Below are 144,179 nucleotides of genomic sequence, written 5' to 3'. Positions count from 1 at the left end.
TCCAATTTGAGACTGAACATTTGATTTTATAGTACAATTTATATGCCAGTCCATAGCTATAGATAGAAAGATACATTTGAACATAATTATTGTCATTCATAAATCAAAATTCCCTAAACAACCATGTGATTATAAGAAAGAATCTTAGGCAAGATGAAAGCGGACAAGCCACAAACACTCCTCAAATTTTGTGAAGAAAGAATTAAATTATGTCTTTCTAAAGGAATGGTCTAACATGTGACCATGCTAATCTTGAAGAATCACAAATCTTTTTTGGTATTGTTTGGAGAACACCCATTTTTGCCAACATATTAATCGCAAAATTTTCTTCCCTAAGAACCATTGAAATTGAGAAACTCCCCAATTTGTCCAAACAACCCATTATTTTAGTTTTTAATTTTTAATTTGATTCTTTCCCATAGTGTTAATGCATAGCTAAGAGTCACCCTCAATATCAATATCTTTTAGGCCTTTTTCGTCACACTACTAGATCCTCCTAGAAAGTGACTCCATTTATGCTTCATTGTTCATTGAAACTCCCAAATACTAGGAGTAAGATAAGATAGAGTCCCCATTCTCATCCTTGATAATACACCCAACAATAGAGCACTTTGAATTACCTTTTTCTACTCCATCAAAGTTAATCTTGAGTCTACTTTTAGGATGAATCATCCACTTCACCTTCCTTCTATTCTCAATTTATTTCTTATATCTCCACTTGGAGGATAGAGACTTTTCTACCTCTTTTGCAAATCATTATCCCAGTTTGTGAAGTTTTCTTTGAATTAGAAACTTCACAAATCCTATCCTCAATCCTTCTTGTAGCCTCTTCAAGTCCCATACTTTTCTCACAAAACATTCTATTTTGCTCCTTCTAAATTTGTCAAGCTACCATAGAGGGAGAAATAACCTAGATGCCATCTCAAGAGGTAGACCCACTAGAAGTAGGCCAACTAATCAAAAATATATACAATTCCTCTTGCCTTATAGTGTCCACCCCATTGAGTCCATAATCTAATCCCAACACTGAGAAGCAAAAACACAGTTAAGTAGTAGGTGGTTTGCATTCTCCCCATCGTGTCTACACATAGGGAAAATGTTAGGACCTTTGAACTCAATCAACCAAAGTGTATCACCCATGAGAATTTTTTGATGCATTGTAGTCCAAAAAAAACCCAACTTTGGGTAATAGACGATTTCTCAAACAAAAATTATTCCACCAAGAGGAATCAAACCCTTGTGCAGTTTGAATTTCATACCTTGACTTCAATATATAATTGGTAAACTTTGACCTAGTCTAAATTATTTTATCCTCTTGAGGAGACAACATAATGGCTCTTTTAACCAACATGTTAGCTAAATTGAGCTTGTCTTTGTTCAAGACAAAGCATTGTTGAGAGACTTCCATTGATAACATTCCCCAAACCCATCATTGGACCTAACCACATAATTAGCCACCTTTTCACCTACCACAAAAATAAATGAATCGAGCCAATTTAGTGAATCAAAGTGATTGACAATGGGGATCTCACCAATCCATGAGTCCACCAAGAATTTTGCCTTACAACCATTACCAATCTTTCATGACAAATGATCCATGACTATCGGTCTTGTTTCCCAAATAAATATCCATATTGTAGATCCACCAAAATAATTAGCCATGTTGTTAATATTCTACTTAGGTCATCCTCATCTAAATTTGCAGAATCCTACACCATATTTTATATTGAACACACCACAAGACTGAGAGGGGGGTGAATTAGTTTGTACCTTAAAACACTTAAATTTTGATCTTCATACTTTAAAAGAAAGCATATAATCTCAAAATAAATAAATTATGAAAACAAGAAGAACAACAAACACATGAACACCAAATTTATGTGGAAAACCCAATCTAGGAAAAACCACAATGAGTATCAAACTCACAATATAAATATAATGTGTTACAATGTTGCCTCTAGAACTCTCTACTCCTAAGAGGACTTGCAAAACTAAGGCACACAACCTTATGGCAAGTTAGAAATGACTTGCAAGACTAAAACACACTATTTTAGGGTAAGATACAAAAAGCTACCAAGAGGTTCACTATCTTCTAGTAGAGAAAGGAATAACTAAATTGGAATAAACAAGATCTCCTAATCGTGAAATTGACCTTCAATCATTGTGTCAAGTGATCAATATCATGGCAAATTCTTGTGACTTCAAAGACAATCTCTTACAACTACCACATTGAGAATATTATCATCAAAGCTCTTCACAACAATCTTTCACACATCTTCGATACCAAACCTGATTGTAGATCATTCACACCTTCTGCACATCAACTCACACATATTACACACACTCACTCATACATTCTAAAATCTTTATATACAATATTAATCATCAAAATCCTTAACTAGGTCGACCACAGATAAAATACATATTATTACATAAATTCAGTCACTCAGACATAAAATATCAAATGTTGTTCACTCCAAGAGATAGAGGGGACCCAAAAATATTACAATACAACATTCCAAATTATTCCAATGCACCACACACACTAACACATCCTCCAAGGTAGACATCAAATGAAACGTGTAGATGAATAATGAAGCACGCTAACTACTTAGCCCAAAAACATTCTCCTATGCATGAAACTAAATACGAATCTACACACTTCACGATGAGACCCATATCAACATCCAAACTCAACCACTAAAGTGTATCTAGACCAAAATAGTATGATCCAAGTAGGATTTACTAGCACAGTCAGTCAAAGACTAGAATAATTGACACACAAAAAATACAACGTCATAACTTCAATTTTTGATAAGGTATCACCAGAAAACTGAACTAGAACACTGCACAGACCACACGAAGAAATCCTCCAAACTGCAACTCTTGAATCCACATATCTAGAAGCCATCAAGAATGCTCCATACTTTTTCTAATAGACAACCTTACTATCAAAAGCAACAACAACCAACTCCACCAACTGAGCAATAGAGGACCTACAAATTTGATAGTGCAATATACACATAACATAGACATCATATTCAGAACTATAGTGCATAATCTTCACAAACTGGGGGAATGCAAGACATACTTCCATTGAGATATTAAATATTGTTTCCTACATATTAAAACTTCTATTGTACTGTCCTTCTGGAAATACATCAATATCTCCACCAGGTAATTCAATAGTACCAGAATGCATAAATAGTCTTCCCTGCATATTGGAACTTCCACTACATCATTCTTACTTTCATCATCATACTAGAACCTCTCCATGATTTTCTTTACATAATTATTACTTTGACTTGTTAGACTATGTTTGACTCATTATGTATGGCTTATTTCATTGGTGTGTGTGTGTATGCATACATTCATGTGATCCATGTTATTGCACTATTTTATAAGGCTTATGTAGACACCTAAAAACGTCTCGTTGATCATGCACTAATTAACATCCTATTAGTTAAATAATTATTTAATTATTTAATTAAACTAATTAATCTTATTTCTTCTGAACTTCAAATCATCACCTTCTACATCACTAATTATTCAATTTCCATCATTTCATTAATTCATCATTAACCCTTTTTCAAATATTAATTATTTAATTAATTGCGATTTAATTCCTTAATTAAATAGTTTTTATTATTTAATTAATTCCATTTCTAATGATAATAATTTCATTTAAATTATTTAATTAATTAATTCATCCTCCACATCCCCAAATTTGAATTTCAATTAATTTCATTTCTTCCAAATTTGCATTTCACCAATTTCAATTTCATCATTCGAAAATTAAAATTAAAATCCAAATAAGAATAAAATTGAATTTCAATTCAAAAGTCCTATAGCACATGTTGAAATCATGACTGATTGATCAAATCAGTTAACTCAGTTAACTCTCCAATCTCCACTTTTAACTCCCAATCACCTTTTTCTAACTAATCAATCAATTCAGTCTTCTCCCTTGTCATTTCATTTAACTAGCCAATCTATCTAGTTGACTAGCTAGTCTATCTAGTTATCTATCCAATTAATTGAGTTATCTCTTCAATGAATCCACTTAACAGATCAATCAAAAGGAGTTAACTGATCAATCAAATTAGTTCAATTGTCAATCAGCACTTGAGTTCCATTTCTCATCCAATCTCACCCAAAAATCTATAAAAGCAACATAATTTCTCTATTTCAATCAATCACGATCTTTGAAATTATTGTGTCTAACCTATGCAGGCATCACAATGCAATATTTGAGAGCCACACAACACAATTTTAGAGAAAAACAATGGAATACATGACGCAAAATAGGGAGTTTTATGTTGATTAATTCATTCAATTTTGCATCTATTTCATTGGTTTATGTTTAGGATTTGCGAGATTAGTTAAGGAATTCATGATTTTCCGTTTAATCTAATTAGCTTTGATTTTCCCTAATGATTTTAATCATGAAAACAATGGTGAACATGATGTGAAACAACATCTGATTGATTTTCTCATGTTTTCTGTGATTTTGTAGGTTTCTAAAAATTCTATATGGAGCAACACAAAGCGTCACACATTCGTCTTAACAGAAATGTGCATTCACAAAATTGCACATTAGTTAAAATCATTGTGCAATCATATATGATAACCTTGCACTCTTTTGTTTTGTCATTCCTTCTCATGATTTCTCTGTCTGTCTAACCCATAATTCAATTTTTAAATCTAGAATTTTTCAATTTTCAATTTAAAATGAATTAAATCTAATGGTAGGAAGAGTTAGATCTAAGATTTCATGTGCAAGAAGAAAGGCAGACGAAAGGAGATAGAAAAGAGCCCACCAAAAAATGTTAAAGGCCGAAAGAAGACTCCAAACCCTAGAAGACGAAATTGCTTTGTCTAGATACCATAACCTCATCCGAAAGTACTTGGAGAAATACCAATTCATCAATGAGGCAAAAGTAATGGTTAATGTTATCATGAACTAACTCTCTATTTTGCAGGTTTCATCATTCTTTATTCTTAAATTTCTTTGTCATATCATCACGCATTCGTCCTAACAAGTTTGCGTGTTTTCCTTGACAATAATGTGCATGTGTATTCACAGAAATTTGCATTTGTTATCATATTATTGTGCATTTGTGTTAGTAGCATTTTGCACTCGTTGGATATTTTTGAAAATTTCTATTTCTGTTATTTTTCTCTAATATTTGTTTTCCTGGTTCTATTAATGATCTAGTGCAACGTGTGGCAAAGAAGGATAGGGAGGGTACGATCAGTCGAAGATTGTTGTTATCAAACTACTAATGTGCATGTGCAGGATTTCTAGATTTAGTCGATCTTTCGATTTGGGTTTAAAAAAGAACATGTATGGTTGAACATTTCAATTTGGTACTTATAAAGAACCTGAAACACACTCTTGAATGATTGGGCTTAAAATCGAACAACACAATTTATCTTTGGATTGTGGTCTTAAAATAGACATGAACATGCGGATCTCACATTTTGATTTTGGATTTAAAATAGACATGTGCCTATTTTATGTTTAGAATAGCTCTAGAGAACTTTCTCTCTGTCTTGGGTGGACCCATCATTGCACAAATTACCTTTCCACCTACCTTCGGGGTCTTGGGAGATTGCAAAAAGTGATAACAACACCCATCTTTTTATTTTTCAATAGCTAATGGGTATTGTTGATGGGGATTTTATCACCTCACTGTGGTATCTCAAAATGAGATGCATTGAGGATATCATCTCTCCTAGCATACACTCGAGCGGGTTTTTTGAGTTGTTATATAAATATATTGGTTAAGCGGCTAAAGTGTTGAGTGAATTTGATGTATGTGAGGGCCTTCCCTGCACCAATGAGCTTAAATAAAGCCTTAAGTGGCTTGCTTTGAGAATTTAGTGTTGGATCTAGAACCCTCAAAATTACACTAAGAACCAAATAGGAGCCCAAATCCCACATTCAATGGTTCCGAGAGTGTGGATTGTACCCCATAGATACCCTCCATGTACCTTGCATGATGAGACAAAAAATCATCAGTTATAAGATCTTTGTATATTTGGGGTAAGAGAGACCGGCATGCCCAAGAAGTGTGTGTCATGGAGTAGAGCCAATGCTGCCAGACTCTCTAGCTATTCGTCTTGTCTCGGTATTTTGTTGTGAGGGCCCCATTAAATGGTTTCCACTATCTAGCCTAGGCTTTGTCTACTATGATTGTTTATGTATCATATGTTCCAAACCAGTATAGAGTCAGTCTTGATATGTGCTAATTTAGGCCCTTCCTTGCAAAACTCTATTTTTCAGAGCTTGTTAGAGAAAAATTCAATGGCTATACCTTTTCACAACAATATTCTCAAACAATCAAAAAATCTGTTACAAAACAAACTCACCTCAAATGAGCTACTCAAAATAAAAGAAACCAAAAAAGATTCACAATTTCAAAAAAATGGAAAAAATCTTCTACTATTTGTGATCATAGGTCTCATAGATTGCATAGCTCATTCTAAGTCTTCATCTTGCATATTCATCCTTAATCCTCATATGTTATTTGCCTAAGTCCTCAAATTATATGCATAAGTCTTTTCCTAATCTTCATTTTGCATCAAACCCAAGTTTGTCATCTTCACTTAGTCCTTGCATAGTCTTGATCTACACCAAGTCCAAGCACTTTATCAAAAATCTTGTTCAAGAGACCCCTCCCCCTATTTTGATCAATCTCAACTTGGTTCCCTTGCTCATCGGTCTAGAATTATGAATCTCTCTCCAATACTTTCAATTGGGTCATCATCAAATCCTTATATTTTTTATTAGTGTCAACCACTTGGTTATTAGAGTAAGTCTCCTTTAGTTGCATTGACATCATCTTTAGAGAGTCTTCATAGCACGTGCTACCATGGTCTTGTGTGGTGATGGTTTCTTCCTGTTTGAACAACTCAATCTTGGTCCAAACAATGATCAAGGAGAAATCATTGATAGCCTAGATAACCTTGCATGGAAGTTAAGAACTAGTGTCCCTCAGTATGAAGGAGTTGAATTTGTGATAGACAAGGAAATAAGAAAAGCAGACTGAATCTAGAGAGCAGCTGAAAGAGAAATCATTCAGCAAAGACTTGAAAAAATTAGACTGCAACAACAACAACTTCCTCATCCTAATCTTCAACAACCTCCTCATCCTAATCCCCAATAGCATGTTAGAGTCTAGCATCATAACATGTCCAAGGTTTTAGGTGTCATAGAAATCATTCACGCCAGTAACCAAATCACAAAGAGCTAAAATGAATCCAAATAATGACCCATTTTTCAACCCCACGTGGAACATGGACCTATCAACTTACCAACAACTACAAGCTAGATGACTTCGAACATTGCCTATAAATATGAAAAATATGCCTTTGATAGAATAAATCCAACAGAACTTGACACAAGAAGAATTGGAGGTAGCTCACCAAGATCCACAGGTCCTTATGATCCTAAACGCACTTATCAATCACAATAAGGACATATATCTCTCCCTTTTAATTCAAAATAGGGCCAAGTTACCCCCAAATGTTGACATTTCAATGATATTGCCACCAAGAGTAACCTTGACTCAAAATATGAATTAGACACCAAATGTTATACAAACACAAGTAGGATCTTCAAGCTCAACTGATGGTGTACCTCAAAGCACACAAGCCACAACAACTCAAAATACGATGATGTCAACTTAGAATTTTCAATCAGGAGTTATGTCAACAAATGCAAATGTCATCAAGGAGTAATTGTGAAGCAATGGGAGAGCTTGGAAGAGTAGGAAGTAGCAATGGGGGAATTCAAAATTCAAATTCTCTACAAGGCGGGAACTCTAGTTCCAATGGTGGGAGTAGCCAGAACGAAGTAGTTGGCCCCATAGGAGAGAAGGACGAGCCTCTAGACATTTCAAAGGCTGTTGACATCCCACAAACTGGTGGTACTCTACCAAAGAAGAAAGAGGGTTCCTCTGGGCTTTTGGGGGAGGGGTCTAGCGGGGGGCCTAGCCCACGTGAAGAGTCTCTTGAGAGCAGAAAAAAAAGAAAAAAATGGTCTTCCCTTTTGGAAGTAAACCATCTAGTAAATCCTCTTTACCTCCTGTCAAGAATATTTATGATCCTTCCCGTGGAAAGTTCTCTATCTCTATACCTGATCTGGTTCTGGATCATAATATAAATAGTTTGTTGAACTCCCTGGTAGGCAAATTTATGGGTTTGCATCCAAATATCAAAGTTGTTAGGGCTTATGTCAAACGAAAATGGGCTCTGAAGGGTAATGTTGAAATCTCGGGTTTACCTAAAGGCCTCCTGTCTTTTACTTTTTCATGTGAAGAAGATAAATTAAGGATACTATGTGGGAGTCCCTAGATGGTAGGAAAAATAGCTTTGGTTCTTTGGAAATGGCATCCAAATTTGAACATGAATGACTCTCTTTTGGCACAAGTCCCAGTATGGGTAAAGCTACCAGGTTTGCCTCTTGAATATTGGGCAGAAAGAATCTTCTCAGGAATTGCAAGCTCCTTTGGTGAACTCCTCTCAATAGACCCAGTCACAGCTTCAAAAAGGAGACTCACTCATGCTAGGTTTTGTGTTGGGATAGCCCATGACGCAGATATTCCAGAATAGATAGATCTAGTGTCAAAGTTAGGAACATGGAAATAGCAAATTGAATATGAATCTATCACATTTGTCTGCTTCCATTGTAAAAAAGCAGGTCACTGGGCAAAAGCCTATCCAATCAAGCCGAAAGTAGAGCTCAAGCAGTCTAAACCCCAGATTGAAAATAAAAAGGCTCCAGAAAAAATGGTATGGCAAGTTAAAAACTCAAAGAATAAGGAAGCTTACTATAATTGCTTTGATCCATTGGGGGAGAATAAGGAAGTGTCCTCAACTTCTATCTCCAGCCCCTCAACCCAGGAAGTATTGAGAAATGAGTCAACCAAAGTCAACACCTCTGTTACAACTCGAACAAAGGAACTGCAAGAATAGATTGAATCTTCAAATGACATAGTTGAAGTGGTAGCTGACACTTACACGAGTAAGGAATTGCAAGAGAAAGAGGACCAACCTAAGGAAGGGGAGATCCCTAGCTCCCAAGAAGAAAAGACCGACTCTTCACTACTCATGACAAGCTTTGAAATGCAAGAAGCCCAAAAATGTGCAATACTGGGTATAAACCTTTCGGACTTAGACCAGAACTCAAAAATAGAAAACATTAATTTAAATGTTTCCAGAATCCCTAATTGGAGTAATGAAGATGAAATTTCCAGAATCCTCAGTAACCCGGAAGTGGCTCTTGAGAAAGATGCTGAGTGGAAAATACCAAAAAATAGGAACAAGAAAGTAACCACTCCCTCAGCTTCTCAACTAAGGAAATCTAGCAGAATAGCTCAAGTTGATGTTGGGTATATCTCCTCTTCCCCAGGTCGACCCTCTAACCACAAAGTTAGAGACAAGGAGGCCAGCAAGAACATTGCAGATGGGACCCAGAAGACTCTTAAGGAGTTAGGAATTTGCGTGATGTATTTTAAGATATGGATCGAACCCTGGAACGTCTGTATATGACCAGGTAAAATTGACTTGCCATCTTTTGAATGGTTCCAAGTATTTTTGTCTTGCTAGTTCTGATAGAGAGATTGTTGGATGTAGATCAGTTGTGCTAATGATAACTACCTCTACTGGTTCCATTAGGATAGATAACTTCTCTTGATATAATTCAGGTAAGGTATCAAATCTCCCATCTTCCGATGCCTCAAGGACGTTTTCACTGTTATATGCGTACTTTATTTATACTTTTTTCCAGTCTAATGTTGCCAATAAATGGTTTTCAGCATTAGACCTGATATTGTTTTCTTGATTTTCATTTTTGCGACTAGGAGATTTGACATCCATTTGACTTGAAGATACGTTAGCGGAATACCTGGTGAAAGTTGTTGTGAGTTTGATTTCATCAAGATATAAGGATATGGCATGTTCATTAGGTAAGGTATCAATAGCAGTAAGTTCTTCATTTTCCCAGTCCATAGGTTCAGGATAGCTTAAGGATAAAGGATCTTCAGGTTGAATAGTTTACATAATATTAGGGGTCATGATAGAGATGTCAGAATTTTCAATAGGTATTTCGATTTCTAGAACTGTACTCTCGTCAGAATGACCTCATATAAGAAAATCCTGATCATCCTCAATTAAGTCCATGTCAGTTGAATGTGATTTTGATTCAAGTAGGCTAGTTCCTAACATTTTTTATGCATACGTGTGAACTACATCGACTACTATATCTGCTTCTTCATCCCTCTCAATTTGAATTTGCTCTTGTTTGTTTTTTCAAGATAGCATATATTCTTCGATCCCTTGATCTTTTAGCTGCATTTGTTCTTCCATGTTTGATAGAATTGATTCAAATGATTGTTCCTTGGATTGTGTGCTTGAAGTTGTTGCCTCTCTATTATGCTGAACAATAACCTCTTGAGCTGATTTTAGATTATTACAACACTGCACTGGATTTGATTCTGCTGATATTGTGATTTCTAGTCCATTGTATGGAAATTTTAAGCACTGATTACATGTTGATGAAATAGCTTGTATATCCTAAATCCATGGTCTCCCCAAGAGTATATTGTATGGTAGGTCCAAATCTAGAACTTGGCATGCTATGTCTTTTTGTAGAGGTCCCACTCTAATTGGTAGTATCACCATTCCTTTAGATAAATGCTCTTCTTCATTATGTGCTTTGATTTTTATCTTTTTCAGGGGATCAACTGCATCTTCTGAATAGCCTAGAGCATGGACAAGACTCAAAGAGAAAATTTTCAAGCTAGCTCCCCCATCTATCAGGACACGTTTAATAAGCGTTCTATGAATGAGGACTTCAATTTGCAAGAAAGTGCTATGGGGATGCTACAATGAATCAATTATTGGATATGAAGGAGATGAGCTTTGAATAAGATCCTCTTAAATAGGTTTGATGGCAATCATGGATATCCCTTGGGGAAATTCATCTTTGGATGTATCATTTGGTGAAGATGTTATGGAAGGTTCTTGCAAGCTTTCAAGAGGTGTAGAAATAGATGCCTTTGGAGAGTCAATTTCCTTATGGATGGATGGATCATTGTTAGATATAGGTCCACGATTTTGATCTTCTTTAGCCAAATCCTTTAGGGATCTCTTTAAGAGGTGCATAAAAGAGCCACCTTTATTTTGAGATGTATTTGAATACTTGAGAGGTTTTAACATAGTTGGATTTTGATATTGAACTTGTTTGATTTATCTGATATGTTGGTTTGTCATGTTTTATTCTTGTGTTTTTCTTTGGTATGTCATGTTGTTTCAAATGATTATGTTTCCATTCCAGGGGTTGGATTGTCTAAAAGTTGTTTTGATAAGTGATCAATAGTCAATTTCAAGGCAATAGAGTGATATGACACTAAAAATTAATTCAAGTGTTTAAAGATTTGCAAGTTTTTTGATCTTTGGTTTGGGAGTGCAATGGTGATTATTTGATAAGAATGAAGTCCAGTAGGAATGATATATCCTACGATGTGGGACAAGGTTATCCTGACCACACGTTTCAGTTTCATGATAAAGGATGATTGATCCTAATGAGAAACTATGTTTGAGTGATCAATTTATCAAAGAGGGTGATAATGCACTTTGAGATGTTTAGATTTTGAATTTGTTGGGGGTAAGCACTTGAAAATATTGAGGTGTATATTTTCTAAATTCTAATTTTGATGGATGATAACTTGACCAAGCAAACCAAGCAAACAATCTAAGCACAGATTGACAGATAACAAGTGTTTATATTTACTGCAAATTGATCAAGCAGAAATGATAAATTTGAAACAGGCATGCATGACACAGTTCTGGACTAACAGATGCAGAGTTTCGTACAACAGATTATGCAGCATAGAACGACAAGAGATACAAAATAGAATGACAGACTAGTGACTTCATGTGTAAAGCAGTGTTTCATACGACATAGAACCTTGACTCGTACAACAGAAGATCAAGCAATACAAAAGAATATCTTGACTCATACGACAGAGGATCAAGAAATATGACAAAGACTTCTGACTTGTATGACAGGTATTTTAAAAGGTGTAAAAAGTGTTTGTTTGTTTGAGTTTTGATCATTGAATTTTGATGTTTTACTTTGGTTTTCCATTTTTAAGTGTCTGATTTTTCAATTTAGGGATGAATACACAACAAACACATGATGTGATACATGACTCTCAATCAAGCTAAACCCTAAGGAAGTTGGGTGAGAATGAAAACCTTTGCTTGCTGACTTAGGTACACACCCAATAGCTAATCAGAATACGGCTGCTGAGTCTCACACAATGGATTCTCAACGTCGTATTATCCGACTCCAAACGCTAATGGGGGCACGATATGGCAAGTGTCTTGGGAGAGTTACTATCTCTCTTGCACAAAGATTATCACCCTTTCGGAGGTGAATCAGGTAGCTTCTATTTTAACCGGTACTAGTAAGGGATCCGTTCAGCGCGTCAGGGTATAAACTCAATTAAGAGGTCTCCCAACCTTGAAAACCAAGGTTTGATATACCAGAAGGTACGAAGGAGAGCTATTCCTAAGCAATGTCGTTGCTTTGATTTTCATCAAAAACACATTTATTTTATAGTGGGTTGGATTACTTGGCATTAGTCGTTCCCACTTAGGTTGTCCCCCTCTCACCGGCCTTAAGGGCTAAGAGTTAATAACTCCTCAGGAGGGCAGGCATGTTAAAGAGATGCACTAATGAAAGCAAAATATGAGTCTAGCTTTCTGATCACCTAAGAAAGGTGAGAGCATACTCGCCTATCATCACAAGCACATAAGACATGATAATTCATTTTTTTAAGCCCCAATTGAAGTGTGCCTAAAAATCTTAAAGAATACACAGTTTTTTGTTGAATCCTTAGGCAACCTGCAAAATAGATCCATTAGTAGTCATGATTGTGTTTTGAATTTGTCTTTGACAAGCGTATATTTGACAAGCATCCTGTAGAAAAGAGTTAGGCTGCAAACATCTCATAGACATAGCAAGATTAGCATTAGTGATCCGAACTATGAAATTTTCAAAAAAATTATATGAAATTTTAGCCTAACTTCAAATAGGCATAACTTTCTACTTAGGACTCGAAATTATGAATCGTTTAACTCATTGGAAAGGTCTCCAAGAGTTATAGGTGCAAATTTTGAAAGAGCATACACTAGCTATACTTCCTCGATGCTTTCAAGGGCTAAAAATGACCAGAAGGCCTTCAAAAATGCAAATTACCACTGCATAGACAAACTTGAAAATTCTAATTTGCAGTTTTTCAAAAAATCACAGATGCAAAAACTCGTACGACATAAGATTTTGAAGCCAGAAATTCGTACGAAACAGAATTAGCTCTAGTACGACAGTGAAAATCAACTCGTACGATACAGGAATGAGCTAGAGCGAATAAAGAATTTTCAATCTAAAACCTCATACAAGTCAGAATTATACCTAGTACGAGTCAAGATGAAGTGTCGTCCTGAGCTAAAAGGTAGTTCGTACGAGTTGGAAAATCAACTCGTATGACATTCTAATTCTGATCCGGCAGAGATGAAGTTTGCTGAAGATTAAGATGCCGAAAATGATCATTTCTACCCCACGGTGGGTGCCAAAATGTCGTGCTCTGTGAAGTGTACTTGTATCTGCAAAAACACAATGCACTCAATAAATCATTACAAGCATGGTTAGAAGATTTAAATCAAAGAAAGACAAAACCATTGCTAATTGACTTATTGCCTCCTAGTAAATGCGAGTATGAAAAATGCTCTCAGATCTGATTATGCATATCCCAGTGACTTGAGTACACTTAGATGGAGGATTTGAATAATGCAAATGCATGATCTATCAAGAATAGCATGATTTAAGCTACATGATAAGCAAATTAAGCTAATATTTAAGCTAAAATGAGCATGATAAAATTGTAAAAACTAATAAACTATAAGCTAGATGCCTATAATAACAATGCATAAGTACAAATGAGATGGGATCCATATTTCTCAAAATGAGGTCTATTTATAGGATTTCCCAAGGCTAGGGGTGATGTGGCAAGAATCGACGGTCAAGATTGATATAAAGATATCAATGGTTAAATTGGAGGAGGATGGCAAAGGGGGTTGGATTAAAGGGAACATCTGTCATCTTTCTGGTGACAAGAGTCAAGAATCTTCTAGAAGAGGTAGGATGAAAGGGAACACTTAGTGACAAGTGTCACAAGGTTCTAGAAGATGTTGGATGAAAGGGGACATGGTGGTAGGTAGAATGGGTTAGGTTTAGGAATGGTTAGGTTTAGGAGTGGTAGAAGTTAGGAGAATTTGAATTTAAAAATTCAAATAAGATAATTAATCTCAACAACTCATGATTTTGATTTGTTTTAATTAATTAATGGATTTAGAAGAAATGATTTGGATGAGGGAATTAATTAATTAGAGGGGTGAAATGAACCTACTAAATAAATCCTTAGATTTATTAATAAGTAGATGAAAGGGGAAATTTAATCAAATTGCTTAGTGAATTTAATTAAATTGGGGAGGGAGATTAATTAAATAATTTCTTATTTAATTAATTATCTTCAGACCATTTTTAGGTGTATACTTTTTGCCCGTCTTTGAAGCGAGGTGTGATGACATGTTGATTCAAAGAATAATCTCATTTTGATGATGAAATTGGTTTGATAGGATGCTCGAGCTCTTGATTGCTAAATTCTGGTACGATGATGCCCCCTCGGGAGATCAATTGAGATAATTGATCTTTGGAGTTTTGCGAGATTGATATCCTAATAGATTTGATTTGATTTCTACAATGGTGTTTAATGAAAATGCGAGTTCTTTGATTAGCTTGATTGCTTAGATTGATAAGATTGAAAAATCTTGATTGATTAGATTCAGTCTGGTTTTAGGAAGGATTCATCCTATATAAGACAAGGATGATCAAAGCGTCTGGTTGTAGGAAGGATTCATCCTATATAAGACATGATCAGAACGTCTGGTTTCAAGAAAGATACATCCTGTATAAGACATGATAGAATTAGATCATCGGGTTTCAGGAAGGATTCATCATGTATAAGACATGATAGAATTGATTAAGTTTGATTGATTGTTTTAATTTGATAAGGTTGATTAGATAAAGAACTGACAGTTTGTTAATATCAAGTTACAGAAATATTTGGATATGCTGATTGTCGATGTTGTTGAGAGAGATAGCATAAGATTTTCGATGGGTTGACAATATCTGAGAGAAATTAGTCATCATTTTGATTGCGTATACACTTGTGATGATACTTTGATGATTCATGTGATAGATTTAACCTTGGATAAAAGGAGCTTGTCAGATCCCATGCAAGAATGAAATGCAAGCTAAAATGCAAATGAAATGCAATGGATGCTCCTCTATGACCGGACTAGTCACTAGATTATTTTGCGTTTTTGTCACCATTGAGCTTTTGAAATGTGGGAAGTGAGTGCAAACATCGATGGTATAATTAAACCATGATGACCTGAGCATTACTTTCCTGGATTTTGATATAGCAAGTTAACACAAGCATCGAGGTATAATTGAACCGTGATGACCTGAGTGTTGTTTGCGTAAAACAGGCAGTATTAATCATTTCAATACGCAAATCAGAAATTTCTTCAATGATACTTCAATGATCATGTCCCGAGACAAATTTGCACATATTAATGATTAATTTTCAGATAGCAGACAAGAAAATATCATGTTCCTTCCTTGTTCCTCTTGTCAATGACATCATGGAGTCACTCAAAAATCAGGATAGCGAAAAGCAATATAGCAAATTTGAACAAACATGTTAAAATCATTAGCCAAAAAGATATTATCCACTGAAAAGTGTATGATGTGCTTAGATTGACTTTGTGATAGCTTGATAGTTGATAGTTTGATCTTTTGTTCAATGTTGGATGTGTCTCAGTTTTTGCTTGATAAGAGTTGTCTAACTGTTTGTTCTACTTGTTTGATTTAGCTCAAAATGATCAAGAGTTTTTGCCCCCAGCTAGGTGTAGGATTTTGCCCCAAGCTTAGAAACTCGTTATGATATATCCAGTGATCCAAACCATGGCAAGAAGCCACCTGAGATGCTTGCATATGAACCAAGGCTTGATGATGGTCAGCATTGATGGAAGATGAATGAATGCAAGCAAAAAGATTGCATGAACTAATAGATGGAAGAGCTAGCTGACAAATAGCGCCTATTTGCCAGGTTTTCACCATCTATTTTTATTGCACTTTTTTTTTTGATATTTGATTTCTTTTTTTTCACTTTTTAGGATTTTTCTGATTTTTCCCTTTTTTTGATTTTTTCTAATTTTTCACTGTTTTTTATTTTTTCTGATTTTTCACTATTTTTTTATTTTTTCTGATTTTTCACTATTTTTTATTCTTTTGATTTTTTCTGATTTTTCACTGTTTTTGATTTTTTCTGATTTTTCACTTCTTTTTTTTTAATTTTTCACTCTTTTTTTATTTTTTTGATTTTTCAGACATAGAACTTCTTCAGGTGCATGCTATTGATAGGTTCTTTGAGTTGATCTCTGTCCTGTGTTGATAGCTAATATGCTCTTGACCCAAATATCGTTGTGACCACAAATGGACCTAACCAGTTTGGTTCAAACTTGCTTTTCTTTTCTCAATTTTCCTGGTTGCATGGATTTTCCTTTAGCACTAGTTCTCCCACTTGAAAGATTCATGGTTTGACCTTATGATTATAGCTCTGACACATTCTTTGCTGATATACCTTTAGCTGATCAAAGGCATTTTGTCTTCGTTCATAGATTAGTTCTAACTCTTGCAGTCTAGATACTCGTTGTTTTTCATCTAAGATGAGACCTTTTAGTGATACACGTAGAGAGGGTATCTCTACTTCTATTGGCAGTATGACTTCTGATCCATATACAAGAGAGAAAGGTGTGGCACCTGTTGGTGTGTGGATACTAGTGCGGTAAGCCCATAGAGCAGGGTTCAGTTGAATATGCCAATCTTTCCCGACATCATTCACTATCCTTTTGAGGATTTTCAGTATAGTTTTGTTAGATGCTTCTTCCTACCCATTTCCCTGTGGATAATATGGTGTGGAGAATCTATGTTGGATTTTGAACTTCTCACATAGCTCTTGTACATATTGATTCTTGAATGGTCGCCCATTATCAGTGATAATTGTTATTGGTATTACATAGCGACAAATGATGTAATTCAAGACAAATGTAGTAATTTGTTTTCCTGTGATGTTTATGAGAGCTACCACCTCAATCCATTTTGTGAAATATTCAGTAGCTACAAGAATGAATTTGTGTCCATTGGATGAGGAAGGATTTATCTTTCCTACTAGAGCAAGTCCCCATTGACAAAAAGGCCAAGATGTTGCTAAAGCATGTAGTTCTTGTGCTGGTGCAAGGATCAAGTTCCCATGGATTTGACATTGTTTGCATGTTCTTGCTATCTTAAAAGAATCTCGTTCCATAGTCGGCCAATAATAGGCCAAGCGTATGAGTTTTTTCGAAAGGGTAAGACCACTTGAATGAGTGCCACAAATGTCTTTATGGACTTCATGTAAGTCCTTCTCAGATTCTTCTTGTTCAAGATATCGTAAGAGAGTACCGTCTAGACCTCATTTAAATAGGGTATCCACGACGAGAGTTAAATGAGAGGATTGGCGAATAAAGTTTCTCTTTTCGTTTATTGATAAGTCAGATGGTAAGATGTTATCTTTTAGATATGTGTAAGTTTGGCCATAGCGGGAAGAATTGTGTCCAATGATTTGACAGATGGTTTGGGAATCAAGACAATTAAAGGCAGGATGAAACAACTCTTCAACCAGGAATTCATAACGCTGTTGATTTTCTTGTGTTTGCAGGAGAGAAGCAAGTGTAGCCATGGCATCTACTACTTTGTTGTCATTTCTTGGAATCTATTCAAAAGTTATTTCTACAAAGTACTTCTTGATATCATCCACCATCTTTTTGTAAGGCATGAGTTTGTCATCTTTTGTTTGATAGTCATCATTGATTTGATTAATGACAAGCTGAGAGTCTCCAAAGACTTGAAGTTGTGTTATATTCCATTCTACAACCATTTTGATAAATAGAATGTCTGCTTCTGATTTATGTTGTGTTCCTTTATTGATGCTTTCTCTTAATCCATGATGTGTTTCATTATTGATGCTTGCTCATGGACTAATATTTGGGTGATGTATTGTAACATATGGATCGAACCCTGGAACGTTTGTATATGACTAAGTAAAATTCACTTGCCATCTTTTGAATGGTTCCAATTATTTTTGTCTTGCTAGCTCTAATAGAGAGATTGCTGAATGTAGATCAGTTGTGCTAATGATAACTGCCTCTGCTGGTTCCATTAGGATAGATAACTTCTCTTGATATAATTTAGGTAAGGTGTCAAATCTCCCATCTTCTGATGCCTCAAGGAGGTTTTCACCATTAGATGCGTACTTTATTTTTACTTTTTTCCAGTCTAATGTTGCCAATAAATGGTTTTCAGCATTAGACCTGATATTGTTTTCTTGATTTTCATTTTTGCGACTAGGAGATTTGACATCCATTTGACTTGAAGATACGTTAGCAGAATCCCTGGTGAAAGTTGTTGTGGGTTTGATTTCATCAAGATATAAGGTATGGCATGTTCATTAGGTAAGGTATCAATAGCAGTAAGTTCTTCATTTTCTTAGTCCATAGGTTTGGGATAGCTTAAGGATAAAGGATCTTCAGGTTGAATAGTTTCAAAGATATTAGGGGTCATGATAGAGATGTCAAAATTTTTAATAGGTATTTCAATTTCTAGAACGGTACTCTCATCAGAATGACCTTGTATAAGAAAATCCTGATCATCCTCGGTTAGGTCCATGTCAATCGAATGTAATTTTGATTCAAGTAGGCTAGTTCCTAACGTTTGTTCTGCATACATGTGAACTACATCGACTACTATATCGGCTTCTTCATCCCTCTCAATTTGAATTTTCTCTTGTTTGTTTTTCCATGATAGCAAATATTCTCCGATCCCTTGATCTTTTAGCTACATTTGTTCTTCCATCTTTGATAGAATTGATTCAAATGATTGTTCCTTGGATTGTGTGCTTGAAGCTGCTGCCTCTCCATTATGTTGAACAATAACCTCTTGAGCTGATTTCAGATTATTAAAACACTGCACTGGATTTGATTCTGCTGATATTGTGATTTCCTGTCCATTCTATGGAAATTTTAAGCACCGATTACATGTTGATGGAATAGCTTGTATATTCTAAATCCATGGTCTCCCCAAGAGTATATTGTATGGTAGGTCCAAGTCTAGAACTTGGCATGTTGTGTCTTTTTGTATAGGTCCCACTCTAATTGGTAGTATCACCATTCCTTTAGATGAATGCTCTTCTTCATTATTTGCTTTTATTTTTATGTTTTTCAGGGGATCAACTGCATCTTCTGAATAGCCTAGAGCACGGACAAGACTCAAAGAGAAAATGGTCAAGCTAGCTCCTCCATCTATCAGGACATGTTTAATAAGTGTTCTATGAATGAGGACTTCAATTTGCAAGGAAGCGCTATGGGGATGTTGCAATGAATCAATGCTTGGATATGAAGGAGATGAGATTTGAATAAGATCCTCTAAAATAGGTTTGATGGCAATCATGGATATCCCTTGGGGAACTTCATCTTTGGATGTATCGTTTGGTGAAGATGTTATGGAAGGTTCTTGCAAGCTTTCAAGAGGTGTAGGAATAGATGCCTTTGGAGAATCAATTTTCTTATGGATGAATGGATCATTGTTAGATATAGGTGCACAATTTTGATCTTCTTTAGCCTAATCCTTTAGGGATCTCTTTAAGAGGTGCATAAAAGAGCCACCTTTATTTTGAGTGTATTTTGTTTCAAACGATTCTGTTTCCGTTCTAGGGGTTGGATTGTCTAAAAGTTGTTTTGATAAGTGATCAATAGTAAATTTGAGGGCAACAGAGTGATATGACACTAAAAAAGAATTCAAGTGTAATAGGGTTTCCAACTTTTTCGATCTTCAGTTTTGGAGTGCAATGGTGATGATTTGATAAGAATGAAGTCCAGTAGGAATGATATATCCTATGATGTGGGACAAGGTTATCATGACCAAACGTTTTAGTTTCGTGATAAAGGATGATTGATCCTGATGAGAAACTATGTTTGAGTGATCAGTTTATCAAAGAGCGTGATAATGCACTTTGAGATGTTTAGATTTTGAACTTGTTGGGGGTAAGCACTTGAAAATTTTGAGTTGTATATTTACTAAAGTCTGATTTTGACGAATGATAACTTAACCAAGCAAACCAAGCAGACAATCTAAGAACAGATTGACAGATAACAAGTGTTTATATTTACTACAAATTGATCAGGCAGAAATGATAAATCTGAAACAGGCATGCATGACACAGTTCTAGACTGATAGATGCAGAGTTTCATATGACAGATTATGCAGCATAGAACGAAAAGAGATAAAAAAAATAGAATGATAGACTAGTGACTTCATGTGTAAAGTAGTGTTTTGTACGACATAGAACCTTGACTCGTACGACAGAAGATCAAGCAGTACGATAGAATATCTTGACTCGTACGACAGAGGATCAAGAAATATGACAGAGACTTCTGACTCGTACAACAGGTATTTTAATAGGTGTAAAAAGTGTTTATTTGTTTGAGTTTTGATCACTGAATTTTGATGTTTTACTTTGGATTTCCAGTTTTAAGTGTCTGATTTTTCAATTTAGGGATGAATACACAACAAACACACTATGTGATACATGACTCTCAATCAAGCTAAACCCTAAGGAAGTTGGGTGAGAATGAAAACCTTTTCTTGCTGACTTAGGTACACACCCAATAGCTAATCAGAATACAGCCACTGAGTCTCACACAATGCATTCTCAACGTCGTATTATCCGATTCCAAATGCTAATGGAGGCATGAAATGGCAAGTGTCTCAGGAGAGTTACTATCTCTCTTCCACAAAGATTATCACCCTTTCGGAGGTTAATCGGGTAGCTTCTATTTTAACCGGTACTAGTAAGGGATCCGTTCATCGTGTCGGGGTATAAACTCAATTAAGAGGTCTCCTAGCCTTGAAAACCAAGGTTTGATATACCTGAAGGTACAGAGGAGAGCTAATCTTGAGCACTATTGTTGCTTTGATTTTCATTAAAAACACATTTATTTTATAGTGGGTTGGATTCCTTGGTGTTAGTTGTTCCCACTTAGGTCATTCCCCTCTCACTGGCCTTAAGGGCTAAGAGTTAATAACTCCTCGGGAGGGCAGGCCTGTTAAAGAGATGCACTAATGAAAGAAAAAGATGAGTCTAGCTTTTTGATCACCTAAGAAAGGTGAGAGAATACTCACCTATCATCACAAGCACATAAGACATGATAGTTCATTTTTTTAAGCCCCAATTGAAGTGTGCCTAAAAATCTTAAAGAATACACAAAGTTTTTTGCTGAATCCTTAGGCAACCTGCAAAATAGATCCATTAGTAATCATGATTGTGTTTTGAATTTGTCTTTGACAAGCATCCTGCAGAAAAGATTTAGGCTGCAAACATCTCATAGACATAACAATATTAGCATTAGTGATCCGAACTATGAAATTTTCAAAAAAATTATGTGAAATTTTAGCCTAACTTCAAATAGGCATAACTTTCTGCTCGGGACTCAAAATTATGAATCGTTTAACTCATTGGATAGTTCTCCAAGAGCTATAGATGCGAATTTTGAAAGAGCATACATTAGCTATACTTCCTCGGTGCTTTCAAGGGGTTAAACTGACCAGAAGGCCTTCAAAAATGTGAATTACCACTACATAGACAAACTTGAAAATTCTAATTTGCAGTTTTTCAAAAAATCATAGATGCAGAAATGCGTACGACATTCTTTTCTAGTTAGTATGACACAAAATGAGATTTTGCATAGGAATAAAAGAAAACTTGTACGACATAAGATTTTGAAGCCTGAAATTCATACAAAACAGAATTAGCTCTAGTACGACAGTGAAAATCAACTCATACGATACAGGAATGAGCTAGAGTGAATAAAGAATTTTCAATCTAAAAGCTCATAGGAGTCAGAATTATACCTAGCACGAGTCATGATGAAGTGTCATCCTGAGCTAAAAGGTAGTTTGTACGAGTTGGAAAATCAACTCGTACGACATTCTGATTCTGATCCGGCAGAGATGAAGTTTGTTGAAGATTAAGAGGCTGAAAATGATGATTTTTGCCCCATGATGGGAGCCAAAATGTCGTGCTCTATGAAGTGTACCTATATTTGCAAACACAATGCACTCAATAAATCATTACAAGCATGATTAGAAGATTTAAATCAAAGAAAGACAAAACTATTGATAATCTACTTATTGCCTCCTACTAAATGCGAGTATGAAAAATGCTCTTAGATCTGATTATGCTTATTCCAGTGACTTGACTACACTTAGATGGAGGATTTGAATGATGCAAAAGCATGATCTACCAAGAATAGCATGATTTAAGCTACAGATATGCAAATTAAGCTAAGATTTAAGCTAAAATGAGCATGATAACATTGTAAAAACTGATAAACTATAAGCTAGATGACTATAATAACAATGCATAAGTGCAAATGAGATGGGATCCATATTTCTCAAAATGAGGTCTATTTATAGGATTTCCCAAGGCTAGGGGTGATGTGGCAAGAATCGACGGTCAAGATTGATCTGAAGATATCAATGGTTAAATTGGAGGAGGATGGCAAAGGGGGTTGGATTAAAGGGAGCATCTGTCATCTCTATGGTGACAAGGGTCAAGAGGCTTCTAGAAGAGGTAGGATGAAAGGGAACACTTAGTGACAAGTGTCACAAGGTTCTAGAAGATGTTGGATGAAAGGGGACATGGTGGTAGGTAGAATGGGTTAGGTTTAGGAATGGTTGGGTTTAGGAGTGGTAGAAGTTAGGAGAATTTGAATTTAAAAATTCAAATAAGATAAGTAATCTCAAGAACTCATGATTTTGATTTTTTTTAATTAAGTAATGGATTTAGAAGAAATGATTTGGATGAGGGAATTAATTAATTAGAGGGGCGAAATGAACCTACTAAATAAATCCTTAGATTTATTAATAAGTAGATGAAAGGGGAAATTTAATCAAATTGCTTAGTGAATTTAATTAAATTGGGGAGGGAGATTAATTAAATAATTGCTTATTTAATTAATTATCTTCAGACCATTTTTAGGTGTATACATTTTCCCCCTCTTTCAAGCGAGGTGTGATGACACATTGATTCAAAGAATAATCTCATTTTGATGATGATATTGGTTTGATAGGATGCCCGAGCTCTTGATTGTTAAATTCTGGTACGATGATGCCCCCTCGGGAGATCAATTGAGATAATTGATCTTTGGAGTTTTGCAAGATTGATATCCTGATAGATTTGATTTGATTTCTGCAATGGTGTTTAATGAAAATGCGAGTTCTTTGATTAGCTTGATTGCTTAGATTGATAAGATTGAAAAATCTTGATTGATTAGATTCAGTCTGGTTTTAGGAAGGATTCATCCTGTATAAGACAACGATGATCAAAGCGTTTGGTTTTAGGAAGGATTCATCCTATATAAGACATGATCAGAATGTCTGGTTTCAGGAAGGATACATCCTGTATAAGACATGATAGAATTAGATCGTCTGGTTTCAGGAAGGATTCATCCTGTATAAGACGTGATAGAATATATTAAGTTTGATTGATTGTTTTAATTTGATAAGGTTGATTAGATAAAGAACTGACAGATTTTTGATATCAAGTTACAGAAATATTTGGATATGTTGATTGTTGATGTTGTTGAGAGAGATAGCATAATATTTTCACTGGGTCGACAATATCTGAGAGAAATGAGTCATCATTTTGATTACGTATACACTTGTGATGATACTTTGATGATTCCTGTGATAGATTTAACCTTGGATAAAATGAGCTTGTCAAATCCCATGCAAGAATGAAATGCAAGCTAAAATGCAAATGAAATGCAATGGATGCACAGCTATGACCAGACCAGTCACTGGATTATTTTGTGTTTTTGTCACCATTGAGCTTTTGAAATGTGGGAAGTGAGTGCAAACATCGATGGTATAATTAAACCATGAAGACCTGAGCATTACTTTCCTAGATTTTGATATAGCAAGTTAACACAAGCATCGAGGTATAATTGAACCGTGATGACCTGAGTTTTGTTTGCGTAAAATAGGCAGTATTAATCATTTCAATACGCAAATCGGAAATGTCTTCAATGATACTTCAATGATCATGTCCCGAGACAAATTTGCACATATTAATAATTAATTTTTCAGATAGCAGACAAGAAAATATCATGTTCCTTCCTTGTTCCTCTAGTAATTGACATCATGGAGTCACTCAGAAATCATGATAGTGAAAAGCAATATAGAAAAGTTGAACAATCATGTTAAAATCATTAGCCAAAAAGATATTATCCACTGAAAAGTGTGTGATGTGCTTAGATTGACTTCGTGATAGCTTGATAGTTGATAGTTTGATCTTGTGTTCAATGTTGGATGTATCTCAGTTTTTACTTCATAAGAGTTGTCTAACTGTTTGTTCTACTTGTTTGATTTAGCTCAAAATGATCAAGAGTTTTTGCCCCCAGCTAGGTGTAGGATTTTGCCCCAAGCTTAGAAACAAAGTCGTTATGATATATCTAGTGATCCAAACCATGGCAAGAAGCCACCTGGGATGCTTGCATATGAACCAAGGCTTGACGATGGTCAGCGCTGATGGAAGATTAATGAATGCAAGCGGAAAGAATGCATGAACTAATAGATGGAAGAGCTAGCTGACAGATAGCACCTGTTTGCCAGGTTTTCACCATCTATTTTTATTGCACTTTGCTTTTTTGATATTTTATTTTATTTTTTTCACTTTTTAGGATTTTTCTGATTTTTCCCCTTTTTTGATTTTTTCTGATTTTTCACTGTTTTTGATTTTTTTTTATTTTTCACTATTTTTTTATTTTTTCTAATTTTTCACTATTTTTTATTTTTTTGATTTTTCAGACATAGAACTTCTTCAGGTGCATGCTATTGATAGGTTCTTTGAGCTGATCTTTGTCCTGTGTTGATAGCTGATATGGTCTTGACCCAAATATTGTTGTGACCACAAATGGACCTAACTAGTTTGGTTCAAACTTGCCTTTCTTTTCTCGATTTGTCTAGTTGCGTGGATTTTCGTTTAGCACTAGTTCTCCCACTTGAAAGATTTGTGGTTTGACCTTATGATTATAGCTCCAGCACATTCTTTTTTGATATAACTTTAGATGATCAAAGGCATGTTGTCTTCGTTCATGGATCAGTTCTAACTCTTGTAATCTAGATACTCGTTGTTCTTCATCTGGGATGAGACCTTTTTGTGATACATGTAGAGAGGGTATCTCTACTTCTATTGGCAATATGGCTTCTAATCCATATACAAGAGAGAAAGCTATGGCACCTATTGGTGTGTGGATATTGGTGCGGTAGGCCCATAGAGCACGGTTTAGTTGAATATGCCAATCTTTCCCGGCATCATTCACTATCTTTTTGAGGATTTTCAGTATAGTTTTGTTAGATGCTTCTGCCTACCCATTTCCCTATGGATAATATGGTGTGGTGAATCTGTGTTGGATTTTGAACTTCTCACATAGCTCTTGTACATCTTGATTCTTGAATGGTTACCCATTATCAGTGATAATTGTCATTGGTATTCCATAGCGACAGATGATGTAATTCAATATAAATGTAGTAATTTGTTTTCCAGTGATGTTTATGAGAGCTACCGCCTCAATCCATTTTTTGAAATATTCAGTAGCTAAAAGAATCAATTTGTGTCCATTAGATGAGGAAGGATTTATCTTTCCTACCAGATCAAGTCCCCATTGACAAAAAGGCCAAGATGTTGCTAAAGCATGTAGTTCTTGTGTTGATGCATGGATCAAGTTCCCATGGATTTTACATTGTTTGCATGTTCTTGCTATCTTAAAAGAATCTCGTTCTATAGTCGGCCAATAATAGGCCAAGCGTATGAGTTTTTTCGAAAGGGTAAGACCACTTGAATGAGTGCCACAAATACCGTTATGGACTTCATGTAAGTCCTTCTCAAATTCTTCTTGTTCAAGACATTATAAAAGAGTACCGTCTAGACATCATTAAATAGGGTATCCGTGACGAGAGATAAATGAGAGGATTGGTGAATAAAGTTTGTCTTTTGGTTTTTTGATAAGTCAGGCGGTAAGATGTTATCTTTTAGGTATGTGTAAGTTTGGCCATAGTAGGAAGAATTGTGTCCAATGATTTGACAGATGGTTTGGGAATCAGGACAATTAAAGGCAGGATGAAACAACTCTTCAACCAGGAATTCATAACGCTATTGATTTTCTTGTGTCTGTAGGAGAGAAGCAAGTGTAGCCATGGCGTCTACTGCTTTGTTGTCATTTCTTGGAATCTGTTCAAAAGTTATTTCTACAAAGTACTTCTTGATATCATCCACCATCTTTTCATAAGGCATGAGTTTGTCATCTTTTATTTGATAGTCATCATTGATTTGATTAATGACAAGCTAAGAGTCTCCAAAGACATGAAGTTGTGTTATATTCCATTCTACAACCATTTTGATAAATAGAGTGCCTGCTTCTGATTTATGTTGTGTTCCTTTATTGATGCTTGCTCTTGATCCATGATGTGTTTCATTATTAATGCTTTATCTTGATCCATGATGTGTTCCATTATTGATGCTTGCTCCTGGACTGATATTTGGGTGATGTATTGTAACATATGGATCGAACCCTGGAACATCTATATATGACCAGGTAAAATTGACTTGCCATCTTTTTAATGGTTCCAAGTATTTTATTCTTGCTAGTTCTAATAGAGAGATTGTTGGATGTAGATCAGTTGAGGTAATGATAACTCCCTCTGCTGGTTCCATTACGATAGATAAATTCTCTTGATATAATTCAGGTAAGGTGTCAAATCTCCCATCTTCTGATGCCTCAAGGAGGTTTTCACCGTTAGATGCGTACTTTATTTTTACTTTTTTCGAGTCTAATGTTGCCAATAAATGGTTTTCAGCATTAGACCTGATATTGTTTTCTTGATTCTCATTTTTGCGACTAGGAGATTTGACATCCATTTGACTTGAAGATACGTTAGCAAAATCCCTGGTGAAATTTGTTGTGGGTTTGATTTCATCAAGATATAAGGATATGGCATGTTCATTAGGTAAGGTATCAATAGTAGTAGCTTCTTCCTTTTTCCAGTCCATAGGTTCAGGATAGCTTAATGATAAAGGATCTTCAGGTTGAATAGTTTCAAAGATATTAGGGGTCATGATAGAGATGTCAGAATTTTCAATAGGTATTTCGATTTCTAGAATGGTACTCTCGTCAGAATGACCTCATCTAAGAAAATCCTGATTGTCCTCGGTTATTTCCATGTTAGTCAAATGTGATTTTGATTCAAGTAGGCTAGTTCCTAACATTTGTTTTGCATACGTGTGAACTACATTGACTACTATATCTGCTTCTTCATCCTTCTCAATTTGAATTTGCTCTTGTTTATTTTTCCATGATAGCAAATATTCTCCGATCCCTTGATTTTTTAGCTGCATTTGTTCTTCCATGTTTGATAGAATTGATTCAAATGATTGTTCCTTGGATTGTGTGCTTGAAGTTGCTGCCTCTCTGTTATGTTGAACAATAACCTCTTCAGCTAATTTTAGATTATTACAACACTACACTGGATTTGATTTTGCTGATATTGTGATTTCCTATCCATTCTATGGAAATTTTAAGCACTTATTACATGTTGATGGAATAGCTTGTATATCCTAAATCCATGGTCTCCCCAAGAGTATATTGTATGGTAGGTCCAAGTCTAGAACTTGGCATGCTGTGTCTTTTTGTAGAGGTCCCACTCTAATTGGTAGTATCACCATTCCTTTAGATGAATGCTCTTCTTCATTATATGGTTTGATTTTTATCTTTTTCAGGGGATCATTTGCATCTTCCTAATAGCCTAGAGCATAAACAAGACTCAAAGAGCAAATGTTCAAGCTAGCTCCCCCATCTATCAGGACACATTTAATAAGCTTTCTATGAATGAGGACTTCAATTTGCAAGGAAGTGCTATGGGGATGCTACAATGAATCAATGCTTGGATATGAAGGAGATGAGCTTTGAATTAGATCCTCTGAAATAGGTTTGATGGCAATCATGGATATCCCTTGGGGAACTTCATATTTGCATGTATTGTTTGGTGAAGATGTTATGGAAGGTTCTTGCAAGCTTTCAAGAAGTGTAGGAATAGATGCCTTTGGAGAGTCAATTTGCTTATGGATGGATGGATCATTGTTAGATATAGGTGTATGATTTTGATCTTCTTTAGCCAAATCCTTTATGGATCTCTTTAAGAGGTGCATAAAAGAGCCACCTTTATTTTGAGATGTATTTGAATCCTTGTGAGGTTTTAGCATAGTTGGATTTTGATTTTGAATTTGTTTGATTTCTCTGATATGTTGGTGTAGCGTCCTAAAATTGCGACACTTGCAATTTTGACTACATTTGGGTCTTCACGATGGCGACGCAACACTGAACCTGAATGGAGACCCTGAAACTTGTTCACAACATCAAAAACTGCATTTTTCCAGCACCCTGCCTGATCCCTCCTTGCACCCTGCTGTCCCAGGAGGTGGGACCAGAGCGCCCACCACCCTGGTCCTTTAGGAATAGGGTGCCCAGTGCCCTGGTCCCCTAGGACCATGGCGCCCAGCGCCCTGGTCCCTGGCCCTATTTTGGGCCCAGTCTCCTATGGGACTTCGGGCCTTTTTGTTTGCAAATTGGAAAATAACATTTCCTGGTCAGCCTAAGGTCGGGAAAATCAGTCTATCAACCCTAATTGGCAATTATATAAACTACATTTCCTCTCCCATTTTGGTAGGAGGGAAAAAGGTGTGGAAATGATATTCAAACATTCAAGCATTCAAGCATTCAAGCATTCAAGCATTCCTTCAAGCAATTGATCATTCTAAGTCTCCATTCAAGGCTAGGTGTTGCATCCAAGACAAGGATTCAACCATTGAAGAGGAGATAACATGCTACAACATACAACATACAACAAACAACAACATCTATACCTTCGCATATAAGGATACAAACATCCTTACAACAAGGTACTAGTACTTGTTTTACATTATAGTCATTTACATTTACAGCATTTCTCATTTCTTGGTTAATTCCAAAACCGGGGTTTGACCTAAGGGCAAACCCCTAATCCCTAACCCCCCAATCGTCTTCACTTTTCTGTGTGTAGGTTGCAGATACATGGCTGAAATTGAAGATCTGGAATCCTTGTGCAGAGACAAACAGATCCCCCTTCGTTTTGCGGATTTTTTGGAGGACCGTGTGCACGTCGAGCGCCATCGTCCCGTCAACTTTTGCTAAAAATTGCAGGACAGTGCCGTCTCAACATTTTATTGCTAATTCCAGGTCCGTAGCTTCATATCATATCCCTATCTCTATTTATAAGTGAATCTTTCTTGCTTCTACATGCATTCCTAGTTCAATATTTCTATCTACATTCTTTACAAAAGAGGGTATCCTTGCTATCACAACCCTTGAAACTCATATAGAATCCAATCTTGCATTGCGTGGGATTGGATCTTGTGGGTTTCAACCCCTCTTTTGAATGTAAAGTCCTTCCTAAGTGAAAACCATCAACCCTAGTGACCTCCCTTCTCTCTCCTTGGAGTTGGGGAGGGGAGAACGACTAGTGTTCAATTTTTCCGCTTTACATTTTGGTGAACCCGACGTGAACATCCTTTCTGATTATTCATAGTTAGATCTGAAAATTGGATTCCTTGATTACATTTCCATGTTTGATCTTTTGCAAATTTTAGAGGCTAATTGAATAAAAACCCTAAAATTTTCTTTTTAAGTAATTAAACTTGTGAAATGTTTAATTGTTAATGCTTGTTTCAGATCTGCCCTTCTATTACAAATTATCAATTCATATTTTTGCGTTAATTCTGAAAATTAAGTGGTTAAGTGTCAAAACCCTAATTTTTGAAACCCTCTTGATTCAACCTTTGTCCGACAATTTCACTGATCAAAACACCTCCAAATCGGCTGTAACTTTGGATTCCGCAATAAAATCACAATATCTTTCATCCCTGAAAATTTGGAAAAAAGTTGCGAGGACCATGTGCACCCCGAGCGCCATCGTCCCCGATATTTTTTCTAAAATTTCGGGAGCTAGATCTTACTGTATTTTTCTGCTAAAATCCAGAATTTTGGCTGATTTTATCAATTTTAACACTTTCAAAATTACAGTCAAAGTTGGTCTAGTGATTGCTTGGATTGAGGCTTCTAATCATTCAAAAATTGTTGAAATTGAAATTTGTGTCAAAATTGTGTTTCTTACTGTCCAAAATCTGAAAAGTCTGTTAGCATTCATTCGAAATTTCAATGATTTATTCAAATTTTTACAATTTGTGACTTTTGAAATTAAGTGTTTAATTGCAACAACCTTGATTTCCACTTTCAAAATTGAATTTTGCGTGAAATTGAGTCAACTTTCAAATTCCAAAACTTGCATTGCTTTTGGTATTCCCTCTAAAATCATAAAATTCAAAATTTCAGTTTCCCTCTCTTTTTCAAAATTCAAATTTTACATTTTTCAACAATCTTGGTAGGGTTCAATTTTGAGATTGCAACTTTATTTTGGCCTACCTGCAGATCGTAAAATCACTCAATTTTTTCAGATTAGCTTTAAAATCATCATAACTTTCATCCCTGAAAATTTCGAAAAAAGTTGCGAGGACCGTGTGCACTCCGAGCGCCACGGTCCCGGACATTTTTTCTGAAATTTCGGGAGATTGTCCTGATTGCATTTTACAGCTTAAATCTAGGAGATTGGCTGATTTTATTGAAATTTGCTACCTCTAAAAATCAAAATCTTCTCTCTCTTTAGTGCATGAGTTTTACAACAATAAGCCCTACTTACACTATTCCCGTTAGACGAAGCCTTAGAATTAAGTCCTTCCAAGGTTTAATTACTGAGGAGATGGAACCTAATTTGAATGGTCTTTTTAACGAGGACATGGGTAATTCCTCTAATCCTCTTAATGATGAAGAAGCTCTCCATGAGGTTTCTGAAGAACAACTTTCGAAGTTGGATAACCAATTTGATGATTTTCGACAATGGATGTCTCAAGAATACCCCGATAGTCAAGCTCTTTCATTAATTGAGGGTCTAAAACGTATGGTTCAAAGTGATAAGAATGGAATTGATATTTTGCGTGGTATTGCACACATTGTGGATTCAAATGTGATGCCTATGAAAAGTTATGCCGAAACCTTAGGTTATACGCAACCTCCTACTCAAGACAATCATTCTATTCCTTTGATGACGTCTATTGCTAGTATACCTACTTTTACATCAAACATAATGACTACTTCAACACAAGACATTTCGCCTATGATCACCAGTCATGGGGGCAATCCCTCTTCTTCAATCAACCCTCTTCCTTCATTCAATCCAACTTCTTCATTCATTCCTTCAGTGAGTGTTCCTCTCATATCTCCACAAATGAACATGACGCAAGGGGGCAATTCGTTTAATCATTCCATTCCTCCTTGTAGTGTTCCTCCTGTCCAATCATCTCCTATGACTAACTATCATAGTGTCCCACCACCTTACTCTCTACCTTCTTTTAATAACATAACACCTCCATCACAATCTAACACGTCTAATATGAACTCTTCGACTGAAGCGACCATTAACAATCTTGCACAAACTGTCTCTTCTTTACAGCAACAAATTGCCTCTATGAATCAATCTAAGTTTAGTGTGCCCACATTTGATGTTGCGAGTCCACTCTCTTTTGACATTGTTCGAGCTATTCCCCCTAAACATGTTGAAATTCCACATTTGGAGCTTTATAATGGTAAGGGTGATCCTCTAACACATGTTAAGACCTTTCAAACGATATGTACCGATTTTGCTTATGACCAAAGGTTGCTTGCAAAACTGTTTACTAGAACATTAAGAGATAAAGCCCTACAATGGTATTGCTCGTTGCCTTCCTATTCTATTACTTCTTTCGAACAACTTGCAAATGCTTTCATTCAACAATTTCAAAACAATATAAGTCCTAAAGTTACTTTGATTGATTTAATGCATTGTAAACAAGGTGTTAAAGAAAAAGTGATTGATTTCATTGGTAGATATAAGCATTTGTATGCTCAAATTTCTTTTCCAGTGCCTGACAATGATATTCAAAGAATCTTTATTTCTAATTTACAAAAAGACATTAGAGAAAAACTCCTATTTTCTGAGTTTACTTCTTTCCAACAGTTGTGCGCAACTCTTCACAATTATCAATTGACTGTGAGTCAAATGGAACAATCACATCCTATGGCTCTGAGTGATAAGGGTGATAGCAGTCAACAACCATTTGGAAAGTTTAAACCGAACAGAGATTCCATCAAATTCAATGAAAACATCATCAACAACAATGTGAATGCAGCATCAGGGGCGCCTCCTATTTCTAAGTTTTTCAAGAAAGAAAGAAAGTTTACTCCTTTGAATGAATCATTGCATAGTATTATGAATAAGTTATTGGAACAAAATGTGCTTACTCTTCCTCCTATAAGGCAAATAGATCCTACAAAGATTAATTCACCCTATTTTGATAACAAATCTTTTTGTCAATTTCATCATCATCCTGGGCATGATACTGAAAAATGTTTTGCTTTAAAGGGTAAAATTCAAGATTTGATTGATAATAATACTATCTCTATTTCTGGTGTGAATGATAAAGGCAACACATTTGTAGCTCCTCCTAACCAAAATCTTAAGATTTTTACTCATCCATTGCCTTCTCATACCTCTAATGCGATTGATACTACTGATTCCTCTGTCTCACCTGATGATCTTGTGTCTATGACTCCGAATGTGATTAACTTTGTGGAGCAACAGAAAATCCCTAAAGAACTTTCCATCACCTTTGATTCCAGTGAAACTATCAGGGCACCTGATGGTCCTTTATATATAGTTGCAAAAGTCAAGAATACACCTTGCCATGGAGTGCTTATTGATCCTTCTTGTATGGTTAATATCATTACTGAAGAATTTCTTTTTACTTTGCAATTGAATCAAGTGATCTATGAAAAAATAGATGTGATTGTGAAATTATTTGATGCATTTTCTTCTCCTGCAATTGGTTCTATTACATTACCTATTGAGGTCTGTAACAAATCCTTTGATGTGAACTTTGCTATTATTCCATCTTCCGAACAATTTCATGTGAAGCTTGGCTATCCTTGGCTATCTTCCATGAAAGCTATTGCTTCTCCTATTCACAAGTGTTTGAAATTTCCCCATAATGGTGAAGTTGTTACTATCAATCATAGTCTCTTTAAACCAGCTGAAAGAACCTCTAGTGTTCCTATTGATTATTTTTGGCCTAAACAATTCCAATCTCTTCCTCCGTGAAGTGATCATCTTTTCAAATCTTATCAAAAGTGGAAAAAAGATATGATCCTATCTCTGAGTGAACCTAGAACACCCAAACTTGACATTCCTATCATTCTTGAGAAGGAATTTCTTCCTTTGAAAGATAAAACTAATGTCTTTCCTCAAGAAGATTCCCACCCCATCCCTATGGATGTAACTATGCCTATGTCTAATAAACTTTCTAAAAGTAGACCTATACCTCCTCGTCATGATGGACTTGGTCTCCTTCCTAAACCAAATATTCCTCCCTTATATGGAGCAGTTCCTCCTCCTTCCTCGTATGGAGAGAAGAGACCTTCCTCTTCTCCTATTATTCAACCTAAGAGACCACAACCTAAGCACCCAAGTGATAAGGATGAGAACATTCCTCCTCCTCAATCTTCTCAACTCCCTACTAAGACTAGACGAAATCATTCTGCACGCGAAGGCCGACGAAAGCGTCGTCTGAGAGCTCAAGCAGCTGCTTCTCAAACTTTGCAATCCCCAAAAACACCTTCAGCTAGTATTATTCCATTTTCTCCTCAGCCGACGATTGAGCTGAAATCTCCTTAACATAAGGTGCATGATGGTCTTGATCTGGTGTGAGTTAAAGATCCTATTTTTGTAAATCTTGATGATGATATAGATGAAAATGTTATTCATGATGAAAATGTTACTCCTGTTCATTCTGATAGTGAATATGAATATGTTGATGTTGATAACCATTTATCTAACGCATTTTCTAAAGCACTTATCCTAGCTCCTAGACAAGAACAACGTGGCTCGGAACATGAACATAGCCCTTGTTTGGATCTTGTGATAGCTCCATCTGTTGTGTTGGATGTTCCTCCTCTAGCGTGTTTCCTACGTTCCCGAAATATTGATCAGCAATATCGGGGGGTAGATGACGTGCTAGACTAGTTCATTAGCATAGCAGACTCTCTCCTCCCCTCTTTTGTTACTTCTTCTATGTGTTATTCTCATTCTTCTATTTGTTGTCCTTAGTGTTGTCTACTTGAGGATGATGCAACACATTGAGATCTCTTTTGGTCTCTCTCATGTTGACTCAAAAGACACATGTGTTCCCTTCTTCTAGGTGACCTTCCTTGATTGGGGGATGAAGAACAATTATGCATACATACATATGATATACATGAATTATCATACAGCATACTGACCCCGAGGAAAGCAAAGTCACCTTGTGCTTTGTGTTTTGTGTCTATTATCCTTGGGCTTATCTCATACTTGGGGGCTAAATCCTTGTGATAACGTGCTCCTTTCTCATTTCTTATATGTATCACTACCTTAAAGCAATCACCCCCGGTGAGGCGTGTGTGATCGCTTTAATGTAGGGGGGCATACATCTCGTTCATATCTTTTCAAGATACTCAAAAATTTCTCGACAAATTTAGCTTTGCCTTGAAAATTTTTGATATCTTTCTTGCATGACTCATAGTGAGGGAACCTTACTACTGACAGTCATGGTTCTCCCTCGTGATCTTCCCTTTTACTTTGTCCATCAAAGTCGTAAGATCCTTAGTCCACTGGGGGCTTGGTGTGTCTTGCCTCCTTGACGTGGTGAAAGTTTTTCAATGTTGTTTCCTTGTACTTTACCGGAAGTATGAGCGTACGCTTATACTCCCACTAAAGTGGGGGCTAAATGTAGCGTCCTAAAATTGCGACACTTGCAATTTTGACTGCATTTGGGTCTTCATGATGGTGACGCAACACTGAACCTGAATGGAGACCCTGAAACTTGTTCACAACATCAAAAACTGCATTTTTCCAGCACCCTGCCTGATCCCTCCTTGCACCCTGCTGTCCCGGGAGGTGGGACCAGAGCGCCCAGCGCCCTGGTCCTTCAGGACTAGGGTGCCCAGCACCCTGGTCCCCCAGGACCATGGCGCCCAACGCCCTGGTCCCTGGCCCTATTTTGGGCCCGGTCTCTTATGGGACTTCGGGCCTTTTTGTTTGCAAATTGGAAAATAACATTTCCTGGTCGGTCTAAGGTCGGGAAAATCAGTCTATCAACCCTAATTGGCAAGTATATAAACTACATTTCCTCTCCTATTTTGGTAGGAGGGAAAAAGGCGTGGAAACGATATTCAAACATTCAAGCATTCAAGCATTCAAGCATTCCTTCAAGCAATTGATCATTCTAAGTCTCCATTCAAGGCTAGGTGTTGCATCCAAGACAAGGATTCAACCATTGAAGAGGAGATCACATGCTACAACATACAACATACAACAAACAACAACATCTATACCTTCGCATATAAGGATACAAACATCCTTACAACAAGGTACTAGTACTTGTTTTACATTACAGTCATTTACATTTACAGCATTTCTCATTTCTTGGTTAATTCCAAAACCGGGGTTTGACCTAAGGGCAAACCCCTAATCCCTAACCCCCCAATCATCTTCACTTTTTTGTGTGTAGGTTGCAGGTACGCGGCTGAAATTGAAGATCTGGAATCCTTGTGCAGAGACGAACAGATCCCCCTTCGTTTCGCGGATTTTTTGGAGGACCGTGTGCACGCCGGGCGCCATCGTCCCGTCAACTTTTGCTCAAAATTGCAGGACAGCGTCGTCTCGACATTTTACTGCTAATTCCAGGTCCGCAGCTTCATATCATATCCCTATCTCTATTTATAAGTGAATCTTTCTTGCTTCTACATGCATTCCTAGTTCAATCTTTCTATCTACATTCTTTACAAAAGAGGGTATCCTTGCTATCACAACCCTTGAAACTCATATAGAATCCAATCTTGCATTGCGTGGGATTGGATCTTGTGGGTTTCAACCCCTCTTTTGAATGTAAATTCCTTCCTAAGTGAAAACCATCAACCCTAGTGACTCTTCCTTCTCTCTCCTCGGAGTTGGGGAGGGGAGAACGACTAGGGTTCGATTTTTCCGCTTTACAGTTGGTTTGTCATGTTTTCTTCTTGTGTTTTTCTTTGATATGTCATGTTGTTTCAAACGATTCTGTTTCCGTTCTAGGGGTTGGATTGTCTAAAAGTTCTTTTGATAAGTGATCAATAGTCAATTTCAAGGCAATAGAGTGACATGACACTAAAAAAGAATTCAAGTGTTTAAAGGTTTGCAAGTTTTTTGATCTTCGGTTTGGGAGTGCAATGGTTATGATTTGATAAGAATGAAGTCCAGTAGGAACGATATATCCTACAATGTGGGACAAGGTTATCCTGACCAAACATTACAGTTTTGTGATAAAGGATGATTGATCCTGATGAGAAACTATGTTTGAGTGATCAGTTTATCAAAGAGGGTGATAATGCACTTTGAGATGTTTATATTTTGAACTTGTTGGGGGTAAGCACTTGAAAATCTTGAGGTGTGTATTTTCTAAAGTTTGATTTTTATGAATGATAACTTGACCAAGCAAACCAAGGAGACAATATAAGCATAGATTGACAGATAACAAGTGTTTATGTTTACTGCAAATTGATCAGGCAGAAATGATAAATCTGAAATAGGCATGCATGACATAGTTGTTGAATGACAAATGCAGAGTATCCTACGATAGACTATGTAGCATAGAACGACAAGAGATACAAAATAGAACAATAGACTAGTGACTTCATGTGTAAACCAATGTTTCGTACGACATAGAACCTTGACTCGTACGACAGAAGATCAAGCAGTACAACAGAATATCTTGACTCATACGATAGAGGATCAAGAAATATGACAAAGACTTCTGACTCATACGACAGGTATTTTAACAGGTATAAAAAGTGTTTGTTTGTTTGAGTTTTGATCACTGAATTTTGATGTTTTACTTTGGTTTTCCAGTTTTAAGTGTCTGATTTTTCAATTGAGGGATGAATACACAACAAACACATGATGTGATACATGACTCTCAATCAAGCTAAACCATAACGAAGTTGGGTGAGAATGAAAACCTTTGCTTGCTGACTTAGGTACACACCCAATAGCTAATCAGAATATGGCTATTGAGTCTTACGCAATAGATTCTCAATGTCATATTATCCAACTCCAAATGCTAATGGGGGCACGATATGGCAAGTGTCTTGGGAGAGTAACTATCTCTCTTGCACAAAGATTATCACCCTTTCGGAGGTGAATCGGGTAGCTTCTATTTTAACCAGTACTAGTAACGGATCTGTTTGGCATGTCAGGGTATAAACTCAATTAAGAGGTCTCCAAGCCTTGAAAACCAAGGTTTGATATACCCAAAGGTACAGAGGAGAGCTATTCCCAAGCACTGTTGTTGCTTTGATTTTCATCAAAAACACATTTATTTTATAGTGGGTTGGATTACTTGGCGTTAGTCATTCCCACTTAGGTCATTCCCCTCTCACTGACCTTAAGGGCTAAGAGTTAATAACTCCTCAGGAGGGCAGGCCTGTTAAAGAGATGCACTAATGAAAGCAAAAGATGAGTCTAGCTTTCTAATCACCTAAGAAAGGTGATAGCATACTCGCCTATCATCACAAGCACATAAGACATGATAGTTCATTTTTTTAAGCCCCAATTAAAGTGTGCCTAAAAATCTTAAACAATACACAAAGTTTTTTGCTGAATCCTTAGGCAACCTGCAAAATAGATCCATTAGTAATCATGATTGTGTTTTGAATTTGTCTTTGACAAGCATCCTGCAGAAAAGAGTTAGGTTATAAACATCTCATAGACATAACAAGATTAGCATTAGTGATCCAAACTATGAAATTTTCAAAAAAATTATGTGAAATTTTAGCCTAACTTCAAATAGGCATAACTTTCTGCTCGGGACTCAAAATTATGATTAGTTTAACTCGTTGGAAAGGTCTCCAAGAGTTATAGATGTGAATTTTAAAAGAGCATACACTAGCTATACTTCCTCGATGCTTTAAAGGGCGAAAAATGACCAGAAGGCCTTCAAAAATGTAAATTACCATTGCATAGACAAACTTGAAAATTCTAATTTGTAGTTTTTCAAAAAATCACAGATGCAGAAACTCGTACGACATTCTTTTCTAGTTAGTATGACACAAAATGAGATTTCGCATAGGAATAAAAGAAAACTCGTACGACATATGTTTTTGAAGCCAGAAATTTGTACGAAACAGAATTAGCTCTAGTACGATAGTGAAAATCAACTCGTACGATATAGGAATGAGCTAGAGCGAATAAAGAATTTTCAATCTAAAAGCTCGTACGAGTCAGAATTATACCTAGTATGAGCGAGGATGAAGTGTCATCCTGAGCTAAAAGGTAGTCCGTACGAGTTGGAAAATCAACTCATACGACATTCTAATTCTAATCCAGCAGAGATGAAGTTTGCTGAACATTCAGAGGTAAAAAAATGATGATTTATGCCCCACGGTGGGCATCAAAATGTCATGTTTTGTGAAGTGTACATGTATCTGCAAATATAATGCACTAAATAAATCATTACAACCATGGTTAGAAGATTTAAATCAAAGAAAGACAAAACCATTGCTAATCGACTTATCACCTCCTAGTAAATGCGAGTATGAAAAATACTCTCAGATCTGATTATGCATATTCCAGTGAATTGACTACACTTAGATGGAGGATTTGAATGATGCAAATACATGATCTAGCAAGAATAGGATGATTTAAACTACATGATAAGAAAATTAATCTAAGATTTAAGCTAAAATGAGCATGATAACATTGTAAAAACTAATAAACTATAAGCTAGATGCCTATAATAACAATGCATAAGTGTAATGAGATGGGATTCATATTTCTCAAAATGAGGTCTATTTATAGGATTTCCCAAGGCTAGGGGTGATGTGGCAAGAATCAACGGTCAAGATTGATCTGAAGATATCAATTGTTAAATTGGAGGAGGATGGCAAAGGGGGTTGGATTAAAGGGAACATGTGTCATCTCTATGGTGACAAGTGTCGAGAGGCTTCTAGAAGAGGCAGGATGAAAGGGAACACTTAGTGACAAGTGTCACAAGGTTCTAGAAGATGTTGGATGAAAGGGGACATGGTGGTAGTTAGAATGGGTTAGGTTTAGGAGTGGTAGAAGTTAGGAGAATTTGAATTTAAAAATTCAAATAAGATTATTAATCTCAAGAACTCATGATTTTGATTTTTTTTAATTAATAAATGGATTTAGAAGAAATGATTTGGATGAGGGAATTAATTAATTAGAGGGGTGAAATGAACCTATTAAATAAATCTTTAGATTTATTAATAAGTAGATGAAAGGGGAAATTTAATCAAATTGCTTAGTAAATTTAATTAAATTGGGGAGGGAGATTAATTAAATAATTGCTTAATTAATTAATCAACTTCAGACCATTTTTAGGTGTATACAATTTGGAAGGTGCTTCAGGAGGCATAGCTACCATCTGGAACCTTAATACTATCAAAGGCCATGTTCTTATTCAAGAAAATAATTTGTCTTGCATTAAATTTGAGCATTTAAAAGATGGTACTACATGGGTCCTCACTAACATTTATGCTCCCAATACCTTGAAAGCTAGAAATTCCTTCTAGAAAAAAATTATAGAAGCTAGGGACAGCTTTAGAAGTCTTAGTTGGTTGGTCATGGGAGACTTCAATACTCCTTTGAGAGACGAGGAAAAATTTGGAGGAAGCCCCTCTTAGCTGGAAAGTAGGCTGGCCCTTATGGACTTTATTAATACTCAGGCTCTCAATGATGTGGAAATACAGGGATGCAATTACACTTAGACTAATAGGAGAACTAGTAATGATCTTATCCATGTTCATCTTGACAGGACTCTCATCTCTGATGATTGGTACAGTCATTATTTTTGTTCCCTGTCAGCCCACATTCGGGTTGGGTCAGATCATTTTCCTATCACCTTCATTGCCGACTCAATTAATAGAAGGAAACACTTTCCCTTTAGATTTGAAAAAATGTGGACCCTTCACCCAGATATCAAAAGTAATATTCAGAATTGGTGGAGTATCCAAGTTGAGGGAACTGTTATGTATAGAGTTGTTAAGAAGCTTAAAAGTGTAAAGGATAATATAAGACTCTGGAATAAATCTAGCTTTGGGAATATCTTTGAGGCTAAAGGTAAAGTCCACGAAGACCTTAAAAAAATACAGGCCCAAATTCAGAAGGATGGTTTCAGTACTGTGTCCATTGCTGATGAAAATGAGACTCTTAAAAAATACCATGAAATCATTGCTAAAGAGGAAACTTTCTGGAAGCAGAGATCAAGATGCATTTGGCTTAAGGAAGGAGATAGGAATACAATATTTTTTCATATGTCGATGATCAAGCATAAAGCGGCTAATAGGATAACCAAACTAATTGTGGATAATGGGGAGTTGGTCAAGGAGAAAGAAATAAGGAATGAAGCTAAAAGGTATTTCTCAGAACTACTCAAGAGGGATCACAAATTGGATGCTGAAGTGCAAACTTCTTTCCTTCATAATATCCCCTTATCTCATTGATGAACAGATGAATGTCTCCCTCTCTTCCATTCCTTCGATCTTGGAAATCAAAAATGTTGTTTTTTCTTTTGTTGGTAACAACGCGCCTGGCCCAAATGGTTTCCCCATGTTCTTTTTCCAAGATTTCTGGGACATTGTCAGGAAAGATGTCTCCAATGGGGTCAAGGAATTTTTAGGGGCTAGAAGACTTTTGAAAGAAATCAATGGTACTTTCATTGCTCTCATCCCCAAAACCCAAGGTGCAGACTTTATGGACAAGTTTAGACCAATCAGTTTATGCAATTCTTTTTATAAGATTATCTCCAAGGTTCTTACTACCAAAATTCTGTATGTCCTTCCTGCTTTGATTAATCATCAATAAAATGGTTTTGTCCCTAGAAGACAAATTCTTGACTCTATTATAACTGTCCATGAGAACATTCATTCTCTTGTTAGAGCTAAGAAGCAGGGTCTCATCCTCAAGCTTGATCTCTCCAAGGCCTATGACTGGGTTGATTGGCCTTTTTTTGTGAAGGTTCTTATGGCCTATGGTTTTTCCACTAGAGTTATCGACCTCTTCAGCCAACTTATCACCTTAGCCTCTTTTGTTGTTCTTGTCAATCGTTCCCCTTCCCCCTTTTTCCAAGCTTCTAGAGGACTAAGGCAAGGGGATCCCATTTCCCCCATCCTCTTCATCATTATGGCAGAATGTTTTGGAAGGTCCATGGAAAATATGGTTATGCAAGGCTCCTTTAAGGGACTCCAACCTTCTTTTGCTGACCTTATTTTCTCCCACCAATAGTTTGTGGATGATACTATTACCATGGGGGAATCTAGTATCTCTGAAGCTAAAATCCTAAAGAGTACTCTTTTAAGTTTGCCTCAGCTTCTGGTCAGCTTATTAATTGGGTCAAAAACAAAGTTTTTCTCATCAATACTCCTAAGAGAAGACAACAAAGAATCAGCAAAATCCTGGAATGTAGGATTGTTGATCGTCTTGCGACCTATCTTGGCCTCCCCATGGGAATTGCACCTCCTAATCCTTTTTGGAGCTCACTAGTGGATAAATTTCATAAAAAACTAGCTGGTTGGAAAGGAGCCCTTTTAAGTCAGGATGGAAAGTTTCAACTTCTAAAAGCTTCTCTTCAAAGTATACTGATCTATGCCCTAAGCCAAATCAGAATTCTAGTTAAGTATGCTAACGCAATTGAGAAAATTCAAAGAAAATTCCTATGGTCAGGGGTTGAGGACAAGAAAAGAATGTCTCTGGTGGCTTGGGATCAGGTTTGCAGACCGAAAATTAAAGGAGGTATGGGCCTAAGAAGAATCTAAACCTTAAATGAAGCTCTCATGTCCAAATAGGTCCGGAGAATGTTCCATTCAGACACTAAATGGTGTAAAATCTAGCAAAGTAAGTACTCTCTTTTGTCCTCCTCTCTTTCTTGTTTTATCAATTCGGAAATCAATATTAATGGGTACCATATATGGAATCATGCCTCTAAGTGCAGAGAAAGCATTGCTAAAGGAGTAATTTGGAAAGTAGGAAATGGCAAGAAAGTTAAATTCTAGGAAGACCCCTGGCTTTTTGATAAACCTTTGACTAAAATCCCTAAATGGGCCCCTCATGCTCCCTCTTGTATTAGAATTTTTGACCCTTTAGTTGCAGAGTATTGGTCTGGCAATAAATGGCAGAACATTGAAAGTATCCACCCTAGCCTCACTAAGCTCAAGATCCATCTGTCTTTGGTCTAGATGAATAAAGAGGAAAACTCCCTTATTTGGAAACATGAACCCAAAGGTATTATAACTATTTCTTCAATGTATGGTGTCCTTTCCTCCACCCCTCCTATTAATCCCTTCTAGTCTAAAGCCTGGATTAAGGGTCTGACCCCCAAAATCAACTTTTTCTATTGTACCATCCTTCAAAATAAGATCTTGACCATAGACAACCTCAAGGGCAAAGATTTTGCCTTCCCTAATAGATGTGCATTATGTCTTCAGGAGGAAGAGTCAGTGGACCACCTGGCCATCCACTGCTCCTATTCTACCTTAGTCTGGGAAATATTTCTTAAAATTTTTAGCATTGATTGGATGTTTCCTAACACTATCAGTGAACTATTCTCCTCTTGACATTGGACTAACTCATTTTTGAGATCTCTGCGGTAGCTATCACTTCCTCACATCCTATGGGGATTATGGAAAGAAACAAATAGTCGTATCTTCAGGGACATATCCCTCAATCAAGATATTGTGTTCCAGAAAATACAATGGGTGATTGTGGAGAATATTGGGATCATTGAGGGTCCCTGTCTCTCGACCAAAACCCTAGAATCCAACATTTTAAGCTCCTAGAATTTTAAGATTGCTGGTAGTTCTGACCCCAATCAAAATAAAAAACTTGAGCTATTCTTAGAGATGATAAAGGTATTTGCAAGGAAATAGTTGTTGTCCCAATAGGGAGCCAAACAAACCATAAAGCAGAAGCAATGGTAGCTCTCCAAGGTATTCTCCTTGCTAAAAAATGGAATTGCCCCTACATATGGATTGAAGGGGATTCAAACAACATCATCAAATGTTTCAAGGGGACCTCTAAGCCCTCATGGTCTATCAACAATATCATAAAAGTTGCTAGAGACCTTATCAGCACTTTTGAAAAAAGTTACAAATCCCACATCTATCGTGAAGCCAATGGGTCTGCTGACTAGGTAGCCAATGTGGCGGTTAATAAAGATGAAATGATTACGTGGACGGGAGAACAAGGACTCCTTGAGGATGTCAGACTAATCATTTTTAAGGACCGATATAGTAGCACTCCAAAGATTTTTGATGGATAGAATAATAATGAAAAGGACTAAATGGAGTACTTCGAGTTATTATAATAATGTCACTCATTTATTATAATACATTCTATCACTTCCCATGCTTTTTGGGTTAAATTTATATTTTTGAGAAGCATTCTATCTAAAACTCTCTGCAAGTTTCAAAATTTGGCGCTGAATAACGAAAATATGGGCGGAAACAGATGGCGATACAAACCTAGCAACTGCAAGGAATGGAAACAGAAGGGGGCGGTCTGGAGCATTTTGCAAAAGGGTGGATTTTTGAAATTCATGGAGAGACTCCACCGATGGGATGGCACGGTTACCAATTTTTTCTGCAAAAACTGGAGAAAGGGTATGTTAAAAATGGGAGACCAATGTATTGTAATTGATGAAGACCTTATTGCCCAAGCCATTGGTCTCAGAAGGGAAGGATGCAACTTCTATAGAGATAGAAAATTCAGTAAGGAGGCCATTAACAAATATCCTGAAACCGAAAAGGAGAAAAAATGCCTAGTGAAGCTAAGTAAAACTTACTATCCCCCTAGGGCTTTTGTTAAACCATGGCAGGAGGTCATCTTTGTTTTAATGCACTACATTACATTGGATAGTAGGTTTACTAAAGTATACGACTACCATTTTGTTTTGCCGAATCATTTTAGGCATGATGAGAAGGTTAATTTTCATTATTTTATGTTATGCTCGATGAATGCCTGCCATGCATCAAGGCTTAATGGTCCTTATTTATGACCATCTCAAGGCCAATCAAATAGCCCACCCATAGCCCTTTATTGAGTCTGAGGAGGATGGGTCTGACTCTGTCTTTTCAGTGGATGAGGATTCTGATAGTGACCCAATGAGTGATTCTGAGGAGAGCTTGGATGTTTCTAATTTTGAAATTGGTAAGAAGAGGAAATATATGAAAACAAGACCTTCTTCCTCAAAGGGTAAAAAACCTAAACATAGAATCCTCCAGATTAGCTCTTCCTTGGAGGAGGAGGTCTCTAAAGACTCAGAAAAGGAGAAACCTCGAGGTTCTTTGAAAAAGAAAACTAAAGTCCACACTCAGACTAGAAACAAGCATAAGAGGGAGGAGGAGAATGTGAAGGAGCTGGAGGCTTATACGTAGGAAAGGACTTCGAAAGCTGAACAAAACCTGGAGCAGGTGACCACTGGCAAGGCTCTTAGGGCTAAAGACACAGGTACTATATGTGACACTCCAAAAAAGGAACAAGATATCCCTGGTAAGATTGATCCTCCCCCTAACCCTCTTCAGAGGGTATGCAAGGTTTTATGGACACTATGGAGTGGCTAATAACTTGTTACAAGAAAGCTGTGGATGAGAACAAAAATCTCAGCCACAGAATTCAGATTCTAGAAACTATCAACACTGGGGAAGGGAAGACTATGGCTGATTACATTGAGGACCTAAAAAATACCATTGCAAAAGCTAAAAACATAAGAGACTCCTTGAACCCCAGATTTGAGAAAATAGAGAAAGACCTGCTGGAAAGGAAAACTCTTGTTGATGCTATGGATCAAACTATTTTGGGCACTGCCAGTAAAGTTAGCCAAATTGATTGCCTCAAGAGTATTGCAGAACAGATTTTAAGCATCCTAAATATTTCTGCTAGCAACACTAATACTCTCATCAGCAAATTGGATGAGGAGAAGGAGACCCTGGATATTGACCCTAACACTAAAGGCACAGGAGACACTCAAGGACCCAGAACTAGAACCCAAGGCAAAAAGAAAGAAAAGAAACCTAACAAGGACCTGGATGATATCAAAGTTGTTGGGGCCACCTATGACCAGTTGGTGAAAAAGGTGGAGGACCTTCTGAAGACTATAGTTGTGTAGTGCTTTCCTAGTTTCTTTGTTGTTTTTATCTTTTGTTGTCTTTTTGGTTTGTTGGCTTTTTTGCCAGTTGTTTTGTAAGCAGTTTATATGCTCTGGACTTTTAGATGTCTTATCTTAATCTCCTATGTTAAAGGTTTTGGGTCTTGAAAACCTGTTTTCTTAACTAATCAGAACAAATGCAAATGTCATGTCCCAAACTACTCCTAATGTTACTTCATAGACAACGGTAGTAACAGTGGCTCAAAATACTGTACCCATAAGTACTGCCCAATCCGCACTATCAGTTTTAATTGGGTCTACCTATAGTGGTCAGAATGTGAATCAAGGCTCCATTGGAATGTATGTATCAAGCTAGCGGAATGTCAGTACTCAATTTGCATATTTCTCAGCACCTAGTGGGAATCAAGGTACACAGCTGCATACTCAATCAATGTTCCATTAAGCTCCAGTGTACTCAAACACCAGTCCTTTTGTGGGGAATACCTATATGGTCAGTACACCTTTGACCCAGATAGAAATCTTGGCTCAACAAGTGCAGAATCTCCAAAGGCAAATGACTAATATGCAAACAAGAAATGAAAATAAGAGTTACACCATGGAAGATCTTTGTCCTTATCCTTTTTATAGGACTTTGTATATGCCACTTTTTCCATAACATTTTGAGACCCCAAAGTTTGATAAATATAGAGGAAAAGGTAACCCCTTAGATCATGTCAGAGAGTTTTATACAACATGTATTGAAGTAGCTCATGAAGACACATGTTTGATGTGTCTATTTCCCAAGAGTCTTGGAGGAACAACATTAGAGTGGTTCTCACACTTGCCACCAAAAATTGTCTTATGGGGTGAGTTGGTGGAGAATTAATAACAAAATTTTCACACAATATAGACAATCCAGTTACTCTAATGGATTTATGTGCTGCCAAACAAAGAGAAGGTGAAACATTCTTTTCATTCTTACAACAATGGAGAGCTTTGTACCTCATATGTCTCAGTCACATTCCAAAGGTTGAACAAGTGAATATCTTCTTTGAGAACCTCATTCTTCAGGTTAGATATCCACTGTAAATGCAATGTCTTAATACATTCAAGGAAATAATAGAAAAGGGTCAAAATTGTGAAAAGGGCCTAGTAGAGCAAGGGATATTAAAGCATCACAAAGACAATGGACCAACCAATAATTAAAGCATGGAAACACCAAAACTTTGATCCAAAAATAAGAATGTGACAAGTGATGGGGTTGTAGATGCTCATGTTGTCCACAGAGATCAACTGGTGGTATTGCTGCAAGGACCAATGGATTCTTTTGTCTCCAATAGAACTCAGTCTCAAGGTAGCAGTACAACATCAGCACATGCAAATGCAATCTACTCTGGTAATCAAACACCTCCAAGGATCAATAAAACTAGAAGGAATTATACACCCCTTGGAGAACCTATTGAGTCCTCTCTTAAAATGTTGATACAAACCAATTTCATCACTCTACCAGAAGTTAGACCATATGAGATGGGTCCTTTCAAACCTACTTGGTGGAATGACAACAACTTTTCTTAATACCATCGTGCTAAAGCTCATAAAATAACAAGTTATTATAAGCTCAAAAATTTGATACAAGATCTCATTGATCAAGGTGACATTACTGTGGATACTAACAAGGGATCTACTAACACAAATAATACCATATTCAAGGATCCTTTCTGTAAATATGACGAAGGAAAGACTTTCAGTTCAAGGACATAGAATAACACTGCAAATTATACCAATGTAGCATATGATTATGCAATCAATACAATCAGTGCAAGAGATGAAATAGTGGCCACAATTATTGTCAATCCAAGAAACTAAGATTGTGCAGTTGTCACTTGCCAATCCAAAGTCACATTGCCAGGGGTACCATCTAATCCAGTACCTACACCAACTAGTAACTACAGTATGATTGATCAACTAAGAAAGACCCCAACACAAATTTCATTGTTTGAGTTCCTTCATATCTCCCCAACTCACAAGGCAAACTTAGATAAGCTTCTCCAAGACTTTTTTGTCGTCCATGACATAGATGAAAATACCTTCCAATCCATGGTTGGAAGTCTAGTTGCTTCCAAGGTAGCATTCACAGAGAAAGATGTACAAATAGATAGACCCATGCACAATTATCCTCTTCACCTAGAAGTGCTTGTTCACAGAAGAAAAGTCAAAAGAGTCTTAATAGATGGTGGAGTTGGACTCAACATATGCACTCTTAACCTAATTTAAGCTTTGGGCTACTCACACTATCATATTGATCCTACTAAAATAATTTACATTAAAGAATATGATGATGAAGAGCACCCATCAAAAGGTATGGTGACCTTACCTGTGAAAGTAGGACATGTCACCACTGATATCAACTTTCAGGTTCTCAACTGAGAATTGGGATATAATATTATATTAGGTCATCTGTGGATACATGTCATGCAAGTGGCACCTTCCACTTTCCACCAATGTATTAAGTTCCCTTATAATGGCATTGAGATCACAATACAGGGATATCCAAACCCCTTTCATCATTGTAACTACCTCAGTGCAAGTACAAAGAATCAAGTACCAATCAATCAATCGGCTCCACTCACCATGCAAATGGACTTTTTGAAAATTTCAGACACACCATCATCATCTCACACACCTACAACACCACCACTCCAAATAAAGGATGAACGGTGTGGTAAATATTCATGTTCCAGAACATTATCAGTAGGCCAATTGTCTCTGAGATCCTTTAGGAGAGCCTTACCAAATCAAACAAGTAAAAAATAAAGGAAAGTAAATAGTTCAATTCTTAGATTCTTGTTCCTTCTTAAGATGGGGAGAGCTAAATAAAGAATCCTTAGAGAAAGATGTCAACAAATGGCTCTATAAAGAAGCGGATGACCCCCCAAATGTTAGAATCCCTTTAGATCAATATGGCTATGAATTAAAAATGCTACAAAGACATGGTTATGATGTCACAATAGGATTGGGGGCATATTCTCAAGGCATTATAGAGCCTATATTACCATTAGAAAATCCAAATAATTGGGGCTTGGGATATAGGGCCTGACAAGAAGAAGAAGAACATCTAGACTAAATACTCAAATTATTCAAAATTTACCAACAGTAGCACTCGCGAATGAGGATGAGGATCTTGAGTCACCAAGTCAGAATAACATGTCAATGATTGTCATTGCACTAGACATCCCATGTTAATGTGGTGACAAAAACAAGAATTGCACCAGCAAATGAATCAAGTACTTATTTGGCACCATCGTCATCAACCAACACACCAAGGGAAGCAAGTATAGTACCAATTAGAAGCAATAGTGTTATATTACCTAAATCTCTCATCCAAGCCTTAAATGAGGCTTTTATCATAGAGGAAGGATCCACAAGTCAAGAAATTATCCTGGCATTCATAAATATTATTGAAACTCCTCTCTCTCCAATTGAGGAAGTTGATGAACTTGATGAAGAAGGATCAGACAGGGAGACATATATTGAGAGTATAACTGATTCCCATGGCTATGAATTCCAATCTCTCTATAACTATAGCACATATTTAGTATTTAGAGCCTATGAAAATCAATCACCTGTGGATGATGGCATTGCATACGAGGACAAATAGGTAAATCAAAAGTCGGTCAAGTATGCTTATGATAACAGGATTTGTATGATATCAACAGTATCTCCCCCTGAGGAAGATAAAGACCTTTGTCTTATGTACCCACACCTGATAGATTGGGGGAAAGAAGAACAACCACATCTAGATTGGTTCCAAACTGATGAGGACATATCTGAGTTCTTCAGTGCTAGGGATAGATTTCCCTATGTTGATCACAAAGCCGTTTTTGCTATAGATCTAGACAAAACAACCTACTTTGGAGAGGCAAGATCCTCTTCTAATCCAGAAGATGTGGAGGTCATGGAAAATACAACTACAAACAGATTAGATAATATTCCTATAGATCAAGAATAATCAGCATTGCTAGTAGAAGAAATTGAAGAAATCGGCATTGGAAATGTTGAGAATGTACATAAGATATGAAGAGGGGAAAAGGTGGCGAGGTAGATTAGATTGTTAATATGCAAATCAAACATAAAAACACATAAAACTAAAAGGCATAAATCAAATCACATGAAAAACATGAATGGAGATGCATATACCTCACAACCCTTTTTACCTTCTCCTTTAGATGGAGCTTGGATTGAGTTGAAGTGGGCCCAAATGCCTCCAACATGATGTCGATTTACTCCTAGATTGCTTGATGTGGTTGGCTCTCCAACATTGTGTGCAAATGGATAAAATGGATCTTTGAGGGATGAGATGGATGATGTGACTAAGTATGGATGAGGGATGATTTTGGCATGGTAAGGATGCAATTGTGATTTTCTAGGCTCAAACTAACAACATAAACTTACTGAATTTGGAGATGATGAGTGAAGGGATGGAGTCTTCAATTTATAGGAAGAGGAGAGGAAAAATGAAGGGCTGAGATTGACCCAAGATGGAGAGTCAGGATTTCTTGTGAGCTCACACAAGGCCCAAGAGGGGGTGTGGAGACCAAGAGATATGCCTTAAAGGCATTTCTTGTCTCCACACTCCTCAAGGTACATTGGGAAGACTTCCCAATGTGTCTTGAGAAGAGCAAGAGATGGGACATTTCTTGAGGAATGGAGAGGAAGAATTTAAAATTCTTCAAAAAGGGATGATCATGGGGATTGGAGGAATAAGAAGGAATTAAAAATTCCTTAGGAGATGAGAGACCTAGAGAAATGTGAGATTTCACATTCACCTAGGAAAAGAGAATTTAAGGAGAGTGGTTGGATGGAAGGGACAAGGAGTTGATTTTGTGGCTAATCATGATGATTAGCCACTAGCAACTCAGTAGGAGGGGGATTAGATGAAAGGTTAGGTGGGATTAGGATAGATAAGATTTGTAGGAGGATTTGACTAGGAGAGAGAATGAGTGGAGGGAATTAAAAATTAGAAGAATAATACTAAGTGAGCTTAAGTAGTTTCTAGAAGAATTTATTAGGTTAATGATGGATTAGGAAGATGATTTGTAGGAATCATTTAGGCTAACTAATTAATTGAAATTAATTAGTTAAGAGGGGGATTTGAGAAGGTTTAATTTTAGAAGAATAAAAAGAGGGTTGATTTATTAAATAAATCAATCACAGACTATAGTGACAATATTAATCATAATTAATTAATATTGAGTAGAATTAGAGTTTGCATAATTAATAAATTAATTATGTGAGGAATTAAAAATAATTATTTTTAAGTGTCTACATTTTGCTCCTCTTTTACACAACAGCAAATTTGCCGATGGGTAGAAGATAGAGGAAGAAGAATCGGATGCCCCAGCGTAAAGCATAGGAGGTGTATGCCTCCTCAAGAATTTTGCGGAAGAAAATAGACGAAAAATTCTTGAAAATAAAGGAAGAAGAATTTTAGTGGAGGAGATAAGTGAGGAAGAAATATAAGCCACAACGGGCCCAATGAGGAGTCATTGTTACACATAGGCCTTGGAGCCACTCAGAGCGAAGGAGAAGAGAAGGAGAGATGGACCGCATACCTGTCCGTGATCATCACCTCAAGAGGATCTGATGGTTCAACCGACCAACCAGCTATGGACCACCGGTATGTAGGACTATCCCACCTTTTGGAATTTTTTGATAAGGGTAGAATTAAGGGATAAAATTGGGGTCTAGGTTTGGTGAGGTGCTTGCGCTGATCATTGTTTTAGCACGCATGCTCCTAGGTTAGCATGAGTGCTAGTGAATAGTGCAAGCACTCGCAGGGAGGGTTGGGTAGAACAGGGTTTTTGGGGGGATGGGGGGGATTAGCACGGTTGCTCGCGCTTTGTTTGACATGGGTGCCCAAAGGTTTACGCAGCACTCACATTGATTGGGCTTAGAAAGAGGACTGAGCAGGTTAGATTTTTCTGTCGGTGCAAGCACTTGCCGATTGGCACAAGCGCCACAGTTTTGGTGTGAGCACTAGATAGATCAGCGCGTGCACTTGGGAGGGGGGAAATGAGGTTTTGGCTTAGAATTTTTGGATTAGGGTGAGGGGATGGTTGGTTTCAGAGGGCAGAGGGGACTTGTGGTCATGGAAGTAATGATTTGGTTTGATGGATGCAAGTGGAGAGGGGCTTGTTGGCTTAGAGAGAGCATTGGCATGCTATAATGAGCTTATATCTAGAGTTGAGCCTTGATGAGCTGGAGGTGTTGACTGCTCTGGGATTATATTATGTAGGCAAGTGGTCAAGGATATGGGTGCATACTGCGATGATGACATCATTAGTGGAAAGGTGGGACATTCGGTATAACACCTTTTGTCTGACTAATAGGGAGGTGACAGTGACTCTTTTGGATGTTTGGAGGATCTTGAAGATCCCCATTCGTGGTGTTATCCTAGAGTATCAGTTAGATGCAGCTGATTTTTACCTTTGGAAGGTGTGTGAGTATGAGACTCCATCGATGTTGGATAGGAGCAAAATGCATTTGGGCAGGGTGATGGGTATTCGATGGATTCCTCGGTTGGTATTGGTTATTTGTGGTTTTTTGAGCGGGTGGATTATTCCTAGTTTGGGCAGGCATGAATTTCCTGTGGGATGGAGCAGGTGCCTATATTTCATGGTGCATGATGGCCAGCACTATGTGTGGGGTGCAACAATGCTAGCCCAATTATACCATGATATGCATCTGGTGGTGTATAGGGAGTACGCCAGTTTATCTGCAGGAGTTACACCTCTTCATATCTAGGCCTGGGAGCATATTGCGATTACTCGACCAGTGGGGGTATAGGACAGGCAAGCCCGACAGCCATATGTGAATAGGTATAGGGGACTGTTGCATTATACACAGACATCATTTGTATGGTTTTGGTAGAGGATTCTAGATGAGCTTGCACAGTTTACATGGCGGCCATTTTTGGGTTGCGAGAGATGGAGGGATGATTGACAGTTGCACTGGGCAGAGGTAGAGATGTGGATATTTGGGAGGTCTGTGTATATTATGGAGTACTATGCACCATTCAGGGTGGCTAGACAGCTTGGGCAGGTATAGGACATAGTGGGGGATATTCCATTGTATCCTTGGATTACATGGGAGGTTAGATATTGGGGTTTGACAGTGAGCCCCTTGGAGGGCAGGACTAGTTTCTAGACAGCATTTCACTTGGTCTGGGATGAGCAGATGGGGGCAAGTGAGGATCTAGGCACTACAGGTGGATACAGAAGCTGGTGGGAGGGGCACTTGCCAGTGCGCCTTACCAATCCTGGGGTTTTGGAGGATGAGGAGCTGCAGCCAGGGGTAGATCAAGTGGTTGGTGGTGAGGATGATGGCCCAGGAGAGAGAGTTGTGGTTGGTGCAGGGTGTGGTGCAGGCAGATAGCAGAGGAGAGTCTGAGTAGTATGGAGGAGGGATCCGGAGGAGGGAGAGGGAGAGGGAGAGGATTCCCTAGTAGGAGAGGTCGTAGAGGCTGTGGTTGGCGGGGGAGAGGAGGTTGTACATATGGATGTTCCTGAGGTACAGGTGGAGGAGAGGGGAGGGGTGCCATAGGCTAATTTTGATAGATTACAGCGGGAGCAAGATACTACTCAGGTGAGACTTCATTCTATTGAGGATGAGCTACAGATAGAGATGACTTGGAGGGAGAGTATGGGGACAGAGGTGGAGCGGCTGAGGCGAGAGGTGTTGGATTTGACAAAGAGCCTCCATACTTCGCAGACAGAGGTAGATGCCTAAGGCATAAGAGGGAGGAGTCAGAGAGGGTGTTGGAGGAGGCCTGGTCAGGGATAGCTATAGTGGGTTTCTAGGATACTATTTGTCGGCAGGATGCCAAGTTAGCAGGACTTCAGGCCAAAGTACAGAGGGCAGAGGTGGATGTGACACAGCTATGGGGGGAGAGGGATGCAGCCTGCCAGGTGTTGGTTCCTGTAGGGCTTGGGAAAATATATGTTGATATTATGTAGCAGTGGGATAGGGCAAAGAGGGCAGACCAAGAGGCAAAGTACTATAGGGGTTTGTATCACGGAGCAGTGCCTCCATCACATCAAGTAGCCTCATACACTGAGAGTGTGCAATCTCATAGGACCTAGAGTCAGCGACCGTCACAGAGTCAACAGATAGGGGGATCAGTGGGTTTTCAGCCACCAAGAGGGGGGGAGGCAGGGGGATCAGGTGGAGGAGGTACAGCAGAGGGGGGTGGAGAGACGGGAGGGGAGAGTTAGCTCCTTTGGCTTGTGTATCATATTTTGACCCTTCAGGGCAATCAATGTATTATGACAGACATATTTACCTCTTTATATATATATATATATACATGATTTAGTGATGATGGATGATATGTGTACCTTTTATTATGATGGATTCTCTTTGTTTTTCTTGTGATGTGATGTATGGATGCAATTATGGATATGTTGTGCTGACCTATTTGTGATGCAGTGTGGATGCTTATATATGTATGCCTATGATATGTTGCTAACATGTTTTTTGGATGCAGGATGAGTGATTATGTTTTTTGATGTGTATATATGTGGATGTATGATGGATATGTAGATGTAAAATTATTTGTGATGCAATCTAAATGAATGTAATGTTACATGGATGAATAAATGTCTTTTATTTATGTGATGAAATCTAAGTGTAACTGTTTGTGGAAAAATGCCTATCTAAATGAGTAGTGTAATGAAATAAGTAATGCAATCTATATGAATAGCATGACGTGAATGAATAATACAAAGAGGGAATATGCCAATAATAACACAATGATCTTAGATAAAAAATAGAAGAATATGGAATAGATGGGGAATGGAGGAAATTGAGGACTCCATGCGATTATTAGATTTAGGATTTTATGGAATGGTGGTGAAAATTATGCACAAAAAATGTGGAGAGCCAACCTAGTTTGATATTGCCTTCGGTGACTTGCACCACTGATTATAGGAATTAGGATGCCATGAGAAACCCAAGGCGTGGACTGACTCTCAAACAAATGGGAATTCCTTACACACAACTATGCAAGTGTTGAGAAACACTAATACAAAGTTGTGGGTATGTGCAAGGAAACCCTCAAACACACGGATACCTCTTGTACACAAGAGGGTAAGTGTTGATAAACACTAGTACCAAGTCATCGGTTTATACAAGAGAGATCCAAAACATGCCATGCTTATGAAAATATGCCCCAGTATGCACCTATTTTAAACATACCTGAGGGTCGTAGATAGATGCCATCATAGGGCAAAAGATGTAAGTCTAAATGAAAAATCCAAGAAATCAAACAAGTTATTCACTCATGACCAACTGATAACTCTTGCCAAGAGTAGGATTAGGGTGGAGGATTAGGTTGCCAGGCGAGGGAAGGATTCATCCCTAGGGAAAAGTGGACTTTTGGATTAGGAAAGTGATCATATGGTTTTTGAAGATTAACTTGTGGACTTAGGACTGTTCTTAAGACTTCGTGAAGCTCACACACAGGCACAGAAGCTCAGTTTGATGGGACATTCCTTATTCCTGACTTAGATGAAGACTCATCATCATACGCATGTTTTATTGGGAGTCAGAAGGGAAGGAATGTTGCGAATGGGTGGACTGGTTGGAGGGTGTTTGTAGTATTGACCTGATAGACAATGGATCTAGTTATTTACCTTGGCACCTGCATGGAGGTTTTCACCAAGGTACTTGTCCATAGCGCCACAAAGTGGTTTTCACTAATGGACGAATTGTTTTTTCTTTTCTTTTTTTGATTTTTTTTTTTTTTTTGTGTCACAAGGCACCTGTTTGCCAGGTTTTCACCAAAGTGGTGAATTTTTTCTAGATCTTTTTCTCATTTTATTATATTTTTCTTGATTTTTTTTATTTTTTGACAATTTAAGACTTTCTGAAGACTAGGCATAAAATCTTTTGAGGTGCATGATATTCATTGGATCATCCAAAGGATCACCTTCAGGAGTAGCCAATTGATAAGCTCCTGATCCATATTTTATTGTGATTACATATGGTCCAAGACAATTAGGCTCGAACTTGCCTTTCTTTTCTCTTTCTCGGAGGTTTTTCTGATTCTCCATGAGGACAAGATCACCAATTTGGAATTCCTGGGTTTTGAATTTTTTGTTATAACTCATGCGTAGACGGTTTTGATATACCTATAGATGATTCAAGGCCTTGAGGCACCTTTCATCTAACAATTATAGCTCTTGTATGTGGGCAATTTTGCATTCTTCATTTGGTAGGATATTTTGCAGTGATGCCCTTAGAGAGGGGATCTCGATCTCAAGGGGAAGGATGGCTTCGGAGCCAAAGACCAGGGAATAAGGGGTGGCACCTATGGGGGTGTGGATGAAGGTGCAGTAGGCCCACAAAGCGGGATAGAGTTGAAGGTGCCAATCATGACCAGCTTCATTGACTATTTTTTTGAGGATTTTGATTAGGGTTTTATTAGAAGCCTCGGTTTGACCATTACCTTGGGGATAATATGGGGTGGAGAAGCGATGTTGGATGTTGAATTTTTTGCAGAGTTCTTTGACATCCTGGTTTTTAAATTGTCTACCATTATCTGTAAAATAACTTTTGGAATGCCATATCGTCAGATCAATTAGTTCAAGATGAATTTGGATATCTGCTTACTAGTGGTAAATGTAAGAGGGATAGCCTCTACCCACTTGGTGAAATACTCGGTGGTGGTGATAATGAATTTATGTCCATTGGAGGATGAAGGGTGGATTTTCCCAATGAGATCAAACCCCCACTGTGAGAAGGGCCATGGCGTAATGAATGGCTGCAATTCTTGTGATGGTGCATGAATCTTGTCGCCATGTTGCTGGAAAGGGATGCATTTCTTCACATAGTTATATGCATCTACTTCCATTTTAGGCCAATAATATTCTGTTCTCAAAAGATTTTTAGCCAAGGTGATCCCACTCCCACTTGAGTGTGCCCCACAGATGCCCTCGTGTACTTCACATAATGCCCATTCTGCCTCTTGTTTATCTAAACACCTTAGGAGAGAACCATCAAAATGCCTTTTGAATAGGGTGTCTCCAAGGATGGTGTAATGAGAACATCAGCGAATGGAGGTTTGTTGTTGGGTTTTGGTGAGATGTGGGGGAATGGTGTTGTCTTTTAGGAAAGCAAAGGTTTCTTGGTACCAAGGGGACTCGGGACCAATGAGTACACACACCATTTTAGACTCTGGTAGGTCATATGTCGGTATAAATAGTTTCTCAACCAAGAACTCACACTTCTGACTATGTGTTGGTATCTGAAGGAGGGAGCCAATGGTGACCATTGCATCTGCAGGGCTATTGTTTCTTCGTGGACAGTCAAAATTGATTGTATGGAAGTGTTGCTTAATATATTCAACCATGGTATGGTAGGGAAGGCATTTGTCATCTTTTGTTTGGTATTCATCATTGACTTGTTTTATGACAAGTTGGGAATCACCATAGACTTGTAATTCCTTTATTTTCTAGTGGATAGCCAAGTGCAATCCTGTGATGAGTGCCTCGTATTCTGTGATGTTGTTGGTACATGCAAAAGCTATCTTGTATGATTTTGGGATGCCATCTCCTTGAGGTGTGATCAATAATATTCCTGCCCCCGATCCATTTTGGGTGCAAGAGCCATCAAAAGTTAATTGCCATGTGGAGGATGTGGTAACAATCATAATGAATTCATCTGGTAATTCTGTGAGAATGGGATGGTTACTTGGAAGTGGAGCGTCCACCAACTGGTTTGTGATGACTTGTCCCTTGATTACTTTTCTGTCTACATATTCAATGTCAAACTCGCTTAAGAGCATGGCCCATTTAGCGGTTCTGCCAGTGAGGGCAGCTTTAGACAAGAGATATTTAAGTGGATCAATCTTAGAAATTAGTTTTGTTTTGTTGTTCAGCATATAGTGTCAGAGCTTCTATGTGCTAAACACCAATCCCAGACATGCTCTTTCAATGGGGGTATAATTGAGTTCATACCCTACTAGTGTCCGACTGATGTAGTAAATGGCATGTTCCTTCCCTTGATCATCTGTTTGTGCCAGCAATGCCCCCAATGCCACTATGATAGCACATATGTACAAAATAAAGGGTTTTCCAGGAGTAGGAGGCATAAGCACTAGAGGTGATGCCAGATTTTCTTTTAGTTTTTCAAAGGCCTTTTAACACAAGCAAGCCCATTTGAATTTTGTGTCTTTGTGAAATAGGTGTGCAAATGGATGGCACTTATCTAACAGTTGTGAAATAAAGCATCTAACAGATTGGAGTTTTCCCTGGAGACTGCGAAACTCTCTGAGAATTTTTGGTGGAGGCATTTCAATGATAGCTTTTACCTTTGTAGGATCGACCTTGATGTTGTTGTTCTCAAATTCTGATTCCCCCTAAAATCCCTTATGATAAAATAATAAACTTTGTCTACAGAAAGAGAAATCAAAGAGAAGGAAACCTTAGAACAACACATGACAAGGTTTTATAACCTTCTACACTTCTAACTTATCAAAAGTTCAGGCGGGTATACCTTAGGTGAATTCTTTCACACTTTCAAACAAAATCCATAGTAACCATTGTCCAAAAACCAGTGGATCTTATTGCCTTGAGACTAACTGAAACAAAGAAATAAGGCTTAATACTCATGTTCAATGTTGACCTACAAGACATGTAAAAAAGACAACTACAATTCATACCAGTGCCTTATCCAGGCCACAGAGTCATCTAAGTTTAAACAATACTCCCATAATCAAATATCTCCACACATCCCATCACCTCGGCTTCTATAAAACCCCACATATGCTTGACATACATAAGAATTAACCCTTATCAAACTAGACTGCATTCATCAAATTCAAAATCTCCCACAAGGAATTTACTGATAGAAATGCTTCATGTGTATTTAATTTCCCTCCTAGAGAGAAAAGCTAAGAAACGCCTCTATTTAAGATTGCCTTACAATCCATACTCAAATGAATAACCCTAGATTACTCATATTGAAAACAGTAAATATTTGCAAGTAGACCAGAAGACAACACAAAATTTAGGCTCGAAAGTTGATAGTCTGTATACTGATATTAATTTTGGGAAAATATTACAAAACTCAAAGTATTCTCCATAAGACTAGAAAATCCCAGATATATTTCTGTAGAGTTTTCTTACAATTTCTTGCGATCATTCATAACTAGTCCTAGTATCCATTTATAATATTATGGATGCATACAAGCTTCGGACCTTTCAAAAGAAAGTTTGTTACAAACAAGAGTCTTTTCCAACAAGCGGTTACAAGTCCTTTTCAACATCTGCGGCTTCCTCTGCTTGTTGTTCTGTTGCAACCTCTTCTAACTACTCTACATCTAGCATCGTGTACTTTCTTGTCCACTCCTAGTATACATCATCAGTAGGCCATGAGAAGTTAATCACTTTTCCCTTCATCTTGGCTAATCTTTTCCAAGAGTTCCTCATTTTGTTGACCTCTGAATTTAGAAAACCATAGTGTGATTTGATTTTCTCTATCTCCTCAATTGTTCTAACAAATAAGGAAGTATCATCTGTATTAATGATTCCTTTTATTCTTAATGATAGGTTGGCTTCTAATTCATTAAGCCATATTTGTTTGTCCTTCAATTGAGTTCGACTGGCAAAACCCCTTGGGAGTAATTCAAATACTTGATCAGTGTACTCTTTCTTGTACAAGTTGATCTTTCTATCTGCATTATCTACTCCTTCTGCTAACTTTTCTAGATCCTTTGCCATGTCACAAGTGGATTTGATAATGGGGTCAGCCCCTATCTCATCATAAGATACACAAATAAGTTCTAGATCCTGCTCCCTGGGTTTCCACTTGTCAAAAATAGGCATCAGAACAACCTTGTCTCCATTGAACTCATTCCACATGTCCAAAATTTTGCTCATGTTGTTGTACATTAATGAGGACCCTATGGTGTCAACAAAACTCAAAATTAAAGCCCTCACTCTCTCTTCATATTTCTTTGCAAACAGGGCTTGAGCCTGTTTTAGCTTCACCAACTCATGGGGAGTGATCTCAACCAATTGGGAACTAGAAGGTGCTGGAGATGGTGGGAATTCAATGATGGAGCTAGTAGGTGGAGGCCGTGTAGGAGAAGAAGCGATCATCAATGTTGAGGACTCACCTTGACGGTATTGTCCTACCAACTCGCTTTTCAACTTGGCAATAATTCCATCTTTACCCATTACCTCCTCCTTGGCATTGTTGTAAGCTTTTAAAACTGTCTCCAACTTAGCTTGGAGATCTGCCTTTTCCTTTGCTTCTTTCTCTGCCACTGCAACACTAAATTTTGCAGTCTCTTTGACTGTGATTGCAGCTTCTACTACCCTTGTGTCTTGGACTCTCTTAATAATCATGCCTCCAACGTAGCTTGACCCTGGGGTATCATTTTTCTTTCTATTTTCATCTCTTTTCAAAGACCACATGACCACAGCAGCATTATCCTTTCTAAAGGTCACTCCTTCCATTGGCTTTGTCTCCTTCCTTACTGCATCAAGATTTAATGCATCAGCTATATCCCATTCAGGGAGAATCAACACACCAGCTTTATCCAACATCTCTCTTCCTTTCTCAAGAGTGATTGCTTTTAACTCCTCCATCATTTCTTACTTAACCTCTTCCTCCACTTGGGCTGCATCCTTGAGAGGTTGTTCACTTACCTTTTGCTCACATCTGATCTTGAATTGATCAATATTTTGCTTCCATAAAACTGCATAAAAGCTCTTGATGTGACAAAATTACTATTAGCTAGGAATTCTTCACTAGCTTACTTAACAATAAGGTCCAATTCTTGGCCCTTTAACTCACCATCAATCAAATCCATTTCAGCACTAGGTGGCTCCTTGGGCATCCCCTCTTGGGTCTCCTCATAGGTATAGGCAATCTCACCGACACTCCCTAACTGCAATAATTGTTCAGCCATAGCTTGTTCATCTCCAGTGTGGATAGGAGACTGAGATGGAGAATATTGAGGCTCTTTAGTTTCAATTTCCTTTCCCACTCTTTGTCTCTTAGGGGAATCTTGAATGTCAATGACATCTTCAATCTTCCTTTTCCCTTTTGAAGTGGAAGGCTCACCTGTCACTGGCATCATCACAGTGTACTTTGACTTCTTGCACATTACATAGTCACCAGGTGGGATAGCTCTAGCAAAGGCAGGCTTAGCCAAGACCATCTTAACCTTATCATGATCATTTTGCATTATGGCCTCTCTCTTTTCGTTTAAGGTCTGCATGAGGTCTTCAAAATAAAGAATCAGGAATTTCATTTTCTCCTCAAATGGATTGAAGCTAGAAAGAGGGTCATAGCTAGTGTCAAATTGATAGATAAAATCAAGGGCTTTCTTATATGCAACCCACTTCTCCTTCCTCAATTCCTGCTCATATAAGCTGAATTTATTTCTAATTGGATCTTCTGGGAACTGAAATTGATGTGGCCTACCTCTACACACTGCTCTTTTTCTGAACATGTTGTTGAAAAAGTCTTCGAGGTCTACACATCTTGACACTATAGTTGACAGCCTATTTGGCTTAAATAATTCTTCAAAATATTTCCATCCACCCTTAGTGATTACAAAATGGTGGGCCATGGTAATAGTTGGGAAAATTGTCCCTTTACCCCTGTTAGTTAACTCAGCCTCCTGCACTCCTCCAATCTATCTTAATACTTCTGCAATCCCTATCTTTAATGGGACCTGATAGGGTGGTAAATAGGGGGTGCCTCTAAATCCAAACACTCTAAAAATAGTAGACAGAGGGTATAAATATATGTCTCCCCATTTGTGAACAATCTTGATATCCTCTGCAAACTCGTTAGGTCTGAGAAACTCCAAAAGAGCCTTAGGAATTCTAGGGTTTTCTCTGCATAGAAGAATCCTAATTTTAGATGCAAAGCACCTATCAAACATTAGATAACTTGCATCCTCTCTATCCTTAGATAGAACAGTACTCCATAATTGCACTGGCATCTCCTCTTTATCCTTTATCTTGATCAGGTCCATTTCCTTTGCAAAGTAATTAGTACCTTTGAACAAGAACATGTGCATTAACATGGAATACCATCCAAATGGCCTATCTACCTTACCATTCTTGATTCCTACTAGCCCTTTATGAATTGCATCAGCAAGGTATGAGGCATAATCAAATGTTATTGCTAGGGAGGGGTTTAGAATTTGTGCAATCATTAACATATAATGGGTTGGCATATTCTTTTCAGCATCTTCTCCAAAGATCTGGCATAATGCCCAATACATACCCTTAGCTCTCAGAGTAAATAAATTGAGAGAGAATGGTTCCATTGTGTTGGGGCCTACAATTGTTAACCCCCCTATCTTTACAAATAATTATTTCAATGGGCCACTTCTAAGATGATCCATTTGTGCGTTGTAAACCTAGGCTAATGACTCAAAGTCAATAGGCTCTAACAAATTGGAGGACTCACTGAGTTTAAACACTTTCCTGAATTCATCTTCATTTATCTCAATCAAGACTGATCCTTTTATGTTCCTGATGCATCTTGCCATAGGGTCATAATTCTGTGCAATCACGGCTAACATATCTACATCCATAAAAACTCCTGGGACCACAAGCTTCCCTACATCCTGTTCCCATATGCCATTCAAAGGAGCTGGGGAATTCCTCTACCCAAAACCGACTTTGAATAGTCCTAAGTCTGACAATCCTATTTCAGGGTCCCTCAACCAATTACCCTTATCATAAAGGCCATCTCCAATTTTTAGACGAGGGTTCTTGGGTACTAGCTCTTTGGCCTTAGCCCCAGCGTTGGTGAACATGGTTAATTGCTCTAAAAAATCATCACAGATATTTCGGTCCTGGTAATTCACCTTCCTTGTTAATTCTCTTTTGGGTGCCATTCTGGTCAAACAATTATACCACTAGAAGCTAGCATAGACCTCCAATGAATTAATTCACACAGCAGTATTTGAGAACAAACCAAGAGTTATCAAGAAAAGCACAAAAAACCTGATTATTCGCCTGAAGAAAATCGCTCTACAACAATTCACTCTGCAACAAATTTCGATGAAACAATACTTAGCAATCAAGTTGATGCAAACTCAAAAGGACAAGTTGGCATTTAAGTTTTTAGAAATTAACTCTGCATGCTTTGGCTTTCTTTTCAGAATTGAATTCGCCAAATCGAATTCAAAACTGGCTCCAACGGGTCATAATTTCTCTAAGTCTTTCCTCTATTTCACTCTTTTGCTATTTCACAGAACATAAAACCTGTGCTCTTTTCTTTCGCGAAACAACATTTGTCGTTGGATCATGAGAACTTACATCGCCTTTATCTCTGTTTGATCTCTTTGCTTTAGTGTTGGGCCCTACCTCCTTTTCGCCACTTCGTGAACTTTAACAGTTATGCACTTTTCCTTCATGAAGCCGCACCAAGTGTTAGATTAAACTCAAATCACCTAGTCTTTAACTCCAACCGGGATGGTCAATCTTACTTACTAACCGTGCCTCATCTTGACAGCTAACAGTTTTTGCCATTTTGCTGAAGTAAGCTGCAGGCATCTTTAGGCCACGAAACAACGAGAAGGGTTGGATCAATCTTGAGATGAATGCCTTTTAAGTGGGCCCTTTATCCAGGAATTACTTACCCCACTTGTTATGTGGTTAATAAATGCCACATGGTACTCAGCAATTAGCCCTGGAAAATTCTCTGGGTTCCACCTTTAATCCACCACGTGTTATCTTTATTATTCCCACATAACTCTCAGTTACACCTAGGCGGGCCCTCAACCACTTTTTTTAAAACCACATGTCACTCAACACATCACTATCGAGCTCTACAAAAAGCGGCAGCTGTTATGCCATGTCACGCCTCCGTGTGATTTCCACCTGTCTTTCACGACTTCGCGAACATTATTCTTTGTTTGGCTTGCAGCCACAAAACCACGAGAACCGTTATATTAAAACAAACTTGATTGACTTTTAACTTTGATCCTTGCCAGTCTTTGGGCCCACTGGCCTTTTTGCCACTTCGCGAAGGTTAACCTACTAGCATCTTATCTTCACGAATTCATGCAAGCCATTAGATCTCAAAAACTTGCTCATTTTTTACTCCTTTCTACGGCAACCGTGCTCGGGCCCACTGCAGACGACCAACTGAGCACCTCGTCACTGCTCTATCATTGCCAGCTAGACCTACCACATTCACTGCCACCTTTAGCGGGACCCTTTACCTTTTCGCTATTTTGCTGAAGGTAGAACTCGTGCATCTCTCGGCCGCGAATCAACGCGAGCCATTGATCCTTTTCCAACCCGATCACTCTTTAACCAAAGAAGACCGCTTGTCTCTGGGACCCGCCAAACCCTTTCGCTATTTTGTGAAGGTTAAAACACGTTCAGCTTGATCTCACGAAACCACGTTGTCCGTCCGATCAGATGAAACTTGATCGGTGTTTAGCTTCGGTCCAAACCTATATGTCGGGTCCACTTTCGCCTTTTGCTACTTCAAGGAAGCTAACTTTCAAGCACTTTTTGGTCATGAATCAATGCAGGCCATCAGATCAACAAAAAGTTGCATGATGCTTATAAGGCCCGACGGACATTAGAAAAGGCATATTAAAAACGAACAAAAATTAAAACATTTAAAGGGACTGCCTAGGTAAATGACAAGGGGGGAACACTTTTATGATAAATGGACCCATCACATAAGTGAATAAAGTAACGCCAAATTAGAAACTAGAAGGGGTTTTCTCAGATATTGAAACGACTTTAAAACCTAAACCCTGAACCCCTTAGGACTCAAAACAATTTTTAAAGAACATGGGCGATAACAGACTCAAAAATTTCAAAAACCCTACCCAATTAAGGGACAAGCATACCCATTTTTAAACAGTGATAATAGCGGCTCTGATTGGGGATGGTTGATTGCAAGATCAACACAAGAACATAGAAAACTTTGGAAAAATAGACCAAAACTCAAGCCCAAAAACAACCACTAAAGCACACCTAATATATACAAATAGATGACCTATTGTGCATGGACCTCAAGAGAAATATCATTTCAGAAATTATCCATGCACTAGAAATTCCTGTACTCCATCATTCATATTCTTCAAAAAGTATGAGTCCTTTCCATTTAGATCACAGACCATAGAAGGGCCAATCCATAATGACTCAAACTTATTTTGCTTTCCCTTGTCCTGTCCTTTCGCATTCCACTGAAGAACAACATCACTGATTTGAAACTTTCTCAATGATGTCCTTTTATCAAACAGATACTTAGACTGCAATTGGATCTTCAAATTTCTCTTATGGGCAAAAGTTCTAATTTCTTCCACTTCCACCATCTGAATCGTTCGGTCCTCCATAGGCTCAAACAACTCCATGTCTTTAGCTTGCAGGAATTTATATACTGGAAGAAGATTGTTTACTGGCACTCTAGCTTGTGTACCATAAACTAGTTCAAAAGGTGACATTCTAATGGCCTTCTTGACAGTAATTCTGTCAGCCCACAAAGCTAATTTCAACTTTTGATCCCATGACCTCTTGTTCTCTTCTAAGATTTTCTTAATAATATTCAAGAGGCTTTTATTAATGGATTCAGCTTGTCCATTCCCTTGAGGATGATAGGGTGAAGAGTAGGACATAATTATCCCATGACTAGTGCAAAATGTAACAAACTCTTCAGACCTAAAACTCATAGCACTATCTATTACTAATTTTACAGGGACTCCAAATCTAGTTATAATATTATCTATCAGGAAATCAATGACAACTTTACTTGTAGCTCTCCTGGTGGGTATGGCTTCGATCCATTTAGTAAAATAGTCAGTTGCTACTATAATCCACCTGTGGCCTCTTCCCGATCTTTCAACAATTTCTCTAATAAAATCAATGCCCCCCTGGACAAAGGGGGCTTCCACTGTGACCGGATTTAAAGGTAAAGCTCCTTCATATTTTAGCTTGGATGAAAAACTTTGGCATGGGTCACATTTCCTAACATATTCATGAGCATCTTTAAATAAAGTAGGCCAATAATACCCAGCCCTGACTATCTTTCTAGTAGTTGTCTTAGCAGAGTAATGACCTCCACATACTCCATATTGCATTTGAATCAACACTTTCTTGGCCTAGAATTCATCCAAACACAATAGTAATGCCCCATCTCTATTTCTCCAAAAAAGGTCACCCTGAATGAGAACATATTTTTGAGATTTAAGCTTTAGTGTCCTTTTCTGATTTTGGGTCATCCCTTTTGAAAATGTAGCATCTCTCAAGAAATGCACTACTTCTGAATACCAGGGTTGTTTTTCAATGCTGGTGACTACAATGTTTTCAACTTCAACATTGTTTATTTCAATATCAAGAAGATTGGATTCAGCCATAAGCTTTGCCAAACCTAAGCCTCTCACCAATTTGGTGATCTTTATTTCCAAATCAAATTCTTGGATTCTGTTAATCCATCTGCACCTTTTGCCAGTAACCTGATATTGGGACAAAATGTCCTTGATTGCAGCATGTGGAACATAAGCAACTACTTGTGCATTTACAAGATATGGCCTAAAAGCCTTGACAGCCTTAACCAACGCATATGCCTATTTTTCCATGATTTCATATCTTAATTCTATTGCCTGTAAATACTTGCTATAGAAAGCTATGGGATGTTCAAATCCCTCATTATCTTTTTGCAACAACACTGCAGCTACTATATGATATGAAGCAAAAGAGAATAAAGAAAAGGGTTTACTATAATCTAGGGATTTCAACACAGGTACTTCCTGAATAGCTCTTTTAATGTCAGCAAAAGCCTTTGAAGCTTCTTGATCCTAGAAAAATTTTGTATCCTTCTTGAGTAGCCTAACAATGGGCTTTACCACCTCTGCAAAGTTTGCAATGAATCTTCTAACAAAAGTAACTTTGCCTAAAAAAGACTAAATACCTTTAACACTCTTTGGTTCAGGCACATTATTTATTGCTTCAATTCTTTCAGGGTCTATCCTTACCCCTTCCTTGGAGACAATATGCCCCAACAACTTCCCTTCAGTAACAGCAAAATGACACTTCTTTGGGTTTAATGACACACCAAATTTCAAAGCCTTATTGAACACTTTTTCCAAATGTCCACAGTGGTCATCAACCCTTTTAGAGAAACATGTTAAATCATCTTGGTACACTACCATGATGATGTTGATGAATTCTTTGAAGGCTACATCCATAGCTCTCTGAAATGTAGCTCCAACATTTTTTAATCCAAATGGCATTCTTACATAAACATATGTTCCCCAAGGGGTGGTGAAAGCAGTTTTGAATTGCTCAGATTCCTTCACTAGCACCTGATTATACCCTGAGAAACCATCCATCATTGACAAAAGATCACAGCTAGTTACTCTCTACAGCATGGCTTCCATATTGGGAGAAGAATAATTATCCTTCAAGGAAGCAACATTTAAATTTCTAAAATCAGCACACAATCTTATGTCCCCATTTTTCTTTCTAACTGGGACCAAATTGGAGACCCATGAAGAATGTCTTATAGGTTTAATAATCCCCCCTTCTCTTAGCTTAGTCAATTCTTGTTGCATCTTGGTTTCTAGCAGGGGATTAATAGGTCTTTGCTTTTGTTTGAAAGGCTTAGCATCTAGAAGTAAAGGAACTTCATGCTGAAAAAGGTCTTGTTTATACGCCTTTAGGTCTTCATAGGACCAAGCAAACACATGCTTATATCTTTTCAATAAATTAATAAGATTAGTTCTGACATGAGGAGGCAAGTTTTTTTCCAATGTATACCAACCTAGGGGATAATTGTGTCCCCAAGTTTACTTCCTCCAATTCTTCTAACTTGGTAGTAGATTGTTGGTGCAGGTGAGTGTCATTATAGCTAAACATGCCCTCAAGCTCTACCAACCCTTTCGGTATCTCATTTGTTTCCAACTGAACCAAGTCATTGTCGAATAATGTCTCTCTGTTGTCAATCACCTCTACTAATGCATTGCAATCAATTTTCTGTCCATCATAATCATCAATGCATTGTATGAACCTGAGAAAATCTTCATCATCGGCAAAAACATGCCAATTATACACATTATTAGGGATGGTAGGCCTAGATTTTATTTCCACAGTGGATATGTCGGTTAGTGTTGCATCATCATTTTTCAATGCAACATTGGCTAAAAAGTCTGCCATGATATTCTTCGATCTCTCTATCCAATTAATACAAAAAGCACTAAAATGCTCAATGATATCCCAAACTGCATGCTTATATCTTTTCAATCTATCATTTTTTGATGCATATTTGGATCTTACCTGAGAGACAACCAATTTTGAATCTCCTAAAACTTTCAACAGTTGTATCCCATGCCTCTTTGCAACCTCAAGCCCCAATAATAGAGCTTCATATTCTGTAGTGTTGTTTGTGCACTGAAAGGCTAATAAAAATGAATATTTAAAAGTTATACATGATGGGGATACAAAAAGAACTCCTGCTCTAGACCCTTCTTTGGAGCAAGCTCCATCAAAATACATTTGCCATAAACCATGTTGTTGTAGTTCTAATTCAATCACAATGGAGTCAGTATTCCTTAACTGAGGTAAAATTGGTTGCACCCTAAAGTTGTCAAGATCCACATCAATCATGCAATTGAGCATGCTAGGATCTACATTCTCAATTACTCTAGGAGCACGTGGTTCTCTATATAACTTGACTTGATTCCCATTGATTGGGATAGTAGCATAAGATAAATCCAATTGGACATTTCCACCTATTGTTGTTGCCTAGTGTTAATGACAATAACATCCATCTTATAGGTCGCTTCAGGGAATGTTGTTATCTTCACTTCAACATCTCTCATTGTACCTATCACAGGTACTTCTCTGTTATCCATAGCATAACATTTCCCATTTACTGTAGTCACTGATAATCCTAATTCTTTCATAACACTATAAGGCATTACATTAGCAGCTGAATCTATCATACAATTTTTTATCAACCGGTTATTCACTAACAAAGTGACATAAAAAGGATCTACCTATGAAGGTTCTTGAGTAATAGTTGTTCCAACATAAACCTCTGGGGTTTGGAACTCCTGGTCCTTTCCATTTTTAACTGAACCGGTGGGTAGGACTATGTTACTGTCAGATATATTAGAAAACAAAGACAAGGAAGCTTCTCTATGTTCTTTTATTTTCAATGACTCTATTAATGGGACAATAACTTTCATTTGTGTAAGAGCCTGAGCCATGTCAAATATGGAATTGTTGCTCAACTCAGCATTAGCTTTAACTCTTTCTGCCTTAGGATGACTCGCCTTCTTTGTTGTGGCAGCTCCTTGTGGATCATTTGTATTGTTATCATTCGTACTCTTGGGTGCATCTTTAATTTGATCTTTCTTTTCTTGACCCATTTGAGGGGTAGTAGCACTACTTGTTGCCTTTTTCTGAAAAACCTCTTTTATAAACATAGAACCAGGTTCACCCTGACCACTATCCTTTTTGGTGCTCCTTAGGTTATAATTGTGCTTTGCCTTAGCTATAGCAGCCTTGGTGAGATTTTTCACTTTTTCCTCACTAGGTCTTCTAAGATGAACTTCTTCATCTTCAATGGTTACCACATTCAAAGTAGGATGCCAATCAAGTGTTAATTGTCCTTGAAAGGACCCTTTTCTATCCAAAACATCACTAAATTCACTTTATACAGAATCCTCATCACTTTCTGCAATGGTTTCAAACATATTAATGTAAGGCTCGACCTCTTGTCTCATGGACTCTTCTAGGGCTTGAGCAACTGCACACTGATGAGGAGAATGTGGCCCATCACAAGAAATACACCAAGGAGTGTTCTCTATGTTGTGAACATTTTTTCCTTTTAAGGGATCAGGGGTGTCTTGGCTCTGAACATTCTTAGGCTTCTCGTTCTGAGGTTTACCATCCTTCCAGTTGGTATTATAAGGCATATCATGCAATCTGGGAGGTCTATCTTGCCAATTATAGTGAGGCTTATCATTTTTATTTACCTTAGCGGTTAGATCCTTCATAGCAGTGACTAACTTTTCTATCTTATCTTCCTCCTTAGCAACTTTGTTTGGTTGCTATTTTGTTTCCTGCCATAGCACACCATCAGTTCTTCTTCCTAATTTTCTGGATGCTTTCCTATTGCTCTCCACATTGATAGAAATTATGAATGCATCTCTTAGGCTATGTGGATTCTTATCCCTTAAAATATAAGCCATTTTGGAATCAAATGCATTATAATAAGTGTTCATGCACATGTTATCATCTAGTCTCATCACCTGATACAACCTATGCATGGCTTTCTGAAATCTAGCATTGAAATCGGTGACCATTTCATTATTAGATTTTCTAATATTATTGAATTCATTTAACATGAAACTCACATTTGTTTTGTCACCATATTGTTTTTGAAAGCAATTCCTGAAATCCTCCCAAGACCCAATGCTATTAACAAGGAGACCCCTATACCAATCTCTTGCATCATCTATTAGGGACTGGACAAATAATTTCATTATGACATCTTCATCAACCATCTCATAATCATTTATCAAATCACCATAAGATTTTAAATGCTCCTCTGCACTAATTGTATTATTTCCAGCAAATTTATGGAGTCTATCTCTTAGCTCGGTAGGAACATGGTTGGGATATCCTGGGATTCCATCAAAAAATAACTGCTTGTACTGCTCTAAGTTGATGGGTCTCCTTTGGAAATGGTTAACAACATTGTTATTACCCATGTTCATTCTCATAGTAGGGATTTGAGTCTGAGAGATTTGATTATTCTGTTTAATTACAGGGGCTTGACTAGCTATTGATGTATTGACAGGCAAAGTGGGATGAATTTTAATAGGGGGAGAGAAACTTGCTGAGGAACAGGCTTATTGAGATCTTCTGATGCGAAAATAATAGGGGGAGCTTTTAGATAGCCAATTTTTCTTTTGACTTCTTGGTTAGCTGCCTCTAACTCAACTTTCTCTAACTCCATTTGTAGATCTTCTTTCTCCTTCCTCATTCTTTCCATCTCCCTCTCATGTGTTGATAGTCTATGGGAGATCTCCACTGTAGTCTTTGATCCTGACCCGCCTTGCATGCACTTTTGCTTTCCTTTATCAACCTCATTTCTAACAGGTTGTGGGTCACTAAAAGCCTCCTTATTTGGCTAGATTAATGACTTATATCCTAGTTTTGCTTTGGGAACTAGAATTTCCCTAATCATGGGACCTCCATCATCACTATTTTCCTTTTCTTGGGTCAACAATTCGAGATCAACAATCTGTGTAAGAAGCCTATCTCCTTCCATCAGTTTTGCTTTGACTTCCTTCTCCCTATTTGCTTCCTTTTGGGCTCTTAAGGAGATTAAGTGATGAACCTTTCTATTTAGGTCTTCTATTTCTTGGGACACTTCATCTTCATCAGGGAAAATCTCCTCAGAGTTAGATACGTTAACTTGGTCTATATCAATCAAGCTAATGTTTTCATCAACTGTTAACTTTTCTATATCCTTTACCATGTCACAAGTGGATTTGATAATGGGGTCAGCCCCTGCCTCATCATAAGATACACAAATAAGTTCTAGATCCTGCTCCCTGGGTTTCTACTTGGCAAAAATAGGCATCAAAACAACCTTGTCTCCATTGACCTCATTCCACATGTCCAAAAAATTTCTCATGTTGTTGTACATTAATGAGGACCCTATGGTGTCAGCAAAACTCAAAATTTTAGCCCTCACTCTCTCTTCATATTTCTTTGCAAATAGGGCTTGAGCCTGTTTTAGCTTCTCCAACTCATGGGGAGTGATCTCAACCAATTGGGACCTAGAAGGTGTTGGAGATGGTGGAAATTCAATGTTGGGGCTAGTAGGTGGAGGCCATGCAGGAGAAGAAGCGATCATCAATGTTGAGGACTCACCTTGATGGTATTGTCCTACCAATTGGCTTTTCAACTTGGCAATAATGCCATCTTTACCCATTACCTCCTCCTTGGCATTGTTGTAAGCTTTTAAAAGTGTCTCCAACTTAGCTTGGAGATCTTCCTTTTCCTTTGCTTCTTTCTTTGCCACTGCAACACTGAATTTTGTAGTCTCTAGGACTATGATTCTAGCTTCTACTACCCCTGTGTCTAGGACTCTCTTAACAATCATGCCTCCAACATAGCTTGACCCTGGGGTATCCTTTTTCTTTCTATTTTCATCTCTTTTCAGAGACCACATGACCAAGGCAGCATTATCCTTGCTTAAAGTCACTCCTTCCATTGGCTTTGTCTACTTCCTTACTGCATCAAGAATCAACGCATCAACTATATCCCATTCAGGGAGAATCAACACACCAGCTTTATCCAACATCTCTCTTCCTTTCTCAGGAGTGATTGCTTTTAACTCCTCCATCATTTCTTACTTAACCTCTTCCTCCACTTGGGCTGCATCCTTGAGAGGTTGTTCACTAACCTTTTGCTCACATCTAATCTTGAATTGATCAATATTTTGCTTCAATAAAAACTGCATAAAATCTCCTGATGTGATAAAATTACTGTCAGCTAGGAATTCTTCACTAGCTTGCTTAACAGTAAGGTCCAATTCTTGGCCCTTTAACTCACCATCAGTCAAATCCATTTCAGCACTAGGTGGCTCTTCGGGCATCCCCTCTTGGGTCTCCTCATAGGTATAGGCAATCTCACCGAGACTCCCTAACTGCAATAATTGTTCAGCCACAACTTGTTCATCTCCAATGTGGATAGGAGACTGAGATGGAGAATATTGAGGCTCTTAAGTTTCAATTTCCTTTCCCACTCTTTGTCTCTTAGGGGAATCCTGAATGTCAATGACATCTTCAATCTTCCTTTTCCCTTTTGAAGTGGAAGGCTCACCTGTCACTGGCATCATCACATTGTACTTTGACTTCTTGCACATTACATCGTCACCAGGTGAGATAGCTCTAGCAAAGGCAGGCTTAGTCAAGACCATCTTAACCTTATCAGGCTCATTTTGCATTATGGCCTCTCTGTTTTCTTTTAAGGTCTGCATTAGGTCTTCAAAATAAAGAATCAGGAATTTCATTTTCTTCTGAAATGGATTGAAGCTAGAAAGAGGGTCATAGCTAGTGTCAAATTGATGGATAAAATCAAGGGCTTTCTTATATGCAACCCACTTCTCCTTCCTCAGTTCCTACTCATCTAAGCTAAATTCATTTCTAATAAGACCTTCTAGGAACTAAACTTGATGTGGCCTACCTCTACACACTGCTCTTTTTCTGAACATGCCCTTGAAAAAGTCTTCGGGGTCTGCACATCTTGACACTGCAGTTAACAACCTATATGCCTTAAAGAATTCTTCAAAATATTTCCATCCACCCTTAGTGATTACAAAATGGTGGGTCATGGTAATAGTTGGGAAAATTGTCCCTTTACCCCTGTTAGTTAACTCAGCCTCCTGCACTCCTCCAATCTGTCTTAATACTTCTGCAATCCCTATCTTTAATGGGACCTGATAGGGTAGTAAATAGGGGGTGCCTCTAAATCCAAACACTCTAAAAACAGTAGACATAGGGTACAAATATATGTCTCCCCACTTGTGAACAATCTTGATATCCTCTACAAACTCCTTAGGTCTGAGAAACTCCAAAACAGCCTTAGGAATTCTAAGGTTTTCTCTGCATAGAAGAATCCTAATTTTAGATGCAAAGCATCTATCAAACATTAGATAACTTGCATCCTCTATATCCCAAGATGGAACAGTACTCCACAATTGCACTGGCATCTCCTCTTTATCCTTTATCTTGATCAGGTCCATTTCCTTTGCAAAGTAATCAGCGCCTTTGAACAAGAACATGTGCATTAACATGGAATACCATCCAAATGGCCTATCTACCTTACCATTCTTGACTCCTACTAGCCCTTTATGAATTGCATCAGCAAGGTATGAGGCATAATCAAATGTTATTGCTAGGGAGGGGTTTAGAATTTGTGCAATCATTAACATATAATGGGTTGGCATATTCTTTTTAGCATCTTCTCCAAAGATCTGGCATAATGCCCAATACATACCCTTAGCTCTCAGAGTAAATAAATTGAGAGAGAATGGTTCCATTGTGTTGGGGCCTACAATTGTTAACCCCCCTATCTTTACAAATAATTATTTCAATGGGCCACTTCTAAGATGATCTATTTGTGCATTGTAAACCTAGGCTAATGACTCAAAGTCAATAGGCTCTAACAAATTGGAGGACTCACTGAGTTTAAACACTTTCCTGAATTCATCTTCATTTATCTCAGTCAAGATTTATCCCTTTATGTTCCTAATGCATCTTGCCACAGGGTCATAATTTTATACAATCAGGGCTAACAAATCTAAATCTATAAAAACACTTGGGACCACAAGTTTTCCTACATCCTATTCCCATATGCCATTCAAAGGAGCTGGGGAATTCCTCTACCCAAAACCGACTTTGAATAGTCCTTAGCCTTACAATCCTATTTCAGGATCCCTCAACCAATTACCCTTATCATAAAGGCCATCTCCAATTTTTAGACGAGGGTTATTGGGTACTAGCTCTTTGGCCTTAGCCCCAACGTTGGTGGACATGGTTAATTGCTCTAAAAAATCATCACAGATTTTTCGGTCCTGGTAATTCCCCTTCCCTGTTAATTTTCTTTTGGGTGCTATTCTGGTCAAACAATTATACCACTAGAAGCTAGCACAAACCTCCAATGAAGTAATTCACATAGTAGTATTTGAGAACAAACCAAGAGTTATCAAGAAAAGCACAAAAAACCTGATTATTTGCCTAAAGAAATTCACTCTGCAACAAACTTCGATGAAACAATACTTAGCAATCAAGTTGATGCGGACTCGAAAGGACAAGTTGGCATTTAAGTTTTTAGAAATTAACTCTGCATGCTTCGGCTTTCTTTTCAAAATTGAATTGGCCAAATCGAATTCAAAAATGGCTCCAATGGGTCATAATTTATGTAAGTCTTTCCTCTGTTTCGCTCTTTCTCTATTTCGCAGAACATAAAACCTGTGCTCTTTTCTTTCACGAAACCATGTTGTCCTTCCGATCAGATGAAACTTGATCGGTGTTTAGCTTCAGTCCAAACCTATATGTCGGGTCCACTTTCACCTTTCGCTACTTCGCGGAAGCTAACTTTCGAGCACTTTTTGGTCGCGAATCAATGCAGGCCGTCAGATCAACAGAAAGTTGCATGATGCTTATAAGGCCCGATGGACATTAGAAAAGGTAGATTAAAAACGAACAAAAATTAAAACATTTAAAGGGACTGCCTAGGTAAATGACAAGGGGGGAACACTTTTTATGATAAATGGACCTATCACATAAGTGAATAAAGTAACACCAAGTTAGAAACCAGAAGGGGTTTTTCTTAGATATTGAAATGACTTTAAAACCTAAACCTTGAACCCCTTAGTACTCAAAACAATTTTTAAAGAACATGGGCGATATCAGACTCAAAAATTTCAAAAACCCTACCCAATTAAGGGACAAGCATACCCATTTTTAAATAGTGATAACAGATGCCTCTATGGGAAACAATGAGTCCTAATATTTTTCTTGATTTGACCCCATAAACACACTTCTTGGGATTCAGGCGCAGTTTGTATTTTTCCAATCTTTCAAAGATCTGTTTTAGAATAGGGATGTGTTCTTGTCTTGTCTTGGATTTTTCTAGCAGATCATCCACATAGTCCTCCCTATTTGTATGCAAGAGGTCATGAAAAATTGTTCTCATGGCACATTGATATGTAGCTCCAACATTTTTTAGGCCGAAAGGCATGACCCGATAACAGAAAGTCCCCCATGGTGTTGTGAATGCAGTTTTATGTTGATCTTCATCTGCAATCCTGATTTGGTTATGTCTAGAAAATCCATCCATAAGTGACAACATTTCATGTCCTGCTGTAAGATTCACAATCATATCTATGTTGGGGAGTGGGAAATCATCTTTATGACAAGCTCTATTTAGATCTCAGAAATCCATGCAAATGTGGATGCCCCCGATGGGTTTGCCAGGAGGTACAATGTTGGAGACCTATTCAGCGTAGTCTATTGGTTTGATGAATTCTAGGTCTAACATCTTTTGCAGTTCCACCTTAACCAGGAGTGTAATATGTGGGTGCATTTTGTGCAATTTTTGTTTTACAGGTTTTGCATATGGGCGGACAGCGAGATTGTGAACCACCAAGGCAGGATCCAAACCTGGCATATCGTCATAGGACCATGCGAAATTGATTTTTACCTCTATAAGGAAGTTGATGAAGTCTTGTTTCTCTTTTTGTGTGAGGGACTTGGCAATGAGCACATTTTTTGGAATGACCTCGATGCCCATGTTGATACTATTTGTTTCTTCTATCAGTAAATTTGATCTGTCTTGTGGAAGGTAGCCAATGGTAGGGAGGTCAAGTCCCTCATCGTCAAGTGCCTTTTCCAGGTTTTCACTTTCGGATATACCCTTTGTTTTTATTTTTTGCTCATCCAAAGGTGCCTCAGAGAGGTTTTCACCTAAGGAATCATGGTTTTTTCTTTTATTATCTATTTTGCAACTAAGGGCAGTGACTAGACTACCAAAGTATCCCTTTTCATGTAGTTGAATACCCTCTACTCTGTTACAATCTGCTAGATTTCGCATCGTCAGGAGAGTAATGAGAGCATTATCATCGGTGCAGATGTCTAAAGTGGGTTTGTCTTGTTGGCCCCAGTCTATGAGTTTAGGATGGACAATGTAGCTCGTGTGAAGTGGGAGTGGTTATGGGGGTAATGGTATTGACGTGAGTGTCAAAGAAGATATCATTTTTGTATTCATAAGGCATTTTGTGGAATTCCTCTTTGTCAACGCTTTCAATATCCAAAGAGGGATTTGAAGGGGCACCAACAATAATAATCTTAGGCACCAGGGTGTACCCCAAGCCTCTGTTATACTTGTAGGAGATAAGGTTTATGGGTGCTTTTGTTCCTTTCTCCTCTAGTCCCAAGCCGTGTCCTTGTAACCCATTTTTTCGACTATAGCTGATGCTTTTGGGTACATCTTTTTGGATATTTTTGCTGGATCTTCATCTTCTTCTCGGTACAACCAAGAAGAGACATCTGTGTCAAGGCTCTCCTCATCAAGTGGGCCCCATTGCTGGAAGCTGGTATTTTGGCATAGCATGACCGATTTCGGGTCATTTTTGAGCTCTTTTGGTTTGCCAAATGACTTAGGAGACAGGGGGAGATTTCCTATTAATAAGACATCCTCCAATTTGTATTCTCCACGGCCATTATCCAAGATCTTGATTTGTGTGTCTGGTTGGGATGAGGTGGAGGCCACATTTGATGTGTCAGATGGAGGCATTGATGAGGGTCTATTTAGTGGGCAATGATATAGATGTTTCCCCTCTAAAAGTTTGTAATATTGAAAAGGTTGTGGATCACCTTTGATAGTGATCTCTCTTCCATTAAAGGGGAATTTGATGCATTGGTGATAAGTGGAGGGTACAGCTTGAGCTGACCAAGGAGAATATTGTATGGGAGATCAAGATCTAGTACTTGGCAAGGGGTTTCAATTGTAATAGGGCCCACTTGAAGAGGTAAGGTGATCATGCCCTTCGAAACTCTTTCCGCATCATCATATGCTTTTATTGTGATCCTTCCTAATGTGTCTACCAGGTCCTCAGAAAGCCCCAATTGTTTTATTAACTTGTATGTACACAGATTAAGTCTGGATCCACCGTCTATCAAAATACATTTGACCTTGTGCTTTTGGATAAGGGCTTCAATGTGCAAAGGCTTGTTTTGGTCTTCATCTGTACGAACATCATTGGAGGTGAATACAAGGTGTTGCTGGGCAGCAAGGTTTTCAATGAGAGCTTGGAATTGGGTGGCATTGATGTTATTAGGAACGCGAGACTCAAGGAGGGCTTGTTCCAAAATTTCTTTATGGATAGGGGAAGTCCTAAGAAGTTCTAGAATGGAGATTTGTGCGGGGGTTTTCCCAAGTTGGTCAAGGAGGTCATATCGACAGGTGGAAGACATGGGTGGGGGGTTTGGTGGGGGAGGAGCTCCTTGGACGGTGACTTTACCTCGGTGTGTGGTTACATTACAGCCATTCTGGGAATGGGAAGTGGAAGGCATGGCACCTTGAATGACTATCCTAGCAGGATTTGGTCTACTTTGGGAAGGGGGAGGATTAACTCCTTGGATAATTGACATTAACATGGTTGTCTGCAGGCTCAATGCGACCTACTAAAGAGTCAAAGATGGTTATGTGATTAGTGTAGTCATAATTCATTGTGTTAGATGATGAGCCTTTTCTTTTATCATGTTTCAGGAAGGGTTCCTGGTACATTTTAAGTTTGTCATTGTTATTACCAGGTTTTGCATTTGCTACTTCAGTCTCACCCCTATCAATGAGATCTTGTATGTAGATTTTAAGTTTCATGCATTTTTCGTGTATCATATCCCTTGATACGATGATACTCACAATATTCATTCTCATTATACCACCTAGGTTTGGGTTTATTGGGGTCAAATGGGCGAGTGATTGGAAAAACCACTGTGCTTGCTTGGACAAGTTTTTGAAACACCATTTCAATAGCCTCAGCAAGAGGAGTGAAGTCTCTCAGAGTCCTGTTATTTTATCGGGGTGGTCGTCCCTGGACTGAGACATTGTTGTGAGGCTTTTGGGATTGATTTTGATTGTTTTGATTGTTGAATTGATGATTATTGGTAGTGGGTTTTGGGGGAGCAGCCACGGTCTAGAACCGCTTTGCATCAGTTACACCATCATTGACTACGTTTTTGTTTTTAGACTAGAATTTTAGTTTGTCATTATGATAAGAGGAAGAACTTTGAGTTGATTTTTGGTAATGTTTCAAGGTTCTTTCCTCTAGCAAGACACGTTCGAGGGCAAGGCCCTTATCGGTCAATTTTTGGAAGGATTTGATACATTGAGACGTCAGGGGTCTTGAAAGTTTGGGCACTAAGTTCTTTTGAAATAATTCAATTTGATGTTGTTCTGGCATGTCCCATTGGAATTTCTTGACAAGATGTCGCCATCTTTGTAAGAAGTTGGTGAAAGTCTCTCTGGGCCTTTGCTTTGTGCTGCACAAGTCCATCATAGAAACATCATTGGCCATGTTGTAGGCATAGTGAGCTACAAACTTCTCTACCAAGTCTGGAAAGGAGACAATGGAACCTCATGGTAGAGAAGAGAACCATGCCAAGGCATCTTCTGTGAGACTCTTGGGGAAGATTCTGTGAATGTAGAGGTCACTATAGGAGACTTCTTGACATAAGATGTGAAATTCCCAGACATGGTCACGAGGGTCTCCTTTGCCTTCATACTTGGTGAATTTAGGGATCTCAAATCCTGGGGGGTTGGGTGCAACTGATATAGATGGGTCGTAAGGACAAGGAAAAAATTCCTCAAATGAGTAAGGTTTTCTCTTATTAGTCCCTTCTTTCATGTCCTTGATGATATTTTTCATGTCTTGAATTTTCTTAATGAGGTCTTGTTGTGGATTTTGATAATGATGGATTATATTTGCCCCAAGAATCGGATGAGTCAAGGAAGGTGCACCACCACCAATGTATTGATATGATGAGGAGGAAGGAATGTGAGATGTGATGACTGATGTCGCAGGGATTTGAGTGATAGTTGGTTGTGGCCCACAAACTATTGTGACAGGATTGAGTGCATCTCGGATAAAATTGGCGACATTGTTGACAGGAAGTGAAGTTTGTGGAATAGAAATATGTGGTTGAATGGAAGAAGATGGTATAGAGGTATGTTGGAGAATAGATGAGATCAAATTTGATAGTGGTATAGGTGGTAAGGAGGAAGGAGGTGGGATGGAGACCACGGGGGGAGGTGTCGTCGGTGGCATTGATTGAGTTTGGATGATTGGTGGGGCTGAAATTGGTTGAATTTGAATAATAGGTGCAGCATTCTGCGTGGGAGCGAAGTCTCCTTGTGGTTGTTGGCCGAGAGTGGATTTATCAAATTCGAGTGGAAGTTGAGCTCCATTTTTAAGGAGGGTTTTTAGAAGTGCAATAGGATTATGTTGGATTAATTTTTCAATCATCTCTTGGTTATAAGAGTCTGCTAGGAAAGTTTGCACTTCTGGAGAGAGTTCATCTTGGCTAACCATATTGGGATTTTGGGTTTGATCTTGATTGCTAGGCTGCCCACTTTGTGTAGAATCTTGTGTAGGATCTTCATATAGTACACTAATGTCTGGCATGCCATATTGTTGTTCAACCATCTTTTTCTTTTGAGATCGAGTTGTGACCATAGAAGAATAACCTTAGAAAAGTTTGAAGGAAGAAATTTTTGATGAGAGGACTTAGCAAGACTTTTGGATTATTTGAATTTTGTCTTTGATGACAAGGGATTTTGCTGATTGGTGAGGTTCTTGGATTAGAACCTGGATTTGATTAGGATTGACACCTTAGTACTTGGATGGGGATCTTAGGTGGTAGATGAAACTGCAAGCAAGGTAATGACCAAGTTGGGTAGAATTTAGACCTTGGAATGATGATTAAAAAGCATCTTTTCCACCAAGGGTTGACTAATGACCCTAAGCAAAGCAAAGGCATAAGTTGAGAGTCTTGATCGACTCGAAGGATGAGGAAAAAGGTACTTGGAGAGGATTCTTCTTCAAGCACAAAATCCAATTGATTAATGATGAGATCTAAATGGAACTTCACAAGGCATGCAACCTTAATGTGAGGTTAAATTCGATTAAAGGATGATTGGATTTGGATTTTGAAAATTTACTTGATAATGGAGGGAGATTGATTTGATGTGCTAAGTCCTTAGGAAATTGAGGATGATTGATTGAGGAGGTATGATAGTGATGATTAGAATAAATTTGGTGACTAGGTTATTCTTGGCATGAACATGACTCAATAGATGATTGGTTCGGATGGCAAGTTGTATGAAGGGATGCGACCACCTCGATTTTGATGATAGTTGGTGTAAAAAGACAAACCTGAACCTTGATGGAGGGCACGGACTCTTAGTTCATCACTAGCATCAAACTCATTGCTATGACCATGGATGTAATCGTGGTAATGATGCAAGAATGTCCTATGTTTGAGCAAGAGTTTATGGTTGGTATGCCAAAATTTTCGGTGCCTAATGAGTTGTGCTTGTGTGAGCTTCTTCTTCTTGATAGGTCAGTGAATTGAATTCTTAGGATGTTTATACAACTTAGGCTTATAAAACATGAGACGGACGGAGTTTTGACACAATTTGGACTTTGTGTGAATAATGACTTGGATGATTGTTTTCTTTTTGGACAAATGTTTTTGCAAAGTGTTTGAGGATAATGATGTGTTTTTAGTCTACTCTTGGCAAGTATGTATCAAGAAAAGCAAACACAATGATCAAATGAATTTTAACTCAAAGACACTCATGCTCATATACGACACTCTTAAGGTTGGCAAGGACAATAGTCATTGGATCCCAATTGGTTTCCCAGCTACGCTTACACAGAGCGAACACTTAGATGCTTGACCCCACTGGCTCCCCTCCATGGCACTCACTTCTCCGGGGCAGCCAAGCATCAATTCCCATGAAAATTCCTCATGCGAACTTTATGTCTCTACTAAGGGCCGTAAAAATATGGGCGGCTTCGGAGGTCCGACCTCCTACACCAATGACTAGAAGGTTTTTTGCAGCTATGCATAAGGTGTTTAGTATGTCTTCATGTTAGGAGTACCCTTCATAGTTGTGCAAGCGCAATTGAGGCCTATAGCCCAACGAAGCACCAAGAACTTAGTAGTCATGCAAGCATGATTGAGATCTCTAGGATCCTACTAAGCACCCAATGTGAGAGTGAACTCTCATATAGCCCCAACCATTGACCCTTTCATCATCAATGGCCTATTTATTATAGTGAGTTGGGAACCCCAGGTCCGGGTGTACTCACTTTAGTTGTTCCCCTCTTACCTTCTCAAAGAGCAAGTTGGGAGGGTAGGCCCGCTAAGGGTAAGCATGCAACAAACATAAAAAACTTGGAGGGTTTGGATTTCTGATCATCTAGCTAGACGAGAGCATACTCTCCTACCTTTACGCTTTTCACAAAACACATAAGACAATAGTTCATTTACCCTTTAATTAAATCTAGGAGCCTAGTTAAAAAAGAAAGCACAACGTTTGGTTGGAACTCCTAGGCAACCTGCAAGCAGTTTAGATTAGTAGTTTTTTTGTCTTTTCAAGATCTTGGACAGTCAAACAAAGCTACAACACTAAAAAAAGAAATTAGTATTCACTAGTCTGCACATACAGCGCACGTGCTGAAGCACCTACGTAGGCGCTGAAACACTTGCGTACGCACTACAGTTAATAAAAACAATAAAAAAAAGATAACTCAACACAGAGCAAACTGGAATTTTATACCTACCTGTCGCGCTGAGCTGGATCGGTCGCGTTGAAACGCCTGAAAACAGAGACCCAACAGGTTAGCGGGTAAAATTTTTAAAATTCAAAAATAAAAATGAAATCTTTGCTAAGGGTGAGAGTTTTGGAAAAATGGTCACGCTAGTTAGCACTCGCTCACGCTGAAATGCGTCTGCACGTGCTGATGCACCTACGCATGCATTAAACAGACAAACAGAGGGTAAAAAAATTTAAATTTAAACAAAGCAAGAAAAAAATTTAAATGTCATAAAACCGTCGCATTGATGTGTTTGCGCTCGCGCTGATGCGCTTGTGCATGCGCTAAAGGAGTTCTTTTGTCGTACTAATTTGCAGTCTCTTGCGCTGTTCTGAAACCTGCATCTTACAACTTCACAAAAACTCAAGAAAACATTAGTTTTTAGGGACGTGGGTCCCACTAGGCATGCCAAAATGAAGAGGGGAAAAGGTGGCAAGGTGGATTAGATTGTTAATATGCAAATCAAACATAAAAACACATAAAACCAAAAGGCATAAATCAAATCACATGAAAAACATGAATGGAGATGCATATACCTCACAACCCTTTTTACCTTCTCCTTCAGATGGAGATTGGATTGAGTTGAAGTGCGCCCGAATGCCTCCAATGTGATGTCGATTTGCTCCTAAATTGCTTGATGTGGTTGGCTCTCCAACATTGTGCACAAATGGATAAAATGTATCTTTGAGGGATGAGATGGATGATGTGACTAAGTATGGATGAGGGATGATTTTGGCATGGTAAGGATGCAATTGTGATTTTCTAGGCTCAAACTAACAACATAAACTTACTAAACTTGGAGATGATGAGTGAAGGAATGGAGTCTTCAATTTATAAGAAAAGGAGAGGAAAAATGAATGGCTAAGATTGACCCAAGATGGAGGGTCGGGATTTCTTGTGAGCTCACACAAGGCCCAAGAGGGGGTGTGGAGACCAAGAGATATGTCTTAAAGGCATTTCTTGTCTCCACACTCCTCAAGGTACAATGTGTCTTGAGAAGAGCAAGGGATGGGACATTTCTTGAGGAATGGGGAGGAAAAATTTAAAATTCTTCAAAAAGGGATGATCATGGGGATTGGAGGAATAAGAAGGAATTAAAAATTCCTTGGGAGATGAGATGCCTAGAGGAATGTGAGATTTTGAAATCTCACATTCACCTAGGAAAAGAGCATTTAAGGAGAGTGGTTGGATGGAAGGGACAAGGAGTTGACTTTGTGGCTAATCATGATGATTAGCCACTAGCAACTCATTAGGAGGGGGATTAGAGGAAAGGTTAGGTGTGATTAGGATAGATAATATTTGTAGGAGGATTTGAATAGGAGAGAGAATGAGTGGAGGGAATTAAAAATTAGAAGAATAATACTAAGTGAACTTAGGGAGTTTCTAGAAGAATTTATTAGGTTAATGATGGATTAGGAAGATGATTTGTAGGAATCATTTAGGTTAACTAATTAATTGAAATTAATTAGTTAAGAGGGGGATTTGAGAAGGTTTAATTTTAGAAGAATAAAAAGAGGGTTCATTTATTAAATAAATCAATCACAGACTATAGTGACAATATTAATCATAATTAATAAATATTGAGGAGAGTTAGAGTTTGCATAATTAATAAATTAATTATATGAGAAATTAAAAATAATTAAAATAATTATTTCTAACTGTCTACAAGATAAACCTAGTTAAGTCTTTAAACCTTATGGAAAAAGAAAAATTTATTCAATTCTTCATGCAATGACCAATAAACTTTGCATGGTCATATGCTAACACGCCAGGGTTGGACCCAGAATTGCTCCTACATCATTTGTCATTACTACTAGGAGTAAAACCTTACAAGCAGAAACTTAGGAAGATGCATCCTCAAATAGTCATGTTAGTCAAAGTAGAGCTACAAAAATTGTTAGATGTGGGTTTCATTAGACCCATAAACTATATAGAATGGGTTTCCAACTTAGTCACAGTGACTAAACCCACAAGAGGCATACAAATTTGTGCTGACTTCAGGGACCTAACCAAAGCTTGTCCCAAGCATGACTTTCCACTTCCTAATATAGATATGATTGTGGATTTTACAACGGGAAATGAAATGCTATCACTAATGGATGATTTTTTTAGTTATAATCAAATTAGGATTACACCAGAGGACCAACACAAAACAACTTTCACTTGTCCTTAGGGAACATATTGCTGGAATGTGATGTTGTTCAGTCTCAAGAACGTTGGTGCCACTTATAAGAGAGAAATGACCACCCTTTTTCATGACATGATACATGGTATCATGGAATATTATGTATATGACTTGTTGGCTAAATAAAAACCTAGGATGATCATCTTGGTGTTCTAGCCAAACTCTTTGATAGGCTCAAACAATAAAAAGTCCAATTCAATCCAAAAAAGTGTCTTTGGCATCACATCTGGTAAACTCTTGGGATTTATTGTATCCAAAAGGGGCTTTGAGATAGATCCTACAAAAGTGAAAGTGATCCTGGAAATGCCAACACCCTCAACACTCAAACAATTGAGAAGTTTGCAAGGAAGATTATAGTCTATAAGGCGTCTCATTGCACAATTGGCAACCAAGTGCCAACCATTTCAACATCTTCTTAAGAAAGATGTAACCTTCAAGTAGATAGACCAATGTTAGGAAGCATTTAAAGCATTAAAAGAGTATCTCTTGCCAACACCAGTCTTGGTCCCACCAGTACATGGAAAGTCATTGTTGTTGTACATATCCACAATAAATTCCTTTTTGGGTTCCTTTTTGGCATAACATGATGAACAAGATAAAGAAATAGTTATCTACTATATCAGTAGAACACTCATACTATATGAACTCAATTTTAATCCTATAGAATGAGCATATTTAGTAGTGATCTTCACATCCCAGAAGCTTAGACACTACATGTTGAGTCATAAGGTCCAACTCATTGCACATTTTGATCCTCTCAAGTACCTGTTGAGCAGAGTAGCATTAATTGGAAGATTGGCCAAGTGGGTCATGATCCTGAATGAATTTGGAATAGAGTATGTTGACAAAAAAGCCATAAAGGTCAGATCATTGTAGACCAATTAGCAGATGCGCCCATACAAGATATCCTTCCATTGGTAGTAGATTTCCTGATGAGTGAGTATTTTCACATTCAACATCCACAAGTTCGAAACTGTATTTTGATGGGTCATATACCAACCATGGAGAAAGAGTGGTAATTCTCTTCATCACTCCTCAAGGAGACTCCATTCCAAAATTATTCAGAATCAGCTTCCCCTATACCAATAATATAGCTAAATACAAAGCCCTAGTCATAGGACTTCACACTGCCATACATTGGAAGATCATGGAATTACATGTCTATGGTGACTCCCAGCTTATCATCAATCAGATGAATGATGATTATAATACCAAAGATGACAACCTAACACCCTACAAATAATGGAACTTAGTTTGAGTTCATATTATAATAGCTCATGGTACCAACAGACGAGATCCCATCTTCTAAGTATGTTTGTATGATAGTAGGACCTGAATCACCTTGGTAAAGAGAAGTGTATGCATATCTACATGATCAATATATGTCTCTTCATCTCTCACACAATCAACAAAAAACTCTTATATGTTAGGCATCAAGACATACAATCATTGCAAATACTTTGTACAAAAAAAGCTTAGATGGTACCTTACTTCATTTTCTAAACCCTGAAGAAGCACAAACAACTTTAAAAGAGGTTCATGATGGGATCTACGGTGCTCACTCTTTTGGTCCTTCACTAGCCAAGAAATTGATGTGAATGGGATATTATTGGCCAACAATAGAGAAGGATGCTTACAAGTATGTACAAAAATGCAGACAATGTCAAATACATGGAGATCTGATCCATGCACCTACCTAGGACCTTCAACAAATTACCTCACCATGGCCATTCTCACAGTGGGGATTTGATATTGTGGGAAAGATAAACCCTACCTCCTCCAATGGACATAAGTCCATACTCATAGCTACTGAGTCTTCTACTAAATGGGTCAAGGAAATCCCTATGATAGATAGCTAAATTCATTTTGAACTATATCATCTACAGATATGGGGTCCCCATGTGTATTGTTACAGATAATGGGCAAACATTCAAAAACCAAGAAGTGAGTGAACTTTGCAATCAGTTCCAAATTCAACACCATTTGCTACTCCTTACTATCCTCAAAGAAACGATCAAGCAGAGGGAACAAATAAAATGGTATTGAAAATTTTAAAGAAAGTTGTCAACGAAGCAGGACAAGATTGGCATATTCAACTAAATCCTGCACTCTAGGCTTATCGAACAAGTGTACGCACAGCCACAGTGTTGGAAATTGACACTCTATTGGTTAGGTTTCATTATGTTGTCATTGATGACAACATGATTTTGGGTTTTGGCTTCATATGGTGTACCGACAGGCACTTCACAGACTCTACACTGGCACCAGCAGGATAGAAGATTTCTTTGGTCACTGGCAATGCAGGCCGACATGGTATAGCAAAGGTCATCGGTATTGGAGGCTGACACATCTTCGATCCGGCATCAACAACTTGTTTTAATGCTTATTCATTTATATGGCCGACATGTAGTATGTGTTGGCATATGATGAACCGGTATGATGATTATGATGATAATGTATGTTTTCATTGATGTCAATAAGTACAGGTGAACCGGTATGAAGATTGGAAGAAGTTGTTATTAATGTTCAAGTTGGAGAACCGGTATGAAGAGATGTAGTGAACCGGTGTCAAGGTTTCACTAAGTGTGACTACCGGTTGGTAGTCTCAACTCTAGGGTTTCTGGTTTGGCAATTTGGCTTCTGTGATGCAACCGGTGATATTTTGTGATGATTTAGCTAAGAAATAAGGATTAGATTGAGATACCACGTTATTTTTGTGCACGTGAAGGATTTCCTTGAGGATCTTGCATGTGAAGATCGATTGCATTAAATGTCTACCTCGGGAATGAACATTCTTCTTAGCGGGATGAGAAGAAAGTGTGATGGGTTACTAATTTCTATGTGTGGTGAAGAATGGATGATGCAGAATGACTTGTGATCTATTTGAGATTGTTTTATTCTATGTAATGTGTTTGGACAGTCAGGATTGGACCGCTTGTAATTGTAAACCTAAATTGATTAGGGTGTAGGGTTTATGCTACCGATGTAATTGTTGTCTATAAGATCGATGATGTTTGTTATTGTAAGTTGTTGGCAAATGTTGTGTTTGTATCTAAGTGATGAGATACTTGCCAGACCAGTGATTGGAAAACTGCAAAGTGTGATTGCAGAGTAGAGGAGTGGAAAACTGCAGAGTGTGATTGCAGAGTAGAGGAATTGAAAAGGATCTGCCTTAGCATATAGTGTTGTTATCAGATCAGAGCTTTACCTATTTTCTTCTAACCATTTCAACAGTAGGAAAATCCCTTGACCGAGTAGCTTTAATAGGATTATTGTAAAACCTCTAACCAGGAGACTCAAGTTCATTGAGTTTTTCAAATCCTCTAGCAAGGTAACCTTTAACAGGGTTTCAACCTTTAACGGGGTATATAGCCATCCCTTTACCGGGTGATCTTTAATAGGATCGGTTCCTAGCAGAACCTTATTGTAAAGTCTTTAACCAAACTAGGCTCCTAATAGAGTGAACTTCAAAAGAGTTCAAAAACAAGCTTGTGGGTATTCATCCCCACCGTGGTTTTTCCCATTTGGGTTTCCACGTGAAAAATCTGTGTGTCATGAGTTGTGCATTTTTCATGTGATGATTGAGTATTCTTTATTTAGGTGATTATGCATGTAGAGCTAATGGTTATGGTATTACTGATAAAAAACATGCATATGTATATGGGTGAAGTAGTTATCAAGTTTTGAATGATATTTGAAGTATTCAGTTTTACTGGTTTAGCTATTTGAAGTCTTATTGTGTTTAACCAGTATTGCCATGGTTAAGTTCAGTAATGAAGACAACCAGTTATCATTGTTTTAACTTGATAAGTTGTTGAGAAGTTTTTGTTTGTATTGATTCCCCACCCCCCTCTTAGTACCAGTTAGGGTATTTGTTGTCATCATTATTCATCAATTAGTATAAGAGAAACTCCAGGTCCTCGGTGATATAAGCTTAACCGCTTGAGGTAAAAGATCGTGTTCATTGATGTACAAGATAAGGAAAAACCTAAGGATGTATGGGACACACTAGAAACTATTTATGGTGGTGATGAGCATGTCAAGCAAGCTAAGGAAGAGAGCCTTAGAGGAAAATTTGAAGACATGAGGATAGTTGAAGGTGAGACCATTCAGCAATATGGCATAAAGATTAAAACTATGGCTGGAGACATCAAGAGCATTGGTGAAACAATTGATGATGCCACCGTTGTTAGTAAAGTTTGTCTATGCAATCAGAGTTGCTGCTATTCAAGAACTAAGGTCTATCGACAAAACCAAGGTATCCTTAGACTCTATCATTGCAAAGTTGACTGCATATGAGTTGAATAGATATGATAGCAATGTTTAGAAGACTAAGTTAGCTTTTAGAGCATATGTTGCACCAACCAGAAAAGGAAAAGAAGTAAGTACCAGTTATGAATCTATGCAAAGCAGAGGTATGGATGATGAAGAGATTCTAATGGAATTTGAAGCTCTTCTTGCCAAGAGACTTCCAAAAGGCACTGGAAAATACATAGGTAAGCTTCCTTTAAAATGTTTTTCCTGCAATAAGATAGGACATATAGTTGTTAACTATCCTAACAATGACAATAAGGATAAACCGGAGAGGTTTACAAAGTATAAAGGAAAAAATAGAAGAAATTGTCTTGTTGCAGTGGATGAAGGTGTTATTGATGAAGAATCTGAGGATGAAGAGAATGAGGACATAGTGTTTGTAGATGTAAAGGAAGAAGTGTCTGACAAGAAAGCACTTATCTCTCGCATTGACAACTCAAGTGAGTGGATTATTGATAGTGGTTGTTCTCACCACATGACTGGTGATCGGAGAAAGTTTCTGTCTTTGGAAGAATATGAGGGAGGTGTTGTCCATTTTGGCAACAATGCACCGTGCTTGGTAAAAGGTAAAGGATCCATCTCACTGAATGGAAAGAGCAGTGCGGATGATGTCTACAGGGTAGAAGGTCTTAAGCATAAAATTTTGAGTGTTGCTCAGCTAAATGACAAAGGACTCATTCTAGAGTTCAAAGGTGGAGTCTACAGTATAATTGGAAAGAATGGTGAACTTATTGCCACCGGTAAGTAGACCAGAGGTAACTTATTTCAGTTGAATGCCAAGATTAGTCAATGTCTGATGGCAAAGTTTGATAACAGTTGGATATGGAATAGGAGACTTTGTCAAATAAATTTTGATAATATTGTAAAAGCCAGTAAGATCAAGGTCGTAAGAGGATTGCCTTTGCTGAACAAACCTGAGAATTCTTTGTGCAGAGAATGTCAACTTGGGAAGATGTCTTCCTCAACTTTCAAAGGTTAGTCTTTTTTAGAAAAGAACTTACTTGATCTTGTGCATACCGATCTGTGTGGTCCAATGAAAACTAGAAGTATTTAGGGAGATAGGTATTTCATGATTCTTACTGATGATTGCTCAAGAATGATGTGGGTCACATTCTTGAAAGACAAGTCTAAGGCATTTGGAAAGTTCAAAGCCTTTAGAGCATTAGTAGAGAAGGAAAAAGGTCAAAGGATAAAATGCCTAAGAACTGATCAAGGAGGTGAATTCACTTCTGATGAATTCAACAAGTATTGTGAAGATAACGATATCAAGAGGCAGTTGTCTACCCCAAGGACACCACAACAGAATGGCATAGCGGAAAGGAATAACAGGACTGTAGTTGAAGCGGCCAGAACAATGTTGATCCAAGGAAAGGTTGTTCACACTTTTTGGAGAGAAGCGGTGAGCACTGTAGTCTATACTATGAATCGGGTACTCAGCAAGAATGGTAAAGCTAAAACCCCTTATGAGTATTGGACCGGAAAGACTCCCACTATGAGTTATTTTAAAGTATTTGGCAGTAAGTGTTACATCAAGAGAGGTGAGAATCCGAGCAAGTTTGATGCTAAATGTGATGAAGGAATATTTTTGGGATATTCCACTAAGAGAAAATCTCTCAAGTGCTACAATAATAGGACACAAAAAATTGTTGAGAGTATCAATGTCAGGGTTGATGAATCCCCTAAGGAGCCTGAGGAAACCTGCAGCGAGAAAGTGGAAGATGAACCGGGTGTAGCCTTCTGGGAACCGGTTAAGAAAGAAACAAGTAAAGACCTCAGTGTTCCTATACTGGTAGAAGCTACAATAGTTGAAGAAGAAGAAGTAAGTGAAGAAGAAGAGGAAAAGCAAGCAGAACGAGCTAGAGTCATTCCTAGATATGTGAAACTACATCATGATCCAAAGCAGATCATAGGAGATAAAGATGCAGGGATACTCACAGGAAGAAAGGTGAAAGAGAAATCTTGCATGATTTTTGAATTTGAGCCCAAGACTTCTATAGAAGCACTTATAGATGAAGACTAGATTAAGGCAATGGAAGAGGAGCTAGACCAGATAGAAAAGAATGCAACATGGTCTTTGGTACCCAGACCAGAACACAAGAATGTCATAGGTACCAAATGGATCTTCAGGAATAAGCTAAATGAAGAAGGCACAATTGTAAGGAACAAGGCAAGACTTGTATGCGAGGGATATGCTCGGGAAGAAGGAGAAGACTATGGAGAAACCTTTGCCCCAATGGCTAGACTAGAAAGTGTTCGAATGATACTTGCATTTTTAGTATTTAAGGGATTCAAGGTATACCAGATGGATGTGAAGTCTACGTTCTTGAATGGAATCCTAGAAGAAGAAGTGTATATTGAGTAATCATATGGGTTTGCCTTATCAGAAGATAGTAACATGGTTTGTAGATTACACAAGGCCTTGTATGGATTGAAACAAGCACCAAGGGCATGGTATGAATGTTTACACTCTCATCTTGTGAAGATAGGATTTCAGAGAACAAGTGAGGATAGCAACATCTACTTGAAATCTGAAGGTGATCAGATTATGATCTATGAAGTATTTGTAGATGACATATTCTTTGGAGGAGATGATGAAATGAGCCATGAATTTGAAGATGAAATGAAGAAAGAGTTTGAGATGTCTTTGATTGGAGAGATAAAGTTCTTCATTGGTCTACAGATTCAGCAGATGAAAGAGGGTATCTTTATTACCCAGTCTAAGTATGTCAAAGAGGTATTGAAGACCTTTGGCATGGAGGAAAGCAAACTGGTTGGTACACCGATGGTGACCGGATGTAAATTGACTAAGGAAGATGATTCAATGTTAGTGAATGAGAAGGAGTACTGGTCAATGATCGGTAAGCTGCACTATGTGGTGCACAACAGACTAGATATTGCTCATGCAATGGGCATAGTAGCTCATTTTCAGAAAAGTCCAAGAGAATCCCACTTGGTAGCAATCAAGAGGATTATTAGATACCTAAAAGGAACAGTTGATTATGGATTATGGTATCCATACAATGGTTATTTTAATCTCAAGGTATTTACCGATGCAGATTGGGGAGGTAATGTGGATGACCGAAAGAGCACAACCAATGGAGCGTTCTTTCTTGGTGGAAGACTAGTCTCATGGACGAGTAAGAAGCAGAGTTGTACTTCTCAGTCTACAGCTGAAGCAAAGTATGTGACAATATTTATGAATTGCACTCAATCAATCTTGATGAAACATGTATTGGATGGTTTCAAAGTACCTATATCCGAACCGGTGAGTATATTTTGTGACAATACTAGTGCAATCAATATTTCCAAGAATCCGGTATTGCATGCTAGAACTAAACACATTGAGCTCAAGTATCATTTCTTGAGAGAGAAGGTTCAAAATAGAGAGGTTGTATTACAACATTTTTCCAGTAAGGAGCAACTAGCAGACATATTCACTAAGCCCTTACCGAAGACTACATTTACCTATTTAAGAGGTGAATTAGGGGTTCTACCCCATGAAGTAAATTAAAGATGTGTGCTCCACATCAGTCAGGTATTACAATGACAAATATTACAAGGTTGATGTGTTCAAGGATGCTACTCCATAGGGGGAGCAACATAAGTGGAGATTGGAAGCTTGTGCCTCCACTTTGGCATTGTTGTCAAAGGGGGACAAGATATCTGATGTATGATATGGGAGAAGATATTTGATGATGAAGATATATATTATAGTTGCAATGCTACACTAAGTATTTCCATCAATACCAAAGGGGGAGATTGTTGGTATATGATGAACCGGTATGATGATTATGATGATAATGTATGTTGTCATCGATGTCAATAAGTACAGGTGAACCGGTATGAAGATTGGAAGAAGTTGTTATTGATGTTCAAGTTGGAGAACCCGTATGAAGAGATGTAGTGAACCGGTGTTAGGTTTCACTGAGTGTGATTACCGATTGGTAGTCTCAGCTCTATGGTTTCTGGTTTGGCAATCTAGCTTGTGTGATGCAATCGATGATATTCTGTGATGAGTTAGCTAAGAAATAAGGATGAGATCGAGATACCATGTTAGTTTTGTGCACGTGAAGGATTTCCTTGAGGATCTTGCATGTGAAGATCGATTGCATTAAATTTCTACCTCGGGAATGAACATTCTTCTTAGCGGTATGAGAAGAAAGCGTGATGGGTTACTGGTTTCTATGTGTGGTGAAGAATGGACAATGTAGAATGATTTGTGATCTGCTTGAGATTGTTTTATTCTATGTAATGTGTTTAGACAGTCAAGATTGGACCGCTTGTAATTGTAAACCTAAATTGATTAGGGTTTAGGGTTTATGCTACCGACCTAATTGTTGTCTATAAGGTCGATGATGTTTTTTATTGTAAGTTGTTGGCAAATATTGTGTTTGTATTCGAGTGGTGAGATACTTGCCAGACCAGTGATTGGAAAACTATAGAGTGTGATTGCAGAGTAGAGGAGTGGAAAACTGCAGAGTAGAGGAATTGAAAAGGATTTGCCTTAGCATATAGTGTTGTTATCATATAAGAGCTTTACCTATTGCCTTCTAACCATTTCAATAGTAGGAAAACCCCTTGACCGGGTAGCTTTAACAGGCTTATTGTAAAACCTCTAACCAAGTGACTCAAGTTCATTGAGTTCTTCAAATCCTCTAGCAAGGTAACCTTTAATAGGGTATATAGCCATCCCTTTATCGGGTGATCTTTAACAGGATCGGTTCCTAACAAAACCTTATTATAAAGTCTTTAACCGGACTAGGCTCCTAACAAAGTACGCTTCAAAAGAGTTCAAAACCAAGCTTGTGGGTATTCATCCCCACCGTGGTTTTTCCCATTTGGGTTTCCATGTGAAAAATCTGTGTGTCATGAGGTGTGCATTTTTCATGTGATGATTGAATATTCTTTGTTTAGGTGATTATGCATGCAAAGCTAATGGTTATGGTATTACTGATACAACACATGCATATGTATATGGGTGAAGTAGTTATCAAGTGTTGAATGATATTTGAAGTATTCAGTTTTATTGGTTTAGTTGTCTGAAGTCTTACTCTGTTTAACCGGTATTGCCATGGTTAAGTTCAGTAATGAAGACAATCGGTTATCATTGTTTTAACTTGATAAGTTGTTGAGAAGTTGTTGTCTTTACTCTTTCACCCCCCCCCCCCTCTCAGTACCTGTTAGGGTATTTTTTGTTCATTATTATTCATCAATATGATATTGTAAGCCGACATAAGGCCTGTAAATTGTATACAGTATATATATAGGTCAACTTAATAGATCATTTTGTAATAGATATGGATATGGTTATGGACATGGAAATGTAATATGATGCGAAATCATTCTTAGAGACTATGTATATGAGGAATTCATTGTAAGGGTTATTCTGGTACTGAGGTTTAGGGTTTTAACTGGAACAAACAGAGCTTAAACCAGAATTGTGCTCTGGCATAGGAGATGCTATATCAAGCAGTTCATACTTCTTCGGATTGTTGGTTGGATTGTTATGTAGTCATTGAGGCTCCTATTATGATGAGAAGTGTGTTCTAGGCTGTGAGCCTTCCTACAAGTGCAGGCCCATCATATATTGTAATATCTCTTCATATGGCCAATGAATTAATATCGTGGGTCACAAATCCCACCGTGGTTTTTCCTCTTTGAGGTTTTCCGCATATAAATTTGTGTGTTATGTTTCTCATTTATGTGTTTGGCTTATTGGTTGCATTACTTCTTTCAATTCTGTTTATACCGGTATATCGGTTGGTGTAAGAATGTTTTGTTAAGGCTAAAATTTACAATTCTAGTATAACACTGATTCACCCCCTCCCCTCTCACTGTTCTTGGTTTCCAACAATTGGTATCAGATTCTTGTGCCTCGGAGGAATTTTAATAGCTTGAGGAAGATCTTGAAACCAAAATCATTGAATATAGCTTTGGAGAAGCAACTTGAGATGACACTTGAAGATTATGATGTTGAAAGATTGAAGAACTTAAAGCTACAAGATGAGTTGAATTCTACTAAAGAATTTATTCTTGTCCTACAAGAGAGACTATAATCTATTCAAGCTAGGAGAAAGGAAATTTAGCAAAATTAGGATGATAAAGAGGAAAATGCACTTAAGGAAAAATGTTAGAAATTGAGTCAAGAGAATATGGTTATGAAGAATGAAATGCAAGATATGACTATGAGGATGTCTAAGGAGATTGAGGATAGAAAGAAAAAGGAAGAAAATCTTGTTGTATCCCTAAAGAACAAATTTGAAGAATGTGGTAGGTTGACTCATGAAAATGAGATATTGAGGACTGATTTGGTACAATCCCAGAACAATAAGCAAGAGCTTGAAAGACAAATGATAATACTAAGAGATTATTTAACTACTACAAGTGAGTACAAAGAAAAATTCAAGATCGCTCAACACAACTTGATGAGTTACTGAAGAGATAGAGGCAGATTGGAGATTCCAATGGACTTGGATTTGAGCAAGGACATAATTTTGGTACTGCTAATGATGATCAAAACCATAAGGAACTGGTAAGTCAATTCAATGCTTATAAATTCAATGGTAGATGTTTTGTTTGCAATATATTTGGTCACATGGCTAGGAAATGTAGAAACAGAGCAAATCATAACCCTAATTCTGCTCCCGGTAAATGTTCAAAATGCAATAAAATTGGTCATAAGACAAAAGACTACAGAATGAATGTAAAATGATATGCTTGTGGAAAATTTGGATGGCTAATCAGTGCAGGTCAAGCAATTTCATTGGTTTTAGCAAGGCAATTCAAAGGAACAATGTTACATGTTATGCATGCAATGAAGTTGGACATATTGCTAAGTTTTGTAGAAGTAGAAATCCACTAGTTCGCAATGGAGGATCAAATGATAAAGGCAAAGAGAAGGTTAATGAAATCTGACATGATCATACTCAGAGATAGGTTAGAAAGACTGAAGAGCAATCATCAGATGGGAATGTCCCAATTACCTATCTAGCAGAAGAGGCTGCTCCTGCACCGACAATGAGCTCATCCGATAACTAAGGCAGATGCCTTAAGGGTAGGAAAATTTTATGGAAGATGATGCATATTCCCCTGGAGGAGATTCTGGAAGATGTTCCAGATATTGGAGAAGATTATCCAACATTAATATGTTCAGAATGAGATCTGGTATCTTTCACCAGTAGTCATTTATGTCAACAGAAGCTTAGGGTTTTCTGGATGGATAAAAGGTCAATTACACTTCATTGTTATTCACCTAGCATTCAGAGTGATTCAAAGTGATCTAGTGTAATCAGAAGCTATTCAAAGGCGATCAGATTTATTCTTGAGCGGTCACACCAGCATCTAGAAGGATTTGTTGAAGGTTTTCACCAAAAGCATTCTGAAGGTATTTTTCTTGAATCATGGAATCAAGATCATCTTTTGCTCTTATTTTTGTTGTAAAGCCAATTGTAGTAGAAGTTAAGGACCTCTCCAGGCCAATTTTCAAACGGTATCCACATGTGGCTACCAAGGAAGATTTGGTTGGAGCGTTTTCTTGCATTCTGGAGGGAGTGATATATGTGGAAGATGGTAGGGCCTATATTCATTGTCATATAGAGGACTTAGGTACTTTGGAGATCAAGGGGATGTATATGAATGAACTCATAGAAGAATTTGGTAAGATCAAATCGACATATCAACACATCAAAGATCTAGGGTTCACTGATATTCTAGATATTTCGAAGTTAGAGGATGATATAGTCAAATATGTACTGAGAAGAGTACATGGAGAATCCATATGGCTGGACAGACCCTACAAAATCACTAAGGAAGTCATCTAGGAAATTACTAGCTTGTCATCGACAGAGCCACATCCGAATAAGAAAGTATCAAATGACTTCATAAGGAAGATCATCGACGCCACATCAGACAAGAGATTGATGAAGGTGAGCACCATCACTGACACCGACATCAAATTTGGAAGCATGGTCATAGGCTACAAGGTAACTCAGTCTAACCAATTGAATTTAGTTTCTAGTTCATGTATTTTGGCCACATATAGGATGATGAGAGAAAATATCAAGTTAGATCTTTGTGACTGGATGCTTGAGGAGCTATTGATCAATTTAGGGAAGTTTAAAGATGAGAAGAAGGGCACCTTCCAGTATGAATATTTGTTGGTCTGCTTAATGTTATACTTTTTTATTGATACTCCCGGTTATGGAAGGAAGCAATGGGCTTTTGACATCCCGGTAGCAAGACAGCTAAAACAATCAATTGCTGCATTGGGAAGTCTTAGAGATGATAAGATATGGAGTTACTTCAAGGCTTTTCAAAAATCTATGAGGTCTAGAATAAGAGTACTTGAGCATATAGTAGAGAAATACTCTACTGACATATGTTTCATGGTCAAGAAAGATGAGACCCTCATGGAGGCAGTCAAGCCCCAGAAGATTTGGATAGCTGAAATAGGCTATGAGGTGGATGCATTAATTCTTGATGCATATGCAAAAATTCTACTTGATGAAAATATAGATGAAGCAAAAAAACCTTATGGAACAACACATCAAAAGACTCTTGAGGTTGAAAGTGAGTTCAACCAAAAGAAGAGGGAAAAACAAGAAGGTAAGGCAAGCAATTTTGTACAAAAAGTTTCTAAGGACATTAAGGAACTCATTGATGTTGTCCCAGAGAAAGGGAGAAAGAGGAAGGATCTGGTAGTTCACATTGAACCCATGACTGCAGATTTTGAGCCTAAAGATGACACACCATTAGCATTCAAAAGGGTTGTAAGGAAGAAACCAGAAGAACCTAAAGTGGAAGCAAAGAATCAACTGGTTAGGAAGGTCACCATCAAATTACCGGCACAAAAGAAGGCACCCAAGGCTACACCATCAGTTGCATCCGGTACTGCTAGAAGGAGGAAGAAGAGTGACATTGATTTGGCACTAGAGACTGGTAATGTAACAATTATTCTGCCTAAGACTTGTGCTAAAATTGTTGATGAAATTACTAAGGATGGGATGCTGAAAAATGTTAAGTCTTATTATAATACATTTGAAGATGATGAACTGAGAGAGGTAGAGGAAGCAATTCTTCTATATTTGGATATCTATAAGAAAGCATTAATTGAAATAGAAAATCAAATACCGACAGAGCTATACAACATGTTAGATGCTAGAAGGTTATCTGCAATGCAAGAAGACAAACACATTAAGATGAGAGAACTTTTAGCTATATGTGTTGCTATAACTCCATATGAGATGGAAAAGACAATTGAGGTTGCAAATAGGAAGGTATTCAATAGAAAACATAGAATAACTAGCATGATGTTAGGAAGGATGAATGAGATAATAAAGGAAACACAGAAGGCTAGGATAAAAAATTTGGGAGAGAAAGAGGATTCTTCACTTCACCGAAGACAAAGAGTGATACTGTAGATACACTGGTTGAAGGGGAAGGTAAAGGGATTATGGGTACTCCACCCTCAGTTTTGAAGAATATCAAGATAGTAGAAATTGAGCCACCGGTTAACACAAATGTATAGACAAATACTATGACACTGGTTAATGTTGAGAACATTGTACAGGATACTAACATTGAGGACACTTTTCCTTTGAATACTAATGTATAGGTTGAGGATATCGTTCCTAGAGAGGAATCGATAGTTGCACAGACTGCACCAAGTGGTGAAGGCACCAGTGCAAGTGAGGAGGCAATAAAAGTTAAATCACTAGAGAAAACAGGGGAATCCAGTAGGGAATCAGTTGCTGGCACATCATTATTGACAATTGACACTTCTCTAGTAGAAAAGAAAAACATCACAGAGATGAGTCCCACAGAACTAATGATGATGGCTTCTCAAAAACTGATGAAGTAAGGAACTACAGACAAAGGGATTATAGATCAATCCATAATTGTTTTGCACAGATTAGTCCCAGAATGTAAGATTGAGAATGAAGTGAGCCCTTCAGAAAAGCTTAAGGTAATAACAAAGCACATCTCTAAATATTTTCAATCATTACAACAGATCTCTAACATGCAAGCACTTGAAAAATTCACTTTGGCTAAGAGAGCCGCTTTTGATCAGATCATTGAGAGAGAGAAGAAAAAGATTGAGGAGAAACTAATTTTGATAGAAAATTATTTGAAAAAAGGTACTAATATATATAGGGTATGTTGCAATATTGAGATTCTTACATCAAAAGTAGATGAAAAGATAAAAGAGATACAAGACAAAATTGTTAGTATTGCTAACTCTTTTGATGGACTAATTTCACTGACAACATCTATTGGTAGAGAAATTTTGACTTTGGAGAACCAAATTTCTTCTCTTGAAAAGGAAAGAGATAAGATCATTCGGAGAGACATAAGTCTTAGAGGTTTGGTGAGTCCAAGATTGGATTCACTTGGTGTACATAAGAGGGAATGAATGGATATGCTTGGTAAGCCCACACCAACAGAAGTCATTGAGAAAGAATCACTTGCATATTTACTGAGTGGACTTGTATCTATCTCTGGCACATTCAAAACCGGCTGGGATACTTATGTGGAGTTATTAGAGAAAGCTTACCCGGAAATCTTGAAATTGGTCAAGCTCTGATAAGACATTTTTGGAGGTATTCAGTGTACAGTTATTATTCTTTGACATTCTTTTTACAATTTTTGGGCATTGATGTCAAAGGGGGACTAGTATAGATGTGAAAAAGAATGAAGGGTTGCATACATTAGGGGGAGTTACAGAGTTTTTGTAATTTTGGAGTATTGGAGCATTTTGCATATTCAGCTCATGGGGAGCAGGGCAGGATGAAACCAACAGTTGAAACCATGACCATTTTTCACATGAGAGTTGCCATCAATACCAAAGGGGGATATTGTTGGAAATTGACACTCTATTGGTTAGTTTTCATTATGTTTTCATTGATGGCAACATGATTTTGGGTTTCAGCTTCATATGGTGTACTAGCAGACACTTCACAGACTCTACACCGACACTGGTGGAATAGAAGATTTCTTTGGTCACCGGCAATGCATGCCAACATGGTATAGAAAAGGTCATCGGTATTGGAGGCCAAAACATATTGGATCTGACATCAGCAACTTGTTTTAATGCTTATTCATTTATATGGCCGACATGTAATATGATATTGTAAGTCGATATAAGGCATGTAAATTGTATAGGGTATATATAGGTCAACTTAATAGATCATTTTGTAATAGATATGGATATGGTTATGGACATGGAAATGTAATATGATGTGGAATCATTCTGAGAGACTATGTATGTGAGGAATTCATTGTAAGGGTTATTCCGATACTGAGGTTTAGGGTTTTAACCGGAACAAACAGAGCTTAAATCAGAACTGTACTCTGGCATAGGAGATGCTATATTAAGTAGTTCATACTTCTCTAGATTGTTGTTTGGATTGTTATGTAGTCACTGAGGCTCCTATTGTGATGAGCAGTGTGCTCTAGGCTGTAAGCCTTCCTGCAAGTGCAGGCCCATCATATATTGTAGTATCTCTTCATATGGCCAGTGAATTGATATTGTGGGTCACAAATCCCACCGTGGTTTTTCTTCTTTGAGGTTTTCCACATATAAATCTGTGTATTATGTTTCTCATTTATGTGTTTGGCTTATTGTTTGCATTACTTCTTTCAATTTTGTTTATACCGGTATACCAGTTGGTGTATGAATGTTTTGTTAAGGCTAAAATTTACTATTTCGGTGTAACAGTGATTCACCCCCCCTCTTAGTGTTATTGGTTTCCAACACATAGGTGCTACACCATACTCTTTAGAATACGGTTCAGAAGCTACTTTTCCCATTGAGGTAGAATTGCCATCACTAAGACTCTCCCTCAAAAATATTGTATCAAAGGAAGACTATAGAGTCACACATTTGCAAGAACTAGAACTATTAGATGAAAAATGACAAAACGCTTTGAATCACTTACAAGGTTACCAAAACAAAATAAGACAAAGCTATAACAAAAGAGTAAGACCACTTTTCTTTGAGGTACGGGATATAGTCCTTAAAGAGAATCAAAGGAACCCAACAGAACAGGAAAAACTAGGAAAATTTGAGCCTAACTGGTTAGGTCCTTTTGTGATAACAAGGGTCATTGGAAATGGTGCCTATAATTTAATAATGGAGGGAGATCCACTCTCCGATCCTATGAAAAACATGCACCTTAAGCGATATTACATCTAAGGGTTGGGTTAAGCTTTGACTTTACTTTTTGCATTTGCATATCATCTTACTTTTATCACTGCATTACATATAGTTTCTTTTTACACATATCATATTCGCAGTCTCCATAGCATATAATCTTTACATTCACATATAGCTACATCAATAACACAAGGAGATTGCATTAGTTATTCACCTGTCTTCACTGAAAGGAGCGAAAGTTGTCTCATTTCTTAGATACTTGTGCATGAAGTTTTTGAAATTTCTAGGTCATTCATCTTCAATGTCACCTTGGGATTGGGCTTCATCTATGGTTGAGTAGAAGTTTCACTATGGAGCCTTGTTACCCGAATTCTATCAATTATTATATTTCACAAATTAATCATTCTCTAAGTCATTATAGATACCTAGTTGATCATGTGGCTAGTGAAAAATCCAAAATTCAAATTCAGTGCCATTGTAATCATCATAGCCAAGTAGGTTTTATTACTTACAAGTCAAGGCAAGAATATAAAAAAGAAAATGAGCTATGCCAAATTCAATATCAAGGTGACAGAAGAAAAGATATATAACTAAAATATCATGCATAAATGTGCAATAAATCTTGGCTATGGGAACATGCAAGTAACTCCATCAGGGCTATGGATGCCTGCTAGCTATGGAGCAATATTCGAGAAATTATAGTGTATAACCTCGTCAGGGCTATAGATGTCTGACTGGCAGCAAGGCTCTATCTAGGATACTTTTTAAGCTAGAATAACTCATGTATCTAGTCACATAGGATTCTAAGGGTCCCTAATAATTATAAGAGTCATAATAAATTCAATTGCACACACATAGGCAAAATAAGATCAAAGTTTTAAGAAATGGTGGGGAAGTTTTCTGCATCTCCATTTATAAATCCTAGTTACATAGTGTGTTAAGTTGAATGGTCCCAGTTCTGTTGAGAATGGATTGAAATCCTTTCTCTGAAAGGTTTCGTACCTTTACTTTAGCCAATACATGACAAAATGATAAGCACATACGGTCATCTTTGTTAAAAAAAAAAAAATGCATCTTCATCCAGTATCTTGCATTAGCATAGCTTCATGTCAAAATTTCATGGTCTCCACATGCATTCTATAGATCATCATATCATTACAAGTCTGCATACTGGGGGCATAGCTGAATAAATCCTAAAAATTAGATAAAGTCCTGAAAAAATCTTAAAAAATCAGATAAAGTCTTGAAAAAATCTTAAAAATCAGATAAAGTCTTAAAAAACCCCTAAAAATTGGAAAAACATCTTAAACAAATACCAAAAACATCGAAAAATACAAAAAAAAACAAAAAAAAAACATTCCAATATGCTCCTGAAAAAACCTCAAAAGCATTGAAAAAGCTCTTGAAAAATAACTAAAAATTAAAAACAATTCGAAAAACTTACAATAAAATGTCTCGCAAGAAACAAATACCCTAGCAGATATCCAACAAACACTTCACATGAAGTTCACAAAATGATAAAACTATCTTATCAAAATATGCAATCAAGTTGATCAAACTATCTTATCAATTGCATCAACTATCCATATCAAGTGATCATTATCTTGTCTTAAATAGAAGAAGGATACATTCGAAACCAGATAAGTCAACCTTAAACGGGGTCCACACTTTCTAAGATAAGATGCTATCAACCATCACATCAAACAATCAAAGAAAAGGCACAAATCAGTATGGATGTTGAATCTTGTCCTAATTAGTCTTTATCTTTGATCAATTGATGATAGGTCAAGTTTCTATGCTACTCAAGGATGTCCAAAAGTGACTAGAGGAGCTATGGTGGGCACAAACCTTTTCTTTGTTTGTTGTTTATTGTGTGAAACAATGAAGTTCTGGGGTAGGTGTTATGGGTGTCTATGATAAGTACATTCATTTTATGAATGTCACACATACCTCAACTCCTAGCATCATTCCTAGAATGGAGGGTTCACTCCTTGTTTGCTACATGTTTATTTTTGCAATGAGATATCTTTACATCTAGGTTCCTCATACCCAGATGTGCAAAGCTTCATTGTTATATAATAAGGCTCGGTGATGAATATATATTGCAGTACAAACAAAGACACAAAAGTTTGTGTATCCATCGTCAATCTTCTCATGTTGATTGTTTCAATCAAAATAATTATTTCATCAAACATCTTTCCTTGTATCAACCTATTCATTATTTCTAATCATTCAGTCATCCAACTTTCTCTCCCTTATCACATCTTTCACTCTTTTCCTCTTACTAACAATTCTTCTTGGTTACTTGAGTCAAGAGGCAAACCAATATTCTGGCACATTTTCAAACAAAAAGATTTATTCACTTATTATTTAAATGCATTACTATAGTTCATATACATATTCATTTAGGTGATGGCATTCATATCATTTAGATTCATTATCATTTATGTTTTTTAGATTCATATATCAATTATCATTGGCTCATTTAAAATTGCATTCATTTAGTTTGATTATCACAGAGATTTATTACATTAAATCATTTAAAGTGCATTTATTTAAATTACATTCATTTAGGTTGAAATCATAATAAGTATCATATGATAGTTGCATCATCAATAATCATAAAGCACATAGATGCATCATAAAACCACATAGAACTGCATCATATAAAATCATGAATCACATCAATATAACACATGCATATAGACCACTGCCAAAAAACTACATATATATATATATATATATATATATATATATATATATATATATATATATCAAAAAGGTTGTGTCAGAATATACAACAATTGCCCGAAGGCTCATATAACAAAAAGTGTCAACTGACACTGCCTCTATTAGTAGGTGGATCCTACTTGTTGGAACCTGTCGATCCTGCCCCAGGATGTCCTGATGGTGCCTGAGGTGGACCCATAACTCCCCCACTGCTTATGCCCCAACTCTACGACTGTGATCTTCTCTTTGATTGAGAAGCCCGATAACTAGGAACCCTCTGACCCTCTAGAACAAAAACCTCATAATGATGATGCCAATATGTTGTCCCATAATTGACATGAAATAACCTATCCACCATCAGACGTGCATCGATACCAACAAAATATCTCTGATAGGAATCTATACATAACTGTGTCCTCTGAAGGATGTCATCTCACTCCCTCTAGAGATGATCTCTCTCTAGTATCCATGCTTGTTGCTCCTGTAGAATTACAGCCTGATCAGCTTGTCTATGTTGTCTCTCCCTAGCTAGAGCATCCTCTAGGCTCTATATCCTAGCTCTAAGGACCTATGGATTGTCATTGTTGTCATCATCCCCTTGTACTTCACCCTCTCCACCTACCTGTGCACCAAGCATATCCTTGAGCTCCGACATGTCTGTGTCCTCTGAGCTCACCTCACCATCATCGTTGTTCAATGATCTTGGTGAAGAATCATCCTCACTGCTACTAGACTCGGTGTCTCCACCAATGTCTACATTCTCCTCCTCTCCCATCTCCTCCCCCCCTCCTCATCTTGTGCTACAGCAATGGCTGGTGCAACTCCTCTCCCTCTCCTCCCTCTCCCTCCTTTCTCACCCCTCCACTACTGAATCTGTGGTGAAGTGATTGGAACAGTAGGATCTATCAATGGAGTAGGCCTATGTTTGGCCCACCATGCACTGAACTGTGGAGTAGTACTAGGATCAGCTACCCCATCTCACCAACCCCACTGGACTACATGCAAAGAATCGAACTCAACAAAGGTAACATGTGGCTGAATTCATACTGTCCAATTAGAGAACTCCTGAGTAACTCGAGCGAAGTAAGTTGTAACTGAAGGTACATCTGATACCTCCCCAAACTATCTGAGCACCCATCCTAGTAGGTGCAACTCAATGGTCCATTGTGTATCAACGATCCTACCTATGGGATATCTCTACTGCCTACAATAGGGTAAATGTTGTGCATCATCAGCCCAACCAGGGCAATCCAAATAAGGTCTCTAGATGAAATGCTATGAAATATCAATCTGGTGCATCTAGTATAAAGTATTACTCGAACCTCTATGCTTGATCTCAGGTGTATACCTATAAGCATATGACTCCTCGGCCTGAAGATCAACATGTATAACTAGCCTGGAGATGCCAATGTGCTCCCATGCCCAGACCTAGAGTAAAGAGACATCACAGTCGATCGATCGGTATCTCAAAAACACTATACCATGCATCTGATAATACAACATGACAAGAAGACAAGGACCCCATGCGAATACGCGTCTATGAACAATCATATCATGTATGACCCTATCCCATCCAAATAGGAACCCATGACCTCTCCTGTCGGGAATAAGCAGACCTCCTACCAAGTAGTACAAAACTATGGTCCAATCATCATAATTAGCCTCTTAGTTGTGCCCAAGAGATATCATAATCATTTCTCATATGGAGATCATCCTCCTCACACTCAAAGAGCTTGCACAAAGTTGTTACACTTGCTCGAGGATCATACACTACCCTCTCAACATGTATCAGAATGTGATATCCGCAAGACATCCTCAAGAGTAATTGATGCCTCGCCAGTAGGAAAATGAAAATAGCATTTCTCTGAATGCTAGCACTCGACTAATGCAATAATCAAGGCCTTGTTGGTCGTAATCTTTGGTAAATGTAACACATGGTATAATCCAAGCTACTTGAGCAAAGCAACATCCTCAGTATCTAATTGATCTCAAAGATCGAGACCATTGGGTCTACTTTGTCTGCAAATCAAAACATCAAGGTTTTCCTGCAAGCAAAAAGTATGCAAATGTTAGATATATCAACTCACAAACCAAATTCGTAACATGCATGATAGAGAATCAATTTTTTTCAACGAATGCACAAAGTTTAATACTAATGCGATGCATTTAATACTTATGCAATGTAATTAAATCAAATACACAACATTTATATCTATTGCACAACATTTATTAAGCATGTGAATTTAACAGTTAACTATGCAATGCTAAATACTTATGTGAAACACTTATGCTATTGCACAACATTTAAGGTGAATATGCAGCACTTAAAATGATTGCGCAAAAATCAATATACAGATGTGCAACAATTAAAAAAGTGAGCTCTGGAAAAATTTGGAAAAAAAACTAACAAAAATGGACAAAATTTTGGAAGATGTACCATGCCTCTTGTGTGAGTGTCTTTGGAATGAGCGCACTTGCTCAGATAAGTGTTGTCGTGCTCTATAACCTGCCATAATGATCAAATATGCACAAGAATGCTCTAAACTCACCAAGAAATCTATGAACTCAAAAGAAAGCAAATGAGCAATTGAAGGGGTGAAATTTATATTTATAGCTCAAAATTAGGGGTTTTCTCTCTGCAATGGTCGTGGTCCCCCTGAACTTAATGCACTTGTAGGCCAGTCAAACGGACTCGAAATCACATGAAACTGAGTGCTATTACTCAACAGTGTATCATTAAATTGGTCTCAATTTCATAATTTTTCAACAAAATTTTCTGAGGGGGAATATTTACACCCTACATGTCACTGGGGCAATACTGGGGTAGAAATTTTTGTTTTGTTTGAAGCAACGTCGTTTCGATATTGCATCAAAGAGGGGAAAATGTAGACACCTAAAAATATCTCATCGATCATGCACTAATTAACCGTCCTATTAGTTAAATAATTCTTTAATTATTTAATTAAGCTAATTAATCTTATTTCTTCTGAACTAATTCAAATCATCACCTTCTACATCACTAATTATTCAATTTCCATCCTTTTATTAATTCATCATTTAACCCTTTTTCAAATATTAATTAGTTAATCAATTGTGATTTAATTCCTTAATTAAATAGTCTTTATTATTTAAATATTTCCATTTCTAATGATTGAATAATTTTATGTAAATTATTTAATTAATTAATTTATCCTCCAAATCCCCAAATTCGGATTTCAATTAATTTCATTTCTTCCAAATTCGCATTTCACCAATTTCAATTTCATTGCATTTCAAGTTAATGTCCATTTCAAGTTAATGTGTATTTCAATTTCGTCATTCGAAAATCAAAATTCAAATCTAGATAAGAATGAAATTGAATTTCAATTCAAAAGCCCTACAACACATGTTAAAATCATGACTAATTGATCAAATCAGTTAACTCTCCAATCTCCACTTTTAACTCCCAATCACCTTTTTCTAACTAATCAATAAATTCAGTCCTCTCCCTAGTCATTTTAGTTAACTAGCCAATCTATCTAGTTGACTAGCTAGTCTATCTAGTTATCAATCCAATCAATTGAGTCATCTCTTTAATCAATCCACTTAACAGATCAATCAAAAGGAGTTAACTGATCAATCAAATCAGTTCAATTGTCAATCAACATTTCAGTTCCATTTCTCATCCAATCTAACCCAAAAAATCTATAAAAGCAACATCATTTCTCCATTTCAATCAATCACAATCTTCGAAATTATTGTGTCTAACCTATGCAGGGATCCTAGTGCAATATATGAGAGCCACACAACACAATTTTGGAGAAGAACAATGGAAGACATGATGCAGAATAGGGAGTTTTATATTGTTTAATTCATTCAATTTTGCATCTATTTCATTGGTTTATGTTTAGGATTTGCTAGATTAGTTAAAGAATCTGTGATTTTTTGTTTAATCTAATTAGCTTTGATTTTCCCTAATGATTTTAAGCTTGAAAACAACTTATATGTTTGAAGACATGTTTACTATTATACTTTATATGAGGTGGACGTATTGATGTTAGTGATGGTATAGTTATGATTTGGATTATATATTGGTGACTTATTATGATGTTTTATGAGATGTTAATCTATGATTAGGCGTAGAAAAGGAAATCTTTCAAAGAGTTTACCAATGAAATTTGGGCTTTTTATGAACTTACTATTTTTACCAATGTCTATTTTTAGTAAGTCCATTTTTAGCAAATTTCACCATGTCTCCAATTGGCCTAATTTTGTGTTTCTACAAACTTTTGATTTTTAGGAGTTGCTATTTTTAGCAATATGTGAACGTTGATTGTAAATGCTTTTTTATGTGTAGAATAGATCTTTATTATATTGTTTGCTTGGGGTTTAAGGTGAAGGGAATGATTTCGTACTACTCATTCGTGAGTTCCATACGATGTCACGACTTCATTCTCTCTCTCTCTCTCTCTCTCTCTCTCTCTATATATATATATATATATACACACACACACACACACACACACACACACACACACACACACACACACACACACACACACACACACATACATACATATACATATATATCGTGATATGTGTGTGTGTGCATGTGTACATATATGTATGTATATATATATATACATATATGTATGTATATATATATATATATATACATATATGTATATATATATATATACATATATGTATATATATATATATATACATATATGTATATATACATATATATATATATACACATACATATACACACAAACACATACATACATATACATATATATACATATATATCGTGATATGTGTGTGTGTGCGTGTGTACATACATATATATATGTATATATGTGTGTGTGTATATGTACATATATATATATGTATATATATACATACATATATGTGTGTGTGTGTATATATATATATATAGATATATACATGTATATTTATGTGTATATATATATATATATATATATATATGTATATATATATGTATGTATGTATATATATACATATATATATATGTATATATATGTATGTATGTATGTATATATGTATATATATATACATATATACACATATACATATACACACACACATGTATATATATATATATATATATATATATATATATATATATGTTTGCATGCAAAATATTTTGTGCAGGTTGCAGGTACCAGACATTAACTCCACTTAGTCCCACACGTCTGAGCATGTCATTAAATCTCAATGGTGGTACAAGAGGTAGTACAAGGCCCAAAATGTATAGCCCTAGCCATTGTCCTAACCTAGGAATAATTATCTAGTCTTATTTTTATCCTGTCAAATTTGTCATATAGACAATATCTTATCAACTTGTTGTCAATGGTAAGTCTTGTTTTGATATTGGTATCATTTTATGATTTACTTGAGTGTGTAAAATTTTATGTTATCTTAAGTATTAGTATTAATTGTCACTTGACTGTTATAAATTAACTAATAATTAATCATTGCTTACTATTGCTTTAATTGTGTTTTCAATTTAATAAATATATTCATGCATTAAATTTGATATTGTTTATTAAACGATTTATTATTATGCATGTGAATATTTTTAGTGTGGGAGTTATCTTGAGTGGAAATTATGTCTTATTGTGGAATTGATTTATTTTGGTGGAACTAGTTGTTCTTTTTGGTGGATAATTATATTTTTAGTTGGAAAGAATTATTTATTCTTGCATGTTGTTGAGTGGGAGTTAACTACTTTTAAGGGAGTTTTTAATTGGTGTTTTAATATTTAAATATTATTGTTTAATTATTTTATGAGGATTTTTAATTGTTTTATTATTTAATTATTGTTTAATTTTAATGATTTTGGAATTAGGGTTTTGCTTTTCTTTTGTGAATGTTTTTATGAAGCTTTATTGAGGTTGTAGTTGAGTTTTGTATATATTTTCTTTATAGGAGTTTTATTTTATGTTTTCTTTTCACAAAGTTTTGGGAGAAGAATTATGATTGCGAATTCTGGAGTATTTGAAGGAGAATTTTGGATTGTGAATTTTGGAGAGAAGGGTTTGTAGTTTTTTTGCATTGATTAGAGGATTTCTTTTTTTTATTTTTGCTTGGTGATTGCATTGGATTGCTTTGGGATTGATTGTTAAAATTGTGTTGTTGATTAGAAGAGTATTCGAAATCAAAGATTTGTCTACAAATTCTCTCTCTTTCTTTTCTATCTTTCTTCATAGTTTTTCAAATAGGTTTCTATCTCCCATATTTGATTTATGTTTTAATTGCAATTTTAATTGAAATTGATTATTAGGGGGGAATTGAGAATGTTGTTTTGATTGTATTTATTGTTTGAAATTAATTCTTTATTCATGTTTTAAAAATAGTGCTATATGCTTAAATCGAGTGTGGGAATTGATTGTTTCAGTTGATTAATTTTGGTTTATGCTTGATTAGAAACCTTGCATGAATCCTTATGTCTAGTTTTTTATTAGTTTTTGGGGTGTAATTAGGCCTTGTTCAAATGGTTTTTTTGTCGAACTTCAGTTTGGAATCCTTATGCTTTATTTTTCTTCATTTTTTATGCATTTTTAAGCAACTGTGTAGTTATAGAGCTCACATGTGTAGTAATAGTTCTCAAATGCACAACTTATGGGCTCAATTGTGCACCATTTGAGCTCAACTATGCAAGAATAGTGAACAACTACACAAGTTATTTTGGGTGTGTCCCAGTTTATAATTTTGACCTAATTTTGATTCTCGGTCAGTTCTAGAGGCTTAGAGTGACTGTGTACCCTGTCAATTTTGGCTTTCTATGTCTGATTGGACTTAATTTTGGCTGGATTGGTGTTAATATTCCCTTTCTTGATTATGTTTGTGAAAAGGAACAATGATTTTTGAGGTTATGATTTAGTTTTAGGACTTGACCTTGTGATTGGTCTTTGTTTTGAAGTCCTAATTTCATATTGTGCAATCTATTTATGTATATGGATCTTGATGTTCCTATCTATATATCATATTTTTCATGATGCTTATTTTGAGCCATAAAGGATAGGTTATCTAGGTGCATTTAGGGGGAGTGGCTCTCTATGGGGGTCGGGTCCCAAACTGGCAGCCAGGATAACTCATATGAGAGTTGATTTATAAGATAACATAAATAAAACTTTGGGTTGGGTTTACTCTAGTTTACACACTAATAATATATTATTTTGGTTCCACGCTCATGACCTTGTGTGCTCGTATAGATAGAGGATGAGGTTGGGAAGGCCTGTTCGTCTGCATACACATTTAGAATTGGCATGATCGTACAATACCTTGTCATTAGGAAATAATTGTATGGTACCACATGAGTTCTCCATGGGGGTCGAGGTCTAGAGTTAGGAGAGGGTCAGGCTATCAGGATAACTCATGTTGAGACTATGTGATGACACTCTCTCCTTATGTATCCTAGTATCTTATTGTGCCAACTTTTATGTGGAAGCCTCTAGGAGTTCTTTGGTAGTCTTTTTGGTAGTTCTCCTTTATTTTTTGATCTTGAACAATGGTTTCTTGTGTGTCTTGGTTGTGGTGTATGTTTGGTTCTTTTATCCATAGCCTTATTTCTTGTTGTTTGGGGCCTTGTGTCTATCTCCAGCATGGGGGGTGAACCTCTAGGTTCCACATGGTTGGGTGGTAGTGTTTACCATCTATTGGGGTTTTGAAGTTCTTGTTCATTTGCAACTAGATGGATCTTATCTTGTATTCCAATGTTTTCAGATTTAGATGTAGGTTGTTCTACCATCGTAATTGTATTGGATATGTATCTTTCATAAGTGATGCAAGAGAATATGTATTTGTACATCTGTAGTTGTAATTGAAATGATATTTGTAATTGGATACTCCTAGTGGAAAGGATTGTAAAAGTACTATTATGATAGATGTATTTGTATTAATAGATAACTTGTAAGTGAATGTACTCATGTGGATTATATGTATGTTCTTATTCTTAATGAAGGTTATCATAGGAATCTTTCATTTAGTGCTTTAAAATGAACTTAGCATATGCCTTTATATGATGAGTAATATGATTAATGATTAGGAGTTTATTTGATTAAGTCGATGTATCCTATTAGGAATGTTTATGTGACTTGGAATAATGTAATGGATTAAGTTGTCCTCATGTGAGTAACTTAGTGGTGTTTAATACATGTTTGTAAATGTTGTTTAGTAGAGACATTAGGGAGCCCTTAGAGGATTGTTATAGGATGTGATTAAGTCTTCTGCTAAATATTGTATGATTCATCTATGTAATGTAATAAACTTACTTAGTGTTGTATTGCGTTAAGAGATGGTTGACGTATTATGTCTTCCTAAACAACAAAAAATGCTATGTGTTTTGGTTTACTAGTGTTATTTCTTTGGGGTTCCCTAGCGGAGCATTACACTCATACTAGAACACATAAGTACTTTTTCCTACATATTGGAACTTCCACTACATCATCCTTACTTCAACATATATGACAATTCAAGATAGGTTGACATCAATGACAACACAAGACAACAACTCAAGTTTCCAACAACCTACCTAGAAACTTGAACATCTTCCATGAGAGCTTAGCCCCCAAAGCTAAATTTTGCATCTCTATTTTCCCAAGCCTCACTCACCCACAATCCTTAGGGTGACATGTCATATCCCAACTCAATAGAGGTATTCATTTTTTGTCCTTTGAGCCTTCCCAAAGGAACTTCTTAAGATATCCTGCTAAATTTGAAATCACTTTGTTTGTCATCTTAAAAGATGACATCATATAATTGGAACCACCAAGAGAACAACCTTAATCATCAATACCCTACCAACCAAAGATAGCCATTTTTTTTCTATGCAACAATTTTATTTCTACAATTGCTTAACACCTCATCCCAAGGCATGATTCTACATGTTCCTACAAAAATGGAGTTCCCAAGTACTTTGAAAGCAACTTTCCACCCTAAAAGCCAAGAACCCTAGCAATCTTTTTTTGTATTACTTTATTTTTTCTAATTTCTCTTTGTTGAGAATTAATCAATAGATTTGTTGATTACCCGAGGCTCCCTAATGGTGGCCTCCCTGAATAAAATTATTTTTTGCAAATTGGATGTGAGAGATATGATCAATCCCATCCACAAATTTGATTCCATACCAAATATTAGTTTCTCTCAATTTTTTTAAATGACGTCCCATGGCTTCAACCATAATAAAAAAAGGAAGGGAGATAATGAATCTCCTTGCCTTAGACCATTTGTGGCCTCAAAGAAATCATAGATAGATCCATTAACAAGTACTAAATATTGAGGGTAGAAATTCAAGCATGAATGATCTCTAACCATCTTTCATTAAAACAAATTTCTCATAATAGACAAAAGGAAATCTCAATGGACTCTATCATAATCTTTACTAATGTCCAGTTTGATTAACACGCCTTTCAATTTTTTGATGCAATAATGTAAAAAGTCTTTTAGGTAATGATGATGCTATATGTGATTTATCTCCTAGGTGTAAAACCATTTTGCTCCTCAGAAATGATATTCTCCAATATTTTTCAATCTATTTTCTAGGGCTTTAGCCACAATTTTGTAGATAGTATTACATAAAGAAATTAGATTGAAATCTATAAAAGGTTTGCTATCATACTTATTTTGAATTAATGCTATAGTTGTGTTGTTGATGTAATTTACAAAACTTCTTCTCTTCTTGAAATCTTTAGCTAATTTCCAAACATCCAAACCAACAAATCCCCAACAAATTTGGAAAATGTTTGGAGGAAATCCATCTAGTTTGAGAGACTTCTTTGATTTTAATTAAAATGTGGTGATCCTTAACTCCTCCATAGAAAAATCCTTATTTAGCATTTGATTATCATCAATTTCAATGCATCTAAAATATTTGACAAAATTGATTGATCCCATCCACTGAAAGTATGTGTGCTTGTAGCTAATAGAGAACTAAATTAGCAAATAGCCTTAGCTTCAATAGCCACCCTCTCATTAGCAGTAGAACCATCAAACAATTGTACCATCTCAATTCGATTCATATCCCTTCAAGATTTAGCTAAGACATGAAAGAATTTGGTGTTTGTATCCTCATTTCGTAACTAGTTTTCTTGTGCTTTGTCCCTCCAAAATGCCTTTGAAGAAAACCATACATGAATGAGAGGGGGGTGAATTAGTTTGAAACTTCAAAATAGATTATTAATAAACAATGTTAACTAACTTAATGATAACACATCAACACATGAACTTAGCTATGAAAGTTGGAAGGGTGAAAGGAAAATTTGGAGAAGGTTGCATAAAAACGGCTTCACTGATTATATGGAGAAATTGCATGGGAGCAAGAAGTCTGTTTCCCATGGTTTTGTCAAGGGTTGGAAAAATAGCAGAGTTACTCTATTTGGTTAGACCTGGAGAGTGGATGAAGATTTGGTGGCTGAGGTGACTGGTTTGCAGAAGAACGACATCAAGTTTTATAGAGATCGTAAGTTCTTGGTGGAAGCCATAAAAAATTTCCCCAAGAACGAAGAAGAAAGGGGCTCGCCTTGCCAAAAAGGACAATACTTCCTATTATCTCCCTAACCAGGTAAAATCCTTTTGGCAGAAAATGTTGAAAGTGTTAATGGAGTATCTTACTGTTGATGGTAGGTTTTCGAAAGTCTATAATTATCACTTTGTTATCCTTAATCACTTTCGCCATGGCTCTAAGATATCTCTGCCCTTTTATCTGGCCTCTTCCCTTAATGATAGTTTGGTTGACCATGCTAAGAAACCTAATTCCTACCCCATTGCTCACCAAGGTCTTATTTTGTTAATTTATGGGTATCTTAAGGATATAGTTAAGGCTAATAAGGATGATCCCTTTGTGGAGAATGCCCATATTTCTGAGGATTATGACAGTTCTGACTCTGATGAGGACTCTTCCAATCTTCCCCCTAAAAAGAAATCAAGGGTTAGTAAGAAAGCTGAAGAAGATGTTGAAGAGAAGGTTGATTCTGAGCAGGAGCAGGAGAAGGAGGTGAAAGAAGAGAAAAAGAATGAGCATGAGAAGAAAGTTGAGGGTGAGGAAGGAGACAAGGATAATGAGCAAAGAAAAGAGGATGTTGATGAGTCAGAGGCGAAGGAGAGTCCCTATGATTTAGACAATAGGGATGATGTTCAGAATAATATGGAGGGCAATCCTAGGTTTGAGGATTCTACTCAAGACATGGAGGATGTAGATACTATTCTGAATTCTACTAGAAACAACTCTCTTGAAATGTTTAATTTCCAAAAGTAGGTGGTTGATAATATTACCAACATTTAGGAAAAACAGAGAGAGCTGGATTTCAAAATTGATAATTTGGTTAAGGATATCAATAATAAAGGAAAAGAGGAAAATGCAGAGGATAATAGTGAAGTAGAGGATGACAAAGAAATTCTGGACTGGTCGAAAGGTGAGATCATAAAGGGAGATTTGAAGCACCTGGAGGATGTGGTGAGGACTCTCAAATAAAAGGGTGAGTCTAATAGTGAACTGATAAACAAGCAGATTCAAAAAACTGAGAGTGCTCTGAGGAAATTCATGGAGCATAGCTTGGCTGTGTTGAAGGTTTCTTTTCAAAATATGAATGTGTTGGTTGCTTGCCTAGAGAAGGATAAGCAGAATAAAGACACCATGATTGTTAATGGTGAGCCGGGTTCTAGTTCTGTCCAACACTCTTCTAGACATAGAACTAATGCAAAAGAGCTGGAGCTGAAGACCAAAGATAATCAACAGGTGCAGGAAAGTAAAGACCTAAAAGAGGTAGCAAATTCGATGATGATGCTTGTCAGGGATGCTGAAGAGACCATAAAGATTTTCACCTAAATGCTCTCATTTTGTTTTAGGTGTGCCAGTCTCTCACTGGCCTTTTGTTGTTCTTTTCTCTGGTTGTTGTCTTTTGTGATGTTCTTTTGCAGCCTTTCTCTCTTTGTTATGTCTTCTCTAGTTTCTCTATTGCTTTTCTTTTCGATATGTAAGTGGGTTTTAGGTCCCTTAAAACTTGGTTTTCCTTAATCAAAAACACTAGATTTACATGGAAAACCCAAACTGGGAAAAACCATAGTGAGAATCTAACTCTCAATATGAATAATAATGTTTACAACATTTTAGGCTTATTGCCAAGGAGAACCAACACTTGATGGACTTGCAAAACTAAGACACATAACCTTAGGCAAGATACAAAGAGGACTTGCTCAACTAAACATCACTTCTTTAGGACAAGATACAAATTGTTGTTGAAGGACTCACTATCAACCAACAACAAATGAAATAGTTGAATTGAAAGCAAGAAGGATTCTCCTCGGTCCTTGAACAACTGGATCAAGCGACCAACATCCTGACAAACATCTCTGATAATATTCATTGTCACAACACACAATCTTGCAAAATATATCACCTTCAAAGCTCTTCTCAAATTGACTTTTGTACAACCACAAACTCAAAGTTGCTTGCAAATCATTTGAATACACTTATCACACAATTCACTTCTCATCACTTCCTAATTCATCCATCCACAGATCTTAAATATGAGTCAAAATATGGAAATCCTGATTAAGGGTTGGCCAAAACAAAATAAGAAATATTACACAAAATAAGCAATATTACACAAAATAAGCCACCCAAACCTAAAATACTCAAATCGATCCACTCCAGGAGAAAGAGGGAACCAAAACATATTACAATACATCCTTCCATGATTTATCCAACAATGCACACATGTCGACACATACTCCAAAGCCGTTACAAAATGTAACTTGTAGAAATAACAACCAACTGACCACATAACCTCTTTCGATGCAAAATACTCAATGTAGATCTCCACACACCATGGCGAGATCCAAAACAACATCTCAACACATCTTCCAACACATATCTAGACCAAAAGAATATGTTACACTAAACTACAACACACTAAGGAACATATCCGGAAGGAACCAAAAGCTTTTCAAACCATTTTGAATACAAGGACACAACTAACACGAAAAACATTAACTGTAACACAAAACATAATTTCGCAACAACCAAAATTATATTTAGACCAACATCCATCTAGATAACTAGGTTTGACATCAATGACAACCATACAAGCTCATGCTTCCAACAATCTGCAACAACCTCCTCTTTGACCAAGATCTTAGCATGCCACTCTTTCAACTCTCTCTTTGACATAGTCAACTATAAACATACCAAATTTGGTGATTTTTTCATTCAACTCTTCTAATTATGTTTCAATCCTTTCTTTTTCAATAATTTTTTTTTAAGCTCTCTTGTTCCAATATTTTAGTTTATTTTTTATATTATTTAGACATTTGGTGAAACAATAGCTAATTGTTTCACAATAGAAGGTACTTTCTTCCCACGATTTTTCGAAGTTTGTGACTAAATTATGGTCCTACCATGACATGTTTTTGAATTTGAAGTAATCCTTGGTGATATTGTCTCTCATTTTAACTTCTAATTGGATTCGGAAATGCTCTGAAACAAAGATAGGAAGAATAAAGGAATCACAATTGAAGAGACTGTTCTACCAACTATAACCCAGAGGGAATCTATCTAACTGTTCCAAAATATTAGTAAACTCCAACCTATATTTTTTTCAAGAATACACACCATTTCTGGTATACAGTCAATTACTAGAGCCTCACTGATGAACTCTTTGAAGTCCAAAATTATTTAATTGATTTTGTTCAACCCTCCGCTCTTTTCTTTTAAATCAATGATAGTATAAAAGTCTCTTCCAAGTACAATCAAATAACTTCCCAATTCTTAACCTTGGACACAATGCTTCTCCATACATGCATCTTATCCCATGTTTTAATAGGATCATAAATGTTAAATAAGGTAAACTCTAAATCAACTAACAAGTTCTTGAACAAATACATCAACTAATTTTAATTTGAATCTAAAATCTTTATGTCCATACTATGAGGAGACCATAAAATCCCCAAACCACTAGCAATCCCAGAGGCATCCAAAAAGAATCCAGACCATTGCTTGTAGAATTTTAAAAACTTCACTCCTTAAGTCTTGCTAATCTTAGTTTTCTGAACAAGAACAATATTTGCTGCCATCTTCTCCAAGTGATGCTTAATTAAACGTCTTTTGTGACATTCTAAGTAATGACCTTCATTGTTCTCCAAGGGAGGCCTTGTCTCCCTTGGATTTCGATAAGAAGTCTTCGATGCTCAACAAACCCATATTTGAAGAATCATTTTCTCTTTTTTTGCCTATTGGATTTCTTCCTCTGCCATTATGATATTTTCCTAACAACTTTGATGTTGATTAATTGATATGTTCGAGGTTGACCATATCTAATTCACCTCCTTCTAACAAAAGCCTCTTTTGAGTCAACATTTTCTAAGTGAACACCATCCATGTCCTCCCCCAACCCATTTATGTTATCCTTAAAATAATCCTCCTTGTCTTCATTGGATTCAATTATTTTTGAATCAAACTGACCACCATAACCTATGCAGTTTCATCTGGGCCCATCGGGAGTGACACCTTATTAATCATTACTACTCTTATGATGTTGATTAATTCTTATGTTTTCTATAGTTGGTGGTTGATTTACTATATTATGAAATGACCTATCTACTTGTTTCGATATATTTGATTTTAATTAAACATTTGCACTATCAAAAGCACCACACTTGTTCAAAGGGACATTGTTGTTCTAAATTGCAGACTTTCTCTAACCCTTTTGTACCCAGACATTTGTGAACCTAGGTTTAATTTTACATGAGTATTCTCTATGATCCCATTTATGGCATCCCATACAAAATAATTTCTCCTCTATTTCATTTTTTTGAACCTAATAAACACCATCAACACAAAATTGGATCTCCTCCAAAATTTTCTTAACATTTATGATTTTGATTCCCACATACATATAAGAGTTTCTCTCAACAATTATAGCATCCACATATATCAAGGTTCTTAGAGATTGTCTGATCTTTACAAGATAGTCCTCAAACTAGTATTTAACTAGGAGATTGTATAGTTGAAGCTAAAGTGGCCAATCATATGGGTCTAATTTGGCTGAATTAAAATTGGGAAACCAATTTGACTTATATAGAGAACAATTTGCCATCATCCACAACCAGTCCTTACAAATTTTTTCCCTTTCTTTTGGAGAAACAAAGATAGCCACAAAGAACCCTTTTGGAATAAATTTCATCATCTCTCAAGGTTTCCAACTTTTAAAGACCTAGACCCTATTTTCTCTTGAAAATCGAGGGCCAACAAATCGACAAATGATAGCTGAATCCTCCAACATACATACATCATCATCTACTTCCTTGGATAGATCGATTGCGAATCTGCCTAAGTGGTCTTCCTTGGAGTAGAGATCAATCCTCGATACTTCCTACCTTTCACAAACTTATGTTTCCATAAAATCATGATTTTGCCTTTGCTCCATCATGCAAGTTGATTTAAAAATATTTTTTATATTTTAAATAAATTTACGAATTATAAACTAGAGACACTTTAAACAAATACAAGCCTACTTAGAGATTCTAGTCAATTTACTCATTTAACATGAAATTTTTTACAACAGAATTAAACCTAACATTAAACTCAATGAAGATCCATTAGCCTATTTTGATATAAGTTTTTAATCTTATTGAATTCTCTTTTTGTTTTATTTTTTTGAAGTTTCTTTAAATTCTTATCTTCTTTCTCTTTTGTGTTTTTTTTCTGAAAAGAATGGATCCAATATCTTTTCTCTCCCAATAATATGGTTTTTAGTCCTCAATGAGTTAACTTGCATTCTCATAAATTAGGATTTTGTTAGCTAAATTTGAATAGACAAGCTTTTCCTAATTAAACACATTTAAATTCATTAAGTTCCATGTATGATAGTCTATTTAATATAAAACATAACAACCAAATGATAACCAAATATCAAAATTAATGCTATTGCATACTCTTCAAATTTAAGATGAATAATCATTAAAAGCATGAAAATTCTATATTTTTTATTAGAATTTCTTAATGCTTATACTTACCTTCTCTAAAATTTTAAAATTATATATTTTTTTTCTATTTTCAAAATCCTTATTTTAGCTCATTTATTAAAAGAAAAATATTTTTTTATGCACTATTTATATAAACTTCAATTATAGAAAGGAAAAAAAAATTGTTTAGTTTAAGAATTGGTCATACAATAAAAACACTTTTACTTTTAATAATTGTTTGATTATTGCAATTTGTACATCGTAAAAAATAGAAAAGCACAATGATCACTTGCATCAATAGTTATTTTATCATATATCATTGTATTTAAAATCAAAATTAAAGGTCAATACATTTTACACCACTCTATGTAGATGTTGTAAATAGATTGTCTTAACACTTAATTTGACCCATTTGGCAAGCTACTTGACAATCATCTTGAAACCACTAAACTTACTACAATCATAAGTAACTTCAACCTCTCCAATCACCTTTCCCGAAATTTCCTCTCATGGGGCAAGTCACATGGTGTGATCTAGTCCTTGGACTAGACAATACATGAAGCAACCTAGTCGACCTATTTCTTGCTCTCAAGTTGATATTCTTGAAATATTGTCATTATCTTGTTGCATTGTACACCGAAAGTCTCAATTTGTGCATATAAGAACACATGTTTAATGACATATCCTAGTTCATTTAGATCAAAGTATCCCTTTGAAGTATTAACATTTAAAATAGACATTGTATTACTTTCAATCTTAGTTTAGTTTTAAGTCATTCTTAATCTTATATAGTTTATCATTTTCTCAATAATATAATTAATCATTTTCTCAATAGTGGTCAAACCTCTTTAAAGTTGTACGAAGTATGCATGTATGTAACAAACCCTAGTATATTTTTTAACACAATTCTTTTCCCAAAGATACTTGTAAAAAACATGAGCACATATAGGAGGTTGAATTGATAACATATAATTGATCATTTTCTCAATAGTAGTCAAACCTCTTTAAAGTTGTACGAAGTATGCATGTCTGCATGTATGTAAAAAACCCTAGTATATTTTTTAACACAATTCTTTTCTCAAAGATACTTGTAAAAAATATGAGCACATACAGGAGGTTGAATTGATAACATATAATTGATTGTTTTCTAAATAGTAGCCAAACCTCTTTAAAGTTGTATAAAGTATGCATATATGTATGCATGTAACAAACCCTACTATGTTTTTCAACACAATTCCTTTCTCAAAGATACTTGTAAATGACATGAACACATATAGAAGGTTGAATTGATAACATACAAGGTCACATGGTATGTCCTTGTCCAAAATTAGATTGCTCAATGCGATCTTATATCTCATAATAGAAATATTTGATAACCTTGTTCACAATTTTATGATCTTAATTTTAGAACTAAATCTTAGATTTTAATAATTTTTATACTACATCAATTAGTTAACAAAATCAAAGTCAACATCATGGGAGAATTTTTTTTTCTTATTGTCTCTTAACTATTTATTTTTTAATTCTTAGTAAATTAATATTTACTCGTTAACTGTTAACTCTTATATTTGATTAATTGTGAATTGATATTAAACCTCAATCACATTTAATAGAAAGAAGCAAATAAATATGCCTACCATTCATTCATAAAATTTAAAAATCTAAAGACTTAAATAAAATAATGAATTGTGTAAATATAAACACTTTAATATTATATAATAAAATTTTTGAGAGAAGAAACCTCCATCAGATTAGGGGTTTTTTGGGGGGGGGCAAAGGACGGGTCAATCATAACCTTTTCTTATTCAAACTCTATAACAGTTGAGAGAAGTGTTGTCGTTTCCGTTCCTAACACCTAGGTAGTATTTTTGTAGGTAACCACTGCATATTAAAACCATTTGGATAACAGGTGGGCAGTGCTCTCCGCACTTTAATGACTAGTTACCTGTTTCCTTGTCGCTTTCTTCCCTCCGATTCACTCTGTTTCTTAAATTATTGTTATTGTTATTGTTAACTTATCCCCCACGATACTTTCACCTCTCCTCCTCAGAACTAAGTCACCTGCTAGATTTAACGCAAGCGCCACTTTTGAAAGAAATGGAAGCCTGGCTTTTATTTTTTGGGGTGATTTAATTAGTAAGAGAAGGAGGGACAAAATATCTTTCCCCACTAACAGTAGTTCGACATGGACAGGCACACAACAAATTTCACCCACGGTTGGGTCACCTGAAATGGATGTTTGGTAGTGCAGTTTCGAGAATATTGTTGGGCTTTTCCCGTTCTGCGACTCTTCATAAACACCACTGGGAAGAGACTTCATGATCTCAATATGTGATTGAAAAAATACCCATTTCTTTTCCGAGAAAGTACAATGCTTTCTTCATTGCCAGGTAACACCCACCTTCCAATTTCTCTTGTTCGGAGATCTATAGTTCAGTTTCTTAAAAGCTTCAGGAACTTTTTTTATGAAAACTTTAGGACTTTTCCATATTTTAGTTATCCGCTGTATGTGGTACGAAATGCCTGCTGATATGTAGCAAGCTTCGTGGATCGGTCAGATTTATAAATTCGGGAAAACTGGGCTTTTTGTATCTTTGCGCCGCTCTTGAGGGCTATGTTTGCTATTGGATCGTGTTAATTGTGTAAATTAAAAAAACCCCTAATCTGATGGAGGTTTCTTCTCTCTTTATGGACATGAATGTTTCGGGCCCATTGAGTAAAAGGAAACTTGGGGCTCTAGTGGAAGACTATTTAACTTTAAATTTGGGTTATGTTAATTGAGTACTGTAGGAAAATACTAACTTTAGTGGAAGCTTATCACTTTTGAAACATTACCTTTGAGTAATAGAAAATGAGGTTTTTTCTCGTCCGAGTCACTGAAATCCAATTTCACCTTTGTCACCGAATTTTATTTTCGCTCGTATATTTTGCTTGTCTACAATTGATTGGATGCTTGGCTTCCCTTTCAGTTTTCCCTTTTCTCTAGTGGGTTATGTTCACCCGTAGTTTTAAGTCGTGCTAATCGAGCACTATAGGAAGAGCCCAACTCTGATGGAGGTTTTATCTCTTTGAGAACAAGCACCTTTTGCGTGTAGTGGGATACTGAAGCCCTTTATCATCTCAGTTAATCAAATCAAACCTTAGCATCGATTTCACATTTTGGCCCTTTTCTCCTTTGGGCTATGTCAACCCTTAGTTTCAGTCATGCTAATTGAATACTATTACAAATAGCTAACTTGGTGAAGCTTTTTTTAAAACATGCCCTTTGTACCCTTTGATAAAATATAAAATGAGATTGTGTATTATCGGATTTGTCGAAGTCATTGTTTCCCAATTTCACGTTTAGGTGTAGATTCTAGCCGTATCTTTGGTTGCTTGTTTTTGTCCTTTCTTTTACAATCATAGTGAAATATTTGTGGATGGCTGATTTTTTCTCAACGTTTTGCCTACTGCCAAAATATGATTATATATTAATGTTCATTTATACCCAAAGGTGGTCATGGGGACTTTAAAAATACATCAGACATCATAGCGATTGAAGAGAGTGGCTAAAGTATCCTCTGCGACAGGCACTTAAGTAAAATGCCTACTTTAGCAGAGGATACATCAGAATTTATATTAATCTACTTAATAATACATTGGAGAATACCCATGAATTTCAGAATCTACTTGTTTCTTAGTAAAGAATGCCTACTTTGTAGTGCTATAAAATGCTTTTATTAATTATTTATGATTCTTCTATGGTCCCATCGTAGTCATAGCTAAATTTTGCCGGAACTTGTCTATGCGTTGTCCGAACCCAATATTTTTCAGCTTTTTTGAACTGTCCTGTTCCAGATTTTGTAACTGCAAAAAGAATTAAAAGAAATTCAGAAAAAATGGTAAAAACCGTTTTACTGGGGATGATGATGAAGTAGAATTAGATTAGTTAGGCAGTTCTGATTTCCCAGATGTTTAATCTAGAAGGTTAGTGCCATAGCCACAATTTAGATAAAAGTTTGAATTGGTATGATCTATGAACTTTGTACAATGAAGAATATCTCTATTTGTATATACTATGCTGCATGTTATCTGATTCTCACAGAGATATGTGAAGTTTAATAAGTTTTGTGTTCTCCTATTTCCTAGACCTTTTAATTTTTTTGAAAATCCTAGTCACTGGTAAGTCTCATCCTCTTGAATTTGCCGACCTTTTCACTCATGGTAATTTTGATCATACTGTACAATAGATATCCTCCTGGTCATTGTCAACTTCAAGCTTAAAATTACTGATATTGTAGTAACTAGCAGTCTAGAAATCCTTTAATAAAAACAAATGAATGTATACAATGGTGATAAATTTTGTTCACAGGAGTGCTATCTAATGTTCAGATGGAATTTTTGGAAAGAAGAGGTATTGATAAAGGGGAGCTCAATTATTTTTGATTGTGTTGCAGGATTCAAGTGCTCATTTTCTGCTTTAGTATGGGGCATGGTAGCATGGATAGTTATTATTCATATTCACACAGCCCTAAATCCAAAATCTGAAAACCAAGTGCTTCAAACACAAGTCAGTCGTCTTCCATTGCATAGGGAGATTGAAGAGATTGAGGAAAAGGGGTATGGATTTAAGCCAAGGAGCAAAAATATTCCTTCCAGCTCTGGAAAGCGCAAGGGAAAAAAAGTCTCTCCTGTACATGATGCTTTTAACATTGCTAGAGGATCTTTCCTCTTTCCAGACAGAAGTCTTGCCGTGAATCCTCTTTCAAGTGATGGAAATGACACTGGATATTTTTATCCAGGCAGGGAATGGTGGGATACTGATGGTAAGCCCATTCATGCACATGGTGGTGGCATTCTATATGTTGAAGAAACTGGGACCTTTTATTGGTATGGAGAAAACAAAGATGGCCAAACCTATCGTGCTTACAAGAGGGGTGCTGCACGGGTGAGTTAATTTGTATCTATTGTTTGTTTTGTAGGATTAGTTTCTAAATTTTTTATCATCTTTGCATTGTCCCGTGTTTGCTTTAAATTAAGCTCAATTGAGAATGTGTTAGTCAATGTTGACATGCTAGAATAGAGAGTTGCAACTACACATAGGCTTTAGAAAATAATTTTAACCCAGCTGATTGTAGAATTCCCTGCTTTAGAGGAACTTTTGTTCCGTACTCCTTGATTATGAGGGAATCATTAAAGTTGTTTTGTTAGAAGATATGTCTTTTACCCATAATTTCAATTATATCTGAGATCCAATCTTCGTGTAATATGTTGGGTTTTACTAAGATTCTGCCTCTAGAATTCATTTTAACGAGATTCTGTTAGATTGCCTTGTTTTCTATGTATTTAATTTGCTTCTAAATCCATTTAAATTTCATTAAACTTACATAAAAATAACAGTCATGAACGTATGAGAGACAGTTCGTAAGATTAAAGATACATGATGATTTTCATTCCTTTGATTTACCTACATTTTATGAATGGAAATGCGTTACTAGTCTCTTAAAGGAAATATGTATGCATACATAATCCGTTGTAATTGATAGCACTTTATAAAGGGCTTAATTGCAAAATGTATAATCCAGTGCAAGCTGTGGTTGAACATGTATTTAGCCATCCACTTACAATTGAATTGATGGTGATGCATGAATTCTTTCCATCATAATATTCTAAATGCAGATTTTTGACTTGCCAGAAAAGACTATGTAAAGTTGTTTTAGCAAGATGTTTTGTATGCCATTTGCTATACTTTATCATCAACAAAACAATCTGTTTACTACAAGTCATTTTGGTGGCAACTTTTGATCTCACACGGAAAGATCTATGCTACTATGCAGATGGCACCTTCACTACCTTTAACATCCAACACGTTAAAACATTCAACATAGTGATGGTGTTGTATGAGATGCATAAACACGTTAAAGCTGTGTAAAAACATGCTCTTTCCACTGAAAGGAATGAGAAAGTCATTGCCCACAGTTGTAGCTGTTGTAGGGTGTAATGTTCCCTCTTCAAACTTAACTATGTCTAAGATACCAGGTTGCTATTAATAACAATGACATCCACAACCTGTGAACATGATCAGGGGGTCTATATATGCTTTAAAACTAATGCAGCAGAAGAAATCACTAGGAAAATGTTTCTTCCAGAAAATATGAGAAAAAAGAATTAAGCGGTAAGATTAATCGCAGGAGTATGCCCAGCACTTTGAAGAAAATAATTTAAAGTAGCAATTACATGAAGCTCTGGGCAATATACTTAGCAAAGAGAGTATGCTATTTCAGCTAGGATTAAATAGTATTACTAGTCACAATTAAAGATTGATTTTAATTTCAAAAGGGCATGTAAAACGTTGTGACCATTGGATAAAAAAAGTATTTAACAGAGATCAAACAAGGAAGGAGCATATTGAGAAGATATTTTATGATTTGATTTCTACTCTTGTGAATTTAGAGCTGGATCTTCCTGGATCTTTCTAGTCTGGGAGATTTTATTCTTATACATGTTGAGTGATAGAGTCAATAAGTATCAACTACGGGACTAAGAAAATCTCAAAAGGAATGGCCCAACAAAAGAGATACAAATACTCTTTTAGAATTTGAAGCATACGAAGTAAATATGGAAAGAGAAAAGAGAAGTTTGGAAGATATTGAAGATAAGTTTGACCTTATCTTAGATATGATGGGGCAGATGTTACATATGATGCACAACAACCAGAAAATACAAAACAATGCAGTAAATGCCAATAATCAAAATAGTGAGGAAAGTTCTTTTGAAGCCAATAGCAGTCACACATAGAGAGCCATGGTTGGATCTATTGATTGACCTCTCTGTCTTACTTTCACTTAGAGGGAAGAAGAAGTTCCCATGAGGGAAGCACAAAGCCCAATGCAAGATGATATTCATGCCATGTATGCAGAATATAATCCCTCACCAGGGATTCAAGAAATGATGGTTCTCATTAATTACACAACTATGAAAAGAAACAGAAATGGACCAAAGAGTTGAACCTAGATCTCAACCAGGACAACATGATCATCAACAAGTCTTAGGAAAGTTAACACTATCTACATTTGATGGTTTTGAAAAGTGTACTTCGCATGCATGGGTGTAAAAGTTAGACACATACCCATCTTTAAAACTAATGACCAAGGAGGACACCATCAAATTTGTCACTTACACTTGGAGGGCACAACACACAAATGGTGATACCATGGGTTAGTTGCCCAAGGTCATAGTCGATCCAGAACATATGATGAATTTTGCAAAAGATTGATTGAAAAGTTCCATAGAAAGGATCATGAAGTTCATTTTAGAGAGCTGGCCCAATTAAAGCAGTAGGGAATAATGGAGACATATGTGGAGGAATTAAAAAATTATGTGGTGGTGTCTGATAGCACAAAAAGAAGATTAATTGTTCTTTTTATTCAAGGGTTAATTGAACTTCTCAGGTGTTTGATTGAGGCATTTGACCCATTAACTCTTCAGGAGACTATTAAAATAACTTTGAATTTAGAAATTTTAGTGGCCAAGAATAACTTCTTTCAGAAAACCCATCTTATAGGTCAGAATAGTAAACCTTTTCAAAAAGGGTTTCCCCAACAAAAGGCATTAACACCAAATAGTAGTTTTGATGAAGTGACAAAAAATGAGGTTTGCTGAAACAAACTATGTTTTTATGGCAGGAAACCATGGGAAGCTATACGTTAATTTTTGGGAAAAGGTCAGGTGCATTACATAGAAGTAATTTCTCATGAAGATTTAGAGGAGGAGGAAATAGAGCCAAAAATTGAAGAATGTGAACTTGAATCTGAGATAAAAGAGAAAGGTAAACATGCAAGGGGGTGCACTTGCAACATTATTCAATGCTCCTAAATATCATCCTTTAGAGTATGGGGAGTTTTACAAAGACACAACATCATAGTTCTAATTGATAGTAGAGCTACACATAGCTTCATTGATAAAGGGTTGGTTGCCAGAAGATGGTTGCAAACAGAAAATCTCAATGGATTTGATGTTATAGTGGTTGACGGCTTTACCATTTCATGTACCAAGAGAATTCAACAATTGAAGATTGCTCTTGGTAGACACAAGATGTGAGATGACTTCTATGTGGTGGGCATAGGAGAAACCAATGTGATTTTTGGAGTGCAATGGCTACACTCATTGGGAGAGTTTACTTAAAATTATCAAACTATGGAGCTAAGATTCAAATAAGAAGGCAAAGAAGTAGTGCTACAAGGCATGACTAATGGAGCTCCTAGAGTTGTATCATCAAAAAGAATGGAGAGGTGTTTTTGGAGCTGACAAGTGGCAGGTGCAACACAATGTTTAGTAATCTTTACAACTACTGCAAGTAAGAGAGCTTATCATGTGGACATGCAAACACTCTTCAACAATCATAGCACAAATTTCAATGACATTCCTCTAGGATTTTCACTTGATAGAGGATTTTAAGATATCAAACTAGAAACTAGAGTAAAACTAGTAAGTACTACTCCTTACAGACATCCAAGAAGATTTAAGGAGGAAATTGAGAAAACAATTAAGGAACTTTTGGAGATTGGTCATATTAGGTGAAGTTTAGCCCTTTTGCATTTTTAGTTGTCCCAGTGAAAAAGAAAGATGGAAGTATGCAAATGTGCATAGATTTCAAAGCTTTGAACAAGAAAAGTATAAAAAATAGGTATCCAATTCCTAGAATTGATAAGTTAATTCGTGAATTGCATTGAGCGGTGCACTTGTTGAAAATTGACTTGAGATCCGAGTATCATCAAATATGGATGAGAGAAGAGGATGAGCATAAAATTACTTTTTGATGTCATTTTGGACATTTTTAGTTTTTAGTTATGCCCTTTGGTTTAACTAATGCTCCCCCTACCTTCTAATCATTTATGAACCATGCATTCAGAAATCAATTGAGGAAGTTTGTCTTTGTAATCTTTGATGATATTTTGATCTACAACAAAACATGAAAGAAACATCTACAACATTTGGATGATGTTTTGGGGAATTTGGAGCAAGAGCCCTTTTATGCTAAGGAATCCAAATGTGAGTTTGGATTGACAAAGATTCTATATAGAGGACATGTTATGAGTGCTCAAGGGGTGCAAGTAGATACAAGCTATTTTAGATTGGTCTCCACCGACCAATTTAACATAGTTGACAGGGTTATCTGGGCTCTGTTTTGCCTAACTAGTTTATCACCTAGGTCTTATTCACACTGGTTACTTAAGTTTACTGAGGGTACACATAGCATAATTATCACTTTATGTTTCAAGTCATGTAATCCTATGTCTCACTGTGGTCTATATACCAAGGGGCTCTGTTTGTAATCTTAATCATTATCATTGTATATTTGTATCATTTCATAGAATAATATTATTCTCTCAAATTTGGAAAGGATTGGAGTCTGTTGTGAAAGAATTGAATTTGTAGCTCTCTTCTGTTGCTAGATTTTGCTTATATGAGAGATGAAAGATTTTTAAAGGAAATAATGTTTGGTTGTATGGATCACATCTGATTTCATTTGTGGATTCCATGAGGAAAAGATGCTGGGAAAAATCTTTAATTCACCTCATCAAATTCGCTTCAGAAAATCTTAACCCCTTAAGGGCTAGTGACAGGTCATATGGAGGTAGTGCAGGTAACTGAGAGTAGAGCAAAGTCTGCTATATGCATGGCTAGTTGTCTGCCAGTTGTTAGCCCATTGGGGCTTTAGAGGATGGGGGTTTGATTCAATGCATGATATTGAGATGTCAGAAGTAACGTCAGTGGTGACCTGGCATACTGTGAGTGCCAGTGGCTGTGTTTAATTTGTCTACATGATTTGTGATTTTGTACAGTTCGTTTAGTAAAATTTCCAAAATTTTGGGTTAAGTGACTGACACATGTCTGAGCATTGAGCCAATTTTTTGCCAATTTATTCCTGTTTTCCTGGTCAGCTATTTTGGGTCATTAGTCCATTTAGCATACTAGTCAGTACATATACAGGTGGAGCAGTCTAGTTAACGTATCTAGAAAATCACACACAGAAACACCCACTATAGGGAAAAACAGCATGCTGCAACCCTATACAGACCTATACAGACCCAATGCATTTATGATGCTTAAGTGATGCATTTGGACTCTTCCTTATGTCAAATAAGAAAATAATTGTGATCGTCTAAGAGCCTGGGCAGTACTTCTGTGGGCATTTACGCTGGTTTAAGATCACTGATATGTCTTTGTCTTGACTGTTTTTTCAGTTTTATGGGCATGTGGTGTTACTCAATGCATTTGAGCCGTCTTACCAATGATAAGATTAAAGGAAAGTACACAGAAGACCATGCACAGCCATGCCAAACAGGTGATTTTATGCCAAACCATGCTTGGTAATGGTAAATTGATCTGGAGGAAGGGATAGGTCCACTCTCTCTTATAATGCTGAGTCCCATGAACATATACCATATGCATTGCACCATATTTGCACCGATGTGGAGGGAAAATACCTAAAAGAACATTTTCAAATTTTCAAGGCTATAGTAGAAGAGTGTAGTGTTGTTGAGGTCGACATGTAAACATGGTGCACTACAATAGTTAATCATATCTTAGTGTGCTAATCCCTGTTCTGTTTAGTGAGCTTGATTCAATACTATATATACCTGTGATAGGGTTCTTATAGTCATATTTAAATTCCTTGAACTTGTGTTTTCATATTATATTGGATAAAAAAGGTACATTTGTAATGCTCATCCAAAATAACCAACGGAAATCCCAATTTTAGTGCAACATTTTTTGTTTTTTGGAAGATAAAAAAAGAATGGTCAGCTATAATGTTTATTGACAATGACAACAGCTAGACATAAAATAACTAGCACCCCACAAGGTTCACATGGGTCCTGTTTGTGTGGCTCACCTCCATTTCTAAGCTCTCTAGGGATCCAACATCATGCGATTAGTTCATGCTCGGTTTGTATAAGAGTTGAGGCTTGCAGAATACAGTTAATTAATTAATTACCCACAATGATTCCACTCCAAGGTTTTTAACTTAGCTTCCTTGGGGTAGCATTAAGACACCCCCACAAGGCCAATATCATATCCATACATTAGGCGTACCCACAATGAGAACATAACAGAACTATGGAAAATATATGCTGCAGATGAGAACATAAGAATAATATTTCTTTGAAATAACAGAATCACATTACAATATATTTCTGGCTTCTTTGAGGGGGCAACTCCCTGTAGTAATGCTCAATTAAATATAATTCATGGATCATCCATTCTACTATCAAATCCTTTATTCATATCAAGTTTAGACAAGCGATTTGCAACTGAACACATAGCATACTTGACTCAATTTTTAGTTCAGCAATGATAATCTCTCTTTGTAATCCAAAGTTCAAACATTTTAGATAACTTGTACTCACTCATGATCAGAATACTTTATTCATAGTTTTTGAAGAGTTTTTATACACATGAGGTCCTATAAATCAGGACATATTATTGATCTTCATTTTTCTTTCCAATAAAACCTTAATGTATGTGGTTTTTATAACAAGCACTTAGCAAATTATTATAAATTATTATAGATTTAAATAATACTATTACTTAAATCTATTCAAGATTTGGCCCCAAATAAATTTTATATACCACGTAAACCATGGTGTAATACATATTTTTCCTAACACTCTTCCCCTCATTAGAACTTAGTACAATAGAGAGGATGTACTTGATATGTGAATTAGGACTTGTTCAATAATTATGTGATAAAAGTAAATAAAAGGAACATGTGATGCACACAGAGAATCAACATAAGATGCAGAGCATACTATTGAAATTGAAGCGACAATGTATCTATTTATTGTTCCATGTAGAATCAACATCTCTCACTTAAATCATTACCTTCTATCTCAACAGCAGCCAGAGCACCTGGTTTCCACTTTAATGTGGTTTTATGCTGACTCTTGAGATGATTGCATGGATTACCGGCTCTAGAAGGTTTTGCAAGTTAATTCAGGGAATTTTGTAATTTAGCATATTAGAGGGCCTTGCCTTGTAATGTTGTTCATCTTTCACTCAACCAAATTCAAGTGATTTTATGGGGTATCGTGGTTTGTTATTCTATTTCCTGTTTCAACTTGCATTGATTGCTCCACTGCCACTTTGTTTTCATTTAGTTTCTTGTTTTGGGTATCATATTAATGATTATAGATTATGGAAGCAAGAGAGTGAGTGTGAAGATTTGTGGAGCTGTAGCAAATTCTGATCCCGTTTCTTTTTCCATTCAATTTTTCATAAACCAGAAATTATCAAATAAGTTTAGAACTATACATCCCCTACAGGACTTTTGCTAAGAGGTTTGCAGATACTTTATACTGTTTCTCTGGGCATTGAAGTTTTGACCATTATTCAATTTTTTTCCCTGTTGTGTCTGATTCTAAGTTTCACTTGGATAGCACTTGATTTTACACAATTTGTTTTTTTAACTTAAGGTTTTAACAATATTGGATGTCTGGGTGTGGGACTCAATGTTGTTCCTATGGACTTGAACCAAGGCTATCAACAAAGCCAGAAGTTTGTATGGCAGGTTTTTTTTATGATTATTCAGTTGTTTGGTTCCCTTAAGCAGTTTCATCTAATCATTCATCTTTGAATATTTCATTTCAGGTTGATCTAATAGGTGTCAATTGCTACTCATCCAAGGACTTGTGGACATGGAAGAATGAGGGGATTGTTTTACCATCTGTAAAGTACAATACAACACACGACCTTCATGAAAGCAATGTGCTTGAAAGGCCTAAGGTGATCTATAATAATCACACTAAAACCTACGTAATGTTGATGCACATTGACAATGCCAATTACACGAAAGCTTCTGTTGGTGTGGCAGTTAGTAGCACTCCTACTGGGCCATTCCAGTATCTTGGCAGCAAACGACCACATGGTTTTGATAGCCGAGATATGACAGTTTTCAAAGATGATGATGGTAAAGCTTATGTAATTTACTCTTCAGCTGACAATAGTGAGTTGCATATAGGAATCCTGACTGAAGACTACACAGATATTGGAAGAATCATGCGAAGGGCTTTGGTGGGTCAGCACAGAGAAGCTCCTGCTGTCTTTAAACACGAGGGGTTATATTATATGGTTACTTCTGGATGCACAGGTTGGGCGCCAAATGAAGCTTTAGCACATGCTGCAGAGTCCATGCTAGGACCCTGGGAAACTCTGGGAAAGCCTTGCGTGGGTGGCAATGCAGATTTACGGGCAACAACATTTTTTGCTCAGGGGACATTTGTTCTCCCGCTACCAGGGCTTCCTGATACATTTATATTTATGGCAGACCGTTGGAATCCAACTGATCTGAGGAATTCTCGCAATGTTTGGTTGCCTCTTATTGTGGATGGACTCCCAGATGAACCCCTAGAATATGAATTTGGGTTTCCAGTTTGGTCAAGAGTGTCTATTTATTGGCATAAAAGATGGAAGCTTCCAGAAGAATGGAATTTGCCACGTCCAAATAAAGTTGGTTAATGATGGAGCAATTGATGTAACTTGTAACTATTTTTGTTTACTGTCGTTTTGGTTGAATAGAAATTTCATTACGTTGATTCCGATTATCACTTGTTTCATTTTGGCAATCAACATTTTAAATCTCTTAAGCTCAGGGGTTCTCTTACAAATAGTTGTAGTTTGTGAGAAGAGACGGTTTATATTAATGGATTTTTCTCACTGCCAAGTGATTTACAATTTGAAGACCTTAAATGATATTTTACTTCTTAATTTATCTCTGTTATTATTTTGCCTCTCACCAAATAACACAACTGTTCTTTTACCAAGTGCGTGCCATGCTTGTTGATTCATCAATAGATTCTTCAGGCTTGTACCCACTAGAAGTCAAGGGATCCTTATTTTAAATAAAACATATTACTATGACAGGGTCTTACACGACAAACAGTAGTCGAGTGTCACAATTTATGTATGACCCATTGTCCCCCCTATACCCCACATGAGATTATCTTAAAGTTCTCCAAAGTGTATTGCAAAAGCGCTCCCTACGACTGAAAAATGCCAGAAATTTCTCTCCTACCCAGCCACCCTTCTCACCTTTCTACTAAAGGGGCTTATAGACAATCTTGATGAGAAGGCCATGTCCTCTTCGAGCAGTTTGATCAAGCCCATCCTACTTTTGGAGCGCCCATGGGGCTTGAAATACCAAAATTTGTCAGAACTTGAAGGATTTAAACAATATCAGGCCAAATGAACAACAAATCCTTTTCTCTAGCCAAAAAGGAAAATTGATGCTATCTAAAGATGGCACTCTTCTAGAGTCTCTTTCACAATGGAAGGAATGAAACAAAGGCTTTGGTTGCAGAAAGATTAAAAACTTGATCTGTATGATTGTGGGAGCTTCTCCAGGCCCCAAAACTCTTTATGCATGGGTCCAAAACAGTTAAACCTACAGAAGTGGTATGCGTGCTTATGATGCCAACAGGCTACTCATGGCCATCTTCATCACCAAGCAAGAAAACGACAAAATCTTCCAAGGGAAACAACCTCGCTTTCGCAAAACATCAGGTCTTTTTATGAAGTATTAGACATATGCTTTCAACCCAATTGAGGACCTCTTGGGGTTTACCTTTCCTCACTACCAAGTAAATAATGGTAATTATCGGCATTGAAAAAAATGGGAGCTATAGGAGAATACATAATTGCAACAGACATCATATTTGTTTTCAAGAGTACTAAACAATGCTAGTATTTGTTAACATAGTTGAGGACAAGCTTCTCATTGAGAAAACTAATTATGGATTTTTCGGAGGGATTGAATGCAAACAACCTTTGGACAACGAAAATATTCTCATTTGAATGCAAAATTTACCCCTAGCAAGAATATGAAGCTCAAGAACCAGAACCCTTGGATTGAAATCCGACAGACTCAAACCAAGGGCAATCCCGGACATTTGACTTAAATATTTTAATTTGGTGCCTTTAGGTTGGAAGCACCTTTGAATTTAATAATACAATTTTATTTGTTTTCTTCAGAAATTAAAATAAAACCTCAGCTAGTGAGATAAGGCCTATTATGACGCGATCTTCTAATTTTAAAGGTTTTTTAACCTCTCCCAAGAGACAATGATTATCCATGAAGAGATTTAAAGTAAATATTTTGTGTGCAAATGACTATAGATTGTTGGAATATAAAAGAGTTTATTGTGTGAAGTGAATTTTTATATTCTCTATAAATGAGCTTAATTTAATAATTGATTACCAGTAATATCTTATTATTTCAGTTGAAAACTATATTCAAATAATAAACAATAGATTAATTGAGGATTATAATGTTTCTTTTATGCTTTCATGTGAAAGCAAATCCCACATGTAAATAGATGGTATCCATAAATAATTATTTTATTAACAAACATGCAGCCACATTGTTAGAGATTGGGAGAAACCTACAAGAGATTTTACGAGAGATTTTAGAAAAGATATTTGACATAGGTTTTAGGAAGGAGGGACTAAAAAGTCCATTTATCAATGAATAAGTTAGTGGGGTTTATCTGTTAGTCTTGTGTTTATTATATATAAACTAAACATTTATTGGAAAGCAAGAAAACCCTGGTAAATGTTGAGAATGAATTTCATGCATAAAATTAAATTTTCACGTGATAATTGCAACAATAAATTTTGATTCCTTGTTAAGAGATTAACATTAGAATTATTTTCGAGTGATGCAAGATTACCCCTACACCTCAATATACTTCATTTTTATTTACTTCAAGGTGATCCAAAGAGTTTGTAAAGAATTTTTTTAGATAATAAATTTAAATTTTAAAATATGATTATGTCACTCCAATCTATCTCCCAAATTCTAGAACACTTCTCAAGCTTTCCAAATCCTTCTCTAACCCAAACCGTCATTTCTTTTTCTTACTTCCATTATCCATCTCCCAAATCCTTTTTCACAAATTTAACTAATAAATTCCAAAAGAGGCCACCTCTCTTAATCATTTTCTTAGGTTAAATATACTTGAATCTAAGCGAAGGCCCGCCCACCTAATGGATAGTTGAGATGTGCTCATTCATTTCAAGGTGAGACAACGAGTTCATAAAGTAATTTTTGTATAATAAGGTAAGTTTAAATTTTAAAATATGATAATTACAAGATATTTATTTCACAATTTTTTTTTCCCAAAATTTAAATATTGATTTGAATGTAACTTAAATCTAAATCTAATGAAACTCAAATTTAAATTAAAGTAGGTGAATAAACATGTTCAAAATGACACCTATATATTTTTTGAGGTTTTTCTAAGATGTCATTTTGATATATTCCAAACAAAAATTCAAATTACACCTAAATTCCATGAAATTATTATTTTAAGAGACCTAAAAGATGGAAGGTATTTTGGAAGGTTAAGCTACTAAAATGCTACCAAATTAAGAGTGTTGATCTCATTGAATCATATGAAGATATCCTATGAATCCATTATAAGAATTGATGTTGTTGGATAATATATTGGATGTGTGTGCTTTAGAGGCTAGGCTTCCTTGTTAGGGTTGTCCTAGGGTATATTTATGTCACTTCTTTCTTGTGATTGTTTCCATTCTTCTTCTCTCATTTTTGTTCTTTTTAAGTGTTGTTTACATTTCATAATGTTTGCTAACATTTTGCTATAATTAATTACTATGATATGCCCCCTTCAAGGATCAATTCAAGAAATGATTGCATGCCATGTTTCTACTTTATGAGCATATCTTGTTTGTGCTTGTACTAGGATAATATTTAAAAAATATTAGTGTATTGGAAGCGCATAAATATTATTTATCTAATATTTGGTATCACAACCAAGTTGCTTATGTGGTTTACATACACTTGCATGTACTTTCATGTGGGTTGCATATGTTTGTATGTCATTTAATGTGATGGTTCATGGTGATTTAGTTCTCAATATTCCTTGATTGTTGATTTATTAGTTTGACAAGCTTGTTGAAATATCTTATAATAAATTTTTGGTTATTAATCCTTTGGGAGTAATATTTTATAGTGTATTTTATTTTATTTTAAGAAATAATATGCCTAGCATTTATTAAATAGTAGAGAGATTAAATGGATCCAACATTGGGTATTAGAACCTCAAGGTAGATTATATTGGAGATGTTCATGTGTTTTCATGTTGCATTGTTATGATCTCGAGCTCTTATTTGGTAGTATGTGACTACTCTCTGGTATGGTTGCTATGTTCCTTTATCCTATGGTCATGTTTAGTACAAGAGTGTTCATTTTGAGCGCCCACTTTTAGTTCCCCACTCACATGGAAATTACTACTTGTGTTGATTAGCATATGACATGCTTGTGTTGGGTCCATGGTTTTAGTCTCCAGTGTAATGACTAGAAAATTAGAAAGGAAATGTGAAAGACCATAGGAGCAAGCACTAACTCAAAATCTAACACAATAATATCTAATTGTAAACAATGAAGGAAGCATACAAATTCAACAAATGAACATAAACCACAAAACCAAAAGAAAACTAAAAGTGTCAAAATTATGTGAGTGCCTCCATTGCTCATCTCCTTCTTGTCACTTGTGTGGGATGGCTCTCAGAATCGTAGCACAATACCTACAATATGATAGCACAAGAAATCAAAGATCGTGGTTGATGATAATTGAGAATGCAGTTTGATTTATAGATTTCTAGAACTTGGATGAATGGTTGAGATTGAAAGTTCAATAGAAAGATCAATGGTGGAGGATCATCGAGACAAGTTGGTTGGGAGATGATCACTCATGTAACTAGATTTGATTGGCAAGTTAACTTAGTTGTCTGACCTAGTGGATAGATGAATTAGTTAGAAAACGTGATTTCGAAAAAGGTGGACTAACTGACTAGTTAGAGAAAGTGATTGATGAGTCAAAGGAGACAAACGACTAGTGGTAGTTAGAGAGGAGGATAACTAGTCATTTTAGACACGTGCCATAGGAGGATAAATGAAATTATCATTTCATTTTATTTTATTTGGAGAGAATTGAAATTTGACATGTGAGAGAAATAAAATTAAATAAATTGAGAAGACATAATTAGATAATTAAATAATTTGAAATAATTGTTTAATTATGGGAAGATAATAGAAATAGATTTAATTAAACAATAAAGATTATTTAATTAAAGTGAATGAAGGGGATTACTTAAATAATTAAATTATCTAATTTTAATAATAGCGGAAAAATTAGATAATTAAATAATAAAAAAATAGTAATTATGAAGTTGGAAGGAAATTCAAATGTTGAATTTGAACATAGAAGAATAAATTTAAATTAGAAGCACAAAGTGATCTGATTTTTAGGATCTATGACTGTTGCACGTGAGATGTTAACTTTTACAATGATTAAATTGAAGGTCTTGAAATTGAAATTGAAATGCTTAAATAAACATCACAATGATTAAACAAAAAATTAACAACAGAGAGAAAGAAGAGAAGACAAGGAATCATGAGTTGATAATAGAGTTCACCAAATGGCTACATCTCCGGCCCCCTCTCTAACGGAGTGACCAATCGTTGATTATGCTCCAGAAAAAGGTTACAAGGTCTTCAACTTGTTACAGAGTCTCCTCACGTCTCCTCGGATAATGAATTACAAAAATTCCTCCCACAAGTACAACAAGCTCGACTTGAAGATCCCAATGTACAGACATGAACAATGCACTATCACAAGCTAACTCACCAAATTGTTTAGCTCTCCAAAAAAATTCTCTCACCAATTCTCCAATCTCTAATGCTCTCCATTACAAAAATCACCCCCTTTAAATACTATTTTACATGCTAAAATGGAGTTAACAATAATATTTTAAAATATCCCCCATATCTCCAAATTACAACATTAAATCTCCTTAATATAACATTAAAATCCTTATAATCTCTCATCTAACCCTTTAAGTTAGCAGCTCTTATAATTTTGAGCCGTACATTTCATAGTTCATATTTAATATGATCGGGTTTGTTTGTTTGGAAATATATATATATAGGGGAGGGGGCTTGGGCTATCTTGAGCCCCTTTATCTTCGAACCATTGCCTTGATATGAAATAACACCACCACTGAAACTGTTGCTATCACATTGGTTGAGAGGAGATTGTGGGACATTGGCATTGGAGGTTGGAACTGCACAACCCCCCCATATCGGGGTTTATATTCTTTACATAAAAAAACACCCATTTTAGTTTAGAGTGCATCACGTGGTGCATTAGCTGAGAGAGAAATGTGGGAAGGAGAGGTTGTGGGTTCGATTCCCTCAATCAACTTTTTACCAAATACCAAACCTTCCGCTGCAGGAGGAGGCCAAAAAGGTGCCCCCACTGTAGAACTTTTGGACCTCCAAAAGTTGTAATTATTTAGAAATTAAGTGAGGACACGACCTCCCTTCTTGTCCTATATCATCTATCCATTTGTACAACTGGCTCATCAACACAATCAAGATTGTGACAATATTGTTGAACACATTTATCATTCTATCACTTTCATAGGCATCTATATCAATTGCTCCAGTTACTAACCAATAACCACTGCTAGCTACTAACCAATAACCACTGATTAATATAAAGTTGAATAACAATGCAGATATAAAAGTGAATGAATCAACAACCTGTCTATCTTTCACAATAGGAACGGTTTTACCCAAGGGAACCTCCAAGCTCTCAACCATAAGTTGAGGACTTGGATCATCAATGCTTTTATTTGTTGTCTTCTCACACTGTACTATTGGCGTATCCTGCGACATCTAATCTTGATTAGCCTTGATTGCTTCAAGTTCATGCTTAGAATCACCTGGTCTAATAGACATAAGAGACAAATCTTTACTTGCATTAATCACCCTCTTTAACTACCTTGCGTTTGCAAAAGACCTATTAGTCGTAATCCTGTGAGAATGTACAATATACTTGATGCCATCTTTGAACAAATTATAATTTAAATTCCCTGTAGAAAACAACCTTTCGATCATACAAATAAGGGCTACCCAACACTATCCCACAAACATTTAGTGGAACCACATCAAACTGCACCTCATCAACATACTTACTTGTGATTGCAAATCTTAAAGTGCATTTCCTTTTTACTTGCAATTCATTATTTTCGCAAACCCAACCTAGTGGATAAGGTCTCTTATGTGGTGTAGGTTTCAATCCCAAATTTCTTATAACATCTTTTTGAGATTAAGTTAGTTTGGGATCCACTATCTATGATTGCATCAACTTTAGTGTGTTTAGTAACAACCCTTATATGAAAAAGCTCATTTCTTTTTTTTATCTTCAAGGACATCATAGTTCTGAGAAGTAGAAGCAAAATTAACAACATAAACATTGGCAATAGAAGCTTTACCTTTAAGTCCCATCGTTGTATCTTAGTTTCGTCTTCAAACTCTAAACCAAGATCTATAAAAACATTTGCATCCTTCTCCTTACCTTTTTGTTTTCGAGCCCATTTTGGCTTCAATTCTGAATGCAACTACTAACAGTGATCTCCATCATGCCCTTTCTTATCACAATGAGAGCATGCAAGCTAATCATCCTTCTTCTTAATGGCAATTGTCTTCTTCCCTTTTCCTGTCTCTGCAACTTTAGATGACTTTTGTACAAAATTATCATTGTCAATATTCTTACCTCTAGACTCTAGGTGTGTGGCTTGAACACATACTTCATCCAAATTACTAGGATTCAACACTAGAATAGAATGTCTTAGGTAAGAATGCAAACCACCTATGTACTTAACCAGTGTATCCTGAGTATATAATGGAACATTCAAAGCAATAGCCCATTTCCTAAACTCATGGGTGTAATCTTGGACAGATTGACCCTTAGCTTGCCTAAAGGTTTGCCAGTTCATTGTCAATTGTTGCATATGACCTAAAGCGTAGAACTTCTTCTTGAGAGCAACAACAAATTCCATCCAAGTCATAGCGACATTACCATGGCGAGCTATTTTTGCCCGAGTCCTACCCTCCCACCAGGTGAGAGCTGTTCCTCCCAACCAGAGAGTAGCTAACTGGATCCTAGAAGCATCTTCTACTAGGCCTTGAATCTTATAGTACACTTCTACCTATTGGACCCAATCATCCAACTTTTTAGCATCTAACTCCCCACAGTACTTAGGTAATTCAAATTTTACATCCAATTTTATAACAGGCTTAGATGTGCTCTTGAAAGGATTAACATAAGTAGAAGAAGACGAAGGGGAAGAAGGAGGAGAAGGAGATGGAGATGGAGGAGTTTATGGTGGTGAATCACCACCTCCTGATCGCTTCCCTTTGTCCTCTCGATCTTCATGGCCCTTCAATGAATCTCCTTTTTCATGCTTTATCCATTCTTGCCTCTCTTTGTAGAGTACTTCCACCATAGCCTTCATTTCAAGAAAGGCTTTCCGAAAGTCTCTTTCACTGAGCTCAGGGTATTCCTATTCAGTTGCAATTTTTGACATCTTTGGTTAAAAGGTCCTTCGTTTACCGATCTCAGGATTATACTTGACAAATGTGCCTTCACCTCGTTAGCTCTTAGATCACGTTAACATCCACCTCTGCATACACTAGTCAAACAAGCTCTGATACCACTTGATTCGATTGTTAGGATCTATGACTGTTGCATGTGAGATGTTAACTTTTACAACGATTTAATTGAAGGTCTTGAAATTGAAATTGAAATGCTTAAATAAACATCATAATGATTAAACAACGAATTAACAACAGAGAGAAAGAAGAGAAGACAAGGAATCACGAGTTGATAACGGAGTTCACCAAATGGCTACGTCTCCGGCCCCCTCTCCAATAGAGTGACCAATCCTTGATTGTGCTCCAAGAAAAAGGTTATAAGGTCTTCAACTTGTTACAGAGTCTCCTCACGTCTCCTCGGATGATAATGAATTACAAAAAGTCCTTCTCCAACAAGTACAACAAGCTTGACTTCAAGCTCCCAATGTACAGAGACGGACAATTCACTATCACAAGCTAACTCTCCAAATTGCTTAGCTCTCCAAAAAAATTCTCTCACCAATTCTCCAATCTCTAATATTCTCCATTACAAAAATCACTCCCTTTAAATACCATTTTACATGCTAAAATGGGATTAACAATAATATTTTAAAATATGTCCCATATCTCCAAATTACAACATTAAATCTCCTTAATATAACATTAAAATCCTTATAATCTCTCAAAAATAAATCTAACCCTTCAAGTTAGCAGCTCTTATAATTTTGAGCCGTGGGTTTGTTTGTTTGGAAATATATATATATAAGGGAGGGGTCTTGGGCTATCTTGAGCCCCTTTATCTTCGAACCACTGCCTTGATATGTAATAAAACCCATATCCGCCAAAACCACCACCGAAACCGTCGCTATCACATTGGTTGAGAGGAGAGTGTGGGACATTGGTGTTGGAGGATGGAACTGCACAACCCCCCATATCGGGGTTTATATTCTTTACATTGAAAAATGCCCATTTTAGTTTAGAGCACATCACGTGGTTTGAGTGTGAAATGCGGAAAGGAGAGGTTGTGGGTTCGATTCCCTCAACCAACTTTTGACCAAATACCAAACCTTCTGCTGCAGGAGTCCAGAAAGGTGCCACATGGAGCATTGCGAAACAATTTTAGGTGCCTACATTCAGTAATATGGAGGTGCTAGATACTTAGCCTATGATTACATGTATGTTGTGGAGTTGGTTTTTCAATGATCTTGATGGTTATGAAATTAGTCTTATGTTGGTCTAATTTTTTTTAGACAACCCTTTCTTTTAAATTACTATTGTTGTATATTCATATTATTTGCATTTTGGGGTTTACAAATTTCTTGTTTAAAGTATGTGGTTATGCTTATTTGTTACATTCCATTTTTTAAATAACATAGATGGTGATTTGTAGTACACGTGCTTTGGGATACTTGTGATATTCTTGTAGTGGTGCTTTGGGTCACTTGTATTTTTATTTCAAAACTTATAGTAGTTGACTATGGTTTAGTGAGATGCTCTAAATAAGGTTCAACAGGAGCTTTATGCAATTGCATATAGTTAATGGTATCTTCTTGGCTGGAGATTATTGTTCCAATTTTCCTTTTAGGGAATGGTGTTATAGTTTAGTATTTTGATTGTGTGAGGTCTATGGATGATCTTGAATTAGGAGGAGATGGTTATCATGCTATCATGTGTAGCTTTGGGCTATTTTTATGAAGCGCGTTGACAATATGTAGATTTATCAATTTGTACTTTATATCTGTTGTGGTGGATTTTAGTGTTATGAGGAGATCTTGTATTATATAATATGTGAGTAGTATGAGTTGATAATTTTTAATTTTCTTGTAGATGATTATTATTTTCGTATTCTTTGAATATTTAGATAAATTGTTGACATGGAATGATCTTGGAGTCTTTGGTTGAGTTGTCAATTGAAATTAATTAGTTTGGATAGATAATCCTTAGTTTAGATGATATTATTATTGTGCCATTATGGACTCTTGAATATTTGATTTATGATATGATATGGATGCTTTTGAGCATATATGTTAGGAAATAAATCACACTACCATAAAAATATCATAATTAGATGATATTATATTAAGGAGATGTAAATTGTGATATCATGATAAGCTTTTATATTAGACATTGGTCATGTCTAATGGAAACTTTGATAGTGATTTAAGGAAAATCTTCAAGATGAGTGTTGTTGTTATTTTAACTTGTGAGCTTTTGGTTGTTGCAATGTTGTATTTGAGTTTAATTTTAGTGCTATTATTGTTGTGATTTGGGCGAGGCTAGAGAGCTCTTAGATTTTAGAAATTGAATGTTAGACTGGTTACTCAATTTCTAAGAATTTTAATAGCCTACACTTAAAGCTAGATGTGAGTTCAACATGGACCTATTGAGGATACGTTTCTTTAAGGGTAAAACAATATCATACCCCTACTAATTTTATCTTACTTAGTAATAGATTGTATGATAGGTACTTTCCACTTATATTTTAGATGCATTCTCTTTTGTGTCTTGGCTTCTCGTGTTTTTGATTCTTGAATCATGGATGTTAGTTCTAGGATTCTTTGGGGAGTAAATGTGTGGTTCTAATTTTTGGTTGTTTCTTTTTATTTGGGTCTTGAGTTAGGCTTATCAGATCTAAGGACTACTTGTAAGAATTATAGGAGATATTTAGTGGCCTTGGCAATATTCCTTTGTTGTAAGAATGGTTGTTTGATCTTCCTTGAGTTGAGGAGTTTTAAATCCTTTCAGATTCTTCTTCTTTTTGTTATGTTTGACCTTGGGCTTCTCAAAAGGATTTTTTGTTAAGGTTTTGGAGGTAGAGAGCTTACTTTTGATGTCTATAACATTGGTTAGTATTGGGGAGGGACATGGATTGGTTTTCGAGATAAACAATTTTGTTTCCAAATTTATATAGTCATGGAAATTCACCAATACTAGATGGTATAGAGGATATGAGCCATGTGTCCATTATGTGAGTGTTGTTGGTGAATTGTTGGATGCTTTTTTTGGGTTTTAGACTAGACATTGTTCATACAATGGGATTCTAGGGATGCACATGTGTCATTAGTTATGTATAAAGGTTTTTAGGTGTTTTATTTTAATGGAGACACAATTTGTGCAGGGAAATAAATATATAGAGGCTTGTTATTATGGATTAGGATAGACATGTTGATGGTAGCAGGTCTCCTTATCATGTGTTTATAATACTTTTGAGGTATGGTTAATTGGATGTGTTAGTAAATAGCT

At 36.6% G+C, this 144,179-nt stretch overlaps 2 protein-coding genes across 2 annotated transcripts; both read left to right on the top strand.

The window, feature by feature from the left end:
- The first annotated feature begins 53,345 nt into the window (after nucleotides 1-53,345).
- LOC131064861 (uncharacterized) lies at nucleotides 53,346-114,749 on the top strand. Its single transcript, XM_057999162.1, has 3 exons — nucleotides 53,346-53,420; nucleotides 53,522-53,611; nucleotides 114,303-114,749. The coding sequence occupies exons 1-3, from the start codon at nucleotides 53,346-53,348 to the stop codon at nucleotides 114,747-114,749; spliced, it is 612 nt and encodes a 203-aa protein (XP_057855145.1).
- A 6,540-nt stretch (nucleotides 114,750-121,289) lies between these two features.
- Nucleotides 121,290-133,038, top strand: LOC131064886 (uncharacterized). The gene is made up of 3 exons (XM_057999214.1): nucleotides 121,290-121,845; nucleotides 123,892-124,382; nucleotides 132,086-133,038. The coding sequence occupies exons 1-3, from the start codon at nucleotides 121,827-121,829 to the stop codon at nucleotides 132,950-132,952; spliced, it is 1,377 nt and encodes a 458-aa protein (XP_057855197.1). The 5' UTR covers nucleotides 121,290-121,826; the 3' UTR covers nucleotides 132,953-133,038.
- Nucleotides 133,039-144,179: the final 11,141 nt, after the last annotated feature.

This window comes from Cryptomeria japonica, chromosome 5 (assembly GCF_030272615.1).
Source record: "Cryptomeria japonica chromosome 5, Sugi_1.0, whole genome shotgun sequence".
In the NCBI taxonomy this organism is placed as follows: Eukaryota; Viridiplantae; Streptophyta; class Pinopsida; order Cupressales; family Cupressaceae; genus Cryptomeria; species Cryptomeria japonica.
This window is presented reverse-complemented; position numbering and strand designations above follow the sequence as displayed.

Coding starts and splice junctions, on each gene's coding strand:
- LOC131064861 (XM_057999162.1), top strand. CDS start 53,346: ATGGGGACAGAGGTGGAGCGGCTGAGGCGAGAGGTGTTGGATTTGACA. Junction 53,421..53,521: donor TCCATACTTCGCAGACAGAG/GTAGATGCCTAA, acceptor ATTTGTCGGCAG/GATGCCAAGTTAGCAGGACT. Junction 53,612..114,302: donor AGAGGGATGCAGCCTGCCAG/GTGTTGGTTCCT, acceptor GGGTATCTTAAG/GATATAGTTAAGGCTAATAA.
- LOC131064886 (XM_057999214.1), top strand. Junction 124,383..132,085: donor ACAAGAGGGGTGCTGCACGG/GTGAGTTAATTT, acceptor ATTTCATTTCAG/GTTGATCTAATAGGTGTCAA.